General features: G+C 41.7%; 2 protein-coding genes across 5 annotated transcripts; both read right to left on the reverse strand.

Moving 5' to 3' along the window:
* Window positions 1-58604: 58604 nt before the first annotated feature.
* On the reverse strand, window positions 58605-96581 carry cep120 (centrosomal protein 120). The gene is made up of 33 exons (XM_079516961.1): window positions 96386-96581; window positions 94625-94781; window positions 94390-94504; window positions 93879-94023; window positions 92920-93065; window positions 92583-92777; window positions 92234-92446; window positions 91764-92058; window positions 90984-91176; window positions 89780-89929; window positions 89068-89250; window positions 88772-88868; window positions 88220-88423; window positions 83286-83367; window positions 81664-81820; window positions 81427-81541; window positions 80933-81077; window positions 79858-80003; window positions 79445-79639; window positions 79096-79308; window positions 78622-78916; window positions 77540-77732; window positions 76453-76602; window positions 75922-76104; window positions 75626-75722; window positions 75125-75280; window positions 74358-74447; window positions 74082-74174; window positions 73548-73709; window positions 72731-72853; window positions 72093-72191; window positions 60502-60647; window positions 58605-59634 (listed from the first exon to the last, which is right to left on the reverse strand). Exons 1-33 carry the CDS (start codon window positions 96432-96434, stop codon window positions 59394-59396), a joined length of 5223 nt encoding a protein of 1740 aa, XP_079373087.1. The 5' UTR covers window positions 96435-96581; the 3' UTR covers window positions 58605-59393.
* A 628-nt stretch (window positions 96582-97209) lies between these two features.
* On the reverse strand, window positions 97210-120573 carry LOC306933394 (centrosomal protein of 120 kDa-like). 4 transcript variants are annotated; one of them, XR_013791220.1, is made up of 15 exons: window positions 120367-120573; window positions 118847-119003; window positions 118610-118724; window positions 118104-118248; window positions 117028-117173; window positions 116589-116783; window positions 116240-116452; window positions 115767-115950; window positions 104080-104272; window positions 102999-103148; window positions 102278-102460; window positions 102003-102078; window positions 101430-101654; window positions 101012-101071; window positions 97210-99103 (listed from the first exon to the last, which is right to left on the reverse strand). XR_013791220.1 is itself a non-coding variant. In XM_079515608.1 (14 exons), exons 1-13 carry the CDS (start codon window positions 120413-120415, stop codon window positions 101445-101447), a joined length of 2127 nt encoding a protein of 708 aa, XP_079371734.1. In that variant the 5' UTR covers window positions 120416-120573; the 3' UTR covers window positions 97210-99103; window positions 101430-101444. The 4 variants fall into 4 exon arrangements, 1 of the variants encoding a protein (XP_079371734.1); XR_013791221.1 differs by having other exon boundaries at window positions 102003-102072; window positions 115767-116061; XR_013791222.1 differs by having other exon boundaries at window positions 115767-116061.
* Between the last annotated feature and the right edge of the window lie 1323 nt (window positions 120574-121896).

Below are 121896 nucleotides of genomic sequence, written 5' to 3' on the forward strand. Positions count from 1 at the left end.
TAGTCCATGGTCTCGGAGTGATTTTCATCTTTTTTTCAAATCCTCAAAAATGATGAAAAACGGCATGCTAGAGTATGCCGTCTGAGATGGGCTATAGCCCATGGTCAAAAATGATGAAAAACGAGGATTTGAAAAAAATACGAAAATCACTCCGAGACCATGGGCTATAGTCCATTGTCTCGAGTGATTTTCGTCTTTTTTCAAATCCTCAAAAATGATGAAAAACGGCGTGCTATAGTATGCCGTCTGATATGGGCTATAATAGTATGTCGCTTTCTTCTCGATTTTCATCTTTCTCTCAAAACCTCAAAAATCGAGAAAAACGACATGCTATAGTAAGCCGTCTGAGATGGGCTATACCCCATGGTCAAAAATGATGAAAAACGAGGATTTGAAAAAGACGAAAAATCACTCCGAGACCATGGGCTATAGTCCATTGTCTCGAGTGATTTTCGTCTTTTTTTCAAATCCTCAAAAATGATGAAAAACGGCGTGCTATAGTATGCCGTCTGATATGGGCTATAATAGTATGTCGCTTTCTTCTCGATTTTCATCTTTCTCTCAAAACCTCAAAAATCGAGAAAAACGACATGCTATAGTAAGCCGTCTGAGATGGGCTATAGCACATGGTCAAAAATGATGAAAAACGAGGATTTGAAAAAGACGAAAAATCGCTCCGAGACCATGGGCTATAGTCCATTGTCTCGAGTGATTTTCGTCTTTTTTTCAAATCCTCAAAAATGATGAAAAACGGCGTGCTATAGTATGCCGTCTGATATGGGCTATAATAGTATGTCGCTTTCTTCTCGATTTTCATCTTTCTCTCAAAACCTCAAAAATTGAGAAAAACGACATGCTATAGTAAGCCGTCTGAGATGGGCTATAGCCCATGGTCAAAAATGATGAAAAATGAGGATTTGAAAAAAAGACGAAAATCCCTCCGAGACCATGGGCTATATATAGTCCATGGTCTCGGAGTGATTTTCGTCTTTTTTTCAAATCTCAAAAATGATGAAAAACGGCATGCTATAGTATGCCGTCTGAGATGGTCTATAGCCCATGGTCAAAAATGATGAAAAACGAGGATTTGAAAAAAAGACGAAAATCACTCCGAGACCATGGGCTATAGTCCATTGTCTCGAGTGATTTTCGTCTTTTTTTCAAATCCTCAAAAATGATGAAAAACGGCGTGCTATAGTATGCCGTCTGATATGGGCTATAATAGTATGTCGCTTTCTTCTCGATTTTCATCTTTCTCTCAAAACCTAAAAAATTGAGAAAAACGACATGCTATAGTAAGCCGTCTGAGATGGGCTATAGCCCATGGTCAAAAATGATGAAAAATGAGGATTTGAAAAAAAGACGAAAATCACTCCGAGACCATGGGCTATAGTCCATGGTCTCGGAGTGATTTTCGTCTTTTTTTCAAATCTCAAAAATGATGAAAAACGGCATGCTATAGTATGCCGTCTGAGATGGGCTATAGCCCATGGTCAAAAATGATGAAAAACGAGGATTTGAAAAAAAGACGAAAATCACTCCGAGACCATGGGCTATAGTCCATTGTCTCGAGTGATTTTCGTCTTTTTTTCAAATCCTCAAAAATGATGAAAAACGGCGTGCTATAGTATGCCGTCTGATATGGGCTATAATAGTATGTCGCTTTCTTCTCGATTTTCATCTTTCTCTCAAAACCTCAAAAATCGAGAAAAACAACATGCTATAGTAAGCCGTCTGAGATGGGCTATAGCCCATGGTCAAAAATGATGAAAAACGAGGATTTGAAAAAGACGAAAAATCACTCCGAGACCATGGGCTATAGTCCATGGTCTCGGAGTGATTTTCGTCTTTTTTTCAAATCCTCAAAAATGATGAAAAACGGCATGCTATAGTATGCCGTCTGAGATGGGCTATAGCCCATGGTCAAAAATGATGAAAAACGAGGATTTGAAAAAAAGACGAAAATCACTCCGAGACCATGGGCTATAGTCCATTGTCTCGAGTGATTTTCGTCTTTTTTTCAAATCCTCAAAAATGATGAAAAACGGCGTGCTATAGTATGCCGTCTGATATGGGCTATAATAGTATGTCGCTTTCTTCTCGATTTTCATCTTTCTCTCAAAACCTCAAAAATCGAGAAAAACGACATGCTATAGTAAGCCGTCTGAGATGGGCTATAGCCCATGGTCAAAAATGATGAAAAACGAGGATTTGAAAAAGACGAAAAATCACTCCGAGACCATGGGCTATAGTCCATTGTCTCGAGTGATTTTCGTCTTTTTTTCAAATCCTCAAAAATGATGAAAAACGGCGTGCTATAGTATGCCGCCTGATATGGGCTATAATAGTATGTCGCTTTCTTCTCGATTTTCATCTTTCTCTCAAAACCTCAAAAATCGAGAAAAACGACATGCTATAGTAAGCCGTCTGAGATGGGCTATAGCCCATGGTCAAAAATGATGAAAAATGAGGATTTGAAAAAAAGACGAAAATCCCTCCGAGACCATGGGCTATAGTCCATGGTCTCGGAGTGATTTTCGTCTTTTTTTCAAATCCTCAAAAATGATTAAAAACGGCGTGCTATAGTATGCCGTCTGAGATGGGCTATAGCCCATGGTCAAAAATTATGAAAAACGAGGATTTGAAAAAAAGACGAAAATCACTCCGAGACCATGGGCTATAGTCCATTGTCTCGAGTGATTTTCGTCTTTTTTTCAAATCCTCAAAAATGATGAAAAACGGCGTGCTATAGTATGCCGTCTGATATGGGCTATAATAGTATGTCGCTTTCTTCTCGATTTTCATCTTTCTTTCAAAACCTCAAAAATCGAGAAAAACGACATGCTATAGTAAGCCGTCTGAGATGGGCTATAGCCCATGGTCAAAAATGATGAAAAACGAGGATTTGAAAAAGACGAAAAATCATCTTGAGACCATGGGCTATAGTCCATGGTCTCGGAGTGATTTTCGTCTTTTTTTCAAATCTCAAAAATGATGAAAAACGGCATGCTATAGTATGCCGTCTGAGATGGGCTATAGCCCATGGTCAAAAATGATGAAAAACGAGGATTTGAAAAAGACGAAAAATCACTCCGAGACCATGGGCTATAGTCCATGGTCTCGGAGTGATTTTCATCTTTTTTTCAAATCCTCAAAAATGATGAAAAACGGCATGCTATAGTATGCCGTCTGAGATGGGCTATAGCCCATGGTCAAAAATGATGAAAAACGAGGATTTGAAAAAAATACGAAAATCACTCCGAGACCATGGGCTATAGTCCATTGTCTCGAGTGATTTTCGTCTTTTTTCAAATCCTCAAAAATGATGAAAAACGGCGTGCTATAGTATGCCGTCTGATATGGGCTATAATAGTATGTCGCTTTCTTCTCGATTTTCATCTTTCTCTCAAAACCTCAAAAATCGAGCAAAACGACATGCTATAGTAAGCCGTCTGAGATGGGCTATAGCCCATGGTCAAAAATGATGAAAAACGAGGATTTGAAAAAGACGAAAAATCACTCCGAGACCATGGGCTATAGTCCATTGTCTCGAGTGATTTTCGTCTTTTTTTCAAATCCTCAAAAATGATGAAAAACGGCGTGCTATAGTATGCCGTCTGATATGGGCTATAATAGTATGTCGCTTTCTTCTCGATTTTCATCTTTCTCTCAAAACCTCAAAAATCGAGAAAAACGACATGCTATAGTAAGCCGTCTGAGATGGGCTATAGCACATGGTCAAAAATGATGAAAAACGAGGATTTGAAAAAGACGAAAAATCACTCCGAGACCATGGGCTATAGTCCATTGTCTCGAGTGATTTTCGTCTTTTTTTCAAATCCTCAAAAATGATGAAAAACGGCGTGCTATAGTATGCCGTCTGATATGGGCTATAATAGTATGTCGCTTTCTTCTCGATTTTCATCTTTCTCTCAAAACCTCAAAAATTGAGAAAAACGACATGCTATAGTAAGCCGTCTGAGATGGGCTATAGCCCATGGTCAAAAATGATGAAAAATGAGGATTTGAAAAAAAGACGAAAATCCCTCCGAGACCATGGGCTATAGTCCATGGTCTCGGAGTGATTTTCGTCTTTTTTTCAAATCCTCAAAAATGATGAAAAACGGCATGCTATAGTATGCCGTCTGAGATGGGCTATAGCCCATGGTCAAAAATGATGAAAAACGAGGATTTGAAAAAAAGACGAAAATCACTCCGAGACCATGGGCTATAGTCCATTGTCTCGAGTGATTTTCGTCTTTTTTTCAAATCCTCAAAAATGATGAAAAACGGCGTGCTATAGTATGCCGTCTGATATGGGCTATAATAGTATGTCGCTTTCTTCTCGATTTTCATCTTTCTCTCAAAACCTCAAAAATCGAGAAAAACGACATGCTATAGTAAGCCGTCTGAGATGGGCTAAAGCCCATGGTCAAAAATGATGAAAAACGAGGATTTGAAAAAGACGAAAAATCACTCCGAGACCATGGGCTATAGTCCATTGTCTCGAGTGATTTTCGTCTTTTTTTCAAATCCTCAAAAATGATGAAAAACGGCGTGCTATAGTATGCCGCCTGATATGGGCTATAATAGTATGTCGCTTTCTTCTCGATTTTCATCTTTCTCTAAAAACCTCAAAAATCGAGAAAAACGACATGCTATAGTAAGCCGTCTGAGATGGGCTATAGCCCATGGTCAAAAATGATGAAAAACGAGGATTTGAAAAAGACGAAAAATCACTCCGAGACCATGGGCTATAGTCCATGGTCTCGGAGTGATTTTCATCTTTTTTTCAAATCCTCAAAAATGATGAAAAACGGCATGCTATAGTATGCCGTCTGAGATGGGCTATAGCCCATGGTCAAAAATGATGAAAAACGAGGATTTGAAAAAAATACGAAAATCACTCCGAGACCATAGGCTATAGTCGATTGTCTCGAGTGATTTTCGTCTTTTTTCAAATCCTCAAAAATGATGAAAAACGGCGTGCTATAGTATGCCGTCTGATATGGGCTATAATAGTATGTCGCTTTCTTCTCGATTTTCATCTTTCTCTCAAAACCTCAAAAATCGAGAAAAACGACATGCTATAGTAAGCCGTCTGAGATGGGCTATAGCCCATGGTCAAAAATGATGAAAAACGAGGATTTGAAAAAGACGAAAAATCACTCCGAGACCATGGGCTATAGTCCATTGTCTCGAGTGATTTTCGTCTTTTTTTCAAATCCTCAAAAATGATGAAAAACGGCGTGCTATAGTATGCCGTCTGATATGGGCTATAATAGTATGTCGCTTTCTTCTCGATTTTCATCTTTCTCTCAAAACCTAAAAAATCGAGAAAAACGACATGCTATATGCCGTCTGAGATGGGCTATAGCCCATGGTCAAAAATGATGAAAAACGAGGATTTGAAAAAAAGACGAAAATCACTCCGAGACCATGGGCTATAGTCCATTGTCTCGAGTGATTTTCGTCTTTTTTTCAAATCCTCAAAAATGATGAAAAACGGCGTGCTATAGTATGCCGTCTGATATGGGCTATAATAGTATGTCGCTTTCTTCTCGATTTTCATCTTTCTCTCAAAACCTCAAAAATTGAGAAAAACGACATGCTATAGTAAGCCGTCTGAGATGGGCTATAGCCCATGGTCAAAAATGATGAAAAACGAGGATTTGAAAAAGACGAAAAATCACTCCGAGACCATGGGCTATAGTCCATTGTCTCGAGTGATTTTCGTCTTTTTTTCAAATCCTCAAAAATGATGAAAAACGGCGTGCTATAGTATGCCGTCTGAGATGGGCTATAGCCCATGGTCAAAAATGATGAAAAACGAGGATTTGAAAAAAAGACGAAAATCACTCCGAGACCATGGGCTATAGTCCATTGTCTCGAGTGATTTTCGTCTTTTTTTCAAATCCTCAAAAATGATGAAAAACGGCGTGCTATAGTATGCCGTCTGATATGGGCTATAATAGTATGTCGCTTTCTTCTCGATTTTCATCTTTCTCTCAAAACCTCAAAAATCGAGAAAAACAACATGCTATAGTAAGCCGTCTGAGATGGGCTATAGCCCATGGTCAAAAATGATGAAAAACGAGGATTTGAAAAAGACGAAAAATCACTCCGAGACCATGGGCTTTAGTCCATTGTCTCGAGTGATTTTCGTCTTTTTTTCAAATCCTCAAAAATGATGAAAAACGGCGTGCTATAGTATGCCGCCTGATATGGGCTATAATAATATGTCGCTTTCTTCTCGATTTTCATCTTTCTCTCAAAACCTCAAAAATTGAGAAAAACGACATGCTATAGTAAGCCGTCTGAGATGGGCTATAGCCCATGGTCAAAAATGATGAAAAATGAGGATTTGAAAAAAAGACGAAAATCCCTCCGAGACCATGGGCTATAGTCCATGGTCTCGGAGTGATTTTCGTCTTTTTTTCAAATCTCAAAAATGATGAAAAACGGCATGCTATAGTATGCCGTCTGAGATGGGCTATAGCCCATGGTCAAAAATGATGAAAAACGAGGATTTGAAAAAAAGACGAAAATCACTCCGAGACCATGGGCTATAGTCCATTGTCTCGAGTGATTTTCGTCTTTTTTTCAAATCCTCAAAAATGATGAAAAACGGCGTGCTATAGTATGCCGTCTGATATGGGCTATAATAGTATGTCGCTTTCTTCTCGATTTTCATCTTTCTCTCAAAACCTCAAAAATCGAGAAAAACAACATGCTATAGTAAGCCGTCTGAGATGGGCTATAGCCCATGGTCAAAAATGATGAAAAACGAGGATTTGAAAAAGACGAAAAATCACTCCGAGACCATGGGCTATAGTCCATGGTCTCGGAGTGATTTTCGTCTTTTTTTCAAATCCTCAAAAATGATGAAAAACGGCATGCTATAGTATGCCGTCTGAGATGGGCTATAGCCCATGGTCAAAAATGATGAAAAACGAGGATTTGAAAAAAAGACGAAAATCACTCCGAGACCATGGGCTATAGTCCATTGTCTCGAGTGATTTTCGTCTTTTTTTCAAATCCTCAAAAATGATGAAAAACGGCGTGCTATAGTATGCCGTCTGATATGGGCTATAATAGTATGTCGCTTTCTTCTCGATTTTCATCTTTCTCTCAAAACCTCAAAAATCGAGAAAAACGACATGCTATAGTAAGCCGTCTGAGATGGGCTATAGCCCATGGTCAAAAATGATGAAAAACGAGGATTTGAAAAAGACGAAAAATCACTCCGAGACCATGGGCTATAGTCCATGGTCTCGGTGTGATTTTCGTCTTTTTTTCAAATCCTCAAAAATGATGAAAAACGGCATGCTATAGTATGCCGTCTGATATGGGCTATAATAGTATGTCGCTTTCTTCTCGATTTTCATCTTTCTCTAAAAACCTCAAAAATCGAGAAAAACGACATGCTATAGTAAGCCGTCTGAGATGGGCTATAGCCCATGGTCAAAAATGATGAAAAACGAGGATTTGAAAAAGACGAAAAATCACTCCGAGACCATGGGCTATAGTCCATGGTCTCGGAGTGATTTTCATCTTTTTTTCAAATCCTCAAAAATGATGAAAAACGGCATGCTATAGTATGCCGTCTGAGATGGGCTATAGCCCATGGTCAAAAATGATGAAAAACGAGGATTTGAAAAAAATACGAAAATCACTCCGAGACCATGGGCTATAGTCCATTGTCTCGAGTGATTTTCGTCTTTTTTCAAATCCTCAAAAATGATGAAAAACGGCGTGCTATAGTATGCCGTCTGATATGGGCTATAATAGTATGTCGCTTTCTTCTCGATTTTCATCTTTCTCTCAAAACCTCAAAAATCGAGAAAAACGACATGCTATAGTAAGCCGTCTGAGATGGGCTATAGCCCATGGTCAAAAATGATGAAAAACGAGGATTTGAAAAAGACGAAAAATCACTCCGAGACCATGGGCTATAGTCCATTGTCTCGAGTGATTTTCGTCTTTTTTTCAAATCCTCAAAAATGATGAAAAACGGCGTGCTATAGTATGCCGTCTGATATGGGCTATAATAGTATGTCGCTTTCTTCTCGATTTTCATCTTTCTCTCAAAACCTAAAAAATCGAGAAAAACGACATGCTATAAGCCGTCTGAGATGGGCTATAGCCCATGGTCAAAAATGATGAAAAACGAGGATTTGAAAAAAAGACGAAAATCACTCCGAGACCATGGGCTATAGTCCATTGTCTCGAGTGATTTTCGTCTTTTTTTCAAATCCTCAAAAATGATGAAAAACGGCGTGCTATAGTATGCCGTCTGATATGGGCTATAATAGTATGTCGCTTTCTTCTCGATTTTCATCTTTCTCTCAAAACCTCAAAAATTGAGAAAAACGACATGCTATAGTAAGCCGTCTGAGATGGGCTATAGCCCATGGTCAAAAATGATGAAAAACGAGGATTTGAAAAAGACGAAAAATCACTCCGAGACCATGGGCTATAGTCCATTGTCTCGAGTGATTTTCGTCTTTTTTTCAAATCCTCAAAAATGATGAAAAACGGCGTGCTATAGTATGCCGTCTGATATGGGCTATAATAGTATGTCGCTTTCTTCTCGATTTTCATCTTTCTCTCAAAACCTCAAAAATCGAGAAAAACAACATGCTATAGTAAGCCGTCTGAGATGGGCTATAGCCCATGGTCAAAAATGATGAAAAACGAGGATTTGAAAAAGACGAAAAATCACTCCGAGACCATGGGCTATAGTCCATGGTCTCGGAGTGATTTTCGTCTTTTTTTCAAATCCTCAAAAATTATGAAAAACGGCATGCTATAGTATGCCGTCTGAGATGGGCTATAGCCCATGGTCAAAAATGATGAAAAACGAGGATTTGAAAAAAAGACGAAAATCACTCCGAGACCATGGGCTATAGTCCATTGTCTCGAGAAATTTTCGTCTTTTTTTCAAATCCTCAAAAATGATGAAAAACGGCGTGCTATAGTATGCCGTCTGATATGGGCTATAATAGTATGTCGCTTTCTTCTCGATTTTCATCTTTCTCTCAAAACCTCAAAAATCGAGAAAAACGACATGCTATAGTAAGCCGTCTGAGATGGGCTAAAGCCCATGGTCAAAAATGATGAAAAACGAGGATTTGAAAAAGACGAAAAATCACTCCGAGACCATGGGCTATAGTCCATTGTCTCGAGTGATTTTCGTCTTTTTTTCAAATCCTCAAAAATGATGAAAAACGGCGTGCTATAGTATGCCGCCTGATATGGGCTATAATAGTATGTCGCTTTCTTCTCGATTTTCATCTTTCTCTCAAAACCTCAAAAATCGAGAAAAACGACATGCTATAGTAAGCCGTCTGAGATGGGCTATAGCCCATGGTCAAAAATGATGAAAAACGAGGATTTGAAAAAGACGAAAAATCACTCCGAGACCATGGGCTATAGTCCATGGTCTCGGTGTGATTTTCGTCTTTTTTTCAAATCCTCAAAAATGATGAAAAACGGCATGCTATAGTATGCCGTCTGATATGGGCTATAATAGTATGTCGCTTTCTTCTCGATTTTCATCTTTCTCTAAAAACCTCAAAAATCGAGAAAAACGACATGCTATAGTAAGCCGTCTGAGATGGGCTATAGCCCATGGTCAAAAATGATGAAAAACGAGGATTTGAAAAAGACGAAAAATCACTCCGAGACCATGGGCTATAGTCCATGGTCTCGGAGTGATTTTCATCTTTTTTTCAAATCCTCAAAAATGATGAAAAACGGCATGCTATAGTATGCCGTCTGAGATGGGCTATAGCCCATGGTCAAAAATGATGAAAAACGAGGATTTGAAAAAAATACGAAAATCACTCCGAGACCATAGGCTATAGTCCATTGTCTCGAGTGATTTTCGTCTTTTTTCAAATCCTCAAAAATGATGAAAAACGGCGTGCTATAGTATGCCGTCTGATATGGGCTATAATAGTATGTCGCTTTCTTCTCGATTTTCATCTTTCTCTCAAAACCTCAAAAATCGAGAAAAACGACATGCTATAGTAAGCCGTCTGAGATGGGCTATAGCCCATGGTCAAAAATGATGAAAAACGAGGATTTGAAAAAGACGAAAAATCACTCCGAGACCATGGGCTATAGTCCATTGTCTCGAGTGATTTTCGTCTTTTTTTCAAATCCTCAAAAATGATGAAAAACGGCGTGCTATAGTATGCCGTCTGATATGGGCTATAATAGTATGTCGCTTTCTTCTCGATTTTCATCTTTCTCTCAAAACCTAAAAAATCGAGAAAAACGACATGCTATAAGCCGTCTGAGATGGGCTATAGCCCATGGTCAAAAATGATGAAAAACGAGGATTTGAAAAAAAGACGAAAATCACTCCGAGACCATGGGCTATAGTCCATTGTCTCGAGTGATTTTCGTCTTTTTTTCAAATCCTCAAAAATGATGAAAAACGGCGTGCTATAGTATGCCGTCTGATATGGGCTATAATAGTATGTCGCTTTCTTCTCGATTTTCATCTTTCTCTCAAAACCTCAAAAATTGAGAAAAACGACATGCTATAGTAAGCCGTCTGAGATGGGCTATAGCCCATGGTCAAAAATGATGAAAAACGAGGATTTGAAAAAGACGAAAAATCACTCCGAGACCATGGGCTATAGTCCATTGTCTCGAGTGATTTTCGTCTTTTTTTCAAATCCTCAAAAATGATGAAAAACGGCGTGCTATAGTATGCCGTCTGAGATGGGCTATAGCCCATGGTCAAAAATGATGAAAAACGAGGATTTGAAAAAAAGACGAAAATCACTCCGAGACCATGGGCTATAGTCCATTGTCTCGAGTGATTTTCGTCTTTTTTTCAAATCCTCAAAAATGATGAAAAACGGCGTGCTATAGTATGCCGTCTGATATGGGCTATAATAGTATGTCGCTTTCTTCTCGATTTTCATCTTTCTCTCAAAACCTCAAAAATCGAGAAAAACAACATGCTATAGTAAGCCGTCTGAGATGGGCTATAGCCCATGGTCAAAAATGATGAAAAACGAGGATTTGAAAAAGACGAAAAATCACTCCGAGACCATGGGCTATAGTCCATGGTCTCGGTGTGATTTTCGTCTTTTTTTCAAATCCTCAAAAATGATGAAAAACGGCGTGCTATAGTATGCCGTCTGATATGGGCTATAATAGTATGTCGCTTTCTTCTCGATTTTCATCTTTCTCTCAAAACCTCAAAAATCGAGAAAAACGACATGCTATAGTAAGCCGTCTGAGATGGGCTATAGCCCATGGTCAAAAATGATGAAAAACGAGGATTTGAAAAAGACGAAAAATCACTCCGAGACCATGGGCTATAGTCCATTGTCTCGAGTGATTTTCGTCTTTTTTTCAAATCCTCAAAAATGATGAAAAACGGCGTGCTATAGTATGCCGCCTGATATGGGCTATAATAATATGTCGCTTTCTTCTCGATTTTCATCTTTCTCTCAAAACCTAAAAAATCGAGAAAAACGACATGCTATAAGCCGTCTGAGATGGGCTATAGCCCATGGTCAAAAATGATGAAAAACGAGGATTTGAAAAAAAGACGAAAATCACTCCGAGACCATGGGCTATAGTCCATTGTCTCGAGTGATTTTCGTCTTTTTTTCAAATCCTCAAAAATGATGAAAAACGGCGTGCTATAGTATGCCGTCTGATATGGGCTATAATAGTATGTCGCTTTCTTCTCGATTTTCATCTTTCTCTCAAAACCTCAAAAATTGAGAAAAACGACATGCTATAGTAAGCCGTCTGAGATGGGCTATAGCCCATGGTCAAAAATGATGAAAAACGAGGATTTGAAAAAGACGAAAAATCACTCCGAGACCATGGGCTATAGTCCATTGTCTCGAGTGATTTTCGTCTTTTTTTCAAATCCTCAAAAATGATGAAAAACGGCGTGCTATAGTATGCCGTCTGAGATGGGCTATAGCCCATGGTCAAAAATGATGAAAAACGAGGATTTGAAAAAAAGACGAAAATCACTCCGAGACCATGGGCTATAGTCCATTGTCTCGAGTGATTTTCGTCTTTTTTTCAAATCCTCAAAAATGATGAAAAACGGCGTGCTATAGTATGCCGTCTGATATGGGCTATAATTGTATGTCGCTTTCTTCTCGATTTTCATCTTTCTCTCAAAACCTCAAAAATCGAGAAAAACAACATGCTATAGTAAGCCGTCTGAGATGGGCTATAGCCCATGGTCAAAAATGATGAAAAACGAGGATTTGAAAAAGACGAAAAATCACTCCGAGACCATGGGCTATAGTCCATTGTCTCGAGTGATTTTCGTCTTTTTTTCAAATCCTCAAAAATGATGAAAAACGGCGTGCTATAGTATGCCGCCTGATATGGGCTATAATAGTATGTCGCTTTCTTCTCGATTTTCATCTTTCTCTCAAAACCTCAAAAATCGAGAAAAACGACATGCTATAGTAAGCCGTCTGAGATGGGCTATAGCCCATGGTCAAAAATGATGAAAAATGAGGATTTGAAAAAAAGACGAAAATCACTCCGAGACCATGGGCTATAGTCCATGGTCTCGAGTGATTTTCGTCTTTTTTTCAAATCCTCAAAAATGATGAAAAACGGCGTGCTATAGTATGCCGTCTGAGATGGGCTATAGCCCATGGTCAAAAATGATGAAAAACGAGGATTTGAAAAAAAGACGAAAATCACTCCGAGACCATGGGCTATAGTCCATTGTCTCGAGTGATTTTCGTCTTTTTTTCAAATCCTCAAAAATGATGAAAAACGGCGTGCTATAGTATGCCGTCTGATATGGGCTATAATAGTATGTCGCTTTCTTCTCGATTTTCATCTTTCTCTCAAAACCTCAAAAATCGAGAAAACGACATGCTATAGTAAGCCGTCTGAGATGGGCTATAGCCCATGGTCAAAAATGATGAAAAACGAAGATTTGAAAAAGACGAAAAATCACTCCGAGACCATGGGCTATAGTCCATTGTCTCGAGTGATTTTCGTCTTTTTTTCAAATCCTCAAAAATGATGAAAAACGGCGTGCTATAGTATGCCGTCTGATATGGGCTATAATAGTATGTCGCTTTCTTCTCGATTTTCATCTTTCTCTCAAAACCTCAAAAATCGAGAAAAACGACATGCTATAGTAAGCCGTCTGAGATGGGCTATAGCCCATGGTCAAAAATGATGAAAAACGAGGATTTGAAAAAGACGAAAAATCACTCCGAGACCATGGGCTCGGTGTGATTTTCGTCTTTTTTTCAAATCCTCAAAAATGATGAAAAACGGCATGCTATAGTATGCCGTCTGATATGGGCTATAATATTATGTCGCTTTCTTCTCGATTTTCATCTTTCTCTAAAAACCTCAAAAATCGAGAAAAACGACATGCTATAGTAAGCCGTCTTAGATGGGCTATAGCCCATGGTCAAAAATGATGAAAAACGAGGATTTGAAAAAGACGAAAAATCACTCCGAGACCATGGGCTATAGTCCATGGTCTCGGAGTGATTTTCATCTTTTTTTCAAATCCTCAAAAATGATGAAAAACGGCATGCTATAGTATGCCGTCTGAGATGGGCTATAGCCCATGGTCAAAAATGATGAAAAACGAGGATTTGAAAAAAATACGAAAATCACTCCGAGACCATGGGCTATAGTCCATTGTCTCGAGTGATTTTCGTCTTTTTTCAAATCCTCAAAAATGATGAAAAACGGCGTGCTATAGTATGCCGTCTGATATGGGCTATAATAGTATGTCGCTTTCTTCTCGATTTTCATCTTTCTCTCAAAACCTCAAAAATCGAGAAAAACGACATGCTATAGTAAGCCGTCTGAGATGGGCTATAGCCCATGGTCAAAAATGATGAAAAACGAGGATTTGAAAAAGACGAAAAATCACTCCGAGACCATGGGCTATAGTCCATGGTCTCGGAGTGATTTTCATCTTTTTTTCAAATCCTCAAAAATGATGAAAAACGGCATGCTATAGTATGCCGTCTGAGATGGGCTATAGCCCATGGTAAAAAATGATGAAAAACGAGGATTTGAAAAAAATACGAAAATCACTCCGAGACCATGGGCTATAGTCCATTGTCTCGAGTGATTTTCGTCTTTTTTCAAATCCTCAAAAATGATGAAAAACGACATGCTATAGTAAGCCGTCTGAGATGGGCTATAGCACATGGTCAAAAATGATGAAAAACGAGGATTTGAAAAAGACGAAAAATCACTCCGAGACCATGGGCTATAGTCCATTGTCTCGAGTGATTTTCGTCTTTTTTTCAAATCCTCAAAAATGATGAAAAACGGCGTGCTATAGTATGCCGCCTGATATGGGCTATAATAGTATGTCGCTTTCTTCTCGATTTTCATCTTTCTCTCAAAACCTCAAAAATCGAGAAAAACGACATGCTATAGTAAGCCGTCTGAGATGGGCTATAGCCCATGGTCAAAAATGATGAAAAATGAGGATTTGAAAAAAAGACGAAAATCCCTCCGAGACCATGGGCTATAGTCCATGGTCTCGGAGTGATTTTCGTCTTTTTTTCAAATCCTCAAAAATGATTAAAAACGGCGTGCTATAGTATGCCGTCTGAGATGGGCTATAGCCCATGGTCAAAAATTATGAAAAACGAGGATTTGAAAAAAAGACGAAAATCACTCCGAGACCATGGGCTATAGTCCATTGTCTCGAGTGATTTTCGTCTTTTTTTCAAATCCTCAAAAATGATGAAAAACGGCGTGCTATAGTATGCCGTCTGATATGGGCTATAATAGTATGTCGCTTTCTTCTCGATTTTCATCTTTCTTTCAAAACCTCAAAAATCGAGAAAAACGACATGCTATAGTAAGCCGTCTGAGATGGGCTATAGCCCATGGTCAAAAATGATGAAAAACGAGGATTTGAAAAAGACGAAAAATCATCTTGAGACCATGGGCTATAGTCCATGGTCTCGGAGTGATTTTCGTCTTTTTTTCAAATCTCAAAAATGATGAAAAACGGCATGCTATAGTATGCCGTCTGAGATGGGCTATAGCCCATGGTCAAAAATGATGAAAAACGAGGATTTGAAAAAGACGAAAAATCACTCCGAGACCATGGGCTATAGTCCATGGTCTCGGAGTGATTTTCATCTTTTTTTCAAATCCTCAAAAATGATGAAAAACGGCATGCTATAGTATGCCGTCTGAGATGGGCTATAGCCCATGGTCAAAAATGATGAAAAACGAGGATTTGAAAAAAATACGAAAATCACTCCGAGACCATGGGCTATAGTCCATTGTCTCGAGTGATTTTCGTCTTTTTTCAAATCCTCAAAAATGATGAAAAACGGCGTGCTATAGTATGCCGTCTGATATGGGCTATAATAGTATGTCGCTTTCTTCTCGATTTTCATCTTTCTCTCAAAACCTCAAAAATCGAGCAAAACGACATGCTATAGTAAGCCGTCTGAGATGGGCTATAGCCCATGGTCAAAAATGATGAAAAACGAGGATTTGAAAAAGACGAAAAATCACTCCGAGACCATGGGCTATAGTCCATTGTCTCGAGTGATTTTCGTCTTTTTTTCAAATCCTCAAAAATGATGAAAAACGGCGTGCTATAGTATGCCGTCTGATATGGGCTATAATAGTATGTCGCTTTCTTCTCGATTTTCATCTTTCTCTCAAAACCTCAAAAATCGAGAAAAACGACATGCTATAGTAAGCCGTCTGAGATGGGCTATAGCACATGGTCAAAAATGATGAAAAACGAGGATTTGAAAAAGACGAAAAATCACTCCGAGACCATGGGCTATAGTCCATTGTCTCGAGTGATTTTCGTCTTTTTTTCAAATCCTCAAAAATGATGAAAAACGGCGTGCTATAGTATGCCGTCTGATATGGGCTATAATAGTATGTCGCTTTCTTCTCGATTTTCATCTTTCTCTCAAAACCTCAAAAATTGAGAAAAACGACATGCTATAGTAAGCCGTCTGAGATGGGCTATAGCCCATGGTCAAAAATGATGAAAAATGAGGATTTGAAAAAAAGACGAAAATCCCTCCGAGACCATGGGCTATAGTCCATGGTCTCGGAGTGATTTTCGTCTTTTTTTCAAATCTCAAAAATGATGAAAAACGGCATGCTATAGTATGCCGTCTGAGATGGGCTATAGCCCATGGTCAAAAATGATGAAAAACGAGGATTTGAAAAAAAGACGAAAATCACTCCGAGACCATGGGCTATAGTCCATTGTCTCGAGTGATTTTCGTCTTTTTTTCAAATCCTCAAAAATGATGAAAAACGGCGTGCTATAGTATGCCGTCTGATATGGGCTATAATAGTATGTCGCTTTCTTCTCGATTTTCATCTTTCTCTCAAAACCTCAAAAATCGAGAAAAACAACATGCTATAGTAAGCCGTCTGAGATGGGCTATAGCCCATGGTCAAAAATGATGAAAAACGAGGATTTGAAAAAGACGAAAAATCACTCCGAGACCATGGGCTATAGTCCATGGTCTCGGAGTGATTTTCGTCTTTTTTTCAAATCCTCAAAAATGATGAAAAACGGCATGCTATAGTATGCCGTCTGAGATGGGCTATAGCCCATGGTCAAAAATGATGAAAAACGAGGATTTGAAAAAAAGACGAAAATCACTCCGAGACCATGGGCTATAGTCCATTGTCTCGAGTGATTTTCGTCTTTTTTTCAAATCCTCAAAAATGATGAAAAACGGCGTGCTATAGTATGCCGTCTGATATGGGCTATAATAGTATGTCGCTTTCTTCTCGATTTTCATCTTTCTCTCAAAACCTCAAAAATCGAGAAAAACGACATGCTATAGTAAGCCGTCTGAGATGGGCTAAAGCCCATGGTCAAAAATGATGAAAAACGAGGATTTGAAAAAGACGAAAAATCACTCCGAGACCATGGGCTATAGTCCATTGTCTCGAGTGATTTTCGTCTTTTTTTCAAATCCTCAAAAATGATGAAAAACGGCGTGCTATAGTATGCCGCCTGATATGGGCTATAATAGTATGTCGCTTTCTTCTCGATTTTCATCTTTCTCTAAAAACCTCAAAAATCGAGAAAAACGACATGCTATAGTAAGCCGTCTGAGATGGGCTATAGCCCATGGTCAAAAATGATGAAAAACGAGGATTTGAAAAAGACGAAAAATCACTCCGAGACCATGGGCTATAGTCCATGGTCTCGGAGTGATTTTCATCTTTTTTTCAAATCCTCAAAAATGATGAAAAACGGCATGCTATAGTATGCCGTCTGAGATGGGCTATAGCCCATGGTCAAAAATGATGAAAAACGAGGATTTGAAAAAAATACGAAAATCACTCCGAGACCATAGGCTATAGTCGATTGTCTCGAGTGATTTTCGTCTTTTTTCAAATCCTCAAAAATGATGAAAAACGGCGTGCTATAGTATGCCGTCTGATATGGGCTATAATAGTATGTCGCTTTCTTCTCGATTTTCATCTTTCTCTCAAAACCTCAAAAATCGAGAAAAACGACATGCTATAAGCCGTCTGAGATGGGCTATAGCCCATGGTCAAAAATGATGAAAAACGAGGATTTGAAAAAAAGACGAAAATCACTCCGAGACCATGGGCTATAGTCCATTGTCTCGAGTGATTTTCGTCTTTTTTTCAAATCCTCAAAAATGATGAAAAACGGCGTGCTATAGTATGCCGTCTGATATGGGCTATAATAGTATGTCGCTTTCTTCTCGATTTTCATCTTTCTCTCAAAACCTCAAATTGAGAAAAACGACATGCTATAGTAAGCCGTCTGAGATGGGCTATAGCCCATGGTCAAAAATGATGAAAAACGAGGATTTGAAAAAGACGAAAAATCACTCCGAGACCATGGGCTATAGTCCATTGTCTCGAGTGATTTTCGTCTTTTTTTCAAATCCTCAAAAATGATGAAAAACGGCGTGCTATAGTATGCCGTCTGAGATGGGCTATAGCCCATGGTCAAAAATGATGAAAAACGAGGATTTGAAAAAAAGACGAAAATCACTCCGAGACCATGGGCTATAGTCCATTGTCTCGAGTGATTTTCGTCTTTTTTTCAAATCCTCAAAAATGATGAAAAACGGCGTGCTATAGTATGCCGTCTGATATGGGCTATAATAGTATGTCGCTTTCTTCTCGATTTTCATCTTTCTCTCAAAACCTCAAAAATCGAGAAAAACAACATGCTATAGTAAGCCGTCTGAGATGGGCTATAGCCCATGGTCAAAAATGATGAAAAACGAGGATTTGAAAAAGACGAAAAATCACTCCGAGACCATGGGCTTTAGTCCATTGTCTCGAGTGATTTTCGTCTTTTTTTCAAATCCTCAAAAATGATGAAAAACGGCGTGCTATAGTATGCCGCCTGATATGGGCTATAATAATATGTCGCTTTCTTCTCGATTTTCATCTTTCTCTCAAAACCTCAAAAATTGAGAAAAACGACATGCTATAGTAAGCCGTCTGAGATGGGCTATAGCCCATGGTCAAAAATGATGAAAAATGAGGATTTGAAAAAAAGACGAAAATCCCTCCGAGACCATGGGCTATAGTCCATGGTCTCGGAGTGATTTTCGTCTTTTTTTCAAATCTCAAAAATGATGAAAAACGGCATGCTATAGTATGCCGTCTGAGATGGGCTATAGCCCATGGTCAAAAATGATGAAAAACGAGGATTTGAAAAAAAGACGAAAATCACTCCGAGACCATGGGCTATAGTCCATTGTCTCGAGTGATTTTCGTCTTTTTTTCAAATCCTCAAAAATGATGAAAAACGGCGTGCTATAGTATGCCGTCTGATATGGGCTATAATAGTATGTCGCTTTCTTCTCGATTTTCATCTTTCTCTCAAAACCTCAAAAATCGAGAAAAACAACATGCTATAGTAAGCCGTCTGAGATGGGCTATAGCCCATGGTCAAAAATGATGAAAAACGAGGATTTGAAAAAGACGAAAAATCACTCCGAGACCATGGGCTATAGTCCATGGTCTCGGAGTGATTTTCGTCTTTTTTTCAAATCCTCAAAAATGATGAAAAACGGCATGCTATAGTATGCCGTCTGAGATGGGCTATAGCCCATGGTCAAAAATGATGAAAAACGAGGATTTGAAAAAAAGACGAAAATCACTCCGAGACCATGGGCTATAGTCCATTGTCTCGAGTGATTTTCGTCTTTTTTTCAAATCCTCAAAAATGATGAAAAACGGCGTGCTATAGTATGCCGTCTGATATGGGCTATAATAGTATGTCGCTTTCTTCTCGATTTTCATCTTTCTCTCAAAACCTCAAAAATCGAGAAAAACGACATGCTATAGTAAGCCGTCTGAGATGGGCTAAAGCCCATGGTCAAAAATGATGAAAAACGAGGATTTGAAAAAGACGAAAAATCACTCCGAGACCATGGGCTATAGTCCATTGTCTCGAGTGATTTTCGTCTTTTTTTCAAATCCTCAAAAATGATGAAAAACGGCGTGCTATAGTATGCCGCCTGATATGGGCTATAATAGTATGTCGCTTTCTTCTCGATTTTCATCTTTCTCTCAAAACCTCAAAAATCGAGAAAAACGACATGCTATAGTAAGCCGTCTGAGATGGGCTATAGCCCATGGTCAAAAATGATGAAAAACGAGGATTTGAAAAAGACGAAAAATCACTCCGAGACCATGGGCTATAGTCCATGGTCTCGGTGTGATTTTCGTCTTTTTTTCAAATCCTCAAAAATGATGAAAAACGGCATGCTATAGTATGCCGTCTGATATGGGCTATAATAGTATGTCGCTTTCTTCTCGATTTTCATCTTTCTCTAAAAACCTCAAAAATCGAGAAAAACGACATGCTATAGTAAGCCGTCTGAGATGGGCTATAGCCCATGGTCAAAAATGATGAAAAACGAGGATTTGAAAAAGACGAAAAATCACTCCGAGACCATGGGCTATAGTCCATGGTCTCGGAGTGATTTTCATCTTTTTTTCAAATCCTCAAAAATGATGAAAAACGGCATGCTATAGTATGCCGTCTGAGATGGGCTATAGCCCATGGTCAAAAATGATGAAAAACGAGGATTTGAAAAAAATACGAAAATCACTCCGAGACCATAGGCTATAGTCCATTGTCTCGAGTGATTTTCGTCTTTTTTCAAATCCTCAAAAATGATGAAAAACGGCGTGCTATAGTATGCCGTCTGATATGGGCTATAATAGTATGTCGCTTTCTTCTCGATTTTCATCTTTCTCTCAAAACCTCAAAAATCGAGAAAAACGACATGCTATAGTAAGCCGTCTGAGATGGGCTATAGCCCATGGTCAAAAATGATGAAAAACGAGGATTTGAAAAAGACGAAAAATCACTCCGAGACCATGGGCTATAGTCCATTGTCTCGAGTGATTTTCGTCTTTTTTTCAAATCCTCAAAAATGATGAAAAACGGCGTGCTATAGTATGCCGTCTGATATGGGCTATAATAGTATGTCGCTTTCTTCTCGATTTTCATCTTTCTCTCAAAACCTAAAAAATCGAGAAAAACGACATGCTATAAGCCGTCTGAGATGGGCTATAGCCCATGGTCAAAAATGATGAAAAACGAGGATTTGAAAAAAAGACGAAAATCACTCCGAGACCATGGGCTATAGTCCATTGTCTCGAGTGATTTTCGTCTTTTTTTCAAATCCTCAAAAATGATGAAAAACGGCGTGCTATAGTATGCCGTCTGATATGGGCTATAATAGTATGTCGCTTTCTTCTCGATTTTCATCTTTCTCTCAAAACCTCAAAAATTGAGAAAAACGACATGCTATAGTAAGCCGTCTGAGATGGGCTATAGCCCATGGTCAAAAATGATGAAAAACGAGGATTTGAAAAAGACGAAAAATCACTCCGAGACCATGGGCTATAGTCCATGGTCTCGGAGTGATTTTCATCTTTTTTTCAAATCCTCAAAAATGATGAAAAACGGCATGCTATAGTATGCCGTCTGAGATGGGCTATAGCCCATGGTCAAAAATGATGAAAAACGAGGATTTGAAAAAAATACGAAAATCACTCCGAGACCATGGGCTATAGTCCATTGTCTCGAGTGATTTTCGTCTTTTTTCAAATCCTCAAAAATGATGAAAAACGGCGTGCTATAGTATGCCGTCTGATATGGGCTATAATAGTATGTCGCTTTCTTCTCGATTTTCATCTTTCTCTCAAAACCTCAAAAATCGAGAAAAACGACATGCTATAGTAAGCCGTCTGAGATGGGCTATAGCCCATGGTCAAAAATGATGAAAAACGAGGATTTGAAAAAGACGAAAAATCACTCCGAGACCATGGGCTATAGTCCATGGTCTCGGAGTGATTTTCATCTTTTTTTCAAATCCTCAAAAATGATGAAAAACGGCATGCTATAGTATGCCGTCTGAGATGGGCTATAGCCCATGGTAAAAAATGATGAAAAACGAGGATTTGAAAAAAATACGAAAATCACTCCGAGACCATGGGCTATAGTCCATTGTCTCGAGTGATTTTCGTCTTTTTTCAAATCCTCAAAAATGATGAAAAACGACATGCTATAGTAAGCCGTCTGAGATGGGCTATAGCACATGGTCAAAAATGATGAAAAACGAGGATTTGAAAAAGACGAAAAATCACTCCGAGACCATGGGCTATAGTCCATTGTCTCGAGTGATTTTCGTCTTTTTTTCAAATCCTCAAAAATGATGAAAAACGGCGTGCTATAGTATGCCGCCTGATATGGGCTATAATAGTATGTCGCTTTCTTCTCGATTTTCATCTTTCTCTCAAAACCTCAAAAATCGAGAAAAACGACATGCTATAGTAAGCCGTCTGAGATGGGCTATAGCCCATGGTCAAAAATGATGAAAAATGAGGATTTGAAAAAAAGACGAAAATCCCTCCGAGACCATGGGCTATAGTCCATGGTCTCGGAGTGATTTTCGTCTTTTTTTCAAATCCTCAAAAATGATTAAAAACGGCGTGCTATAGTATGCCGTCTGAGATGGGCTATAGCCCATGGTCAAAAATTATGAAAAACGAGGATTTGAAAAAAAGACGAAAATCACTCCGAGACCATGGGCTATAGTCCATTGTCTCGAGTGATTTTCGTCTTTTTTTCAAATCCTCAAAAATGATGAAAAACGGCGTGCTATAGTATGCCGTCTGATATGGGCTATAATAGTATGTCGCTTTCTTCTCGATTTTCATCTTTCTTTCAAAACCTCAAAAATCGAGAAAAACGACATGCTATAGTAAGCCGTCTGAGATGGGCTATAGCCCATGGTCAAAAATGATGAAAAACGAGGATTTGAAAAAGACGAAAAATCATCTTGAGACCATGGGCTATAGTCCATGGTCTCGGAGTGATTTTCGTCTTTTTTTCAAATCTCAAAAATGATGAAAAACGGCATGCTATAGTATGCCGTCTGAGATGGGCTATAGCCCATGGTCAAAAATGATGAAAAACGAGGATTTGAAAAAGACGAAAAATCACTCCGAGACCATGGGCTATAGTCCATGGTCTCGGAGTGATTTTCATCTTTTTTTCAAATCCTCAAAAATGATGAAAAACGGCATGCTATAGTATGCCGTCTGAGATGGGCTATAGCCCATGGTCAAAAATGATGAAAAACGAGGATTTGAAAAAAATACGAAAATCACTCCGAGACCATGGGCTATAGTCCATTGTCTCGAGTGATTTTCGTCTTTTTTCAAATCCTCAAAAATGATGAAAAACGGCGTGCTATAGTATGCCGTCTGATATGGGCTATAATAGTATGTCGCTTTCTTCTCGATTTTCATCTTTCTCTCAAAACCTCAAAAATCGAGCAAAACGACATGCTATAGTAAGCCGTCTGAGATGGGCTATAGCCCATGGTCAAAAATGATGAAAAACGAGGATTTGAAAAAGACGAAAAATCACTCCGAGACCATGGGCTATAGTCCATTGTCTCGAGTGATTTTCGTCTTTTTTTCAAATCCTCAAAAATGATGAAAAACGGCGTGCTATAGTATGCCGTCTGATATGGGCTATAATAGTATGTCGCTTTCTTCTCGATTTTCATCTTTCTCTCAAAACCTCAAAAATCGAGAAAAACGACATGCTATAGTAAGCCGTCTGAGATGGGCTATAGCACATGGTCAAAAATGATGAAAAACGAGGATTTGAAAAAGACGAAAAATCACTCCGAGACCATGGGCTATAGTCCATTGTCTCGAGTGATTTTCGTCTTTTTTTCAAATCCTCAAAAATGATGAAAAACGGCGTGCTATAGTATGCCGTCTGATATGGGCTATAATAGTATGTCGCTTTCTTCTCGATTTTCATCTTTCTCTCAAAACCTCAAAAATTGAGAAAAACGACATGCTATAGTAAGCCGTCTGAGATGGGCTATAGCCCATGGTCAAAAATGATGAAAAATGAGGATTTGAAAAAAAGACGAAAATCCCTCCGAGACCATGGGCTATAGTCCATGGTCTCGGAGTGATTTTCGTCTTTTTTTCAAATCTCAAAAATGATGAAAAACGGCATGCTATAGTATGCCGTCTGAGATGGGCTATAGCCCATGGTCAAAAATGATGAAAAACGAGGATTTGAAAAAAAGACGAAAATCACTCCGAGACCATGGGCTATAGTCCATTGTCTCGAGTGATTTTCGTCTTTTTTTCAAATCCTCAAAAATGATGAAAAACGGCGTGCTATAGTATGCCGTCTGATATGGGCTATAATAGTATGTCGCTTTCTTCTCGATTTTCATCTTTCTCTCAAAACCTCAAAAATCGAGAAAAACAACATGCTATAGTAAGCCGTCTGAGATGGGCTATAGCCCATGGTCAAAAATGATGAAAAACGAGGATTTGAAAAAGACGAAAAATCACTCCGAGACCATGGGCTATAGTCCATGGTCTCGGAGTGATTTTCGTCTTTTTTTCAAATCCTCAAAAATGATGAAAAACGGCATGCTATAGTATGCCGTCTGAGATGGGCTATAGCCCATGGTCAAAAATGATGAAAAACGAGGATTTGAAAAAAAGACGAAAATCACTCCGAGACCATGGGCTATAGTCCATTGTCTCGAGTGATTTTCGTCTTTTTTTCAAATCCTCAAAAATGATGAAAAACGGCGTGCTATAGTATGCCGTCTGATATGGGCTATAATAGTATGTCGCTTTCTTCTCGATTTTCATCTTTCTCTCAAAACCTCAAAAATCGAGAAAAACGACATGCTATAGTAAGCCGTCTGAGATGGGCTAAAGCCCATGGTCAAAAATGATGAAAAACGAGGATTTGAAAAAGACGAAAAATCACTCCGAGACCATGGGCTATAGTCCATTGTCTCGAGTGATTTTCGTCTTTTTTTCAAATCCTCAAAAATGATGAAAAACGGCGTGCTATAGTATGCCGCCTGATATGGGCTATAATAGTATGTCGCTTTCTTCTCGATTTTCATCTTTCTCTAAAAACCTCAAAAATCGAGAAAAACGACATGCTATAGTAAGCCGTCTGAGATGGGCTATAGCCCATGGTCAAAAATGATGAAAAACGAGGATTTGAAAAAGACGAAAAATCACTCCGAGACCATGGGCTATAGTCCATGGTCTCGGAGTGATTTTCATCTTTTTTTCAAATCCTCAAAAATGATGAAAAACGGCATGCTATAGTATGCCGTCTGAGATGGGCTATAGCCCATGGTCAAAAATGATGAAAAACGAGGATTTGAAAAAAATACGAAAATCACTCCGAGACCATAGGCTATAGTCGATTGTCTCGAGTGATTTTCGTCTTTTTTCAAATCCTCAAAAATGATGAAAAACGGCGTGCTATAGTATGCCGTCTGATATGGGCTATAATAGTATGTCGCTTTCTTCTCGATTTTCATCTTTCTCTCAAAACCTCAAAAATCGAGAAAAACGACATGCTATAAGCCGTCTGAGATGGGCTATAGCCCATGGTCAAAAATGATGAAAAACGAGGATTTGAAAAAAAGACGAAAATCACTCCGAGACCATGGGCTATAGTCCATTGTCTCGAGTGATTTTCGTCTTTTTTTCAAATCCTCAAAAATGATGAAAAACGGCGTGCTATAGTATGCCGTCTGATATGGGCTATAATAGTATGTCGCTTTCTTCTCGATTTTCATCTTTCTCTCAAAACCTCAAATTGAGAAAAACGACATGCTATAGTAAGCCGTCTGAGATGGGCTATAGCCCATGGTCAAAAATGATGAAAAACGAGGATTTGAAAAAGACGAAAAATCACTCCGAGACCATGGGCTATAGTCCATTGTCTCGAGTGATTTTCGTCTTTTTTTCAAATCCTCAAAAATGATGAAAAACGGCGTGCTATAGTATGCCGTCTGAGATGGGCTATAGCCCATGGTCAAAAATGATGAAAAACGAGGATTTGAAAAAAAGACGAAAATCACTCCGAGACCATGGGCTATAGTCCATTGTCTCGAGTGATTTTCGTCTTTTTTTCAAATCCTCAAAAATGATGAAAAACGGCGTGCTATAGTATGCCGTCTGATATGGGCTATAATAGTATGTCGCTTTCTTCTCGATTTTCATCTTTCTCTCAAAACCTCAAAAATCGAGAAAAACAACATGCTATAGTAAGCCGTCTGAGATGGGCTATAGCCCATGGTCAAAAATGATGAAAAACGAGGATTTGAAAAAGACGAAAAATCACTCCGAGACCATGGGCTTTAGTCCATTGTCTCGAGTGATTTTCGTCTTTTTTTCAAATCCTCAAAAATGATGAAAAACGGCGTGCTATAGTATGCCGCCTGATATGGGCTATAATAATATGTCGCTTTCTTCTCGATTTTCATCTTTCTCTCAAAACCTCAAAAATTGAGAAAAACGACATGCTATAGTAAGCCGTCTGAGATGGGCTATAGCCCATGGTCAAAAATGATGAAAAATGAGGATTTGAAAAAAAGACGAAAATCCCTCCGAGACCATGGGCTATAGTCCATGGTCTCGGAGTGATTTTCGTCTTTTTTTCAAATCTCAAAAATGATGAAAAACGGCATGCTATAGTATGCCGTCTGAGATGGGCTATAGCCCATGGTCAAAAATGATGAAAAACGAGGATTTGAAAAAAAGACGAAAATCACTCCGAGACCATGGGCTATAGTCCATTGTCTCGAGTGATTTTCGTCTTTTTTTCAAATCCTCAAAAATGATGAAAAACGGCGTGCTATAGTATGCCGTCTGATATGGGCTATAATAGTATGTCGCTTTCTTCTCGATTTTCATCTTTCTCTCAAAACCTCAAAAATCGAGAAAAACAACATGCTATAGTAAGCCGTCTGAGATGGGCTATAGCCCATGGTCAAAAATGATGAAAAACGAGGATTTGAAAAAGACGAAAAATCACTCCGAGACCATGGGCTATAGTCCATGGTCTCGGAGTGATTTTCGTCTTTTTTTCAAATCCTCAAAAATGATGAAAAACGGCATGCTATAGTATGCCGTCTGAGATGGGCTATAGCCCATGGTCAAAAATGATGAAAAACGAGGATTTGAAAAAAAGACGAAAATCACTCCGAGACCATGGGCTATAGTCCATTGTCTCGAGTGATTTTCGTCTTTTTTTCAAATCCTCAAAAATGATGAAAAACGGCGTGCTATAGTATGCCGTCTGATATGGGCTATAATAGTATGTCGCTTTCTTCTCGATTTTCATCTTTCTCTCAAAACCTCAAAAATCGAGAAAAACGACATGCTATAGTAAGCCGTCTGAGATGGGCTAAAGCCCATGGTCAAAAATGATGAAAAACGAGGATTTGAAAAAGACGAAAAATCACTCCGAGACCATGGGCTATAGTCCATTGTCTCGAGTGATTTTCGTCTTTTTTTCAAATCCTCAAAAATGATGAAAAACGGCGTGCTATAGTATGCCGCCTGATATGGGCTATAATAGTATGTCGCTTTCTTCTCGATTTTCATCTTTCTCTCAAAACCTCAAAAATCGAGAAAAACGACATGCTATAGTAAGCCGTCTGAGATGGGCTATAGCCCATGGTCAAAAATGATGAAAAACGAGGATTTGAAAAAGACGAAAAATCACTCCGAGACCATGGGCTATAGTCCATGGTCTCGGTGTGATTTTCGTCTTTTTTTCAAATCCTCAAAAATGATGAAAAACGGCATGCTATAGTATGCCGTCTGATATGGGCTATAATAGTATGTCGCTTTCTTCTCGATTTTCATCTTTCTCTAAAAACCTCAAAAATCGAGAAAAACGACATGCTATAGTAAGCCGTCTGAGATGGGCTATAGCCCATGGTCAAAAATGATGAAAAACGAGGATTTGAAAAAGACGAAAAATCACTCCGAGACCATGGGCTATAGTCCATGGTCTCGGAGTGATTTTCATCTTTTTTTCAAATCCTCAAAAATGATGAAAAACGGCATGCTATAGTATGCCGTCTGAGATGGGCTATAGCCCATGGTCAAAAATGATGAAAAACGAGGATTTGAAAAAAATACGAAAATCACTCCGAGACCATAGGCTATAGTCCATTGTCTCGAGTGATTTTCGTCTTTTTTCAAATCCTCAAAAATGATGAAAAACGGCGTGCTATAGTATGCCGTCTGATATGGGCTATAATAGTATGTCGCTTTCTTCTCGATTTTCATCTTTCTCTCAAAACCTCAAAAATCGAGAAAAACGACATGCTATAGTAAGCCGTCTGAGATGGGCTATAGCCCATGGTCAAAAATGATGAAAAACGAGGATTTGAAAAAGACGAAAAATCACTCCGAGACCATGGGCTATAGTCCATTGTCTCGAGTGATTTTCGTCTTTTTTTCAAATCCTCAAAAATGATGAAAAACGGCGTGCTATAGTATGCCGTCTGATATGGGCTATAATAGTATGTCGCTTTCTTCTCGATTTTCATCTTTCTCTCAAAACCTAAAAAATCGAGAAAAACGACATGCTATAAGCCGTCTGAGATGGGCTATAGCCCATGGTCAAAAATGATGAAAAACGAGGATTTGAAAAAAAGACGAAAATCACTCCGAGACCATGGGCTATAGTCCATTGTCTCGAGTGATTTTCGTCTTTTTTTCAAATCCTCAAAAATGATGAAAAACGGCGTGCTATAGTATGCCGTCTGATATGGGCTATAATAGTATGTCGCTTTCTTCTCGATTTTCATCTTTCTCTCAAAACCTCAAAAATTGAGAAAAACGACATGCTATAGTAAGCCGTCTGAGATGGGCTATAGCCCATGGTCAAAAATGATGAAAAACGAGGATTTGAAAAAGACGAAAAATCACTCCGAGACCATGGGCTATAGTCCATTGTCTCGAGTGATTTTCGTCTTTTTTTCAAATCCTCAAAAATGATGAAAAACGGCGTGCTATAGTATGCCGTCTGATATGGGCTATAATAGTATGTCGCTTTCTTCTCGATTTTCATCTTTCTCTCAAAACCTCAAAAATCGAGAAAAACAACATGCTATAGTAAGCCGTCTGAGATGGGCTATAGCCCATGGTCAAAAATGATGAAAAACGAGGATTTGAAAAAGACGAAAAATCACTCCGAGACCATGGGCTATAGTCCATGGTCTCGGAGTGATTTTCGTCTTTTTTTCAAATCCTCAAAAATGATGAAAAACGGCATGCTATAGTATGCCGTCTGAGATGGGCTATAGCCCATGGTCAAAAATGATGAAAAACGAGGATTTGAAAAAAAGACGAAAATCACTCCGAGACCATGGGCTATAGTCCATTGTCTCGAGAAATTTTCGTCTTTTTTTCAAATCCTCAAAAATGATGAAAAACGGCGTGCTATAGTATGCCGTCTGATATGGGCTATAATAGTATGTCGCTTTCTTCTCGATTTTCATCTTTCTCTCAAAACCTCAAAAATCGAGAAAAACGACATGCTATAGTAAGCCGTCTGAGATGGGCTAAAGCCCATGGTCAAAAATGATGAAAAACGAGGATTTGAAAAAGACGAAAAATCACTCCGAGACCATGGGCTATAGTCCATTGTCTCGAGTGATTTTCGTCTTTTTTTCAAATCCTCAAAAATGATGAAAAACGGCGTGCTATAGTATGCCGCCTGATATGGGCTATAATAGTATGTCGCTTTCTTCTCGATTTTCATCTTTCTCTCAAAACCTCAAAAATCGAGAAAAACGACATGCTATAGTAAGCCGTCTGAGATGGGCTATAGCCCATGGTCAAAAATGATGAAAAACGAGGATTTGAAAAAGACGAAAAATCACTCCGAGACCATGGGCTATAGTCCATGGTCTCGGTGTGATTTTCGTCTTTTTTTCAAATCCTCAAAAATGATGAAAAACGGCATGCTATAGTATGCCGTCTGATATGGGCTATAATAGTATGTCGCTTTCTTCTCGATTTTCATCTTTCTCTAAAAACCTCAAAAATCGAGAAAAACGACATGCTATAGTAAGCCGTCTGAGATGGGCTATAGCCCATGGTCAAAAATGATGAAAAACGAGGATTTGAAAAAGACGAAAAATCACTCCGAGACCATGGGCTATAGTCCATGGTCTCGGAGTGATTTTCATCTTTTTTTCAAATCCTCAAAAATGATGAAAAACGGCATGCTATAGTATGCCGTCTGAGATGGGCTATAGCCCATGGTCAAAAATGATGAAAAACGAGGATTTGAAAAAAATACGAAAATCACTCCGAGACCATAGGCTATAGTCCATTGTCTCGAGTGATTTTCGTCTTTTTTCAAATCCTCAAAAATGATGAAAAACGGCGTGCTATAGTATGCCGTCTGATATGGGCTATAATAGTATGTCGCTTTCTTCTCGATTTTCATCTTTCTCTCAAAACCTCAAAAATCGAGAAAAACGACATGCTATAGTAAGCCGTCTGAGATGGGCTATAGCCCATGGTCAAAAATGATGAAAAACGAGGATTTGAAAAAGACGAAAAATCACTCCGAGACCATGGGCTATAGTCCATTGTCTCGAGTGATTTTCGTCTTTTTTTCAAATCCTCAAAAATGATGAAAAACGGCGTGCTATAGTATGCCGTCTGATATGGGCTATAATAGTATGTCGCTTTCTTCTCGATTTTCATCTTTCTCTCAAAACCTAAAAAATCGAGAAAAACGACATGCTATAAGCCGTCTGAGATGGGCTATAGCCCATGGTCAAAAATGATGAAAAACGAGGATTTGAAAAAAAGACGAAAATCACTCCGAGACCATGGGCTATAGTCCATTGTCTCGAGTGATTTTCGTCTTTTTTTCAAATCCTCAAAAATGATGAAAAACGGCGTGCTATAGTATGCCGTCTGATATGGGCTATAATAGTATGTCGCTTTCTTCTCGATTTTCATCTTTCTCTCAAAACCTCAAAAATTGAGAAAAACGACATGCTATAGTAAGCCGTCTGAGATGGGCTATAGCCCATGGTCAAAAATGATGAAAAACGAGGATTTGAAAAAGACGAAAAATCACTCCGAGACCATGGGCTATAGTCCATTGTCTCGAGTGATTTTCGTCTTTTTTTCAAATCCTCAAAAATGATGAAAAACGGCGTGCTATAGTATGCCGTCTGAGATGGGCTATAGCCCATGGTCAAAAATGATGAAAAACGAGGATTTGAAAAAAAGACGAAAATCACTCCGAGACCATGGGCTATAGTCCATTGTCTCGAGTGATTTTCGTCTTTTTTTCAAATCCTCAAAAATGATGAAAAACGGCGTGCTATAGTATGCCGTCTGATATGGGCTATAATAGTATGTCGCTTTCTTCTCGATTTTCATCTTTCTCTCAAAACCTCAAAAATCGAGAAAAACAACATGCTATAGTAAGCCGTCTGAGATGGGCTATAGCCCATGGTCAAAAATGATGAAAAACGAGGATTTGAAAAAGACGAAAAATCACTCCGAGACCATGGGCTATAGTCCATGGTCTCGGTGTGATTTTCGTCTTTTTTTCAAATCCTCAAAAATGATGAAAAACGGCGTGCTATAGTATGCCGTCTGATATGGGCTATAATAGTATGTCGCTTTCTTCTCGATTTTCATCTTTCTCTCAAAACCTCAAAAATCGAGAAAAACGACATGCTATAGTAAGCCGTCTGAGATGGGCTATAGCCCATGGTCAAAAATGATGAAAAACGAGGATTTGAAAAAGACGAAAAATCACTCCGAGACCATGGGCTATAGTCCATTGTCTCGAGTGATTTTCGTCTTTTTTTCAAATCCTCAAAAATGATGAAAAACGGCGTGCTATAGTATGCCGCCTGATATGGGCTATAATAATATGTCGCTTTCTTCTCGATTTTCATCTTTCTCTCAAAACCTAAAAAATCGAGAAAAACGACATGCTATAAGCCGTCTGAGATGGGCTATAGCCCATGGTCAAAAATGATGAAAAACGAGGATTTGAAAAAAAGACGAAAATCACTCCGAGACCATGGGCTATAGTCCATTGTCTCGAGTGATTTTCGTCTTTTTTTCAAATCCTCAAAAATGATGAAAAACGGCGTGCTATAGTATGCCGTCTGATATGGGCTATAATAGTATGTCGCTTTCTTCTCGATTTTCATCTTTCTCTCAAAACCTCAAAAATTGAGAAAAACGACATGCTATAGTAAGCCGTCTGAGATGGGCTATAGCCCATGGTCAAAAATGATGAAAAACGAGGATTTGAAAAAGACGAAAAATCACTCCGAGACCATGGGCTATAGTCCATTGTCTCGAGTGATTTTCGTCTTTTTTTCAAATCCTCAAAAATGATGAAAAACGGCGTGCTATAGTATGCCGTCTGAGATGGGCTATAGCCCATGGTCAAAAATGATGAAAAACGAGGATTTGAAAAAAAGACGAAAATCACTCCGAGACCATGGGCTATAGTCCATTGTCTCGAGTGATTTTCGTCTTTTTTTCAAATCCTCAAAAATGATGAAAAACGGCGTGCTATAGTATGCCGTCTGATATGGGCTATAATTGTATGTCGCTTTCTTCTCGATTTTCATCTTTCTCTCAAAACCTCAAAAATCGAGAAAAACAACATGCTATAGTAAGCCGTCTGAGATGGGCTATAGCCCATGGTCAAAAATGATGAAAAACGAGGATTTGAAAAAGACGAAAAATCACTCCGAGACCATGGGCTATAGTCCATTGTCTCGAGTGATTTTCGTCTTTTTTTCAAATCCTCAAAAATGATGAAAAACGGCGTGCTATAGTATGCCGCCTGATATGGGCTATAATAGTATGTCGCTTTCTTCTCGATTTTCATCTTTCTCTCAAAACCTCAAAAATCGAGAAAAACGACATGCTATAGTAAGCCGTCTGAGATGGGCTATAGCCCATGGTCAAAAATGATGAAAAATGAGGATTTGAAAAAAAGACGAAAATCACTCCGAGACCATGGGCTATAGTCCATGGTCTCGAGTGATTTTCGTCTTTTTTTCAAATCCTCAAAAATGATGAAAAACGGCGTGCTATAGTATGCCGTCTGAGATGGGCTATAGCCCATGGTCAAAAATGATGAAAAACGAGGATTTGAAAAAAAGACGAAAATCACTCCGAGACCATGGGCTATAGTCCATTGTCTCGAGTGATTTTCGTCTTTTTTTCAAATCCTCAAAAATGATGAAAAACGGCGTGCTATAGTATGCCGTCTGATATGGGCTATAATAGTATGTCGCTTTCTTCTCGATTTTCATCTTTCTCTCAAAACCTCAAAAATCGAGAAAACGACATGCTATAGTAAGCCGTCTGAGATGGGCTATAGCCCATGGTCAAAAATGATGAAAAACGAAGATTTGAAAAAGACGAAAAATCACTCCGAGACCATGGGCTATAGTCCATTGTCTCGAGTGATTTTCGTCTTTTTTTCAAATCCTCAAAAATGATGAAAAACGGCGTGCTATAGTATGCCGTCTGATATGGGCTATAATAGTATGTCGCTTTCTTCTCGATTTTCATCTTTCTCTCAAAACCTCAAAAATCGAGAAAAACGACATGCTATAGTAAGCCGTCTGAGATGGGCTATAGCCCATGGTCAAAAATGATGAAAAACGAGGATTTGAAAAAGACGAAAAATCACTCCGAGACCATGGGCTATAGTCCATGGTCTCGGTGTGATTTTCGTCTTTTTTTCAAATCCTCAAAAATGATGAAAAACGGCATGCTATAGTATGCCGTCTGATATGGGCTATAATAGTATGTCGCTTTCTTCTCGATTTTCATCTTTCTCTAAAAACCTCAAAAATCGAGAAAAACGACATGCTATAGTAAGCCGTCTGAGATGGGCTATAGCCCATGGTCAAAAATGATGAAAAACGAGGATTTGAAAAAGACGAAAAATCACTCCGAGACCATGGGCTATAGTCCATGGTCTCGGAGTGATTTTCATCTTTTTTTCAAATCCTCAAAAATGATGAAAAACGGCATGCTATAGTATGCCGTCTGAGATGGGCTATAGCCCATGGTCAAAAATGATGAAAAACGAGGATTTGAAAAAAATACGAAAATCACTCCGAGACCATAGGCTATAGTCCATTGTCTCGAGTGATTTTCGTCTTTTTTCAAATCCTCAAAAATGATGAAAAACGGCGTGCTATAGTATGCCGTCTGATATGGGCTATAATAGTATGTCGCTTTCTTCTCGATTTTCATCTTTCTCTCAAAACCTCAAAAATCGAGAAAAACGACATGCTATAGTAAGCCGTCTGAGATGGGCTATAGCCCATGGTCAAAAATGATGAAAAACGAGGATTTGAAAAAGACGAAAAATCACTCCGAGACCATGGGCTATAGTCCATTGTCTCGAGTGATTTTCGTCTTTTTTTCAAATCCTCAAAAATGATGAAAAACGGCGTGCTATAGTATGCCGTCTGATATGGGCTATAATAGTATGTCGCTTTCTTCTCGATTTTCATCTTTCTCTCAAAACCTAAAAAATCGAGAAAAACGACATGCTATAAGCCGTCTGAGATGGGCTATAGCCCATGGTCAAAAATGATGAAAAACGAGGATTTGAAAAAAAGACGAAAATCACTCCGAGACCATGGGCTATAGTCCATTGTCTCGAGTGATTTTCGTCTTTTTTTCAAATCCTCAAAAATGATGAAAAACGGCGTGCTATAGTATGCCGTCTGATATGGGCTATAATAGTATGTCGCTTTCTTCTCGATTTTCATCTTTCTCTCAAAACCTCAAAAATTGAGAAAAACGACATGCTATAGTAAGCCGTCTGAGATGGGCTATAGCCCATGGTCAAAAATGATGAAAAACGAGGATTTGAAAAAGACGAAAAATCACTCCGAGACCATGGGCTATAGTCCATTGTCTCGAGTGATTTTCGTCTTTTTTTCAAATCCTCAAAAATGATGAAAAACGGCGTGCTATAGTATGCCGTCTGAGATGGGCTATAGCCCATGGTCAAAAATGATGAAAAACGAGGATTTGAAAAAAAGACGAAAATCACTCCGAGACCATGGGCTATAGTCCATTGTCTCGAGTGATTTTCGTCTTTTTTTCAAATCCTCAAAAATGATGAAAAACGGCGTGCTATAGTATGCCGTCTGATATGGGCTATAATAGTATGTCGCTTTCTTCTCGATTTTCATCTTTCTCTCAAAACCTCAAAAATCGAGAAAAACAACATGCTATAGTAAGCCGTCTGAGATGGGCTATAGCCCATGGTCAAAAATGATGAAAAACGAGGATTTGAAAAAGACGAAAAATCACTCCGAGACCATGGGCTATAGTCCATGGTCTCGGTGTGATTTTCGTCTTTTTTTCAAATCCTCAAAAATGATGAAAAACGGCGTGCTATAGTATGCCGTCTGATATGGGCTATAATAGTATGTCGCTTTCTTCTCGATTTTCATCTTTCTCTCAAAACCTCAAAAATCGAGAAAAACGACATGCTATAGTAAGCCGTCTGAGATGGGCTATAGCCCATGGTCAAAAATGATGAAAAACGAGGATTTGAAAAAGACGAAAAATCACTCCGAGACCATGGGCTATAGTCCATTGTCTCGAGTGATTTTCGTCTTTTTTTCAAATCCTCAAAAATGATGAAAAACGGCGTGCTATAGTATGCCGCCTGATATGGGCTATAATAATATGTCGCTTTCTTCTCGATTTTCATCTTTCTCTCAAAACCTAAAAAATCGAGAAAAACGACATGCTATAAGCCGTCTGAGATGGGCTATAGCCCATGGTCAAAAATGATGAAAAACGAGGATTTGAAAAAAAGACGAAAATCACTCCGAGACCATGGGCTATAGTCCATTGTCTCGAGTGATTTTCGTCTTTTTTTCAAATCCTCAAAAATGATGAAAAACGGCGTGCTATAGTATGCCGTCTGATATGGGCTATAATAGTATGTCGCTTTCTTCTCGATTTTCATCTTTCTCTCAAAACCTCAAAAATTGAGAAAAACGACATGCTATAGTAAGCCGTCTGAGATGGGCTATAGCCCATGGTCAAAAATGATGAAAAACGAGGATTTGAAAAAGACGAAAAATCACTCCGAGACCATGGGCTATAGTCCATTGTCTCGAGTGATTTTCGTCTTTTTTTCAAATCCTCAAAAATGATGAAAAACGGCGTGCTATAGTATGCCGTCTGAGATGGGCTATAGCCCATGGTCAAAAATGATGAAAAACGAGGATTTGAAAAAAAGACGAAAATCACTCCGAGACCATGGGCTATAGTCCATTGTCTCGAGTGATTTTCGTCTTTTTTTCAAATCCTCAAAAATGATGAAAAACGGCGTGCTATAGTATGCCGTCTGATATGGGCTATAATTGTATGTCGCTTTCTTCTCGATTTTCATCTTTCTCTCAAAACCTCAAAAATCGAGAAAAACAACATGCTATAGTAAGCCGTCTGAGATGGGCTATAGCCCATGGTCAAAAATGATGAAAAACGAGGATTTGAAAAAGACGAAAAATCACTCCGAGACCATGGGCTATAGTCCATTGTCTCGAGTGATTTTCGTCTTTTTTTCAAATCCTCAAAAATGATGAAAAACGGCGTGCTATAGTATGCCGCCTGATATGGGCTATAATAGTATGTCGCTTTCTTCTCGATTTTCATCTTTCTCTCAAAACCTCAAAAATCGAGAAAAACGACATGCTATAGTAAGCCGTCTGAGATGGGCTATAGCCCATGGTCAAAAATGATGAAAAATGAGGATTTGAAAAAAAGACGAAAATCACTCCGAGACCATGGGCTATAGTCCATGGTCTCGAGTGATTTTCGTCTTTTTTTCAAATCCTCAAAAATGATGAAAAACGGCGTGCTATAGTATGCCGTCTGAGATGGGCTATAGCCCATGGTCAAAAATGATGAAAAACGAGGATTTGAAAAAAAGACGAAAATCACTCCGAGACCATGGGCTATAGTCCATTGTCTCGAGTGATTTTCGTCTTTTTTTCAAATCCTCAAAAATGATGAAAAACGGCGTGCTATAGTATGCCGTCTGATATGGGCTATAATAGTATGTCGCTTTCTTCTCGATTTTCATCTTTCTCTCAAAACCTCAAAAATCGAGAAAACGACATGCTATAGTAAGCCGTCTGAGATGGGCTATAGCCCATGGTCAAAAATGATGAAAAACGAAGATTTGAAAAAGACGAAAAATCACTCCGAGACCATGGGCTATAGTCCATTGTCTCGAGTGATTTTCGTCTTTTTTTCAAATCCTCAAAAATGATGAAAAACGGCGTGCTATAGTATGCCGTCTGATATGGGCTATAATAGTATGTCGCTTTCTTCTCGATTTTCATCTTTCTCTCAAAACCTCAAAAATCGAGAAAAACGACATGCTATAGTAAGCCGTCTGAGATGGGCTATAGCCCATGGTCAAAAATGATGAAAAACGAGGATTTGAAAAAGACGAAAAATCACTCCGGGACCATGGGCTATAGTCCATGGTCTCGGTGTGATTTTCGTCTTTTTTTCAAATCCTCAAAAATGATGAAAAACGGCATGCTATAGTATGCCGTCTGATATGGGCTATAATATTATGTCGCTTTCTTCTCGATTTTCATCTTTCTCTAAAAACCTCAAAAATCGAGAAAAACGACATGCTATAGTAAGCCGTCTTAGATGGGCTATAGCCCATGGTCAAAAATGATGAAAAACGAGGATTTGAAAAAGACGAAAAATCACTCCGAGACCATGGGCTATAGTCCATGGTCTCGGAGTGATTTTCATCTTTTTTTCAAATCCTCAAAAATGATGAAAAACGGCATGCTATAGTATGCCGTCTGAGATGGGCTATAGCCCATGGTCAAAAATGATGAAAAACGAGGATTTGAAAAAAATACGAAAATCACTCCGAGACCATGGGCTATAGTCCATTGTCTCGAGTGATTTTCGTCTTTTTTCAAATCCTCAAAAATGATGAAAAACGGCGTGCTATAGTATGCCGTCTGATATGGGCTATAATAGTATGTCGCTTTCTTCTCGATTTTCATCTTTCTCTCAAAACCTCAAAAATCGAGAAAAACGACATGCTATAGTAAGCCGTCTGAGATGGGCTATAGCCCATGGTCAAAAATGATGAAAAACGAGGATTTGAAAAAGACGAAAAATCACTCCGAGACCATGGGCTATAGTCCATGGTCTCGGAGTGATTTTCATCTTTTTTTCAAATCCTCAAAAATGATGAAAAACGGCATGCTATAGTATGCCGTCTGAGATGGGCTATAGCCCATGGTAAAAAATGATGAAAAACGAGGATTTGAAAAAAATACGAAAATCACTCCGAGACCATGGGCTATAGTCCATTGTCTCGAGTGATTTTCGTCTTTTTTCAAATCCTCAAAAATGATGAAAAACGACATGCTATAGTAAGCCGTCTGAGATGGGCTATAGCACATGGTCAAAAATGATGAAAAACGAGGATTTGAAAAAGACGAAAAATCACTCCGAGACCATGGGCTATAGTCCATTGTCTCGAGTGATTTTCGTCTTTTTTTCAAATCCTCAAAAATGATGAAAAACGGCGTGCTATAGTATGCCGTCTGATATGGGCTATAATAGTATGTCGCTTTCTTCTCGATTTTCATCTTTCTCTCAAAACCTCAAAAATTGAGAAAAACGACATGCTATAGTAAGCCGTCTGAGATGGGCTATAGCCCATGGTCAAAAATGATGAAAAATGAGGATTTGAAAAAAAGACGAAAATCCCTCCGAGACCATGGGCTATAGTCCATGGTCTCGGAGTGGTTTTCGTCTTTTTTTCAAATCTCAAAAATGATGAAAAACGGCATGCTATAGTATGCCGTCTGAGATGGGCTATAGCCCATGGTCAAAAATGATGAAAAACGAGGATCTGAAAAAAAGACGAAAATCACTCCGAGACCATGGGCTATAGTCCATTGTCTCGAGTGATTTTCGTCTTTTTTTCAAATCCTCAAAAATGATGAAAAACGGCGTGCTATAGTATGCCGTCTGATATGGGCTATAATAGTATGTCGCTTTCTTCTCGATTTTCATCTTTCTCTCAAAACCTCAAAAATCGAGAAAACGACATGCTATAGTAAGCCGTCTGAGATGGGCTATAGCCCATGGTCAAAAATGATGAAAAACGAGGATTTGAAAAAGACGAAAAATCACTCCGAGACCATGGGCTATAGTCCATTGTCTCGAGTGATTTTCGTCTTTTTTTCAAATCCTCAAAAATGATGAAAAACGGCGTGCTATAGTATGCCGCCTGATATGGGCTATAATAGTATGTCGCTTTCTTCTCGATTTTCATCTTTCTCTCAAAACCTCAAAAATCGAGAAAAACGACATGCTATAGTAAGCCGTCTGAGATGGGCTATAGCCCATGGTCAAAAATGATGAAAAATGAGGATTTGAAAAAAAGACGAAAATCCCTCCGAGACCATGGGCTATAGTCCATGGTCTCGGAGTGATTTTCGTCTTTTTTTCAAATCCTCAAAAATTATGAAAAACGGCGTGCTATAGTATGCCGTCTGAGATGGGCTATAGCCCATGGTCAAAAATGATGAAAAACAAGGATTTGAAAAAAAGATGAAAATCACTCCGAGACCATGGGCTATAGTCCATTGTCTCGAGTGATTTTCGTCTTTTTTTCAAATCCTCAAAAATGATGAAAAACGGCGTGCTATAGTATGCCGTCTGATATGGGCTATAATAGTATGTCGCTTTCTTCTCGATTTTCATCTTTCTCTCAAAACCTCAAAAATCGAGAAAACGACATGCTATAGTAAGCCGTCTGAGATGGGCTATAGCCCATGGTCAAAAATGATGAAAAATGAGGATTTGAAAAAGACGAAAAATCACTCCGAGACCATGGGCTATAGTCCATTGTCTCGAGTGATTTTCGTCTTTTTTTCAAATCCTCAAAAATGATGAAAAACGGCGTGCTATAGTATGCCGCCTGATATGGGCTAAAATAGTATGTCGCTTTCTTCTCGATTTTCATCTTTCTCTCAAAACCTCAAAAATCGAGAAAAACGACATGCTATAGTAAGCCGTCTGAGATGGGCTATAGCCCATGGTCAAAAATGATGAAAAATGAGGATTTGAAAAAAAGACGAAAATCCCTCCGAGACCATGGGCTATAGTCCATGGTCTCGGAGTGATTTTCGTCTTTTTTTCAAATCTCAAAAATGATGAAAAACGGCATGCTATAGTATGCCGTCTGAGATGGGCTATAGCCCATGGTCAAAAATGATGAAAAACGAGGATTTGAAAAAAAGACGAAAATCACTCCGAGACCATGGGCTATAGTCCATTGTCTCGAGTGATTTTCGTCTTTTTTTCAAATCCTCAAAAATGATGAAAAACGGCGTGCTATAGTATGCCGTCTGATATGGGCTATAATAGTATGTCGCTTTCTTCTCGATTTTCATCTTTCTCTCAAAACCTCAAAAATCGAGAAAAACGACATGCTATAGTAAGCCGTCTGAGATGGGCTATAGCCCATGGTCAAAAATGATGAAAAACGAGGATTTGAAAAAGACGAAAAATCACTCCGAGACCATGGGCTATAGTCCATTGTCTCGAGTGATTTTCGTCTTTTTTTCAAATCCTCAAAAATGATGAAAAACGGCGTGCTATAGTATGCCGTCTGAGATGGGCTATAGCCCATGGTCAAAAATGATGAAAAACGAGGATTTGAAAAAAAGACGAAAATCACTCCGAGACCATGGGCTATAGTCCATTGTCTCGAGTGATTTTCGTCTTTTTTTCAAATCCTCAAAAATGATGAAAAACGGCGTGCTATAGTATGCCGTCTGATATGGGCTATAATAGTATGTCGCTTTCTTCTCGATTTTCATCTTTCTCTCAAAACCTCAAAAATCGAGAAAAACGACATGCTATAGTAAGCCGTCTGAGATGGGCTATAGCCCATGGTCAAAAATGATGAAAAATGAGGATTTGAAAAAAAGACGAAAATCCCTCTGAGACCATGGGCTATAGTCCATGGTCTCGGAGTGATTTTCGTCTTTTTTTCAAATCTCAAAAATGATGAAAAACGGCATGCTATAGTATGCCGTCTGAGATGGGCTATAGCCCATGGTCAAAAATGATGAAAAACGAGGATTTGAAAAAAAGACGAAAATCACTCCGAGACCATGGGCTATAGTCCATTGTCTCGAGTGATTTTCGTCTTTTTTTCAAATCCTCAAAAATGATGAAAAACGGCGTGCTATAGTATGCCGCCTGATATGGGCTATAATAGTATGTCGCTTTCTTCTCGATTTTCATCTTTCTCTCAAAACCTCAAAAATCGAGAAAAACGACATGCTATAGTAAGCCGTCTGAGATGGGCTATAGCCCATGGTCAAAAATGATGAAAAATGAGGATTTGAAAAAAAGACGAAAATCCCTCCGAGACCATGGGCTATAGTCCATGGTCTCGGAGTTATTTTCGTCTTTTTTTCAAATCTCAAAAATGATGAAAAACGGCATGCTATAGTATGCCGTCTGAGATGGGCTATAGCCCATGGTCAAAAATGATGAAAAACGAGGATTTGAAAAAAAGACGAAAATCACTCCGAGACCATGGGCTATAGTCCATTGTCTCGAGTGATTTTCGTCTTTTTTTCAAATCCTCAAAAATGATGAAAAACGGCGTGCTATAGTATGCCGTCTGAGATGGGCTATAGCCCATGGTCAAAAATGATGAAAAACGAGGATTTGAAAAAAAGACGAAAATCACTCCGAGACCATGGGCTATAGTCCATTGTCTCGAGTGATTTTCGTATTTTTTTCAAATCCTCAAAAATGATGAAAAACGGCGTGCTATAGTATGCCGTCTGATATGGGCTATAATAGTATGTCGCTTTCTTCTCGATTTTCATCTTTCTCTCAAAACCTCAAAAATCGAGAAAAACGACATGCTATAGTAAGCCGTCTGAGATGGGCTATAGCCCATGGTCAAAAATGATGAAAAACGAAGATTTGAAAAAGACGAAAAATCACTCCGAGACCATGGGCTATAGTCCATTGTCTCGAGTGATTTTCGTCTTTTTTTCAAATCCTCAAAAATGATGAAAAACGGCGTGCTATAGTATGCCGTCTGATATGGGCTATAATAGTATGTCGCTTTCTTCTCGATTTTCATCTTTCTCTCAAAACCTCAAAAATCGAGAAAAACGACATGCTATAGTAAGCCGTCTGAGATGGGCTATAGCCCATGGTCAAAAATGATGAAAAATGAGGATTTGAAAAAAAGACGAAAATCCCTCCGAGACCATGGGCTATAGTCCATGGTCTCGGTGTGATTTTCGTCTTTTTTTCAAATCCTCAAAAATGATGAAAAACGGCATGCTATAGTATGCCGTCTGAGATGGGCTATAGCCCATGGTCAAAAATGATGAAAAACGAGGATTTGAAAAAAAGACGAAAATCACTCCGAGACCATGGGCTATAGTCCATTGTCTCGAGTGATTTTCGTCTTTTTTTCAAATCCTCAAAAATGATGAAAAACGGCGTGCTATAGTATGCCGTCTGATATGGGCTATAATAGTATGTCGCTTTCTTCTCGATTTTCATTTTTCTCTCAAAACCTCAAAAATCGAGAAAAACAACATGCTATAGTAAGCCGTCTGAGATGGGCTCAAATAAATAGACTTGGGAACCTAACTGTAGGGAGTACAAACACAGTAGAGAACCTGGGGGTTATCATCTATGAAAAGGCAACACAATGAGCAGAACATTTAAATAAACCATGTAAATACAACACATTGAGCAGAGCACTCCAGGGACTTGAACCCCGTTCTGGAAAACCAGAAGTACCACACCAGTGCCTTAGTTTGTTTTGTTGTAATTTACAGCGTGACGAAAAAGCGTGACGAAAAAACGTGACATCATCATTTTTGACCATGGGCTATAGCCCATGTCAGACGGCTTACTATAGCATGTCGTTTTTCTCGATTTTTGAGGTTTTGAGAGAAAGATGAAAATCGAGAAGAAAGCGACATACTATTATAGCCCATATCAGACGGCATACTATAGCACGCCGTTTTTCATCATTTTTGAGGATTTGAAAAAAAGACGAAAATCACTCGAGACAATGGACTATAGCCCATGGTCTCGGAGTGATTTTTCGTCTTTTTCAAATCCTCGTTTTTCATCATTTTTGACCATGGGCTATAGCCCATCGTCTCGGAGTCATTTTCGTCTTTTTTTTTATCCTCAAAAATGATGCAAAACGGCATGCTATAGTATGCCGTTCGAGACCATGGGCTATAGCCCATCGTCTCGGAGTGATTTTCGTCTTTTTTTCAAATCCTCAAAAATGATGAAAAACGGCATGCTATAGTATGCCGTCTGATATGGGCTATAATAGTATGTCGCTTTCTTCTCGATTTTCATCTTTCTCTCAAAACCTCAAAAATCGAGAAAAACGACATGCTATAGTAAGCCGTCTGAGATGGGCTATAGCCCATGGTCAAAAATGATGAAAAATGAGGATTTGAAAAAAAGACGAAAATCCCTCCGAGACCATGGGCTATAGTCCATGGTCTCGGAGTGATTTTCGTCTTTTTTTCAAATCTCAAAAATGATGAAAAACGGCATGCTATAGTATGCCGTCTGAGATGGGCTATAGCCCATGGTCAAAAATGATGAAAAACGAGGATTTGAAAAAAAGACGAAAATCACTCCGAGACCATGGGCTATAGTCCATTGTCTCGAGTGATTTTCGTCTTTTTTTCAAATCCTCAAAAATGATGAAAAACGGCGTGCTATAGTATGCCGTCTGATATGGGCTATAATAGTATGTCGCTTTCTTCTCGATTTTCATCTTTCTCTCAAAACCTCAAAAATCGAGAAAAACGACATGCTATAGTAAGCCGTCTGAGATGGGCTATAGCCCATGGTCAAAAATGATGAAAAACGAGGATTTGAAAAAAAGACGAAAATCACTCCGACTCGGAGTGATTTTCGTCTTTTTTTCAAATCTCAAAAATGATGAAAAACGGCATGCTATAGTATGCCGTCTGAGATGGGCTATAGCCCATGGTCAAAAATGATGAAAAACGAGGATTTGAAAAAAAGACGAAAATCACTCCGAGACCATGGGCTATAGTCCATGGTCTCGGAGTGATTTTCGTCTTTTTTTCAAATCCTCAAAAATGATGAAAAACGGCGTGCTATAGTATGCCGTCTGATATGGGCTATAATAGTATGTCGCTTTCTTCTCGATTTTCATCTTTCTCTCAAAACCTCAAATCATTTTCGTCTTTTTTTTTTATCCTCAAAAATGATGCAAAACGGCATGCTATAGTATGCCGTTCGAGACCATGGGCTATAGCCCATCGTCTCGGAGTGATTTTCGTCTTTTTTTCAAATCCTCAAAAATTATGAAAAACGGCGTGCTATAGTATGCCGTCTGATATGGGCTATAATAGTATGTCGCTTTCTTCTCGATTTTCATCTTTCTCTCAAAACCTCAAATCATTTTCGTCTTTTTTTTTTATCCTCAAAAATGATGCAAAACGGCATGCTATAGTATGCCGTTCGAGACCATGGGCTATAGCCCATTGTCTCGAGTGATTTTCGTCTTTTTTTCAAATCCTCAAAAATGATGAAAAACGGCGTGCTATAGTATGCCGTCTGATATGGGCTATAATAGTATGTCGCTTTCTTCTCGATTTTCATCTTTCTCTCAAAACCTCAAAAATCGAGAAAAACTACATGCTATAGTAAGCCGTCTGAGATGGGCTATAGCCCATGGTCAAAAATGATGAAAAACGAGGATTTGAAAAAAAGACGAAAATCACTCCGAGACCATGGGCTATAGTCCATTGTCTCGAGTGATTTTCGTCTTTTTTTCAAATCCTCAAAAATGATGAAAAACGGCGTGCTATAGTATGCCGTCTGATATGGGCTATAATAGTATGTCGCTTTCTTCTCGATTTTCATCTTTCTCTCAAAACCTCAAAAATCGAGAAAAACGACATGCTATAGTAAGCCGTCTGAGATGGGCTATAGCCCATGGTCAAAAATGATGAAAAACGAGGATTTGAAAAAGACGAAAAATCACTCCGAGACCATGGGCTATAGTCCATTGTCTCGAGTGATTTTCGTCTTTTTTTCAAATCCTCAAAAATGATGAAAAACGGCGTGCTATAGTATGCCGTCTGAGATGGGCTATAGCCCATGGTCAAAAATGATGAAAAACGAGGATTTGAAAAAAAGACGAAAATCACTCCGAGACCATGGGCTATAGTCCATTGTCTCGAGTGATTTTCGTCTTTTTTTCAAATCCTCAAAAATGATGAAAAACGGCGTGCTATAGTATGCCGTCTGATATGGGCTATAATAGTATGTCGCTTTCTTCTCGATTTTCATCTTTCTCTCAAAACCTCAAAAATCGAGAAAAACGACATGCTATAGTAAGCCGTCTGAGATGGGCTATAGCCCATGGTCAAAAATGATGAAAAATGAGGATTTGAAAAAAAGACGAAAATCCCTCTGAGACCATGGGCTATAGTCCATGGTCTCGGAGTGATTTTCGTCTTTTTTTCAAATCTCAAAAATGATGAAAAACGGCATGCTATAGTATGCCGTCTGAGATGGGCTATAGCCCATGGTCAAAAATGATGAAAAACGAGGATTTGAAAAAAAGACGAAAATCACTCCGAGACCATGGGCTATAGTCCATTGTCTCGAGTGATTTTCGTCTTTTTTTCAAATCCTCAAAAATGATGAAAAACGGCGTGCTATAGTATGCCGCCTGATATGGGCTATAATAGTATGTCGCTTTCTTCTCGATTTTCATCTTTCTCTCAAAACCTAAAAAATCGAGAAAAACGACATGCTATAGTAAGCCGTCTGAGATGGGCTATAGCCCATGGTCAAAAATGATGAAAAATGAGGATTTGAAAAAAAGACGAAAATCCCTCCGAGACCATGGGCTATAGTCCATGGTCTCGGAGTTATTTTCGTCTTTTTTTCAAATCTCAAAAATGATGAAAAACGGCATGCTATAGTATGCCGTCTGAGATGGGCTATAGCCCATGGTCAAAAATGATGAAAAACGAGGATTTGAAAAAAAGACGAAAATCACTCCGAGACCATGGGCTATAGTCCATTGTCTCGAGTGATTTTCGTCTTTTTTTCAAATCCTCAAAAATGATGAAAAACGGCGTGCTATAGTATGCCGTCTGAGATGGGCTATAGCCCATGGTCAAAAATGATGAAAAACGAGGATTTGAAAAAAAGACGAAAATCACTCCGAGACCATGGGCTATAGTCCATTGTCTCGAGTGATTTTCGTCTTTTTTTCAAATCCTCAAAAATGATGAAAAACGGCGTGCTATAGTATGCCGTCTGATATGGGCTATAATAGTATGTCGCTTTCTTCTCGATTTTCATCTTTCTCTCAAAACCTCAAAAATCGAGAAAAACGACATGCTATAGTAAGCCGTCTGAGATGGGCTATAGCCCATGGTCAAAAATGATGAAAAACGAAGATTTGAAAAAGACGAAAAATCACTCCGAGACCATGGGCTATAGTCCATTGTCTCGAGTGATTTTCGTCTTTTTTTCAAATCCTCAAAAATGATGAAAAACGGCGTGCTATAGTATGCCGTCTGATATGGGCTATAATAGTATGTCGCTTTCTTCTCGATTTTCATCTTTCTCTCAAAACCTCAAAAATTGAGAAAAACGACATGCTATAGTAAGCCGTCTGAGATGGGCTATAGCCCATGGTCAAAAATGATGAAAAATGAGGATTTGAAAAAAAGACGAAAATCCCTCCGAGACCATGGGCTATAGTCCATGGTCTCGGTGTGATTTTCGTCTTTTTTTCAAATCCTCAAAAATGATGAAAAACGGCATGCTATAGTATGCCGTCTGAGATGGGCTATAGCCCATGGTCAAAAATGATGAAAAACGAGGATTTGAAAAAAAGACGAAAATCACTCCGAGACCATGGGCTATAGTCCATTGTCTCGAGTGATTTTCGTCTTTTTTTCAAATCCTCAAAAATGATGAAAAACGGCGTGCTATAGTATGCCGTCTGATATGGGCTATAATAGTATGTCGCTTTCTTCTCGATTTTCATTTTTCTCTCAAAACCTCAAAAATCGAGAAAAACAACATGCTATAGTAAGCCGTCTGAGATGGGCTCAAATAAATAGACTTGGGAACCTAACTGTAGGGAGTACAAACACAGTAGAGAACCTGGGGGTTATCATCTATGAAAAGGCAACACAATGAGCAGAACATTTAAATAAACCATGTAAATACAACACATTGAGCAGAGCACTCCAGGGACTTGAACCCCGTTCTGGAAAACCAGAAGTACCACACCAGTGCCTTAGTTTGTTTTGTTGTAATTTACAGCGTGACGAAAAAGCGTGACGAAAAAACGTGACATCATCATTTTTGACCATGGGCTATAGCCCATGTCAGACGGCTTACTATAGCATGTCGTTTTTCTCGATTTTTGAGGTTTTGAGAGAAAGATGAAAATCGAGAAGAAAGCGACATACTATTATAGCCCATATCAGACGGCATACTATAGCACGCCGTTTTTCATCATTTTTGAGGATTTGAAAAAAAGACGAAAATCACTCGAGACAATGGACTATAGCCCATGGTCTCGGAGTGATTTTTCGTCTTTTTCAAATCCTCGTTTTTCATCATTTTTGACCATGGGCTATAGCCCATCGTCTCGGAGTCATTTTCGTCTTTTTTTTTATCCTCAAAAATGATGCAAAACGGCATGCTATAGTATGCCGTTCGAGACCATGGGCTATAGCCCATCGTCTCGGAGTGATTTTCGTCTTTTTTTCAAATCCTCAAAAATGATGAAAAACGGCATGCTATAGTATGCCGTCTGATATGGGCTATAATAGTATGTCGCTTTCTTCTCGATTTTCATCTTTCTCTCAAAACCTCAAAAATCGAGAAAAACGACATGCTATAGTAAGCCGTCTGAGATGGGCTATAGCCCATGGTCAAAAATGATGAAAAATGAGGATTTGAAAAAAAGACGAAAATCCCTCCGAGACCATGGGCTATAGTCCATGGTCTCGGAGTGATTTTCGTCTTTTTTTCAAATCTCAAAAATGATGAAAAACGGCATGCTATAGTATGCCGTCTGAGATGGGCTATAGCCCATGGTCAAAAATGATGAAAAACGAGGATTTGAAAAAAAGACGAAAATCACTCCGAGACCATGGGCTATAGTCCATTGTCTCGAGTGATTTTCGTCTTTTTTTCAAATCCTCAAAAATGATGAAAAACGGCGTGCTATAGTATGCCGTCTGATATGGGCTATAATAGTATGTCGCTTTCTTCTCGATTTTCATCTTTCTCTCAAAACCTCAAAAATCGAGAAAAACGACATGCTATAGTAAGCCGTCTGAGATGGGCTATAGCCCATGGTCAAAAATGATGAAAAATGAGGATTTGAAAAAAAGACGAAAATCCCTCCGAGACCATGGGCTATAGTCCATGGTCTCGGAGTGATTTTCGTCTTTTTTTCAAATCTCAAAAATGATGAAAAACGGCATGCTATAGTATGCCGTCTGAGATGGGCTATAGCCCATGGTCAAAAATGATGAAAAACGAGGATTTGAAAAAAAGACGAAAATCACTCCGAGACCATGGGCTATAGTCCATTGTCTCGAGTGATTTTCGTCTTTTTTTCAAATCCTCAAAAATGATGAAAAACGGCGTGCTATAGTATGCCGTCTGATATGGGCTATAATAGTATGTCGCTTTCTTCTCGATTTTCATCTTTCTCTCAAAACCTCAAAAATCGAGAAAAACAACATGCTATAGTAAGCCGTCTGAGATGGGCTATAGCCCATGGTCAAAAATGATGAAAAACGAGGATTTGAAAAAAAGACGAAAATCACTCCGACTCGGAGTGATTTTCGTCTTTTTTTCAAATCTCAAAAATGATGAAAAACGGCATGCTATAGTATGCCGTCTGAGATGGGCTATAGCCCATGGTCAAAAATGATGAAAAACGAGGATTTGAAAAAAAGACGAAAATCACTCCGAGACCATGGGCTATAGTCCATGGTCTCGGAGTGATTTTCGTCTTTTTTTCAAATCCTCAAAAATGATGAAAAACGGCGTGCTATAGTATGCCGTCTGATATGGGCTATAATAGTATGTCGCTTTCTTCTCGATTTTCATCTTTCTCTCAAAACCTCAAATCATTTTCGTCTTTTTTTTTTATCCTCAAAAATGATGCAAAACGGCATGCTATAGTATGCCGTTCGAGACCATGGGCTATAGCCCATTGTCTCGAGTGATTTTCGTCTTTTTTTCAAATCCTCAAAAATGATGAAAAACGGCGTGCTATAGTATGCCGTCTGATATGGGCTATAATAGTATGTCGCTTTCTTCTCGATTTTCATCTTTCTCTCAAAACCTCAAAAATCGAGAAAAACTACATGCTATAGTAAGCCGTCTGAGATGGGCTATAGCCCATGGTCAAAAATGATGAAAAACGAGGATTTGAAAAAGACGAAAAATCACTCCGAGACCATGGGCTATAGTCCATGGTCTCGGAGTGATTTTCGTCTTTTTTTCAAATCTCAAAAATGATGAAAAACGGCATGCTATAGTATGCCGTCTGAGATGGGCTATAGCCCATGGTCAAAAATGATGAAAAACGAGGATTTGAAAAAAAGACGAAAATCACTCCGAGACCATGGGCTATAGTCCATGGTCTCGGAGTGATTTTCGTCTTTTTTTCAAATCCTCAAAAATGATGAAAAACGGCGTGCTATAGTATGCCGTCTGATATGGGCTATAATAGTATGTCGCTTTCTTCTCGATTTTCATCTTTCTCTCAAAACCTCAAAAATCGAGAAAAACAACATGCTATAGTAAGCCGTCTGAGATGGGCTCAAATAAATAGACTTGGGAACCTAACTGTAGGGAGTACAAACACAGTAGAGAACCTGGGGGTTATCAGATTCTATGAAAAGGCAACACAATGAGCAGAACATTTAAATAAACCATGTAAATACAACACATTGAGCAGAGCACTCCAGGGACTTGAACCCCGTTCTGGAAAACCAGAAGTACCACACCAGTGCCTTAGTTTGTTTTGTTGTAATTTACAGCGTGACGAAAAAGCGTGACGAAAAAACGTGACATCATAATTTTTGACCATGGGCTATAGCCCATGTCAGACGGCTTACTATAGCATGTCGTTTTTCTCGATTTTTGAGGTTTTGAGAGAAAGATGAAAATCGAGAAGAAAGCGACATACTATTATAGCCCATATCAGACGGCATACTATAGCACGCCGTTTTTCATCATTTTTGAGGATTTGAAAAAAAGACGAAAATCACTCGAGACAATGGACTATAGCCCATGGTCTCGGAGTGATTTTTCGTCTTTTTCAAATCCTCGTTTTAAATCATTTTTGACCATGGGCTATAGCCCATCGTCTCGGAGTCATTTTCGTCTTTTTTTTTTATCCTCAAAAATGATGCAAAACGGCATGCTATAGTATGCCGTTCGAGACCATGGGCTATAGCCCATCGTCTCGGAGTGATTTTCGTCTTTTTTTTTTTAAATTTTGAGGATTTGAAAAAAAGACGAAAATCACTCTGAGACCATGGGCTATAGCCCATCGTCTCGGAGTCATTTTCGTCTTTTTTTTAAATCCTCAAAAATGATGCAAAACGGCATGCTATAGTATGCCGTTCGAGATGGACATGTCTCGGAGTGATTTTCGTCTTTTTTTCAAATCCTCGTTTTCGTCATTTTTTCAAATCCTCAAAAATGATGAAAAACGGCATGCTAAAACTATGAAACATTTCAAAGACTCCTTTTCAGGCAAACATGTCCACCGTAAGATGAACCTAAATAGGTTTGAATGAGGTTTCTAGGTGTAAGTATGTAGGACTAGTAGCATGCCAAAGTTTGTGCTATTGCCATTGAGAATGCATTGGGCGTTTAAGTGAAATAACTCAGAAACTACAAAACATTTCAAAGTAAAAAGTTTCAGCATGTGTCTCCACAGTAAGCTGATTTATACAAAGTGTGAATGGAGTTTCTAGGTGAAAGTGATTTTTTGACGTGCCACTATCTGCCATTATACATTTCTCAAATTTGAAAGCACTATATTTCTAAAACTATGAAACATTTCAAAGATTCCTTTTCAGGCAAACATGTCCACAGTAAGATGAACCTAAATAGGTTTGAATGGGGTTTCTAGGTGTAAGTATGTAGGACTAGTAGCATGCCAAAGTTATACATTTCTCATATTTGGTTTCGGACGGCATACTATAGCATGTCGTTTTTCGTGATTTTGGAGGATTTAAAAAAAAGATGAAAATCATGAAAAAACGACATACTATAGTTCATGGTTTCGGGCGGCATACTATAGCATGTAGTTTTTCGTGATTTTGGTGGATTTGAAAAAAAGATGAAAATCATGAAAAAACGACATGGTTTCGGACGGCATACTTAAATCTTGCTTAAATCTTAAATCTTGCTTAAATCTTAAATCTTGCTTTGCTTAAATCTTGCTTAAATCTTGCTTAAATCTTGCTTAATCTTGCGTAAATCTTAAATCTTGCTACTGCTCAATCAGTATTGGGATGACTACTTGACTCCTGAGCCCCATCAGGAATCACTTATTTCTAAAATAAATGACAAGCTTATGACCTTTGACGATCACTCTAAGGCCCAAGCGGGAAGAGGATCTGGGAACACATCTTTACAGATTAGTGGTGGGATGAAGCAGTCACAGGATACGATAAAGTACACCTCGTGCAAGGCTAGAACGTATATAATTTAAGGTATGCACTGATGTATTTGCACTGTGCCGCTCTTTCCTCTGTTGTTTAACAGCTAATGATGTGTTGGCTGGTGGTGGGGTGGGTGAAAGAGGGTGAGCAAGCTATCTGTGTATATACAGTATTATGTATGTAAGTATATGTATATTATCTGTGTACTGTATGTTTCTATGTATCTTGCTCATGGGTCCCCCTTACTCCTCTCCATGCAACCTGAGTCATATGTTTTATTTCCGTTCCAAACGTAATACATTTTGGAGTGTATTTCAATATCTTATCCAAGGTTTTGGGGTTTCAAATACAGACAAACCCCCTAATCTGGTTGTAATCAGATCAATTCTACACAATCAGACATACAGTACAGTTTTAGCCTTCACATCCCTCTTGGCGAGATGACTTTTATGGAAGTCCTCCAAGGCTCCATCCACCTCCATGTGGCTCAGGGATGTTATGTCATATCTTAAGTTGGAAAAGTAAATAAAATCTTCCATAAAGGGTAACTCTGAAATTGTTTCCATAAATGGAATCCTTTTATAACCTACTTTAAAACAAACTGGTACTTTAACACTGCGCCACCGAGCGTTCCAGCTACGTTGCCTCCATCGACTCTGATTAAGGCAGCTTTGACTCTCTGTGCCTCAATAACTGTGCATCAGAGCTAGGAGTGTGTGCCTACTTTTATATTTATTTGGACAGGACAGTTAGGCAGACCAGATGTTATTGGTGTGAACTATATTATCATGTTACCATGGTCACCTATTAACAGCTGTTTCGACTTATCACTAATAATAGTATTTATTTTTCTCCTGCACGTACACACGCACACACTCACACACACACTCACTCACAATTCCTTACTTATGTACTGTAGTCTCTCAATTTATCTCATACACAAATTTGCTTGGATATCTTTCCATTGCTCTCTCTCTCTCCCTCTCTCTCTCACACACACACACACACACACACACACACACACACACACACACACACACACACACACACACACACACACACACACACACACACACACACACACACACACACACACACACACACACACACACACACACACACACACACACACACACACACACACAGTTCAGATCCTTCACTACAACCCTACCTTGACCTCTCTTATTAAAACCACTGCCTACCTCTCCACACCTCCTCTGTGCTAACGGTCCTATCAGCGCAACGCAGCAGTCTGCCAGCTCCCACAGACATTTAAACCACATTATTCACCAGGGAATTCAGTCAATTCACTAAAGCAAATACAGTTACAATTTTCAGCCATCAATCATCGTCGTTTTGCCATGGGAACTGGGGACCTGTGTGTGTGAACGTGCAGCTTCAGGCCCCCGAGGCTAAACAAAGGATCACAGAACAGAAAGTTTGACTTTTTTTCCCCTTCTTCTTCTTTGTAAGCAAAGCTAATGTGTGAATGGAGGTTTGGGAGTAATGGAGTACTTCTAAAAAGATTACAGGATTGCAGTAATCTGATTACTTTAATCACTAACAGGTATCATAAAAAGACAGTTTCCAGAGGAAACATACATTAGCATTACATCGCACGCACGCATGCACGCACGCACTCACACAAAGTAGGCTACAATTAATAAATTAGAGTTAAAGATGCGGAGTGCTGTGATTTTTGTACTTTTTCTGTTTTGCATGTGTCTATGGAGTTAACATTACTATAATAGACCCCCAGGTGTGGTTATAATATTCAAATATGTCTTCCCTGTGTATTTTTGGTTTCTTCCTTAAAGCTGAAAGCCTTTGAGTCAAAAGGCCCAATTGAAATAACACCATTTTAGTGACATCATAACCCTAACCCCTCCCACATTATGAAGTGAAAACCAGGCATACTTAATGAACTGGTGGGTGTGGCCACATAAAAACATAATTTTAACACTTTCTACACACTTTTTTTGAAAGAAAGTAGGCTACCTGATGATTATGTTTTAGGGGGGAATCACGGCACTCCATCTTTAAGTGTTTGTCCTAATACATTATCTAATGGCTTTTGACAGCAGAAATAACATTACATATACATGACTTTACATTTTAGTCTCTCAGTCCAACATGCTTATGCAAAGTCCCTTTTTTTTAATTCAACGGATTACACCATATATTACTTTCTCAACCAGATTACATTTAAGCAGTGCCCTCCCTGACTCTGTGCGAACGTTAATTTAAACCTCGCAGGGCAGTGGCGATCGTAATGGCTGTAATGGTTGTAATGGTTTGCTTTTCATGGAATTTCCTGCCAGAGGAAAATATTAAGCAGACGAGAGGTCACACTTTCAAAACCAATTAACGATCAAACTAGAGTTTTTCTGAGTGCGACGGAGGGAAAAGAGGACATAATTGGAAACATGCAGAGGAGAAGAGGAGAGTAAAGTCTGTGAGAAATTCAACTTCTCTGGTGACCCCTTTCAATTACAACCACACTCTGTTAACTTGACAAATAGGTCTGATCGCTGGCTGCTTATAGGCTGCATGGTTTGTCTGGGTCTTGCCATAGAATGGCTGCTCATGTCAAAAAGTTTATGTTCGTTTGTTAGCGAGTGTATGTCTGTGTCTGTAAATGGAAGCAAGCAGTAGTGTATAGGTATGTAAGTGTTTGAGTACAGTATGCATTTCCATTGTGTGTGTGTGTGTGTGTGTGTGTGAGAGAGAGAGAGAGAGTGTGCGTGTGTGTTTGTGACTTGTGAGACTGAATGCACACGTGCTTGTATGCAAATGGCTACATGCGTATGCATGTGTATTTTCATACATTATGAATGCATGTGTGTATGTATTTGTGTGTGTGTGTGCGTGTGCCAGTGGTTTTCCAATTTTCAATGTTACAATTATTTGAAAACTTTAGCTGCTAGAGTTTTATTATTATTACAAAACATACCATACCCACTTCAGCCCTTTGAAAATAGCCAATCTACAAGCTCACAATGCGTCACAATGGGACACTTTGAGAGCTTGTAGATCTGCTATTTTCAAAGGATTTTTTATACTTTAGGTATTTGAAAACTTGTGGAATTGGACATTCTGCATATTGAGTAGGCCTACTTTCTACTTTTTGATACCAATACTTTTGTTGTTTTATTGAATTCTGGATTTTCGTATTTCTACATTGCAGGATTGATACCTCTTTCCATTTATTTTATAAATTGTGTATGCATGTGTTTGTGGGCCTATTTGTGTGTGTGCGCGCGTGTGCCACGCATGCATGTATGTGCTTACATGGGCGTGAATAACCTGCAGAGATGTGTGTAGCCTACTGTAGACCAGTGTTACTGAGGGAATGAGATGGTGGGAAATACAACAATCCCACAATCCCGTTTACTGTATCAACAGCCAAGCCATCTGAAGTGGACTCTGTAGTGACGACAGATCACACTAGTAAAGGCGCTGCATGATTGCTGCCTTATTTATTTTCACACATTTAGGTTTCTTATTACCTCATGACTGTCAACAGAGGGACAAAAAAGCAAATATTTTACCGAGGTGGAAGTTCTGTTCTGCTAAATCTTCCGCAAAAACACACTATTGTCACAATTCCGAGATGCAGTAGGCCTACTCGATCGTCTGGCAAAATGCATACATGACAGCTATAAAATTAGAATCAGGATTGATATTCTTTTGTAAAGCCATAAAAACGTTCAGATACCAAAAGCACATTCAATTCAATCGTCTTTCCCATAAAAGTAAAACAACTAAACTAAATTACTTTCTTACACAAATTCAGCTATAAAAATAAAAAAAAAGCCTTGCACATCAAAGAGAATCAATAATCTACAAGAAATGTAAGTAATACAATTATTTTTTTCCAGTTGTGAACTTGTGATCATGTTGTACTGAAACCTCTGATCTGTAGCCCATAGAGTGCCGAAGTCCTGACGTCACACGCTCATCCCCTGGTTCTCAGACGTTTTTCTCTATGGAGAATAACAATGTTATTATAACATTGGGTCATTTTAAAATTATCTCATTTAATTGTGGTTCAAAAATACTGTCGGGGAGGTGTCTCTGTATCGTTTACGACAGTCACTCATATTTGATAGGCCTACAGTCTGTTTCTAGCGAAAATGTAACTAATTCGGCAGCAGTAACATTAGCGTTTTCTGGGATGATTTGTTTATTTTTCAAACACAGTTCTTATATGAGGCGACGGCCTATGGGGATTATAATACAAATAAAAAAGTACAGGAACCAGTGGTATAGCGCCCTCTAGCGATATTGACATCAGACTTTGGTGCTCTATAGAGATGGTCCCAGCTGTATATGTCAGTAGATGTGTAGGCCATAGAGATGGTCCCAGCTGTATACGTCAGTAATGTGTAGGCCATAGAGATGGTCCCAGCTGTACGTCAGTAATGTGTAGGCCATAGAGATGGTCCCAGCTGTACGTCAGTAGATGTGTAGGCCATAGAGATGGTCCAGCTGTATACGTCAGTAATGTGTAGGCCATAGAGATGGTCCCAGCTGTACGTCAGTAGATGTGTAGGCCATAGAGATGGTCCCAGCTGTACGTCAGTAGATGTGTAGGCCATAGAGATGGTCCCAGCTGTACGTCAGTAGATGTGTAGGCCATAGAGATGGTCCCAGCTGTATGGTAGGAGTTAGAGAAGCAGAGTGATGCCAGTGTAAATCTAGGCTAATTGACGATCAGGAGGCATGAGGCCTGAAGGCCCCGCTGTAAATCTGTCAGGAGGGGAGACATAGATGCACACGCGCGCGCGCGCACACACACACACACACACACACACACACACACACACACACACACACACACACACACACACACACACACACACAGCCTGATAAGAGACCTGGCTCTGACTGTGTGTGTCTTTCTATCAGCTATGCAAGCTGTGACTGACGACCTGTCTTTATAAGTGGTGGGACAGCCTGTGTGCATGTGCATGTGTGTGTGTGTGTGTGTGGTAGAGAGAAAGAGTGAGTGCGAGCATTTCTGTGGAGAGGGTACTTAGCCACCATATGGTGCAGGATTTAGTCAGTTATCAGTCAAAAGAGGTTTTACAAGCTGGAATCTCAGATAGTGCGCACGCACGCACACACGCACGCACGCGCACACACACACACACACACACACACACAAGTCCCGTGCCTCCCAGCTGATAAGAGTCCAGAGGAGGATTCCATGGCCCTCAGGATCACTTCAGACATCTACTACAACACTCCTCTTTTTCCACTGTTTAAAAAAACAAACAAAAAACACATCATGAATAAAGAAACAAATTCAATGTTTTTTTTTTCTTCAAAGTAATTTCATGGAAAAATCTAAGAAATTCCATGAATTAGAAACCACACCAGTTGCAACTCTATTGCAACTCAATGAGTTGCATTGGTGTGGTTGACTTTAAAACGGTTTTGTTGCAAGGAGTTTAGCTTAAAGGAAAACTTCACCCTTTTTGCAAAACAATATATGTTAAAGGGGAGGCGTCCAAAGGCGTCCTGTGGCATGGAATGAGTTAATGACGTTTAGAAGATTTAGAACACTTTCCTGGGGTCTTCATGTGTGTAATATGTGGTTTTAGATATTTTATATTTTAGCAGTGAGCCCAGTGTCTCTGATGTCATCGACACAGGGCTCACTTCCTTCCTGGAGTACAATTCCCATAATGCTTTGGTGCACTGCTCCTCCTTGTGGATAGGGAGAGGGCTGTCTTACTGAGACAACACATGCAGGAAGTAAGTGGGCCCAGTGTCCATGACATCAGAAACACTGGTCTCACTGCTAAAATCTAAAATATCTAAAACCACATATTACACACATAAGGACACCCAGGAAAGTGTTCTAAATCTTCTGGACAACATATTGTTTTTGCAAAAAGGGTGAAGTTTCCTTTTAAGAAGTAGTGAAAATAGCCGACCTACAAGCTCACAGCGCATCGCTTTGCACCATGTGAGCTTGTAGATCTGCTCTTTTCACTAGTTTGGGTCCCGGGCAAACGTTTCATTTCTCTTTTGGGTCACAGGCTAAAAAGTTGGGAACCACTGCTCTAGATGGATGGATGAGTTGGGAACATCTGCACACTGTCAGCTCTGAGGACTCTGGTGCACACGCGCACGCACGCACACACACACGCACGCGCACCACACACACACACACACTTTATCTAACACTACCAGCAGCCAAATGACCTGGGTATGAACACCAACGCAAGCGGAGCAGTGCATGCTGTTCTACACATGTTTTGTGTATCAGTTATCAGTCTTGAACAAGCTCGGGTCAACATTGTGCTCAGCTGCCCTTAGCTTTTCTTTATGGAATTTCAGTGTGCACTGCACATTAAATACTACCGCAATCATTTAGTTTCAATCACCATTCTCTGTAATATGTCGTCACTGTTGTTTCAGTAAAACTAGACTCACATTCTCCGTCTGCTCGTCTCATTCCTCAACTTCCACAAAGCATCAGTTTTGAAAGTTCCAGCCAGGCAAATAAATTCATAGACATAAGTATGTTTAGGGATGTACAAATTTAGACCCGTAATTAAAGCATCTAATACTGTATATAGTGTATGAACACCTTTAGAACCATTGTAGAACATCAGATTTAAAAAACTTTTGAAAACAACCTACATACCACAACTAGACCTTTTAGGTAAAGAGGGAAATACCCCTTTTCTTTTCTTTTGACACTGTGTGACATTTATATGAAAACTATAGACCATTAACTTAACCTTGGCCGTAAAACAATAGATTGGAATGATCTTGCTCATCAAATCAGGATTTGTGCTCCTGAGAACCGAAGAGTACTTTCTTTTGTAATCTGTTGCAGAGAAAAATATTACCAGCAACAATGTCCTGTTTTTAAACAAAATGGGCACAAATTCTTCAATATGGATATAAACAGTACAGCAGAGAACTATTAAACCACCAATTGTCTATTTTTGTTTCTTTCAAATGTAGCCTACCTCACACATTTGCAACCCAAACATTTTGCACAAAAGGCTGGCATATCAAACCATACAATGTAGAAAACAAGTAAAACAAATCTAATATGGCACAAGACTGTAAAAACCTGGTTAGACAAGTTAATTGTGTACTCTTTGACAGCATTGCATGTTAGGAGAAATAGGCAAATTAAATTACACACACTCCATTGCAATATGTCACATACATATAAATACAACATGAGCCTGGGATCAAACTAATATTAATATTATGATTTATGGATTTTCAAACACACAACTTTTCTGTGTGGGTTCAGTTACATGGTTCAGTTAGTTGATGTAGCTAATAATTCTTTACAAATGGTGATAATAGAGGACAATATTAAAAAGAATCTACAGCATAGTATCACAAAATAATTTATTGAAGAAGCAAAAAGAATTCAATGTAAATTCTTCAGCAGCATAAATGTTAGTCATAAACATAATGAATTCAGTTGGCAGACAGGTTCTAGTGGACAGGTGGATTTGGCTGTTTCTGAGGTCATAGCGCCACCTTGTGTTACAAACCTTTTGGTCAACTTTACAACTAACTGGGCTCAAAATGCTGTATGATATTTTTACTGTACAAAATAATGTTCAATAAGTTAATAATGTACAAAAACATATTTTATATTTCTTATTAGGAAAAAAACATTGGCTTAGGACTATCAAAAATGCACAAACAAATTTAGAACACATACAAAAAGAGAGAGAGGGGTTTTTCCTGTAACGTAAAATATAAATAAAAAAATATTCTACCTTTGACTTGTAACCATCTGTCAAACTAAAAGATGTGGTCTTAATCTGAATGTTACGAGTGCTTCAGAATGTTTTCCATGGTTTAAAAAGTTCATGTGTCCTTGCTGTAGATGTTCTGCCGATCTGTATGTCAAGCTAAAAGATGATACAGTCATTAGTTTGTCCACTGTTTCATCCAAAAACAGTACATCAGAATCTGTTCGTGAATTTGTTTGGCAAAAAGAGAGAATCAGTCAGGTCAGTCATCTGCAGCTTCTGATGTTCAGACATACAACCTGGCGGACATGTGCTGAAGCATTGGCGATTCATGAAATAGAGTTGGTTGAATTAATCTTTCACTGCAACCCCAATATACTGAATAGAATTAGAAGTCACTAAAGTGTATTTCTGCCAGTCAGTGAGTCCCTCGTTCAGCCATGGCCTGTTGTATCTGTCTGTTCAGTTCAGTAATGATGCGATCTTCATGTGTGTAAACTCCTGTCCGCAACAACGTGTCTCTCTCCTCCAGCAAGCGACTCAGGTGGTCGTCAGCGCTCTCGTTAATGGCTGGGCTTTGGGAGCGGCCAGGGGCGGGGCCGGAGGAGGAGGGACCGAATCGAACCTCCTGCTGTTTCAACCTGGAGGGGAGAGGACAACTACGATTTAAATGAGTCTGTTTCAACATGGAGGGGAGAGGACAACTACGATTTAAATGAGTCTGTTTCAACATGGAGGGGAGAGGACAACTACGATTTAAATGAGTCTGTTTCAACATGGAGGGGAGAGGACAACTACGATTTAAATGAGTCTGTTTCAACATGGAGGGGAGAGGACAACTACGATTTAAATGAGTCTGTTTCAACATGGAGGGGAGAGGACAACTACGATTTAAATGAGTCTGTTTCAACATGGAGGGGAGAGGACACCTACGATTTAAATGAGTCTGTTTCAACCTGGAGGGGAGAGGACAACTACGATTTAAATGAGTCTGTTTCAACCTGGAGGGGAGAGGACAACTACGATTTAAATGAGTCTGTTTCAACCTGGAGGGGAGGACAACTACGATTTAAATGAGTCTGTTTCAACCTGGAGGGGAGAGGACAACTACGATTTAAATGAGTCTGTTTCAACCTGGAGGAGACAGAACTACAATTTAAATTCAAATAGTTTGGTTTCACTGTGAAAAGAAATAAAGAAAATAAAACAGTTGGGGAGAGAGGGAAAAGGAGAGCAAGAGAGGACGGCAGTGAGAATCCTTCATAAAACACAACACAAAAAAGGTCATGTTTTAGCACATCATCAAAGTGGGGTCTGGGGACTCCCAGGGGTCCTTGGGAAGGTCCTAAGGGGTCCCCAGCCAAATTAGTTGTGCAGCTGAGCTTATCAACACAGGTGGGGGTCCGCAGCCAAATACATATTAAGGTGTGGGTCCTTGAAAAAGTTTGAGAACTACTGATTTAGCACAGATACATTTACTTTGTCAACATTAGGATTGTTATCATCAAAATCATCATCATCATCACCTGTTGAGTTCATTTCTGATGTCATCCAGTTCCTGTCTTTCTGTCCGGACCGTCTCCTTCTCCTCGGTTGCTAGGTAACGCAGCCTCATGGCTTCAATCTCCTCCTGTTGTTTCTTCAGACGTGCCATTGCATTCTCCTGCTCCCTCTGAAGATACACAACCATACATTATTGCTTTTAACCATTTCGCTTTAGTTGATTCTCTCAAAATAATTTATACAAAGTATGACAACTCAAACATACTGCTCCCTGGCAGTTAACCACTTAAGCTCACAATGCATCGTGCAAGTGATCCATTGTGAGCTTAGTAACCAAGAATTTAACCCATTCAGGCCTGACGTCGAAATTAAAAAAAAAAAGTTTTCTAAATCATGACAATTTTCGGAAAGATTTGAGGCACATTTTAACGATTTTTCAAAAATAGCAGATCTACAAGCTCATAGCGCGCCACCGAGTGGCGCGCTATGAGCTTGTAGATCTGCTATTTTTCAATAGCTAAATTATAACAATGTTTAAAACACCAAAAAGGGTTCCCGCCCAAAATGGGTTAATGGTTAATGTGGTTAAACGCTAACGTGACATGGATGCGTTCCAGGTCTCAATGGATTAAACACACACACACACACAGAAGCAGGGCTGAGAAATGTGTTTTAAAAGAACATCGAACACCCTAAAACCATATCATATGCTAGTGTAATGAATAAAAACCGAAGCCAAAACAGACACAGACAAGCGCAAGGAGACACAAAACTGAAAACGAAGGAAATACACATATGCAACATTTCTCAGCTGCTCTCCAAATATTTTAGATTGCCAATGGTTTCTCAAGACCACCTCTGTGTCTTATGTTATTACAAACCTAGATCACGTTCGTCCACTGACCAGTGGACCAGACATAATGGCTATATCCCAGGTTTGAGTCTGACTTGGTACAACTACAATTTAGGCATTTAGCAGACAATCTCTTTGCTTATTTGTCCTTTTTGAGTGGTGTAAACCACTCCTACAACTGGCTTTTGTGTGCAGAAAAAAATTAGCATGGTTGCTATGTTCAAAATAATTTCTGACGTAATTAAATCACACCCGGGTGAACTGGATGACCGTAGCAACCATGCTCATTTTCTCTGCACAAAAAAAGCCAGTTGTGAAATCACATCCGGGTGTGATTTCATTACGTCAGATCAGAGCTGATCAGGCTATATAATACCTTACCTTATATAATACCTCACATCGGACAAAAACTCCAGCTGAATCAACTTCATGGTCACAAATCATCACATCAGAAGACGAGTCTACCTAGCCAAAGATCTTTAAAGACGGTGGGAAGCCCAATAGACGAGACGGCTGCTCTTTGCCGAGACAGACCCTCCTGACCAGACCCGATCTTTAAAGACGGTGGGAAGCCCAATAGACGAGACGGCTGCTCTTTGCCGAGACAGACCCTCCTGACCAGACCCGATCTTTAAAGACGGTGGGAAGCCCAATAGACGAGACGGCTGCTCTTTGCCGAGACAGACCCTCCTGACCAGAGCCGATCTTTCAAGACATCATATATATCATGCTATATAAAACCTTACACCACTCAGTTCACACGGGTGTGATTTTTTTTTAAAAAGACAAATGAGCAAGGAAACTATAGGATCACATATAGGTATACATCAAACCTAGAAACTGTCGAAACAACTATCTAATACCAGTAAGACGCCTGAGGGCGAGAAGCGACCTCGCCCTAAATGGTGAGGTTTTGTGCACGCATCCGCCTCGTTGATGCCGGCAGACTGCTGGGCGAGCGCTGGCGCTTTGGCATGGCGGGTCAGATCAACATGGAATGAATTATGTGATGGCCATATAAGGAGCATGTCTTGAGTGTACAGGGTTTGATGAGGTCAGATCAACATATGGAATGTCAGAACAGGTCAGCTCCATACTATATGGAGATCTAAGGGTGGTACCGGGGACATTCTCTTGAGTGTACAGGGTTTGATGAGGGCCCAGGTAGGGCCGGGCCTTGCCTGTTGAGAACTCTAGTTTTCGCCGGCTGCCGGGCGCAGCTACACTAATAACTTTGGGGCAGGCCCGTCTAGAGTTTGAAATTTGAATGGACAGGTATAAGTCAAAAGTGAGACATCGAAGAGGAAGGATGGATCAACATACGGAATATGTCAGAACAGGTTCTCATGGGTATGACATATATCCATGGGTTTGAGGTCAGATGTAGAGTTGCTGGCCAATATTGATGACATCAGGGATCTCCATATATGGACTTAACTGCGACAGCAGGTCGCATTTACTATGACATCAGGGTCTCCACATCTCCATCCCTGATGATGTCACATGATGTCACTAGACCTGGGCACCATATAGGGTGATGGTGCCCGACACACTGACGGGAAATGCACGATTCCATAGTTAACTGCAACCTTCTAATTTAACATTCTAGCAATTTTGGTCAAACAAAACAAATCAAAATAACAAAGCCTGTGAACAACCACCATAGATCTGCATAGTATACAAGTACAACAAACTAAATCTATTAAAAAGTAGCATACTCAGGTACCTGCTGTATGTCTCATATAATATATGTACAGTAGTACCCCTCCTCTCTAGTGTCTCTGTACCGGCACATACAAACTAACTCAACTTCTGATATAATTTGATTTCTGATTTTTAATGATAGTATAACATTAATATAAAAAATAAAATAATAATGTAGAACAATGACATGGTATTTTTTATTTAAAATCTTAACAAAAAACAGAAGATTGTGATACCGATAAATAGCAACTTAGATTACACTACGTTCCAAGCCGGAACACAACTGCTTATTAAAATAAACAGGCTCTGAAAATGTCCAAAGTCTGTTCATAAAGTCTATACTCTTTTCCAAGTGTCTGTTGAACTGGTGAAAACTGATTAAAATAGTCGGGTGGCCCCTCTGACACAGAAGGGAACCACTACTGGGTCTGGCTGGGAAAAACTCCATGTTCATACAGCATGTCTGCTGAACTCACCTCTCCTTGCACAGAAAAATGGAATGTTTCAATTTTCACACAGCTACCCCCCCGCCCCCCCATCTGCTGTTTCCCACCATCTCTCTCTCTCTCTCTCTCACACAGAGAAAAACGATTTTCATATTGTTACCGAGTTCACCTCTCTTCTTCATACACAATGGAAAGCTTAAAATTTCACACGGCTGCTGCACACGCACACGCACTTACCATTTTCACATACCCGTTTCCACATCTCTCTCAGAAACACGCATGCGCATACAACATACACACAGCAGTGTTGACACAGGCCTTGCTGTCTGTGGAACATTAATGTTCTGAATTACAGACGTTTAGGGCTAATTACTAGAAAAACAAACCCACTAAACATTTTGTCTAGAGCTGCTGCCAAGGACAATCTGAGGCCAAACACTGTAACAATTAGAGCAGAGGCTACAACTGGGGCCTCCATAGGATAGACAGAGAAAACGGTGCTGTTAGCACTCTCAACAACTCTAGCCAGTCGAATTACACCACCTTAGCTGCTAAATTCTTGTACTTTAGCCCATGTAGTCAAGAACGGCAACATCTAGGTTCTAGACCTCCCTCTGCTGGGTTCTAGAACACTTGCTGGTGGATTTGACCCCTCTAGCAGCTACATTCTAACCACAGTTTATCAATATGCGGCCAATGTATGCGGCCAACAAAAAAAAGTTTTAAATACTTTACACTTTAGAAAATGTACTTTTACACAATATTCTAATTCATTGAGATGGAGCCCACACACACACACACACACACACACACACACACACACACACACACACACACACACACACACACACACACACACACACACACACACACACACACACACACACACACACACACACACACACACACACACACACACACACACACACACACACACAATCCAGAGAAACCGGATCCAACACAGAGGAACCATAATTCGATTCCATCACATTTGGAACCGTTTTCCAGAACCGGTTTTATCACACTGTCAGAGCTGGTATGTGGACTTCAAGTCTGCTATACAATGCCGGTGTTTCGTTTTCATTTCAAGGACCACCATAAATCTCATAGTTACAGACATGTAAGGGTCCATTTGGAACCACCGATAGGAATTGTTAAAGGGAACCGTTAAGGAATCAGAGCGTTAAAGATGGAATCGTTAAGGAACCGGTCACCGGAATTGTTAACCCATTTACCGCTACCATTATTTAATCCCAACCCTACATTTGAACTACCGTAATCTTTTTAGTGAACGTGAAAACAAAATGATCCGAACACTGAAATGAGCAATACTTCCTACCACTACTGGCTGAGAATGATGAATAGGAAACAATGTGAGACTACTGTTGGGAATGTGACTTGTATGCCAGAGACTGGACCACACCGAGCAGGCATGCACATGATGTGCACTTTTGGTGGGGTATTCAATTTCTCACCAAGATCAAAGAATGACAGTTAAAAACTCGAACTGATAAAAAACTTCTAGAGAAGGACAAACATTTCTGGAGGTGAAGAGGCTGGTAACTATCATCGATGACTTCCTGCTGACGACTCACTAACTATGAGTCGATACTTCTCACAGGTATATGTACGGAGAACACCGACAAACTATGAGTCGATACTTCTCACAGGTATATGTACGGAGAACACCGACAAACTATGAGTCGATACTTCTCACAGGTATATGTACGGAGAACACCGACAAACTATGAGTCGATACTTCTCACAGGTACAGTATATGTACGGAGAACACAGACAAACTATGAGTCGATACTTCTCACAGGTATATGTACGGAGAACACCGACAGTGCTGAAATGCTCTTGTACAAAGCATTAAACCGTAAAACTGCTTGAGGGGAGCTGCACTGAAGGCATACAGCATGTGTATGTACTGCTGTAAGTAAAGCTACGAGTATGTGTAATTAGACATCACTGCACTGAAGGCATACAGCATGTGTATGTACTGCTGTAAGTAAAGCTACGAGTATGTGTAATTAGACATCACTGCACTGAAGGCATACAGCATGTGTATGTACTGCTGTAAGTAAAGCTACGAGTATGTGTAATTACACATCAAACCTTCCATTGAACCGATGAAAACAGAAATGTTAATGTAGGTCAGTGTCCTAGTGAGACAAGAAAAGACCAACTTGACCTCACTGTCACTGCTAAGACTTTTACTGCACTGCATACTGTAGGCTTCCAGAAAAGGAACAACATTGTTTGTCTGGGTATTTCCCCCTACTCTGCCTGCCAGGTAGGCAACACCACCTGGGTAGAGGAGAACATCATTCTGACCGCAAGAATTTTTATGAGCCTGCATAAGCTAAACACCACGCCAAGGCATGCGCTGAGAGGAGAGGATGAATAGGCAAAACCGGGCAGAGAAAAACCAAACAAGCACAGGCTAAAATCGGCATGCGAGACGGATAGTCACGTAAACATGGTACTGATATTTCATAAAAAAAAAAAAAAAAACACAGAGTATGACATCTACTGTAAATAGTTAGCGCCTGGTTGGTTTGTTGCTCAACACAAAGCCTGCAAATGATGAATGGGAGCAGGGTGACACTCGGTGCTGAACCCCCTTAGAGCTGCATAAATCACAGCCTGTTTTCTTTACAATGATCTGGCACTTAAGGGGAGGAAGGGAGGGAGAGAGACCGAGGGAGGGAGGGAGAGAGACCGAGGGAGGGAGAGAGGAGGAGAAAAGTGTGCGAGGGAAGGTGAAAGAGAGAGAAAATAGGCTGGAGAATTAGGATGGATAAAAAGAGAGCAAAATAGAGACACACGAGCTGTCAGAAAACAGAGGAAAAAGCTAATGAATCAATTGAGAAAAATAACATAAGAGTGAGCAAAAGAAAGAGGCAGAAAGAGGATCGTAAGAACATAGGAAAGGTAGTGTGAGAAAAAGAGGAGGAAGAGAGGGGGAGAGAGAGAGAATAAGGTGCAGGAAAAAGTGTCTCTCTAGTTTTCCAGCTGGCTAATGTCACTAACAGTTATTAGTGCGCAGATAAGCCCTCTATGTGTGTGTGTGTGTGTGTGTGTGTTTACATTAGACTTAGGCTGACTAAAGGCCCCACTTAGCACAGCCCCTCTGTCTCTGTCTGATTAGGAACACAGAAAGCTGCTGCCGAGGACTGATGGGCCAGCAGCACATTACATTGTCTACTTCACCCTGGCTAAATATTTGGCTCTGGTGTAAAAACACACCTCACTCTTTGTCAGAGCATACACACTACCTCGCACACGCACGCGCGCGCACACGCACGCGCGCGCACACGCACGCACGCGCACGCGCGCGCACACGCACACGCACGCACACACACACACACACACACACACACACACACACACACACACACACACACACACACACACACACACACACACACACACACACACACACACACACACACACACACACACACACACACACACACACACACACACACACACACACACACACACACACACACACACACACACACACACACACACACACACACGCGCGCGCGAGGAATGATGGTGATAATACAGTTGAGAGTTTGGGCTTAGCTCAGTTTCCTCTGCTCTGTTCCAAGTCTTTAAACAGAGGCTGTTCACAGCCTGTTAAGCGTCCTAACACTGACACATGGACCAGCTCAATGAATCTCCTCCACCAGATTTACACCAACAGCAAGCAGATAATAGATATCTGACCTAGCGACACATCGTCAAGAGGAAAAACTAAGACTACACTGAATAAAATATTGCCCACGTCAGATGGAATAATTTTAGCTGCAGTTTTTAACCCATTAAGTTCTCAAACTTTTTCATAATTCAAAATTATTCAACATTTTCTAAAATGTTCAAAAATAGCAGATGTACAAGCTTGCATATCTGTTTTTTTTTTTACCAACGTCCAAATCTAAAATGACAGAGATGCTGTCCCGGTTTAATGGGATAATCAAATGTATTCCATTTTGTTGCTTTCAAGTTGAAAGTTTGCATGGTGTTTATATGCCGGTTAACAACGCTTGCAAAGTCACATAAATGTGAAACGTCACCAAAAATGTCACTATTATGCATAGTGCATATCGTATTAGAGAATAAAGTTATGTGAATTCTAAAATTACTAATGTAAAATGATCTTGAATGGTGGATAATGTACAAATATCTTCAATGTCAAGAGAATGTGGCTAGCTCTTGCTCGAAATATTGAGTGAGTGCATGTTTTTACTGGGCAACATCAACGACCCTATGGCACACAAAAGCTTTAAAACTGATCTTATCATTTCAAAAATACATAATCATGCTGGCTGAGGTTTGAGTGATTAATGCCCGATTTATACTTGGTTTCACACCGTGTCGCACAACGAAAATAGCCGATGTACAAGCTCACAATGCGTAGACCGCTTTGAGTCTAGGATTTAATTCTTACATTGAGTTCCTCACGATATGTTCACCATTTCTCCCCCTCTCTCTCTCTTTCTGACCTTTATACATTATAAAAGGAAAAGTACAAGGGGGAGTTGCACTGCCCACTCTCCCTCAAGAAAATAAAGCATGATTGTTTGAGTGGCTAAAAGAAAGTTTTTGTCATTTCTGACTCAAACAAATCCGTCTACTGGGAGACAAAACGAAAAGAAAAACAGGGATAGTATTGATTTATGAACCCCCCAAACGTCTGGTTGCAGAAAAACTAGAAGTAGGTCAAATGAAGTATGTTTGATAAGAGTAAGATAAACAGAAGAAATATTTGTATGACGTGTCATTCCCCTGAGAGCAGTGAACTGTGACCCCTAACAGAGAGGAAAAACATGGCCTGTACTCACAAGCTGTCTTCATTCAAGCAAACATTCAGCATCAAATACAATTCACATCAAATGTCACCATAGTCTTGGACAGCTCAGTCAATTATGTGTACATTATGTGTGAATGTGTAAATCCTCTGTGAACTTGTTTTTTTGTTTGTATTAACAGCTATACAAAAATGTGTATGTATTGCAATATCTGAAAATGAGTGTGGTTGCTTCGGTTTCTAGCTTTGAGCGAGTATTTGGTCTCATACACTGCAATATATTGTCTATATTCTGTCTTTGGGAAGATTCTAGCTTCGACCAACAGGAGCCAAATATGTAATTGTAGACAACTTTGGGAGAAGCTGTTCACCTTTTCCTTTAACCCTCTGAAACCAAAGCCATGAATTTATTGTAGAATGATTTCTCCCTTGTAAACCATGTAATTAAGCTTCTGATCAACTTGTATTTTTGGGAGGATCATGGCAAAATTGCGGGTCTTTACACAATTTCTGAATTGACTCATGATGACTCCATCATGTTTTAGTTTCTTTTGCCCATTATTGTGTTTTTTCTTTTGCTAAATGGAAAGAATCTGCCAAATCAAAGGATTCAGTGAAGCCCTCAAGACTGTTTCATTACAGACTATATATTTTGTGCAAACCAAACCAAATAAATAATAATTAAACATTGGCCTGTTTTACAATTGGAACCCAGGATGAATTATGTTTGTTTACATACAGAAGAACTCTCAGAGATAAATGGTTTCACTCTTCCTAAATGTGGACAGTGTGCACTATGCTACAACACTACCAAGTACCAACTGGTACTTCTTCTCAAATCCACTTAATTCCACCAATGTGGTACATGCACACCTGTCCCTGAGGAAAGGCACAGCTGGACATACAAAAAGGTGTTCAAATGATGGATCTCTGAACACAAAACTTCAAAACGTATGCCATGCAAAATATATATTATATTGAAGCAAACCATTGTTCACCATCAACACTTTGCTTTGTTGGTGTAGAACACGTTACAGCCCATAGAGGGGGTAATCTCCCAAGGTTGTTGGCCCAAAGGGAGACGTTTTGGATAGATGTTTAAATACTTTGTTGGTGTAGAACACGTTACAGCCCATAGAGGGGGTAATCTCCCCAAGTTGTTGGCCCAAAGGGAGACGTTTTGGATAGATGTTTAAATACTACAGTATGCAGCTACGGGGACTTAATGATTACCTTTTTTACAGACTCTTCTTATTTAGGTAAATGGACGTTATCTGGTCCTCTCTGTCACGGGGCAGCCCGTGCCCTATATACACACACACTCTGATTAAGGACATTGCACGCACGCACACACCACACAGACTGTGGGAGATGATATAATGTCAATACTGTTGATGAATGCATTTCACTATTTATTCATAACATATTCAGGGGTCATAATGATGTACAAATGTTTATTGTTTATTGAAACCTGTGGTTAGCTCATTGGCACTAGTATGGCCTCTCCAGTGCTGGCACTCTTCTGTCAGACTCTGAACTGCTGAACCAGAGCAGGGCTCAGCCAGTCAGCTTAAGACAGGGGGGAAGGGGCCAAGTACTGTTGAGGAGTAGGGGTGTTCCACAGTGTTGATGAGCAAAGTATTACTATTATCTGGGGAGATGATTGCAAACCCAAAGGATGTTTAGACTAAAGTAGAACATCTATTTATGTGGTTATGTAGTCATGTTCAGCGGATATCTGTGAGCTTGTAGATAAGCTGTTTAGATTTAATTGCTTCTCTGTGAGTGGTAGGATCCTCTCATATAAAAGGGAGACACCGTCTCCACACCTTAGCGCAAAACGGTCTTAAGCTGCGCACTTCTTAAGCTGCGCGCAGCTTAAATTCTGAGTTTTTAGACAGCTGGTGGATGGAAAAGAAGCTCCACCTCCGCGGACTTTTTGCGCAGAGGAGAGCGTTTCCGGGAATCTGGCCGTCGCGCAAAAAGTCGGCGGAGGTGGAGATTCTTTTCCATCCACCAGCTGTCTAAAAACTCAAGCTTTAAGCTGCGCGCAGCCGAGAACGTGCGCAGCTCTTTCGATAGTGTGGCAGCGGCTAGACTGCAGGCAGAGCTAGTCAGTTATGCTCGGGCAGGCAACATGCTGACAGCCCAGTGAGAGAGCTGCTAGGGCCCATTTCATGGGCGTAGCCTAGTTCAGTTTTGTTATTTTTCCTTTGTCCTAAGTTTGCCATTAAGTATTTTTGAGTTCTTTGTTTTGGATTTTTGGCCAGTATTATTTTTGTTGTTTGATATTTTTGTTATTGTGAATATCTGCACTGGAGCTGGAGTGGGAGAAATAAAAGCCATACAAAGCATCACTGACTGTTTTTGGAGCCTTGGCCGTTCGGGCAACTTCACACTCTCGATGCACATTCAATAGAACATCAATTGTGTATTGGACATGTGTCCCTAATAATCCTGATATGGGGGTCTATAAGGGTTTAACTGTCACACTGTATGCTGATATAACAATGATTTATTTTTAAGATGTGACATTATACAGTAGTCTACCTGTGTCAATGTTTAAACAGATATGCTCATGTGATGATCCTCATTTTTTTGGATACATGGGTATTTTTCTATTTGCATGTTGTCTTGGTGAACGTATTCTGGTCTTATTCCCCCCTTACACAGTTGGAGATGATTGTATGCAATATAAAAAACAATAAAACTTGTGTGTACCATGTTCTTTGGTGGCTTTTTTCCCCGTTGCTGTCGGGAGGAAACCACCTAATACTATTTTTGAGGTTTTTGATTTTTTTTTGCTATTGAACGGGTACAGGCTTTAGCTGAGACATACTATTGGTCCGACTGTTATTACACCGACAACCTACCTCCAACCCTAACCGCAAGCACGGGAGCAGCCCATGTCCGACCGTTGTTTCCGCATGTCGGTCCGTTGGTGTGTCTAATCTGCGTGTGCATCCCCTATAGAGAGTATGCACATGCATGATTTTCCCATCAGGACACGCCCCCCTCATCTAGACTGAGTGGCAAAACATTGAGCAGCATGGAGTGTTGGAGTTTGGAAGCACTCGTTGGAAATCTCTCAACCGTCCTGCGTACCACCCGTTTCTAAATGTCACATAATGCAGGAGGCAGCAAAATGTTGTGTTATTGAAAACAAGCACTTCCAAACTCTGACATAATCAAATGCAGGGCATTTCTTGACAGAAAATAGCTCATAACGTTTCTATGGTGGATTTTCATGAAACAAAAACATTGCAGATAGAAAGTTGGTGAGTTTAACATTGTTCAGACAGGACTTTTCGGTTTGGATGTATGGGCTGTCAAGGCCAGAAAGTAGTTTTTTGCCACTCAGTGGGTGTTCCCGCATAACTTCCAGGTACGATGATGTCACACGCATACCCTCTATAGGACACCCTTTATGTCTGTGTGTTGGTTAAAAAATACTGAACCAATGAAAAGTAGTATAAAGCGCTTCGGACAAAACCTCTCAACTCCATTGGACCCTCAAACTGTCCACCTCTCCCCCTCTCATGCAAGTAATTGACAATATATGAAGTCACAACACCAACTTTGATGAGGCAGTATTTTGTTTTCAAAATATATGGTTTTCATAATTTCCTGAAAAATGTATATTTTTAATTTCCTGGAAATTGTACATTTTGGAGTTAGGTGGATTCTTCCCGACAGCAGAGATATGTAGGTTAATGTTTTCAGTGACTATGTTTGTCCACAATAACCACACAATCATGTACAGCTGTGTATTGATGTAAACTGCAATACCTGTTTGAACCTGGCCAGCTCTTTTAAGGCACGTCCCCACTGCTGCTTGTAGTACAGCTTGGATTTGGTGGTGGCCTCCAGCTTCCTCTCCAGTTCCGCCTATATACATCAATAAAAACACCGCTGAAACGATGAGGACATAATTTTACTATTTTTCCTACTTACTTAAGAGCCAGACAAGAACAATATTTGACTGGATTACCCTGTAGTGTGAGGGGTTCAAAGATCCAATTAAACCTCCTGATTTGCTAACAGATGATTGGGTGCCCGATAATTATCATCATGTTTGATATTTATGTGAATGATTACTGTACATCACTATTGTCCGAGTGGGACGGCATGAGTTGCGCGTGAACGAGACAGCTGAGGCTTGTTGATTGTGGCATGAACAAAACTGACTATGTAACATGTCTACCACGACATATCACAATCGTTTGTCTGTTACCACAGCAAGATGAACTGGCTCCATTGTTTTCATCTGCTTCTGCATGTGGCCAATTGAGGTGCTGGCGTGCTGCATTGCTCAGCCAAGCACAATTAGCTTAACTAGAGCAGTGCCCATTGGGCACTGGCCTACTTGGAACGATGCAACAATGTATTTTTTGTTAATCGGAAGTTCTTAATACTAGTCATTTTACCTTCTCCAGTTTCAGAAGGTTAATTTCAGACTGTAGCCGTAACTCGGGTCGGATGTTTTGCTGTTCTCGTAACATCAGAGAATCCTTCTCCAGTTGTTTATACCTCGACTCACCATCTGCTATCTAGAGAATGGAACAGAATATAATGCAATCATTTCATTGTACACTTAGGCAATATTTGAAGCAATGATTTGTATGGTGTGTCCTATAAGTCCATGTGGACTGGGCACCTCGGGTGCATGACACACAAATAAAGAATCTATAATGCAAAGAGGAGAATACAAAGAAAACTGAATAGAAGTTAAAAAAGAAAAGAAATTTGGATACATTCAGTTATTTAACAGATGTAAATATATAGATCTGATGTGGTTAAGTGACACAGAGCAACTCAGATGGATGGATTCCAGACCCCCACGAACGTTCCCAGGGGGCCGGGCCGGTTCCGACGTGCCGCCCCGTGTCCGAAACGGTTGAGAAATGACAGAGTTACTGTGTGCCGGTCCCTCTACTGTACTGTACTGTCACTGTAGACTGTACTGTACTGGAACACCCGAAATCATCATATATACAGTTAATATGTGTGTGTGTGTGTGTGTGTGTGTGTTAGGTTGCGCACAGGTGGTGAAAAACAACCATGCTGTTTTCATGCTTATACCCAGCCAGCCAGCCAGGCAGGCACCCACACACATAAGTTTCATGCTCATACCTACCCAGCCAGCCAGCCAGGCAGGCACCCACACACACAAGTCCGTAAGGGAGTGGCTTGCACCACTCAAAAAATTAAGATTAATTCGGCTGGTAGTCTGTCTCTCCCTACTTGTTGTAGCAGTCTAGCTCTCTCCTCCTCCATCAGTCTGACTTTGTCTCTCTCCAGCGCCACCCGGTGGTCAGAGTCCAGTCGCAGCCTCCTGCTGCTCTCCTGCAGCTCTCTCTGGGTCAGCTCATGTTCAGCCCGAAGATCCTTCTGCAGCCTCTGGGTCTGTGTGTGTGTGTGTGTGTGTGTGTGTGTGTGTGTGTGGGGGGGGGGGGGGGGGGGGGGGGGGGGGGGGGGGAATGACATGACATGAGCAAGCACAAGGTTTTGCTTCAATTCAAACTCACATAATAGTCTACTGGAAATTTCATGAACCCAGAAATGGTGATTAGTATAAACTTTTATGATAGAAATATTATCTATAGGCCTAATGGGTGAAATTCAGCTTGGTTGCTAAAAGTTGCACGTTGAGCAATTTGAGTAATTAGCATAATATGTAGTAATTAGCATAATATGAAGTAATTAGCATATTATGTAACAACCTGTATAAAGGGGGAAAAAACTCAATTTCATCATTCTCACACACTACACACAAACCTCTATCTCAGCATTTGCCAGTTGTTTTTCTCTCCTCTCCAGGTCACACAGAGTCTTCTGCAACTGCTCCTCCAGAAGGTTATACTCTACCTCCTGTAGAGAGACAGAGAAAATGATTAAAAGAGAGAATATGAATACAAGAACCGTTTGAGAGAGACAGTAGGAAACCTGCAGAAAGGGTAGATGGACAATATCACAGTCAACAAACATTTTTAGAATGCGTATGAATACCACAAAAGCCATCATTTGTATGTGTGAATATGTGTGTGTAGGTACCTTCTTCCTGACCAAAGCTTCTCTCTCACTGTCTCTCTTCCTCCACTCCTCTGCCAAGGCCTGCATATGGCTCAACTCTTTCTTCTTCAGCTATGGAACAAACACAGAAATTAAAGCAAATCAATTATTTTCTCGGTTATAATCATTGTGGCAATGGTTGCGCCAAAGTGATAGTCACAAAACACCAAAACTGCAAAAGTCCACTCCAAGCCCTGTAGTGTACTGCTACTCTATCGCAACAAAGGGTAGTCCACATGCATAAACTGACTTTACATTCTGCTCCATAAAATGTACAGTTTAATTATTTCCATTCATTGAAATATAAATATTACCTTTGACAATTTTAAACGTAGTTAAGTAGTTAAATTGCATTGTGTAAAATCTGTTCATTATCCTCCAGATATTTGTGCAACAACCGTTACTTCCACTATTAACACACACCATCAGTATGAACCAATGCCCCATCAGACCAATAAATAAAGAAATACATGTAATATATGCCCGTCACCTGTAGCCTGGAAACCAGACAAATCTACCACAGGGAAAATGTATTTTCCCTGTGGCAGATTTGTCTGGTTTCCAGACAAATTGGGTCTGGCACTCCTCAGTTTGAATTACATTTCGCTCACCCCAGAGTTGTAGGTGACCAATCAGAGCCCACTATTCAAAGTGAGATTTATTTGCTGAGACGGAATCTACTCCTTGGAAATAAATCCAGACTAATATCTATGCAGTGATATTAGTCTGGCTATGCCAGGCTATGTCACCTGGTCATCGAACAAGTCCTCCTGCTCTTCCTTCCACAGCTCCAGCTCCAGAGCGGTGCGATACTCCATGGTTTCTCTGGCTGGAGTAGGGTCCTGTGGAGCAGGTTTTGATGCTGGCTGTTGAGGTTGCTTCCGTTGTGCTGGTGGATGGATGTTCTATTTTATTGGAGAGACATTGACATCAAGTAAGACGGATTACTATAAAACTTCTCATACAATGCCTGGAAGCTTTACGGGGGGCTGTGCTGTGAACCTGGCTGAGTCATGTGATGCCATATCATTTGCTGGCAGTTTGCAAAACTAGATCTGGCATACAAGTTACGGGATCATAAAAACAAAACACATGAGCAAGTGAACAACTTTCCAGTCCATACGTATACTGTAATAGATGTAGTTTAAAACCAGAACCTTTACGAAACATTGACAAAGGAATTAAAACGCTACTTGCCAACAACTGGATATTGTTATATAATACATAATCTATTTAATTGGTGTTCTGACCTGTAGTGAATCAGAGACACTGATGTCCTTGGCTGTGACCAATCCCAGGTCCTCTAGAGTGGTGACATAGAAAAGCTCGGCTACCTTCTCACTGGGACTGAGTGGACAGACACATGTAGAACATTGTTAACAATTAATAACAACCAAATTGCACAATAAACAATTAAAATAGAGCACTGTATTTCTATGGCATATGTTTCTTGATCTTCAGTGAATGATGTATTGGCTGGTAATAAGTCAGTAGATAATATTAATAAATATGAGTGGTTAAGTATTTCGTTAGGTGTAATTCATACCCGTGTGGTTTTAGGACCGGTATTCTGTCTGTGTGAGTCTGTCTCCAGTGCTGTTCCCCAGTAGCTCCCAGGAACCTGGTCTTGTCGGTACTGAGGAGGGCAGACAGCTGGATACTGGCTGTCCCCATCAGCTGGTCTCTGCTACTGCTGTCTCTGTGCCACACCTCCACAAGCACAGGAACTCTGGACCACAGAAATATGCACATATGAAAACTATTATTCATTCATTCATTCATTCAGAAAGAAAGAAAGAATAACATTTAACCCCCCCCCCCACACACACACACACCTGCCCGGCCACGGTGGTGGCCGGGCAGGTGTTTTAACACTGTGCCATGAATTCGGATTTTACTGAAGTGTGTGTTTAATTATTTTACTATCCCAGCAAAGAGAATCAAAGAATAGAAAAATAAAGAATACGTGAGCGAGAGAGACTGAATGAGAGACAAAGGACCAGAAAAGGGGCATCTAATAGCATCCCATGGCAATAAGTGTATGTATGCTGTGTAATCTGTGTTGTGTGGTCTTAACCTGAGGAACGTATCCTGTAGTTGTTGCGGCAGGGCAGCAAAATCAAAGGCACAGTAGGACTGAGGCAGAAACACCTCCATGTTTCTCTGGAGCTCCACTGGAGGGTTGGTCATTATAGGAGCTGCACTACCAAAGAACTGGTATGAGTACCTGGAAAAACAGCACAGTGCTCCTGAATACAGAAGAAGGAATGCATTTCAACTGCAACACACGGCAATACTACGATATTGATACATCAGTATCAATATCAGAATGGCCAAGATTCATGAAGCTGGAAGATTTGAGAAGAATATACCTGTTTCACAAACACGACTGTACGTACATGTCAAGATATTCAGCCCATTGTTTTTTTGTCGTCTAGAAAAGGGTTTGTATGCCCCATTTGTGCATAATTCATTAAAGTAGTCAATAGGTAAGTTGTTCTAAACTAAATTCTTTGAGAGCTTGACACAATTGTTCTGTATATTTAGTCTCATTCCAATGCTTCCGTCTCTTCGTGTATGAATGATCCCAGACTGAATGATCAGGGTGCTGTGGGGAGAACACCATCTGTTGCAAGACTTCTTGTTCTTCTGTTCACTGAAGATAGTAGATGTATGTTTGGTGTTGATTACATCCTGCAGAAAAGATGTAGGGACGGGTCAGACAGACACCTGCCTGATGGGACATGATGGATAAGAATATGTCTGTACTCAGCATTGAGGAGAGCACTTCTGACCAAATCTGTCTGTACTCAGCATTGAGGAGAGCACTTCTGACCAAATCTGTCTGTACTCAGCATTGAGGAGAGCACTTCTGACCAAATCTGTCTGTACTCAGCATTGAGGAGAGCACTTCTGACCAAATCTCAAACTCAAATGCAGCCCCAGTCCTGCAAAGAACATCCACCATGCTTCATTGCTGCCAGCAGACACTCAACATTTCGACTCGCTTCCATTGGTCTGTAATGCAGTTATGTTTTCGTGCATAAGTGAATCGCTTGGAGAGAAAAAAATGCAAATCTAGACAAATGTTGGGTTAAACCTTTTGCACAGTACTGTATGTTAATTTACTCAGGTGGGACAGATCCAGAAACTAGCTGTGGTACCTCAGCATAGCGTTGACAGGGTGTGTGAGGCTCAGACGACCCAGGCTGCGGAGGTCCAGTGAGAAGCAGTAGTGATGAGCAGAGGCAGGGATGGACACTTTAGGAGCGGACACACTGACAGATGACACTCCGCCCTCTGCTGCTACAATCTCTGCCTGGCCCTGGTCCTGTACACCCACCTCCACCTCTGAAGCTGCAAAGATAGGACACCAATCAGTGATTGGACCAACATGGAAATAGCTAAAGCAAGCAATATTTTTGAGTGGTGTAAACCACTCCTACAACTGGCTTTGTTAGTCTGTGCAGAAAAAATGAGCATGGTTGCTATGTTCACCCTGTTCACCCGGGTGTGATTTCATTACGTCAGACATGATTTTTGAGTGGTGTAAACCACTCCTACAACTGGCTTTGTTATTGAGTGGTGTAAACCACTCCTACAACTGGCTTTGTTAGTCTGTGCAGAAAAAATGAGCATGGTTGCTATGTTCACCCTGTTCACCCGGGTGTGATTTCATTACGTCAGACATGATTTCATTACGTCAGACAGGCTATATAAGACCTTACACCACTCAGTTCACACGGGTGTGATTTTTTGTTTTACAGATGACAGAGAAAATGTTTCATTTGATAATAACTGAGTGAAAGAATGGGCTATATCACATCGCCGAGGGATAACTGAACCAAATATAGATTAGAACATTTATTAAAAATAAAGTGCTAAAATAATAACACAAATCAATCAATTAGCTATGCCCCAAACCAGCTATACCAGAAAAAGAAACACAAAGCTCTTGTGTGGTCTCATGCGGTGACATGTAGATTGTGAATGTGTTCAACAAAATGGCCAACCACTGCCTTATTTATCTGTGTAATAAGCCGATAAACTCAAAGATGGCTTCCCAGAGTCTAGTCAGTCAGTCAGCACGTTAGCCAGATTAGACAATAGCCAATAAAAGGAAAGCCACAGCATGGGATCAAACAGCTGAGCGACCAATATTTAATTGGAAAATACATAATTTCTTGTCAAGAAACATTTGTCACTGACTGGACGAAGTGTGCACGAGCCTTTAACGAGCCTTTACCCGCTTGTCCGGGTTGACTCTGTCCAGCATGGAGCTCCTCCCGGAGACTCTCCACCTCGCTCTCTGTGTGAGAGGCTGGCGGATGGGTGGCTGAAGGAGAGGCAGCGGGAGCTGGTGAACACGGGGAGTCCAGAGGCTGGCCAGAAGATGTCCGTTTGACCAGGGAGGGTGTACGAGGTCTCTCCTCAGGAGGGGGAAGGGAGATAGTGGGGTTGGGAGGAGGAACAGAAGGTGGATGGGATGAGGGGCGGGAGGGGAACTGTGGTCCACCTGCTCCCTCTTCATTTGCTACAAACTACAGGACGAGAAAGAAATAACAAAATAGAGTCAGCTTCAGCTAGTCTATCATTGACCAATCCACAAACACTGAAGAATGTGTGAATGGTTTTGTGGGGAGTGCCTCTCCTCATCTATATTGTATATAGTAAGTGAGAGTGAGAGTGCGAGTGCGTGTGCGTAATCCTGTGCAGCTACCTCCTCCCTCCTCAGTGTAACAGCTACTCCTACAGTGGGCTGCAGGTCAACAGGCAGAGCTGGTAGTTTCTGCCTGGTTCTGTTAGGAGGTTTGAGAACGAAGGCTCCCTCCACAGTGGTTGGCTGGCTGTCCAGGTCTACTGTGCTAGTGGTCAGAGCTGAGAGAGAGACCTCTGTGCTGCCTAGCGAGTGGTTCCCACAACACAGGTGGATCTGTGGAGACATCCAACAATGGCTTACCGGTATGTGCTAAAATGTGGTAGCATAAAGAAATAGGTTTCTATATTACAGCAAGCAATCAGATTGACAGAGACAAACTAAGACAGACACAGAAAGACAAAATACCTACCTGTAAACGAGGTTGTTGTCCCAGGAAGGTGTGGATGATCTGCTTGCTGCTGCGGATGCGCACAGAGGCACGCTCTGGTTCAAAGCTGGGGTTCAGGAGGTTGCGGAAGGGCTCGCTGGTGATGTCATTTTCCAGTAGACGGTAGTAAAAGAAGAAATCAGAGTCTCCTGACAGTTTCATCGTGCTGGGAATCAACTGGAGAGTGACGCGCACGCGCACACGCACACACGCACACACACACACACACACACACACACACACACACACAGTTAGTTTGCATTCTGACAATATTATAAAGGTTTCGTTTCAGCTTTGGCATTACTAGACTAAGCCCAGTAAGCAGACATATTGTGTCGTACCTAGGAGGAAAGCGATAAGGGCTTATATTTCAGCTTGGGTTTCGTAGTACCTACCTGTTCCAGTTTGGTAGCAAAAGCCACAGTGACAGACAGAACAAACATGTCAGTACAGTACTCTGGAGGTCCGACCTGATGGTAGCCCTGATCCTGGATCAGAACTGCCTCCAACTTCTCTGGAAGCTCAGTCAATGCCGGAGAACCTGGAGGAGATAGAAAGGTTGATTCAGTACAAATAGGGTATGATATTATATTATATCTCTAAACTGGCCGTGGAGCGCCTCGGGATCCCCCTGGAGTAATTTACTAATGTTGCTCTGGACTGGAGAGGGAAGTCTGGAGCTCTCTGGTGGAGCTGTTGCCCCTGCGACCAGACTACAGATAAGCGGTTGAAGATGGAAGGATGGAAGTGAGGGTTGAGGGCACGGGAGAACGGCATGGTGGTAGTAGTAGCGACTTTAAGCAACGACGGCTACGCCAGTCGGATACGGCAACCGGAAATGGATCAGTGCTCGATACATAAACCTGCTCTCCGTCGCAGCCCTTTCTACTACGGCAGAAGCTACACTTACACGTAGTGTCTACAACGCCATGTCATAACCATGTTTATTGAAATTATAGCTGTCATACATTTACACCGATAGCTCCATCACCTCTCTTATGCTGTGTAAAGTGTTGGCATGCTCTGAATGAAGAAATAACACTAATACCATATGTCATATTAACCATGTTTATTAAAACGGTTTTAGAATAACACAGATTGCTCCAGCACCTTCCTCTTTCCACTGATGATCATGTCCAGCGCATGTAAGAATTAAGCAATATCGGCAAGTTAGCTGACGCGCGACGGGGTGTTTTTAAAAAAAAGTGTTTATGTTTGACACTTGCTGCATAGACGCGTCACCATGGGAACCAATGTCGCCGACGGCTGTTTGCTTAACGATTTTGACAGCTACTGCGACGGCGTCATAGCCGCCGTACTTCCGCATAGCGTCGCCGTCCTGAAACAGTCGTTATAGTATAGTCTAGTATTGGAAGGCGGGGGAACACAATGCCATGCTGTTCTGCCTGCTTTCCAGCACTATGATGGTGGGGTATTTAGTAACCAGTTGAAGAAACTGTATCAGCTGACCTTGGCGGGGCGGGGCTTGCTTGGCTTTGAACCTATCAGGAGAGGGTTCTACTGGCTTGGTGTCATTTTCCAGAAGCATAGTGAGAAGGATGGCAGGCTTCAGTTTGGTGTATTTACTGCTCAGTAACGGATACCACTTAGGATCCTAACAAAGAAAGACATAAAGACAAACATTAATTTGTCAAGAACTCTCAATCGCTGCTAACATTTGTACATAGTCTGAAAGCACACTCATAATGTACAGTATATTGGGTTGTGGAGGTAGAAATCCAATTTCAGCCACTTGTATCAGCGAACTTGTACTTTTGATCATGATCAATATTTCATGACCATAGGTGAGAGTAGGAAGTAGGAACAAAGATTGATGGGGAGATAAGAGAGTTTTACCTTCAGGCTCAGCTAACTTTTTGTCATAACAGTGCAGTAAAGCAAATGATTACGTTTTATAAACATTTGGACAATATACTTTGATCCTTGTCATAAGTCTACTGGACCTGTTTGACTTCCTGAACGGACCGAAGATCGAGAACTATATATCCAATGCTCTCCTTCATCTGGCTGATGGAGTCAACAGCAAAACACTGCAGTTTGATAGGAGTTCTTTGAAGCCTGGGAGCCGAACGGTCATGTTGAAGGAATGACAAGGGCAACAACACAATATGAGCAAAATTATCATGGAAGGGCGTGGGTGTTTTGGGGCAAGCGTTCTTGTATTGGACAGAAGCACTGACCTGTGCTGGTGCAGAGTCCTGCGGTCCAGTTCCCAGGCCAGCTCGGTGCAGAACTGAGGCTGCTCTCTGTGTTCCACTGGATCTGTGGAGAGCTGCTCCCCGTCAAACTTAGCCTGGACCACCAGGCTGTGACGCGGGCTCTTTGGAAAGTTGCGACCTGGATTTTGATTTTGATTGATTACTTTATTAACAGTTTACCGAAAAAAATAAAATGACACCCATGTGAAGTGAGGGGCGCTCTTATCAGATTCATTATACATCATCATACATCATCTCATTCCAGCCAATCACAATTTGCGTCCTCACCTTTCCGTCTTCAATTGTCTGCCCTCACTTTTATCTTCAATATGTACTTTGCTCAGCCAATCAAATCATCGCTATGGCTATGGGGTGATCAACATAGGAAAGCCAATGTTTGTGTTTACACAATCCCGGAAAGCTGGGCATAGGAGGGCCCTCAAAAATCATAAATCCATAAGAAATATATATAAAATAAAAGGCGAAAGCCACAAAAAAAAGAAAAGAAAACTGGCTATAGCTTTCTGTATCTGTGTGGGTACACACATTGCTCAGCCAATCAAATCATTGCTATGGGGTACACACAAACACACAAAGCTGGGCATAGGATGGGCTAGCTCCCCTCGTAAAAACACGGTGGCACATATTCATACAAAAGAATACTAAAAGGATAACCCAAATAAGCCCTCAGGGCTTGCTTGTATTCAATTCATCATCACTCCAATTAATCACCATTTAAAGACAAACAAAAGAATATGGTAATATGCTAAAATATAATTTATTACATTCTATGTCTCTAGTATATGAAACATGTTAAGCATTTTGCTTAAATTCCCATGTAAGTTATTCTCAGCATATGAAGGCTTAAGTTATTGTCACTAGTTTTAGGATCAGATGGTTTACGTCCCATGTTCGATACACTGTCTTAACTTAAATCAGTGGTTCTCAAAGTGGGGGCCAGGGACTCTCATGGTTCCTTGAGGGGGTTCCAAATGTCACCCGCTGGTGAGGTGACAGGTCTGTAACTCTGAGGTTGTACAAATGGAATTGATTGATTGAAGTATTTATTAACAGATTGGAGAATTACACGACACCATAAAGCATTGCACTTGTTTTTTGTACAATCTTAGAGTTATGAAATTAAAAAGAACTACTCCGTCTTAAATCAGTGGACGTGTCTACATACTGGCAATTGTGGTTAGTGGAAATCTCTTCACATTTAGATGCACTAAAACAGTTACAGTAACAACGTCACACAGCAGGGAAATCTCTATTTTGGGACTTTGCTGCCTTTGCATTAGCCCTGGTCCAGTGCTTACAGCGAGAGACTCTCTGTAAGCACTGGACCAGGGCTACCTTTTTGCTAGCTCCTTTCGGAACCCTACGTTAAAGTTTCTGACATTTTGATGTGGTAGGTCCAAAGGAGCTCAACCCGGGGGGTCCGGAGACGGGCTACCTTTTTGCATGATATCGTGTTATGACCAACTAAAAGAGGAAACGTAGTAAGTGGAAATGTAATTCCACATGGCACGCAGTTTTATATGATGTAAACCAGTTTGTAATCATGCCAACAGTACTCAAATTAATCTCTTTAAATGACTTACCCCCAAGAATGGACACAACGATAAGAAGTTGGTCTGTCTTCGAAGCCATGTTGACATTTGTGCAAAAGGCTGATGAGGCCTTCTGTAAACCTTGTAATTTGTGTCTACGTTTGTGTTGACTTTATTATACGTCTCTAATTCAGATCTAGAGTTAATAATCAGTGTGTGTACAGTACAGTCTCTCTGTCCGTTGCACACACCCGCTTTGTTGTTGTGCTTTGGCGCCACCCACTTCTTTTTAAAATAGGAAGTGCTGACGTTACTTCACCGCCATCTGCTGGTACGGAGTTAAAATACCAGGGCAAGTTATTTTTATTTCACAGTATGCAGAATGGGTACATTTCAAAGGAATTAAAGCACAAGTCAATACAAAAACTGTTACTTTGTGGACGATCCATGATAAAGCTTAGGCTATATTTTTTTGATTTATGTTATAGGGTTCTCGTTTTGTTTTAGCCATGGTTCACATGACGCTCGTCATGGCAGTCATGTTTCAGGGCTAGTTTTTTTTATGCTTAACTGTGTAAAATAATTATGTATAATGATTGTGTAAAGTTTGTCTTGTCATGTCTTAGAATAATTTTGTTTAAAAACAATAAACATATTGTATAAAAAATAGCAGCGATTTCCCATTTATTTAATATGCCTACAATTCAAACAAATCTATCCATACTGGGGCACAACTCAAATCAAGTGACGAATGGAGGTTTCATTTAATCGTTTCACTATGTGTACCATATTAGGATTATGCACAATGCACATTATTATTATATTAAGACCAGCTCACCCGGCCTAGCAGTGTCAAGATATGTTTTCAATCAACAGCCAGAAGACAAAAAGCTTTATATAAACATCCTTTAATCATGATTGCCAAACATATGAATTAAGGCATATACAGTATAAAAAAGCAACAGCAGATTCCATGTGTATATGATTTCAATGTCAGTTAAATTGATACAGCAGGTGGATGGACTGAACATACCAAGCAGCCTTATGAGACAGCACCATGTCTCCCAAAAAGATGACAGAATTTTGTAAACAGAGTTCATAGCACTATATTCAAGTAATAATTTAGAACAACCACTTATACAATGCAGGTAAGGTGTTGTGTGGGTGTCAGAGCCACTGCTAGAGAGGAATTACTTTTTTTGTTTTGTTTTACTTTCTTCAGAGACAGCCATTTTATTTCCACAGTCCTGTTCCATGGCTTAGTAACTGGACATCCGGTTCCAGCTGAGCCTTTGCATGCCTGTCGCCATGGGGATGTTATGGAGGTCATTGTTAGATATCTACAGACCGCACTTGTTAGTTCTAGATAAGTAGCAGCAGGATGGTGCCAGTAGTACCACCTGAACAAACGCTGTCTATTAGTGGCTCAAGTGTGTAAGAGCTAGGTCACCATAGAGATGCATGAGAGCAGGGGAGGGGCAAGGAAACCCCTGATTAGACGTGCCATTGAGCTCATATCGTGTTTCTTTGTTTTGTGATATGAATTTGTTTTAAATAACACTAACACTTCTAACACTAACAACACTTCCCTGTGTTGCTTAATGTGTAAAGCCCAGCACCAACATTATTAAAAGGTGGGTTCCATGTTCGGTGTACCTCCAGTTAAACAACATAGCTCTAACACTGCCTTGCTCTAGGGTTCCTTTCCCTGTGTAGCTCAAAGAGTAGAGCACGGCACTAACACAGCCAGAGTCAGGCATTCCAACCACTGGAGCCACTTGTGCAAAAAAATAAAAAATAAAATAAAAAAACGTTATGTTATGTTAAAGTGAATGTTCATTCACTTTACCAAAATTTGCTATGGATAAAACATATCACCTAGCAAATGGCATACAGACTCTAGTGTTCACCCAGCATCATAACATATTGTTACTGTACACCAAATGCCATATATAAGGCATAGGACAATTAAAGTGATTCTGATACCTTTTCGACCCCCTGTTCACTGTGCCCTAGCATGGCTGATGAAAATCAACAGAGAATATGATAAAGCATGTTAGTGTTTCTGCCATGAATCTATACAGAATATATACACTACTGGGCTCCTACATGGCACTGGGCAGGTGGACGTGAAGGCTTACTCTCACATAAAGACAGTACAATCAACATGGTTACGCTCAAGTACAGATTAGTAATACAAATGTAGGCTCAGCACTATGGGAGGTGAGGAGGACCACTTCAGTAATAATAATAATAATCATAATAATCATAATTGTAATGATCATAATATACTCTTTAGCCTCCTATCCCCAGTAGGAGTTTGTTAAAATCAAACAATGAAACAACACTATTGGGATAATGTAAGTCATTGTCAGTACATTCAGTCATATTACACTACAATAGATGTGCCTTTATGGAGGCGAGCGGCATGGCTCAGTCTCCATAGATTGGTGCATGATTATACACTCCATGTCCGCTGGGGTTTGGATTTCATGCCCCAATACTGTTAAAATTCAAAAAGCTTCAAAACAGGCTTTCATGGATTTGTATAGTTAGTTTGTCCTCCAAAGTTATCCCAATCCCACTCTCTGACTGCATGTCCGTTGTTCTGTTCATTCTTCAGGGTGTGTTAAAAAACAGTTGGCTGTTTTTGTTTTGTCTGTGTTTTTGTTCTCTGCCTCTCAGGGAGGAGAAGCTTATTCAACACCATGGAATTGATGTCTGATAATTCTGCTGCTCCACATGGGATGCCGGCACGCACATGCTCCTACTTCTTCCCCTCACTCTCTGTGGAGACAAACAAAAACAAAACACACACTTACAGCTGCTGTTTCTCGCTCAATGATTACTTCGTCACTACAAAACACACAGTGTACTGTCCCGGGGATCAAACCTGTGACCCTCGAGTTGTGTTCTACTGTAGTAGTGGTCCGTCTGTCCCCCCCCCAGTTATGTTTTCCTGTCTTGTATACCGTGTTTTATGTTGTTCTCTTATGGACTCCTGCCTGAAAACCTAATTTTCCTCTGGGGATCAATAAAGTATCTACTGTCTCTCTCTCTACCTTAATAGAGTACCTAGTTCCATATTAGTGAGTGTTCCATATTTGAGACTGAACTACCTGTATATCCGCACGCACGCACGCGAGCGCACACACACACACATTACAAATGTGTTGATCAATTTGCTACTCCGCTGTCGTATAGCGTGTGAAAACGTGTACGTCACCAAGAGGGGGGCGGCGTCTGAAAAGCTAGGGACGGCCCTCTCGTGGGCATTGAGCTCGTTCTTGGCGACAACATAGTGAACCAACACCAGGATGGATAGAAAGAACGTCGGCCCCCAATACATTACATGGACAAGGAAAATGTTGTGAACAAACACGGCTGTGCTTAGATACTTTGTTGAGCGTTATGTCTCTGCGCCCGTGCGCCGTACAGCCGAGATCCAAGCCATTCTACGTCTTTTTGTAAACTCGTCAATCTGGGTTCCTTGATGCTGTCTCCATGCTGGAAAGCTGAACATCTAATTCCGTTTTCTGGCCGTGTTTGTTCACAACATTTTCCTTGTCCTTGTAATGTATTTGGGCCCGACGTTCTTTCTATCCATCCTGGTGTTGGTTCACTATGTTGTCGCCAAGAACGAGCTCAATATTTACAAAAACATACCACCGTAACTCTATTCTAAGTGAGTTTAATGCCCACGAGAGGGCCGTCCCTAGCTTTTCAGACGCCGCCCTCCTCTTGGTGACGTACACATTTTCACATGCTATATCCTACTATAAATGTGCCACGTCTCTGCGTGTCTGTGCGTGTGCGTGCGTGCGCGTGTGTACGGTTGTAATGCACGTTACTCGAGAACCGTTTGCCCCCCCCACGGGGAGTGCAGTGTCCGGTATCGAGTCGGTCGGCCCTACGGTTCTCCAGAACCACCCCAAAAGGCTCTGGTCAGCTCTGCCAGTGGGCCTAATCAGCCTAAATCCCCTCACCTGTGCAATTTCCAGCCTCTGCCTCAGCCAATTGATTGCCATGGCAACCCCACACCTGCAAATTGATTACTTAACCACTCCACTTTTCACAGTCAGTTTGCACTCTTCACACACAGGTAGACAGACAAATGCAGAGATCTCCATGTGGGACACAGACAGATAGTTAAAACGGGTGCTATGACAAGTTGACAGCGGGTATTATTAGGTTCCCAAGTTGCATCGCTCTCAAGTAGGCCGGTGGCCAACGGGCACGTACAGGTCTAGGCAGAATAAAGCTGACCTTATATAATGGAACAAAATCCTGAGCGCAACTGCTGTGGTGTGTCAGTATGTTAATGGGACACTTACATTGTAGGCATTTAGCTGACAGTTCCATGGGGAAGTGACATGCAACCCAGCCTGCCGTTGTTACTATTGTGTCGTTGTTACTAGATACCGTAATTACATCTTATCCTAGTACAGTTGGAGGCAATAGCGGTCATTTCCGGTAGCATTTCGGGCCGGATATAGAAAGATAGCGGATTTCAAATTGCTGAAAAACAGGATTCAAACGGGTCTGTAGAAACCAATGGCCATTCTTTTCACGGCTATAAGAAAATATAACGAGTACAGCCTACCAGTAGAGGAAGAGTGTCCTGCTACCTGCTGACAACCAGAAATACAATGGAGGCAATAGGCTCCATGTGTAACACTGCTGGTCCTCCAGGACCTCCGCTATGCTCTGGACTTTCCCTCACTGCGTTTTTCATACTGTCTCAACAATAATGAAAGCAACATACCAACAGGATTATCGGTCTTCCCCCTCTAGTGGTTGAAAAACAAACAATAAATAGCCCACAATAATTTTCACAATACACGCACGCATGCATGCACGCACCCGGTCAAAACAAATCCTTGAAATGCATTGAAATCATGCCTAACCCTCTGAAGTACTATGATGGTGCAAATGTCCACCAGGAGGCATACAGGTATACTCACACTGATGCATTAGCATTAAACTGCATGTTCCATCTCGCTCTGTCTCTGTCTCTCTGTGTGTTTCTCTCTCTCTCTGACAAATTGTAAAACGTAGTCAAACACAGTGCTTTGATGTGGTGTCTGTCGGATATACAGGTACGGTCCTGTGGAGCAGAGCTGGGGGGCAGCAGCAGGTTTTGATGCTGGCTGTTGAGGTTGCTTCCGTTGTGCTGGTGGATGGATGTTCTATTTTATTGGAGAGACATTGACATCAAGTAAGACGGATTACTATAAAACTTCTCATACAATGCCTGGAAGCTTTACGGGGGGCTGTGCTGTGAACCTGGCTGAGTCATGTGATGCCATATAATTTGCTGGCAGTTTTCAAAACTAGATCTGGCATACAAGTTACGGGATCATAAAAACAAAACACATGAGCAAGTGAACAACTTTCCAGTCCATACGTATACTGTAATAGATGTAGTTTAAAACCAGAACCTTTACGAAACATTGACAAAGGAATTCAACCGCTACTTGCCAACATCAAATGGATATTGTTATATAATACATATTCTATTTAATTGGTGTTCTGACCTGTAGTGAATCAGAGACACTGATGTCCTTGGCTGTGACCAATCCCAGGTCATCTAGAGTGGTGACATAGAAAAGCTCGGCTACCTTCTCACTGGGACTGAGTGGATAGACACATGTAGAACATTGTTAACAATTAATAACAACCAAATTGCACAATAAACAATTAAAGAAGAGCACTGTATTTCTATGGCATATGTTTCTTGATCTTCAGTGAATGATGTATTGGCTGGTAATAAGTCAGTAGATAATATTAATAAATATGAGTGGTTAAATATTTCGTTAGGTGTAATTCATACCCGTGTGGTTTTAGGACCGGTATTCTGTCTGTGTGAGTCTGTCTCCAGTGCTGTTCCCCAGTAGCTCCCAGGAACCTGGTCTTGTCTGTACTGAGGAGGGCAGACAGCTGGATACTGGCTGTCCCCATCAGTTGGTCTCTGCTACTGCTGTCTCTGTGCCACACCTCCACTAGCACAGGAACTCTGGACCACAGAAATATGCACATATGAAAACTATTATTCATTCATTCATTCATGAATGAATGTGAATTCAGGTTATTTTTTTCTGTTTTCTTAGAAAGAAAAACATTTAACCCTCCCCCCCAAATGTTTGTGTTGTCACTGCTGTTGTGCCCTACTGGCCCACCTGCCAGCGAGGAGCCCCCACAGGGAGGACACAGGAGAACCTCCGTCCAACTCCTCCCTACCCTACCCACACTCCTATAGATGCTTGGCAAAGCTGGATGCACCACGGTGGATTCAAACCCCTAGATTCATTCCACGGTGGTGGCCGGGCAGGTGTTTTAACACTGTGCCATGAATTCGGGTTTTAGTGAAGTGTGTGTTTAATTATTTTACTATCCCAGTAAAGAGAATCAAAGAATAGAAAAATAAAGAATACGTGAGCGAGAGAGACTGAATGAGAGACAAAGGACCAGAAAAGGGGCATCTAATAGCATCCCATGGAAATAAGTGTATGTATGCTGTGTAATCTGTGTTGTGTGGTCTTAACCTGAGGAACGTATCCTGTAGTTGTTGCGGCAGGGCAGCAAAATCAAAGGCACAGTAGGACTGAGGCAGAAACACCTCCATGTTTCTCTGGAGCTCCACTGGAGGGTTGGTCATTATAGGAGCTGCACTACCAAAGAACTGGTATGAGTACCTGGAAAAACAGCACAGTGCTCCTGAATACAGAAGAAGGAATGCATTTCAACTGCAACACACGGCAATACTACGACATTGATACATCAGTATCAATGTCAGAATGGCCGAGATTCATGAAGCTGGAAGATTTGAGAAGAATATACCTGTTTCACAAACACGACTGTACGTACATGTCAAGATATTCAGCCTATTTTTTTTGTCTAGAAAAGGGTTTGTATGCCCCATTTGTGCATAATTCGTTAAAGTAGTCAATAGGTAAGTTGTTCTAAACTAAATTCTTTGAGAGCTTGACACAATTGTTCTGTATATTTAGTCTCATTCCAATGCTTCCGTCTCTTTGTGTATGCCTAATCCCAGACTGAATGATCAGGGTGCTGAGGGGAGAACACCATCTGTTGCAAGACTTCTTGTTCTTCTGTTCACTGAAGACAGTAGATGTATGGTGTTGATCACATCCTGCAGAAAAGATGTAGGGACGGGTCAGACAGACACCTCCCTGATGGGACATGATGGATAAGAATCTGTCTGTACTCAGCATTGAGGAGAGCACTTCTGACCAAATCGGTCTGTACTCAGCATTGAGGAGAGCACTTCTGACCAAATCGGTCTGTACTCAGCATTGAGGAGAGCACTTCTGACCAAATCTGTCTGTACTCAGCATTGAGGAGAGCACTTCTGACCAAATCTGTCTGTACTCAGCATTAAGGAGAGCACTTCTGACCAAATCTGTCTGTACTCAGCATTGAGGAGAGCACTTCTGACCAAATCTGTCTGTACTCAGCATTGAGGAGAGCACTTCTGACCAAATCTCAAACTCAAATGCAGCCGCAGTCCTGCAAAGAACATCCACCATGATTCATTGCTGCCAGCAGACACACAACATTTCGACTCGCTTCCATTGGTCTGTAATGCAGTTATGTTTTCGTGCATAAGTGAATCGCTTGGAGAGAAAAAAATGCAAATCTAGACAAATGTTGGGTTAAACCTTTTGCACAGTACTGTATGTTAATTTACTCAGGTGGGACAGATCCAGAAACTAGATGCTGTGGTACCTCAGCATAGCGTTGACAGGGTGTGTGAGGCTCAGACGACCCAGGCTGCGGAGGTCCAGTGAGAAGCAGTAGTGATGAGCAGAGGCAGGGATGGACACTTTAGGAGCGGACACACTGACAGATGACACTCCGCCCTCTGCTGCTACAATCTCTGCCTGGCCCTGGTCCTGTACACCCACCTCCACCTCTGAAGCTGCAGAGGTAGGACACCAATCAGTGATTGGACCAACATGGAAATAGCTAAAGCAAGCAATATTTTTTGTTTTACAGATGACAGAGAAAATGTTTAATTTGATAATAACTGAGTGAAAGAATGGGCTATATCACATCGTCGAGGGATAACTGAACCAAATATAGATTAGAACATTTATTAAAAATAAAAAGTGCTAAAATAATAACACAAATCAATCAATTAGCTATGCCCCAAACCAGCTATACCAGAAAAAGAAACACAAAGCTCTTGTGTGGTCTCATGCGGTGACATGTAGATTGTGAATTTGTTCAATTCAAAATGGCCAACCACTGCCTTAATGTCTCAGGTGACAGTCCCTTAATTATCTGTGTAATAAGCCGATAAACTCAAAGATGACTTCCCAGAGTCTAGTCAGTCAGTCAGTCAGCACGTTAGCCAGATTAGACAATAGCCAATAAAAGGAAAGCCACAGCATGGGATCAAACAGCTGAGCGACCAATATTTAATTGGAAAATACATAATTTCTTGTCAAGAAACATTTGTCACTGACTGGACGAAGTGTGCACGAGCCTTTAACGAGCCTTTACCCGCTTGTCCGGGTTGACTCTGTCCAGCATGGAGCTCCTCCCGGAGACTCTCCACCTCGCTCTCTGTGTGAGAGGCTGGAGGATGGTTGGCTGGAGGAGAGGCAGCGGGAGCTGGTGAGCACGGGGAGTCCAGAGGCTGGCCAGAAGATGTCCGTTTGACCAGGGAGGGTGTACGAGGTCTCTCCTCAGGAGGGGGAAGGGAGATAGTGGGGTTGGGAGGAGGAACAGAAGGTGGATGGGATGAGGGGCAGGAGGGGAACTGTGGTCCACCTGCTCCCTCTTCATTTGCTACAAACTACAGGACGAGAAAAAAATAACAAAATAGAGTCAGCTTCAGCTAGTCTATCATTGACCAATCCACAAACACTGAAGAATGTGTGAATGGTTTTGTGGAGAGTGCCTCTCCTCATCTATATTGTATATAGTGAGTGTGAGAGTGCGAGTGCGTGTGCGTAATCCTGTGCAGCTACCTCCTCCCTCCTCAGTGTAACAGCTACTCCTACAGTGGGCTGCAGGTCAACAGGCAGAGCTGGTAGTTTCTGCCTGGTTCTGTTAGGAGGTTTGAGAACGAAGGCTCCCTCCACAGTGGTTGGCTGGCTGTCCAGGTCTACTGTGCTAGTGGTCAGAGCTGAGAGAGAGACCTCTGTGCTGCCTAGCGAGTGGTTCCCACAACACAGGTGGATCTGTGGAGACATCCAACAATGGCTTACCGGTATGTGCTAAAATGTGGTAGCATAAAGAAATAGGTTTCTATATTACAGCAAGCAATCAGATTGACAGAGACAAACCAAGACAGACACAGAAAGACAAAATAGCTACCTGTAAACGAGGTTGTTGTCCCAGGAAGGTGTGGATGATCTGCTTGCTGCTGCGGATGCGCACAGAGGCGCGCTCTGGTTCAAAGCTGGGGTTCAGGAGGTTGCGGAAGGGCTCGCTGGTGATGTCATTTTCCAGTAGACGGTAGTAAAAGAAGAAATCAGAGTCTCCTGACAGTTTCATCGTGCTGGGAATCAACTGGGGAGTGACGCGCACACGCACACACACAGTTTGCATTCTGACAATATTATAAAGGTTTCGTTTCAGCTTTGGCATTACTAAGCCCAGTAAGCAGACATATTGTGTCGTACCTAGGAGGTTTTGGTTTTGTAGTACCTACCTGTTCCAGTTTGGTAGCAAAAGCCACAGTGACAGACAGAACAAACATGTCAGTACAGTACTCTGGAGGTCCGACCTGATGGTAGCCCTGATCCTGGATCAGAACTGCCTCCAACTTCTCTGGAAGCTCAGTCAATGCCGGAGAACCTGGAGGAGATAGAAAGGTTGATTCAGTACAAATAGGGTATGATATTATATCTCTAAACTGGCCGTGGAGCGCCTCGGGATCCCCCTGGAGGAATTTACTAATGTTGCTCTGGACTGGAGAGGGAAGTCTGGAGCTCTCTGGTGGAGCTGTTGCCCCTGCGACCCGACTACAGATAAGCGGTTGAAGATGGAAGGATGGAAGTGAGGGTTGAGGGCACGGGAGAACGGTATGGTGGTAGTAGTAGCGACTTTAAGCAACGACGGCTACGCCAGTCAGATACGGCAACCGGAAATGGATCAGTGCTCGATACATAAACCTGCTCTCCGTCGCAGCCCTTTCTACTACGGCAGAAGCTACACTTTCACGTAGTGTCTACAACGCCCTGTCATAACCATGCTCTGAATGAAGAAATAACACTAATACCATGTCATATTAACCATGTTTATTAAAACGGTTTTAGAATAACACAGATTGCTCCAGCACCTTCCTCTTTCCACTGATGATCATGTCCAGCGCATGTAAGAATTAAGCAATATCGGCAAGTTAGCTGATGCGCGACGGGGTGTTTAAAAAAAAAGTGTTTATGTTTGACACTTGCTGCATAGACGCGTCACCATGGGAACCAATGGGAACCAAGCGACGGCGTCATAGCCGCCGTACTTCCGCATAGCGTCGCCGTCCTGAAACAGTCGTTGCTTAAAGTCCCTAGTATTGGAAGGCGGGGGAACACAATGCCATGCTGTTCTGCCTGCTTTCCAGCACTATGATGGTGGGGTATTTAGTAACCAGTTGAAGAAACTGAATCAGCTGACCTTGGCGGGGCGGGGCTTGCTTGGCTTTGAACCTATCAGGAGAGGGTTCTACTGGCTTGGTGTCATTTTCCAGAAGCATAGTGAGAAGGATGGCAGGCTTCAGTTTGGTGTATTTACTGCTCAGTAAAGGATACCACTTAGGATCCTAACAAAGAAAGACATAAAGACAAACATTAATTTGTCAAGAACTCTCAAATCGCTGCTAACATTTGTACATAGTCTGAAAGCACACTCATAATGTACAGTATATTGGGTAAAAACAACAATGTAAGTTGGAGGTAGAAATCCAATTTCAGCCACTTGTATCAGCGAACTTGTACTTTTGATCATGATCAATATTTCATGACCATAGGTGAGAGTAGGAAGTAGGAACAAAGATTGATGGGGAGATAAGAGAGTTTTACCTTCAGGCTCAGCTAACTTTTTGTCATAACAGTGCAGTAAAGCAAATGATTACGTTTTATAAACATTTGGACAATATACTTTGATCCTTGTCATAAGTCTACTGGACCTGTTTGACTTCCTGAACGGACCGCAGATCGAGAACTATATATCCAATGCTCTCCTTCATCTGGCTGATGGAGTCAACAGCAAAACACTGCAGTTTGATAGGAGTTCTTTGAAGCCTGGGAGCCGAACGGTCATGTTGAAGGAATGACAAGGGCAACAACACAATGAGCAAAATTATCATGGATGGGCGTGGGTGTTTTGGGGCAAGGGTCCTTGTATTGGACAGAAGCACTGACCTGTGCTGGTGCAGAGTCCTGCGGTCCAGTTCCCAGGCCAGCTCGGTGGAGAACTGAGGCTGCTCTCTGTGTTCCACTGGATCTGTGGAGAGCTGCTCCCCGTCAAACTTAGCCTGGACCACCAGGCTGTGACGCGGAGTCTTTGGAAAGTTGCGACCTGGATTTTGATTTTGATCGATTACTTTATTAACAGTTTACCGAAAAAATTAAAATGACACCCGTGTGAAGTGAGGGGCGCTCTTATCATTATACATCATCATACATCATCTCATTCCAGGCAATCACAATTTGCGTCCTCACCTTTCCGTCTTCAATTGTCTGCCCTCACTTTTATCTTCAATATGTACTTTGCTCAAATCATCGCTATGGGTATGGGGTGATCAACATCACAAGCCAATGTTTGTGTTTACACAATCCCAGAAAGCTGGGCATAGGAGGGCCCACAAAAATCACATTCCGGCCAATCACAATTGGCGTCCTCACTTTTCTGTAGTCACTTTTTATCCTCATTTATGTGTTACACACAGACAGAAAACTGGCTATAGGCCTGGGCCGTGGCTCAGCGGTCCAGGCACCATGGCTGGCAATCCAGTCTGACAGTGTGCCGCGGGTTCGACTCCCGATCCGGACGGCCTTCACTGCATGTCATCCCCCCATCTCTCTCCCCATTTCCTGCCAGCATACTGTCTGTCCCTCCATAAAAAAATATATAAAATAAAAGGCGAATGCCACAAAAAAAAGAAAAGAAAACTGGCTATAGCTTTCTGTATCTGTGTGGGTAGTGGTACACACATTGCTCAGCCAATCAAATCATTGCTATGGGGTACACACAAACACACAAAGCTGGGCATAGGAGGGGCTAGATCCCCTAATAAAAAAAGCACGGTGGCACATATTCATACAAAAGAATACTAAAAGGATAACCCAAATAAGCCCTCAGGGCTTGCTTGTATTCAATTCATCATCACTCCAATTAATCACCATTTAAAGACAAACAAATGAATACGGTAATATGCTAAAATATAATTTATTACATTCTATGTCTCTAGTATATGAAACATGTTAAGCATTTTGCTTAAATTCCCATGTAAGTTATTCTCAGCATATGAAGGCTTAAGTTATTGTCACTAGTTTTAGGATCAGATGGTTTACGTCCCATGTTCGATACACTGTAAATCAGTGGTTCTCAAAGCGGGGGCCTGGGACTCTCATGGTTCCTTGAGGGGGTTCCAAATGTCACCCGCTGGTGAGGTGACAGGTCTGTAACTCTGAGGTTGTACAAATGGAATTGATTAATTGAAGTATTTATTAACAGATTGGAGAATTACACGACACCATAAAGCATTGTACTTGTTTTTTGTACAATCTTAGAGTTATGAAATTAAAAATAACTACCCCGTCTTAAATCAGTGGACGTGTCTAGATACTGGCAATTGTGGTTAGTGGAAATCTCTTCACATTTAGATGCACTAAAACAGTTACAGTAACAACGTCACACAGCAGGGAAATCTCTATTTTGGGACTTTGCTGCCTTTGCATTAGCCCTGGTCCAGTGCTTACAGCGAGAGACTCGCTATAAGCACTGGACCAGGGCTACCTTTGCATTAGCAATAGATTTTGCATGATATCGTGTTATGACCAACTAAAAGAGGAAACGTAGTAAGTGGAAATGTAATTCCACATGGCACGCAGTTTTATATGATGTAAACCAGTTTGTAATCATGCCAACAGTACTCAAATGAATCTCTTTAAATGACTTACCCCCAAGAATGGACACAACGATAAGAAGTTGGTCTGTCTTCGAAGCCATGTTGACATTTGTGCAAAAGGCTGATGACGCCTTCAGTAAACCTTGTAATTTGTGTCAACGTTTGTGTTGACTTTATATCTACGTCTCTAATTCAGATCTAGAGTTAATAATCAGTTGTGTGTACAGTCTCTCTGTCCGTTGCACACACCCGCTTTGTTGTTGTGCTTTGGCGCCACCCACTTCTTTTTAAAATAGGAAGTGCTGACGTTTCTTCACCGCCATCTGCTGGTACGGAGTTAAAATACTAGGGCAAGTTATTTTTATTTCACAGTATGCAGAATGGGTACATTTCAAAGGAATTAAAGCACAAGTCAATACAAAAACTGTTACTTTGTGGACGATCCATGAGAAAGCTTAGGCTATATTTTTTTGATTTATGTTATAGGGTTCTCGTTTTGTTTTAGCCATGGTTCACATGACGCTCGTCATGGCAGTCATGTTTCAGGGCTAGTTTTGTTTATGCTTAACTGTGTAAAAGAATTATGTATAATGATTGTGTAAAGTTTGTCTTGTCATGTCTCAGAATAATTTTGTTTAAAAACAATAAACATATTGTATAAAAAATATTTAATATGCCTACAATTCAAACAAATCTATCCATACTGGGACACAACTCAAATCAAGTGACGAATGGAGGTTTCATTTAATCGTTTCACTATGTGTACCATATTAGGATTATGCACAATGCACATTATTATTATATTAAGACCAGCTCACCCGGCCTAGCTGTCAAGATATGTTTTCAATCAACAGCCAGAAGACAAAAAGCTTTATATAAACATCCTTTAATCATGATTGCCAAACATATGAATTAAGGCATATACAGTATAAAAAAGCAACAGCAGATTCCATGTGTATATGATTTCAATGTCAGTTAAATTGATACAGCAGGTGGATGGACTGAACATACCAAGCAGCCTTATGAGACAGCACCATGTCTCCCAAAAAGATGACAGAATTTTGTAAACAGAGTTCATAGCACTATATTCAAGTAATAATTTAGAACAACCACTTATACAATGCAGGTAAGGTGTTGTGTGGGTGTCAGAGCCACTGCTAGAGAGGAATTACTTTTTTTGTTTTGTTTTACTTTCTTCAGAGACAGCCATTTTATTTCCACAGTCCTGTTCCATGGCTTAGTAACTGGACATCCGGTTCCAGCTGAGCCTTTGCATGCCTGTCGCCATGGGGATGTTATGGAGGTCATTGTTAGATATCTACAGACCGCACTTGTTAGTTCTAGATAAGTAGCAGCAGGATGGTGCCAGTAGTACCACCTGAACAAACGCTGTCTATTAGTGGCTCAAGTGTGTAAGAGCTAGGTCACCATAGAGATGCATGAGAGCAGGGGAGGGGCAAGGAAACCCCTGATTAGACGTGCCATTGAGCTCATATCAGGTTTCTTTGTTTTGTGATATGAATTTGTTTTAAATAACACTAACACTTCTAACACTAACAACACTTCCCTGTGTTGCTTAATGTGTAAAGCCCAGCACCAACATTATTAAAAGGTGGGTTCCATTTTCGGTGTACCTCCAGTTAAACAACATAGCTCTAACACTGCCTTGCTCTAGGGTTCCTTTCCCTGTGTAGCTCAAAGAGTAGAGCACGGCACTAACAAAGCCAGAGTCAGGCATTCCAACCACTGGAGCCACTTATGCAAAAAAATATATAAATAAAATAAAAAAACATGTTCATTCACTTTACCAAAATGTGCTATGGATAAAACATATCACCTAGCAAATGGCATACAGACTCTAGTGTTCACCCAGCATCATAACATATTGTTACTGTACACCAAATGCCATATATAAGGCATAGGACAATTAAAGTGATTCTGATACCTTTTCGACCCCCTGTTCACTGTGCCCTAGCATGGCTGATGAAAATCAACAGAGAATATGATAAAGCATGTTAGTGTTTCTGCCATGAATCTATACAGAATATATACACTACTGGGCTCCTACATGGCACTGGGCAGGTGGACGTGAAGGCTTACTCTCACATAAAGACAGTACAATCAACATGGTTACGCTCAAGTACAGATTAGTAATACAAATGTAGGCTCAGCACTATGGGAGGTGAGGAGGACCACTTCAGTAATAATAATAATAATAATCATAATAATCATAATTGTAATGATCATAATATACTCTTTAGCCTCCTATCCCCAGTAGGAGTTTGTTAAAATCAAACAATGAAACAACACTATTGGGATAATGTAAGTCATTGTCAGTACATTCAGTCATATTACACTACAATAGATGTGCCTTTATGGAGGCGAGCGGCATGGCTCAGTCTCCATAGATTGGTGCATGATTATACACTCCATGTCCGCTGGGGTTTGGATTTCATGCCCCAATACTGTTAAAATTCAAAAAGCTTCAAAACAGGCTTTCATGGATTTGTATAGTTAGTTTGTCCTCCAAAGTTATCCCAATCCCACTCTCTGACTGCATGTCCGTTGTTCTGTTCATTCTTCAGGGTGTGTTAAAAAACAGTTGGCTGTTAGTAAGAAATGAAAGAAAGTTTTTGTTTTGTCTGTGTTTTTGTTCTCTGCCTCTCAGGGAGGAGAAGCTTATTCAACACCATGGAATTGATGTCTGATAATTCTGCTGCTCCACATGGGATGCCGGCACGCACATGCTCCTACTTCTTCCCCTCACTCTCTGTGGAGACAAACAAAAACAAAACACACACACTTACAGCTGCTGTTTCTCGCTCAATGATTACTTCGTCACTACAAAACACACAGTGTACTGTCCCGGGGATCAAACCTGTGACCCTCGAGTTGTGTTCTACTGTAGTAGTGGTCCGTCTGTCCCCCCCCCCAGTTATGTTTTCCCGTCTTGTATACCGTGTTTTATGTTGTTCTCTTATGGACTCCTGCCTGAAAACCTAATTTTCCTCTGGGGATCAATAAAGTATCTACTGTCTCTCTCTCTACCTTAATAGAGTACCTAGTTCCATATTAGTGAGTGTTCCATATTTGAGACTGAACTACCTGTATATCCGCACGCACGCACGCGAGCGCACACACACACATTACAAATGTGTTGATCAATTTGCTACTCCGCTGTCGTATAGCGTGTGAAAACGTGTACGTCACCAAGAGGGGGGCGGCGTCTGAAAAGCTAGGGACGGCCCTCTCGTGGGCATTACATTCTAGCCCACATCACTCAGAATAGAGTGACGGTGGTATGTTTTTGTAAATATTGAGCTCGTTCTTGGCGACAACATAGTGAACCAACACCAGGATGGATAGAAAGAACGTCGGCCCCCAATACATTACAAGGACAAGGAAAATGTTGTGAACAAACACGGCTGTGCTTAGATACTTTGTTGAGCGTTATGTCTCTGCGCCCGTGCGCCGTACAGCCGAGATCCAAGCCATTCTACGTCTTTTTGTAAACTCGTCAATCTGGGTTCCTTGATGCTGTCTCCATGCTGGAAAGCTGAACATCTAATTCCGTTTTCTGGCCGTGTTTGTTCACAACATTTTCCTTGTCCTTGTAATGTATTTGGGCCCGACGTTCTTTCTATCCATCCTGGTGTTGGTTCACTATGTTGTCGCCAAGAACGAGCTCAATATTTACAAAAACATACCACCGTAACTCTATTCTGAGTGAGTTTAATGCCCACGAGAGGGCCGTCCCTAGCTTTTCAGACGCCGCCCTCCTCTTGGTGACGTACACATTTTCACATGCTATATCCTACTATAAATGTGCCACGTCTCTGCGTGTCTGTGCGTGTGCGTGCGTGCGCGTGTGTACGGTTGTAATGCACGTTACTCGAGAACCGTTTGCCCCACCGACTTCACATTCAACACAGGTGTTCCACCCCCCCCACAGGGAGTGCAGTGTCCGGTATCGAGTCGGTCGGCCCTACGGTTCTCCAGAACCACCCCAAAAGGCTCTGGTCAGCTCTGCCAGTGGGCCTAATCAGCCTAAATCCCCTCACCTGTGCAATTTCCATCCTCTGCCTCAGCCAATTGATTGCCATGGCAACCCCACACCTGCAAATTGATTACTTAACCACTCCACTTTTCACAGTCAGTTTGCACTCTTCACACACAGGTAGACAGACAAATACAGAGATCTCCATGTGGGACACAGACAGATAGTTAAAACGGGTGCTATAACAAGTTGACAGCGGGTATTATTAGGTTCCCAAGTTGCATCGCTCTCAAGTAGGCCGGTGGCCAACGGGCACGTACAGGTCTAGGCAGAATAAAGCTGACCTTATATAATGGAACAAAATCCTGAGCGCAACTGCTGTGGTGTGTCAGTATGTTAATGGGACACTTACATTGTAGGCATTTAGCTGACAGCTCCATGGGGCAGTGACATGCAACCCAGCCTGCCGTTGTTACTATTGTGTCGTTGTTACTAGATACCGTAATTACATCTTATCCTAGTACAGTTGGAGGCAATAGCAGTCATTTCCGGTAGCATTTTGGGCCGGATATAGAAAGATAGCGGATTTCAAATTGCTGAAAAACAGGATTCAAACGGGTCTGTAGAAACCAATGGCCATTCTTTTCACGGCTATAAGAAAATATAACGAGTACAGCCTACCAGTAGAGGAAGAGTGTCCTGCTACCTGCTGACTGGAGACCAGTGATCTGTAGCTCAGCCCTTCAACAGAAAAAAAAACAGCAGTCAGACAACCAGAAATACAATGGAGGCAATAGGCTCCATGTGTAACACTGCTGGTCCTCCAGGACCTCCGCTATGCTCTGGACTTTCCCTCACTGTGTTTTTCATACTGTCTCAACAATAATGAAAGCAACATACCAACAGGATTATCGGTCTTCCCCCTCTAGTGGTTGAAAAACAAACAATAAATAGCCCACAATAATTTTCACAATACACGCACGCATGCATGCACGCACCCGGTCAAAACAAATCCTTGAAATGCATTGAAATCATGCCTAACCCTCTGAAGTACTATGATGGTGCAAATGTCCACCAGGAGGCATACAGGTATACTCACACTGATGCATTAGCATTAAACTGCATGTTCCATCTCGCTCTGTCTCTGTCTCTCTGTGTGTTTCTCTCTCTCTCTGACAAATTGTAAAACGTAGTCAAACACAGTGCTTTGATGTGGTGTCTGTCGGATATACAGGTACGGTCCTGTGGAGCAGAGCTGGGGGGCAGCAGCAGGTTTTGATGCTGGCTGTTGAGGTTGCTTCCGTTGTGCTGGTGGATGGATGTTCTATTTTATTGGAGAGACATTGACATCAAGTAAGACGGATTACTATAAAACCTCTCATACAATGCCTGGAAGCTTTACGGGGGGCTGTGCTGTGAACCTGGCTGAGTCATGTGATGCCATATCATTTGCTGGCAGTTTGCAAAACTAGATCTGGCATACAAGTTACGGGATCATAAAAACAAAACACATGAGCAAGTGAACAACTTTCCAGTCCATACGTATACTGTAATAGATGTAGTTTAAAACCAGAACCTTTACGAAACATTGACAAAGGAATTCAACCGCTACTTGCCAACATCAAATGGATATTGTTATATAATACATATTCTATTTAATTGGTGTTCTGACCTGTAGTGAATCTGTGACCAATCCCAGGTCCTCTAGAGTGGTGACATAGAAAAGCTCGGCTACCTTCTCACTGGGACTGAGTGGATAGACACATGTAGAACATTGTTAACAATTAATAACAACCAAATTGCACAATAAACAATTCAAGAAGAGCACTGTATTTCTATGGCATATGTTTCTTGATCTTCAGTGAATGATGTATTGGCTGGTAATAAGTCAGTAGATAATATTAATAAATATGAGTGGTTAAGTATTTCGTTAGGTGTAATTCATACCCGTGTGGTTTTAGGACCGGTATTCTGTCTGTGTGAGTCTGTCTCCAGTGCTGTTCCCCAGTAGCTCCCAGGAACCTGGTCTTGTCGGTACTGAGGAGGGCAGACAGCTGGATACTGGCTGTCCCCATCAGCTGGTCTCTGCTACTGCTGTCTCTGTGCCACACCTCCACTAGCACAGGAACTCTGGACCACAGAAATATGCACATATGAAAACTATTATTCATTCAATCATTCATGAATGAATGTGAATTCAGGTTATTTTTTCTGTTTTCTTAGAAAGAAAAACATTTAACCCTCCCCCGCAAATGTTTGTGTTGTCACTGCTGTTGTGCCCTACTGGCCCACCTGCCAGCGAGGAGCCCCCACAGGGAGGACACAGGAGAACCTCCGTCCAACTCCTCCCTACCCTACCCTACCCACACTCCTATAGATGCTCGGCAAAGCTGGATGCACCGCGGTGGATTCAAACCCCTAGATTCATTCCACGGTGGTGGCCGGGCAGGTGTTTTAACACTGTGCCATGAATTCGGGTTTTAGTGAAGTGTGTGTTTAATTATTTTACTATCCCAGCAAAGAGAATCAAAGAATAGAAAAATAAAGAATACGTGAGCGAGAGAGACTGAATGAGAGACAAAGGACCAGAAAAGGGGCATCTAATAGCATCCCATGGCAATAAGTGTGCAGTATGTATGCTGTGTAATCTGTGTTGTGTGGTCTTAACCTGAGGAACGTATCCTGTAGTTGTTGCGGCAGGGCAGCAAAATCAAAGGCACAGTAGGACTGAGGCAGAAACACCTCCATGTTTCTCTGGAGCTCCACTGGAGGGTTGGTCATTATAGGAGCTGCACTACCAAAGAACTGGTATGAGTACCTGGAAAAACAGCACAGTGCTCCTGAATACAGAAGGAATGCATTTCAACTGCAACACACGGCAATACTACGATATTGATACATCAGTATCAATATCAGAATGGCCGAGATTCATGAAGCTGGAAGATTTGAGAAGAATATACCTGTTTCACAAACACGACTGTACGTACATGTCAAGATATTCAGCCTATTTTTTTGTCTAGAAAAAGGGTTTGTATGCCCCATTTGTGCATAATTCGTTAAAGTAGTCAATAGGTAAGTTGTTCTAAACTAAATTATTTGAGAGCTTGACACAATTGTTCTGTATATTTAGTCTCATTCAATGCTTCCGTCTCTTCGTGTATGCCTAATCCCAGACTGAATGATCAGGGTGCTGTGGGGAGAACACCATCTGTTGCAAGACTTCTTGTTCTTCTGTTCACTGAAGATAGTAGATGTATGTTTGGTGTTGATTACATCCTGCAGAAAAGATGTAGGGACGGGTCAGACAGACACCTGCCTGATGGGACATGATGGATAAGAATCTGTCTGTACTCAGCATTGAGGAGAGCACTTCTGACCAAATCTGTCTGTACTCAGCATTGAGGAGAGCACTTCTGACCAAATCTGTCTGTACTCAGCATTGAGGAGAGCACTTCTGACCAAATCTGTCTGTACTCAGCATTGAGGAGAGCACTTCTGACCAAATCTCAAACTCAAATGCAGCCCCAGCCCTGCAAAGAACATCCACCATGCTTCATTGCTGCCAGCAGACACTCAACATTTCGACTCGCTTCCATTGGTCTGTAATGCAGTTATGTTTTCGTGCATAAGTGAATCGCTTGGAGAGAAAAAAAGGCAAATCTAGACAAATGTTGGGTTAAACCTTTTGCACAGTACTGTATGTTAATTTACTCAGGTGGGACAGATCCAGAAACTAGATGCTGTGGTACCTCAGCATAGCGTTGACAGGGTGTGTGAGGCTCAGACGACCCAGGCTGCGGAGGTCCAGTGAGAAGCAGTAGTGATGAGCAGAGGCAGGGATGGACACTTTAGGAGCGGACACACTGACAGATGACACTCCGCCCTCTGCTGCTACAATCTCTGCCTGGCCCTGGTCCTGTACACCCACCTCCACCTCTGAAGCTGCAGAGGTAGGACACCAATCAGTGATTGGACCAACATGGAAATAGCTAAAGCAAGCAATATTTTTTGTTTTACAGATGACAGAGAAAATGTTTCATTTGATAATAACTGAGTGAAAGAATGGGCTATATCACACCGTCGAGGGATAACTGAACCAAATATAGATTACAACATTTATTAAAAATAAAAAGTGCTAAAATAATAACACAAATCAATCAATTAGCTATGCCCCAAACCAGCTATACCAGAAAAATAAATACAAAGCTCTTGTGTGGTCTCATGCGGTGACATGTAGATTGTGAATTTGTTCAATTCAAAATGGCCAACCACTGCCTTAATGTCTCAGGTGACAGTCCCTTAATTATCTGTGTAATAAGCCTAAAACTCAAAGATGGCTTCCCAGAGTCTAGTCAGTCAGTCAGCACGTTAGCCAGATTAGACAATAGCCAATAAAAGGAAAGCCACAGCATGGGATCAAACATGCTCTCCAAGGACCATCACCTTATCGTGGTGGAGAGTTTTGAGTGCCCCCATGAACCCGGGAGCTGTATTGTCTGGAGCCTAGTGCTCCTGGTAGGGTCTCCCATGGCAAAGTGGTCTCGGGGGAGGGGCCAGACAAAGCATGGTCCAAAAACACTCATGGAAGAACAAGAGAGAAGAGATGCGACCCGGCCCGGAGGAAGCCCGGGGCCCCCCTCTGGAGCCAGGCCCGGAGGGAGGGCTCGTCAGCGAGCGCCTGGTGGCCGGGCTTACCACGGAGCCCGGCCGGGCACAGCCCAAAGAAGCAACGTGGGCACATCTTCTCCGCCACGTGGGCCCACCACCCGCGTCAGGAAGCAGTGGGGTCGGGTGCGCTGCCAGACGGGTGGCAGTGACACTGGAGTGTTTGGACTCACCAGACCCGGGCAGCAGAGGCTGACTTTGGGGACGTGGAACGTCACTACACTGGTGGGGAAAGAACCGGACCTGGTGCGGGAGGCTGAGCGCTACAGGTTAGACCTGGTGGGGCTCACCTCCACACACAGTAAGGATTCTGGAACCAAACTCTTGGACAAGGGGTACACCTTGTTCTTTTCTGGAGTTGCCCAGGGTGTGAGGGCTCAGGCGGGTGTGGGGATACTCACAAGCCCCCGGTTGAGTGCCAGTACGTTGGAGTTTACCCCGGTGGACAAGAGGGTCGCTTCCCTCCGCCTTAGGGTGGGAGGGGGGAATACTCTGACTGTTGTTTGTGCGTACGCACCGAACAAGAGTTCAGAGTACCCGGCCTTCATGGATACCCTACAGGGGGTCCTGGATGGGGCACCTGTGGGGGATTCCATTGTCTTACTGGGGGACTTCAACGCACACGTGGGCAATGACGGAGATACTTGGGCTGGCGTGATTGGGAGGAACGGTCTCCCGGATCTAAACCCGAGTGGTGAGTTGTTATTGGACTTCTGTGCTAGTCATGGACTGACCATAACAAACACCATGTTCAAGCATAAGGATGCTCATAAGTGTACTTGGTACCAGAGCACCTTAGGCCAAAGATCAATGATCGATTTTGTAATCGTGTCAGCTGATCTGAGGCCGTATGTTTTGGACACTCGGGTGAAGAGAGGGGCTGAACTGTCAACTGATCACCATCTGGTGGTGAGTTGGTTCAGATGGCAGGGGAAACCTCTGGACAGACCTGGCAAACCCAAGCGGGTAGTGCGGGTGAACTGGGAACGTCTGGAGGAGACCTCTGTCCGGAAGGACTTCAACTCCCACCTCCGGCGGGACTTCTCTGGCATCCCTGTGGAGGTTGGGGACATTGAACAGGAATGGGCAATGTTCAAAGCCTCTATTGCTGAAGCTGCAGCTGTGGCCAGAAGGTCATAGGTGCCTCAAGGGGCGGTAACCCTCGAACTCCCTGGTGGACAGCGGAGGTCAGGGAAGCCGTCCGACTGAAGAAGGAGGCCTACCGGGATATGTTATCCCGGGGGACTCCGGACGCAGTTGCAGGGTACCGACAGGCTCGAAGGGCAGCAGCCGCGGCTGTGACTGAGGCAAAGCAGCGGGTGTGGGAGGAGTTCGGGGAATCCATGGAGAAGGACTTTCGGGCGGCACCAAAGTTGTTCTGGAGGACCGTACGACACCTCAGGAGGGGAAAGCGGGGAACCATCCAAGCCGTGTACGGTAAGGATGGGACTCTGCTGACTTCAAATGAGGAGGTCGTAGGGCGCTGGAAGGAACACTTTGAGGAACTCCTAAACCCAATAACATCAGACCCACCCTCCCTGACAGGAGCAGAGCCTGAGGATGATGGGGGATCGTCGTCAATCTCCCGGAAGGAAGTCACTGAGGTAGTTAAGCAGCTCCACAGTGGCAAAGCTCCGGGGGTTGATGAGATTCGTCCAGAAATGCTGAAGGCCCTGGGTGTTGAGGGGCTGTCTTGGTTGATACGCCTTATCAACATTGCGTGGAAGTCTGGGTCAGCGCCGAGGGAATGGCAGACCGGGGTGGTGGTCCCACTATTTAAAAAGGGGGATCAGAGGGTGTGTGCCAATTACAGAGGTATCACATTACTCAGCCTCCCTGGGAAAGTCTACGCCAAGGTGCTTGAAAGGAGGGTCCGGCCGATAGTCGAACCTCAGATTCAGGAGGAGCAATGTGGATTCCGTCCTGGCCGTGGAACAACTGACCAGATCTATACTCTTGCAGGAATCCTGGAGAAGGCATGGGAGTATGCATGTCCGGTCTACATGTGTTTTGTGGATTTGGAGAAGGCATATGACCGGGTCCCCCGGGAGGTCCTGTGGGAGGTGCTGCGGGAGTATGGGGTGAGGGGGACCTTATTGAGGTCTGTATCCGCAGAAATGTTTAAAAGGTGTATCCCATGGTGTACGCGTGGTGTTGTTGTTCCCAAAAAGAAAATAATCCACACTGAGATGTCCATAAAGCTCAACAAAAAAACTTTACTTGATCAAAAACAAAACTTACTTTCAATTGGGCAAAAATAAAACAGAGAATGACAGAGCACGTCAGAAATCCTATAAAACTTCAGAGCACGTCACCAAACCACAGAGTATTCCATAAAACAGCAGAGCACGCTACAAAACCTTTTGACTCTACACCTACAAAACTGGAATGAGAAAATCCCCCTGCCAGCAAGCTAACAGGTGTTACTAACTGCCACTAATCACTACTGCAGAGTGTGTGATTGGTCAGACACAAATTGGAAGCTCAAATGAATTGAGCTAGGAATGACATGACATACTTCAAAGCACAAATAAAGCACAGGTAATTAAGACATCACATACTTCAAAGAAGTGCAAGATCAAAGGAATTGGGCTATCAATCAGACATCAATTACTTCAAAGCATACGGTACTTAAAGCACAGCAAATACAACAACTTAAGCTTAGCCTCCTACATACCCAGCCCCTAATTGTTCTTATCTTAGAAACAATTATCAATTAACAGAAACCCAAAAACAGTGGGTCTTAAAGTTTCAACCAAAGAAAACAACAAAAGAGTCTCTTATATTGTCACAGTTCAACGGTATTCATACTGCTTCTAGCAGAAGACAGACCTTAGTGATGGGTCTATCTAGTTCACTGGTCTTGGTCTTCACACGAACTCGGCGAACAAGTCCATTTTCATCTGGGACAGTTTGAACGACTTTGCCCATGACCCAAGAGTTTCTCGGCGCAGTCTCGTCTACAAGTAAGACAATGTCCGAGTCACACGCAACCACTTCTGCCGTACTTGGAGCTCAGGCAGATACTCCCTCACCCAACGCTTCCAAAAGAGGTCCGCCATGTACTGAACCTGCCGCCACCTCCGTCGGGCATACAGGTCGTCCTTTTGGAAAAGCCCTGGAGGCAAAGATGGCTTGGTCCTCAGTAACAGAAGGTGATTTGGGGTGAGTGCCTCCAAGTCGTTAGGGTCACTGGAGGGCGGGGTAATGGGACGACTATTCAGGATAGCCTCAGCTTCACAGAGAAATGTCTGAAGGCTCTCCTCATCCAGACTCTGTGTCTTAAGTGTGGCATTGAGGATTTTTCTGATGGATCTGATCAGACGCTCCCATACTCCTCCTTGATGAGAGGCTGCAGGAGGGTTGAACATCCATTTAATGCCTCTTTGGAGCAAAGTGTCCTCTATTTTAGAGGTGTTCCATTCTTGGATAGCTTTCTTGAGCTCTCTCTCGGCTCCGACAAAATTGGTTCCGTTATCGGAACGTAGCTCCATGACTTGGCCTCTTCTGGCGCAGAATCGCCGAAGAGCGTTAATGAAGGAGTCTGTGTCCAGAGAAGCTGCTACTTCTAAGTGGACAGCTCTAGTGGCCAAGCAGGTGAAGATGACGCCATATCTCTTCACAGTAGCTCTTCCACGCTTAACTTGAAAAGGACCAAAATAGTCCACGCCGGTTCTAGTGAAGGGCGGTTCATCTGGTATGACTCTGTTGCGTGGTAGGTCTGCCATCTGTTGTTGTCCAGTAACACCATGCAGTCGCCGACATACAACACACTTAGCCAGGACTCTTCTGATCGCTGCACTAGCACCAGGGATCCAGTACTTTAGACGCAGCTTGGACAGAACGTGGTTGCGACCACCGTGACCTACTACTTTGTGGACCTCTTGAAGTATGAGCTCTGACACCCGAAGGCCCTTAGCCAGGATAGCTGGGTGTTTGGATTCTTCTGGCATGGCTGCGCGACTGAGCCTACCACCAACTCTAAGAATTCCATCCTGTAGAACTGGATTGAGCTTGTATATGTGGCTGCTCCTTCTGACAGGTTCACCCTTTTGTAGAGTGTTGATTTCCTCTTGGAACATCCTTCTCTGACAGTAGCGTATAATCTCCAGCTCAGCTTCTTTCAGATCATCCACAGTGAGCGTTCTTGTGCCGAGGCTCCTTTTGTAGCTCGCCATAGCCTTTTGAAGCTGCCGTCTTTGTTGATCCTCGTCGGCACCAGACAGTGCAATGTCAGCACTCAGATCCCTTTTCTTCTTGGCCAGGCACAGCAATGTGTCCTTTACCTTAAGAATCCATGCGACCGCTTTCTTCAGGCGAGTCCATGAAGAGTAGTGCTCTATCAGTTGCTGCACTGTATCCGACTGTTCTCCTACTGCCAGAGCATTGACAGTGGCATTTTTCTTCATCTCAGGATCTGCTGTGCTGAGATCTTTCATATGATCAGGGTTCTCTGGCCAGCTGTCAGCTGACTTGGTGAGAAAGTCTGGCCCAGTGATCCAGGCCTGGTTCTTCACGAAGGATTCCACCTTCTGTCCTCTTGATGCGTAATCAGCAGGATTAATGTGTGTGCGGACATGCCTCCATTGTGATACTGTGGAAACTTTCGGAATGTCCGACACTCTGTTGGCTACGAATGTTCGAAACCTTGTTGTCTCGTTGTTAATGTACTTTAGTACAGCCGTACTATCTGTCCAAAACATGGAGTCTGCAAGCTGCAGCTGCAGTTCTCTCCTCAACATCCTGTCCATGCGCCCTGCCATAGTCGCTGCCGTTAATTCCAAGCGTGGAATGGTAGTGGGCTTGAGTGGCGCAACCCTTGCCTTTCCCATAACAAAAGCACAATGGACTTCATGCCTACTGTTCTGCTGGACTAAGTAGGTCACTGTGCCATAGCCCTCTTCGCTAGCGTCACAGAAATGATGCAACTGAGCGAATGTAGGCTCTCCAAAGTTCGCTGGCTTGAAACATCGGTCCACTCCATACTCACTTAGCTGTTGCAGATCCTTGAGCCATGCAAACCACTGCTGAGCAAGATGATTTGGAATCATGCCATCCCAGCTGAGCTTCAGCCTGCAGAGCTCTTGCAAAATCATTTTTGCAGGTAGAACCACCGGCGCCAGGATTCCCAATGGATCGTATATGGAGCTTACCATAGAGAGGATGTTTCTTCTCGTAGGAGGTTTGTCTTGGATGACAATTCTGAATTTGAAGTTGTCAGACTCGACACACCATTGTACCCCCAAAGCTCTCTCTAAGGGGAGTGAATCTTGATCCAGGTCCAAGTCTTTCACTTCCTTCGCCCTTTCCTTATCAGGTATGACTGCCAGCACCACTCGACTGTTGCTGACCCACTTCGCCAAATTGAAGCCCCCCCTTTGACAGATAGCTTTCATGTCATGGTATAGGAGTATGGCCTCTTCCTCAGAGCTGACTGACTTAAGGCAATCATCGACGTAAAAGTTGTGCAGTACTGAGTTGACGATTGTAGCATCAAACAGGTCCCTGTTGTCTTCAGCACAACGTCTGAGGGCATAACTAGCACAGCTAGGTGATGAAGTAGCTCCAAATAGGTGCACCACCATCCTGTACTCCACCAGACACTTGTGGACATCTCCATCTGGCCACCACAAAAACCTAAGTAGGTCAGTGTCTTCTGGTGGGACCTTTACTTGGTGGAACATGGCTTCCACGTCAGCCATAGTAGCCACAGGCTCTTGACGGAATCTTGTGATGACTCCAATCAGTGAACTGGTGAGGTCCGGCCCCTGAAGGAGTTGACCATTCAGTGTGACTCCTTGATAAGACGCGCCACAGTCAAATACAACACGTATCTTGTGTTTTTTCGGATGGTACACTCCATGGTGTGGAATGTACCAAACCTTTCCATCGTTGCGGCTGAGGTCTTCATCAGGAACTTTCATTGCGTAGCCTTTAGTGATCATATCACTCATGAACGTTATGTAGTCCTCACAAAATGTAGGATTCTTGAGAAGCTTCTTCTTTAAGTTCAAGGCACGCTGCTCAGCTACAACCCGGTTGTTGGGCATTCGAACCTTGTTGTTCTTTAGTGGTAATCCTATACAGTAATGCCCCTCTACCAGCTTGGCAGACTGTGACACACTGTCCATGAATTGGAGGTCCTCTCTGGACATCCCCACTTGTTCTTCTTGGCAACCTTCAGGGAAGTCATATTTGAACTGTTGGTTCCACAGTTCATCCAGCTTAGCCACAGATATTCTATTGGATGTAGCATGCGCTACTCCACCTCTTGTTGCATCGAAGTTGCCCTCCCTCAAAGGTCCATTCACTGTCCATCCAAGGACAGTTTTTACGGCGTACGGCCCGTCATTTTCACTCCTGATGACCTCTTCTGGTTCCATTGCCTTTGGCACATTGGTCCCAATCAGCAGACCTATTTCCGCGTTGATGTGGGGGATTCGCACTCGCTCCAGATGAGGCCACCTGTCCACATCTTCTTGCCGTGGAATGTTTCTTGTAGTAGCCGGAATTGTCTTTTGAGAGAATACTTCTTGCAGCTCAATGAAATTGCTGCCTTCCAGACTGCTCACCTCTAAGTCTGTTACAAGATTGCTGTGGACTGTCTTCTGATCCCCCATTGTTGTTAGGAGAATGTCAATCTTCTTCCCACGTAGGTTGAGCTCATTCATGAGATCTTCTGTGCAAAATGTGGCAGTACTGCCCGGATCGAGGAAGGCATATGAAGTAACCACTGTGTTGCCTTTCTTGGCCTTTACTTGGACAGGAACGATGGCAAGGATACTCTCTGCTTCCCCAGCCCCGTTGGCGGAACACATCTTGTTCTCTGCGACCACAAACCCACTGACCACAGACTGCATCTCACCATCCTCCGATGATTCTTCCTTAGGTTTGGCCTTGTCTTTGACTTTCATGTGTAACACAGTGGGATGTGTCCATGAACAGACTTCACAGGTTAATTTCTCCTCACAGGACTTGCTCATGTGCCCTGGTTTCAAGCAACCGAAGCATAGCCCTTTCCCTCGGAGAAAGTCGATCTTGTCTTTGTGTAATGACTTCCTTAACTTCTTACACTGTACCATGTTATGGTCACCTTGACAAAAAACACACGGCTTAGTGAAAGCGTTGACAGAGCCGGTAGGACTCTTCTTACTTGGTTTTCCCTCTGTGCCGACCCTTGCTTGATTATTTACTGGTGTCGCAGTTGTGGTGCAAATTGTCTTAACACTCTTCCTCTCTGAGAAGTTTACTGGAGACTTAGCTTGTCCCTTGCTGCTGTCCTGTATATCTCCAAACAAAGGGTGTAGCGCAACCTTGGCTTGTCTGTTAATAAACATCACAAGGTCTTTAAACTTGGGTCGTCGAGAGTGTCTCTCTTCAATATCAAAGGCAAAACTCCTCCATCTCTCTCTCAACTTGTATGGAAGTTTACTGACAATGGCGCGCATGTTGGCTACGTTATCCAACTCCTCCATATACTCCATGTCAGTCATTGCGTTGCTACAGCCGGTAAGGAAAAGAGAGAGTGAATTGAGAGCTTCACCATCGTCTGCTTTAATTGTAGGCCAATTTAAAGCTTTGTTCATGTAGGCTACAGAGATCCGGTATTCATTCCCGAAATGCTCCTTTAGTAGCTCTTTTGCCTTGCAGTAACCCTGCTCTGGATCCATATGAAGGCAACTCCGTATTAACTCTCGAGGCTGTCCGCTCGTATACTGCTCCATATAGTAGAGACGATCCTTGCTGTTCTCTGTTTTACTCTCCACGCCATGCTCGAATGCTCTGATAAAGAGTCTGTATTCTAAAGGATCTCCTTTGAAGATGGTAATGCTTTGTTGTGGTAGAGTAGAAAGTATTTGTTGCTTTACCAGGAAATCTGTAATAACATTTTGACGTTGCATTACAGTGACCAAAGTCTCTGGACTTGCTGAACCTTCTGAGTAAACAGAGCTGGTGACTACATAATGGCCTTGTACTGCACCTCCTGTAGCTGCCTGGTTTAACTGAGCAGAATTAGCTGATGGCATTCGATTGTTTCCATCACTTGTGTTACCACGTTGAACAGTGGCTGGACTGTGGCTTGCAGCAAATGAGACATGCCCTCCTACTGCACCTTTACTTTCCTGTAGCCCAGCCTTTTGTACAGCACTTGTTTCCTCAAACTCCTTCAATACTTTCAGTTTAGCATCCGTAGCAGCCAGAGCAGCTTCAATCTCGTACTCTTCCCTCTCAGCTTTAATCTTAGCTTCCTGCTTATCCAAAGCTTGTCTTCTCTTCAGTGCTGCTGCCTTTGACAAAAGTTCAGCCTTTTCCAATTCTGCTTTCAAGCGTGCAGAAGCAGTAGACGATGCTTTAGAATGGCCAGAGCTTGACTTAGACCTTTTAGAGGTCCTAGATGCTGCCACTGATATGCTATCTGCAGGACAAACAGCTTCATTTGCTTTCCTTGCTTCCTCCATTCGACTATGAACATCTGTCATCCAAGTATCAACTTCCCGAACAAAGTCACTGAATGCATTTGCCTTTGGCTCAAACCAAGATTCTTGATCCTTGTTCATTTCCTCTTCTGACACGACCTGCTGTATTAGCACTTTAGCTGAGTTATTTAGCTGGCAAAACTCTCCAAAGAGCTGATTGTATTCAACATTCAACTTGGTCTTGACCATCTCTAAATTGCCATCATCATCCATCAAATGAGTTATCTCATTCTTTTTCATTGTAACTTGGCACAATTTAGCTTTTCTTTCGTTTATTTTTCTGTGCAATGCTTCTTCCATGGCTTTGGATGTAGGCTTCACTACCCGCTTTACCACTGTGGGTGTATCTTCATCATCTTTCATGATTTCTTGATATGAATGAGCCTGTTCCACTTGTTAGCTGAGTTCGCAATTAACAGCACAGAGCTCCAAAGTTCTCCTTTAATCTTCAGCAATCACACTGTGGCTGTGATGCACTTACTTGAGTTGCTGGAGAGGGCCTTTTAATCCTGTGATTCTTTTCCACGTCCAAAGTCTCCGATATTCTGTTCCAATCCAATGCACAATCACGAGGAGTGGAGGTTTTGTACTAATGTATCCGCAGAAATGTTTAAAAGGTGTATCCCATGGTGTACGCGTGGTGTTGTTGTTCCCAAAAAGAAAATAATCCACACTGAGATGTCCATAAAGCTCAACAAAAAAACTTTACTTGATCAAAAACAAAACTTACTTTCAATTGGGCAAAAATAAAACAGAGAATGACAGAGCACGTCAGAAATCCTATAAAACTTCAGAGCACGTCACCAAACCACAGAGTATTCCATAAAACAGCAGAGCACGCTACAAAACCTTTTGACTCTACACCTACAAAACTGGAATGAGAAAATCCCCCTGCCAGCAAGCTAACAGGTGTTACTAACTGCCACTAATCACTACTGCAGAGTGTGTGATTGGTCAGACACAAATTGGAAGGTCAAATGAATTGAGCTAGGAATGACATGACATACTTCAAAGCACAAATAAAGCACAGGTAATTAAGACATCACATACTTCAAAGAAGTGCAAGATCAAAGGAATTGGGCTATCAATCAGACATCAATTACTTCAAAGCATACGGTACTTAAAGCACAGCAAATACAACAACTTAAGCTTAGCCTCCTACAAGGTCCATCCAATCTCTGTACACCCAAAGCGAGAGCTGTGTCCGTGTGCTCGGGAGTAAGTCGGATTCGTTTCCGGTGGGGGTTGGCCTCCGCCAGGGCTGCGCATTGTCACCTATCCTGTTTGTGATTTTCATGGACAGGATCTCGAGACGAAGTCGTGGCGGAGAGGGTATTCGGCTCGGTGACCTAAGGGTTGAATCACTGCTTTTTGCAGATGATTTGGTCCTGATGGCACCATCGGTCCAAGACCTTCAGCTCTCACTGGACCGGTTCGCAGTCGAGTGTACGGCGGCTGGGATGAGGATCAGCGTCTCCAAATCTGAGGCCATGGTTCTCAGCAGGAAACCGGTGGATTGTGCAGTCCGGGTAGGGAATGAGGCATTACCCCAGGTGAAGGAGTTCAAGTATCTCGGGGTCTTGTTCACGAGTGAGGGGAGGACGGAGAAGGAGATCAGCCGGAGAATCGGAGCGGCAGGGGCGGTATTGCAGTCGCTGTATCGCACTGTTGTGACGAAAAGAGAGTTGAGCCAGAAGGCAAAGCTCTCTGTCTACCGAGCAATCTTCGTTCCTACTCTCACCTATGGTCATGAAGTGTGGGTCATGACCGAAAGAATAAGGTCGCGAATACAAGCGGCCGAAATGAGTTTTCTTCGACGGGTGGCTGGCATCTCCCTTAGAGATAGGGTGAGAAGTTCAGTCACACGAGAGAGACTCGGAGTAGAACCGCTGCTCCTTCGCCTGGAAAGGAGTCAGCTGAGGTGGTTCGGGCATCTGGTTAGGATGCCTCGCGGGCGCCTCCCTAGGGAGGTCCTCGACGCACGTCCCACTGGGAGGAGACCCCGGGGCAGACCAAGGCGCAGTTGGAGGAAATACATCGACTCACTGGCCTTGGAACGTCTCGGAATCCCCCAGGAGGAAGTCACTAATGTTGCTGTGGAGAGGGAAGTCTGGAGCACTCTGGTGGAGCTGTTGCCCCCGCGACCCGACTACGGATAAGCGGTTGAAGATGGATGGATGGATGGATGGATGGGATCAAACAGCTGAGCGACCAATATTTAATTGGAAAATACATAATTTCTTGTCAAGAAACATTTGTCATTGACTGGTCACGAGCCTTTAACGAGCCTTTACCTGCTTGTCCGGGTTGACTCTGTCCAGCATGGAGCTCCTCCCGGAGACTCTCCACCTCGCTCTCTGTGTGAGAGGCTGGAGGATGGGTGGCTGGAGGAGAGGCAGCGGGAGCTGGTGAACACGGGGAGTCCAGAGGCTGGCCAGAAGATGTCCGTTTGACCAGGGAGGGTGTACGAGGTCTCTCCTCAGGAGGGGGAAGGGAGATAGTGGGGTTGGGAGGAGGAACAGAAGGTGGATGGGATGAGGGGCGGGAGGGGAACTGTGGTCCACCTGCTCCCTCTTCATTTGCTACAAACTACAGGACGAGAAAAAAAAAAAAAATAGAGTCAGCTTCAGCTAGTCTATCATTGACCAATCCACAAACACTGAAGAATGTGTGAATGGTTTTGTGGGGAGTGCCTCTCCTCATCTATATTGTATATAGTGAGTGAGAGTGAGAGTGCGAGTGCGAGTGCGTAATCCTGTGCAGCTACCTCCTCCCTCCTCAGTGTAACAGCTACTCCTACAGTGGGCTGCAGGTCAACAGGCAGAGCTGGTAGTTTCTGCCTGGTTCTGTTAGGAGGTTTGAGAACGAAGGCTCCCTCCACAGTGGTTGGCTGGCTGTCCAGGTCTACTGTGCTAGTGGTCAGAGCTGAGAGAGAGACCTCTGTGCTGCCTAGCGAGTGGTTCCCACAACACAGGTGGATCTGTGGAGACATCCAACAATGGCTTACCGGTATGTGCTAAAATGTGGTAGCATAAAGAAATAGGTTTCTATATTACAGCAAGCAATCAGATTGACAGAGACAAACCAAGACAGACACAGAAAGACAAAATACCTACCTGTAAACGAGGTTGTTGTCCCAGGAAGGTGTGGATGATCTGCTTGCTGCTGCGGATGCGCACAGAGGCGCGCTCTGGTTCAAAGCTGGGGTGCAGGAGGTTGCGGAAGGGCTCGCTGGTGATGTCATTTTCCAGTAGACGGTAGGAAAAGAAGAAATCAGAGTCTCCTGACAGTTTCATCGTGCTGGGAATCAACTGGGGGGGGAGTCACACACACACACACACACACACACACACACACACACACACACACACACACACACACACACACACACACACACACACACACACAAAGTTAGTTTGCATTCTGACAATATTATAAAGGTTTCGTTTCAGCTTTGGCATTACTAGACTAAGCCCAGTAAGCAGACATATTGTGTCGTACCTAGGAGGAAAGCGATAAGGGCTTATATTTCAGCTTGGGTTTTGTAGTACCTACCTGTTCCAGTTTGGTAGCAAAAGCCACAGTGACAGACAGAACAAACATGTCAGTACAGTACTCTGGAGGTCCGACCTGATGGTAGCCCTGATCCTGGATCAGAACTGCCTCCAACTTCTCTGGAAGCTCAGTCAATGCCGGAGAACCTGGAGGAGATAGAAAGGTTGATTCAGTACAAATAGGGTATGATATTATATTATATCTCTAAACTGGCCGTGGAGCGCCTCGGGATCCCCCTGAAGGAATTTACTAATGTTGCTCTGGACTGGAGAGGGAAGTCTGGAGCTCTCTGGTGGAGCTGTTGCCCCTGCGACCAGACTACAGATAAGCGGTTGAAGATGGAAGGATGGAAGTGAGGGTTGAGGGCACGGGAGAACAGTATGGTGGTAGTAGTAGCGACTTTAAGCAACGACGGCTACGCCAGTCGGATACGGCAACCGGAAATGGATCAGTGCTCGATACATAAACCTGCTCTCCGTCGCAGCCCTTTCTACTACGGCAGAAGCTACACTTACACGTAGTGTCTACAACGCCATGTCATACCCATGTTTATTGAAATTATAGCTGTCATACATTTACACCGATAGCTCCATCACCTCTCTTATGCTGTGTAAAGTGTTGGCATGCTCTGAATGAAGAAATAACACTAATACCATATGTCATATTAACCATGTTTATTAAAACGGTTTTAGAATAACACAGATTGCTCCAGCACCTTCCTCTTTCCACTGATGATCATGTCCAGCGCATGTAAGAATTAAGCAATATCGGCAAGTTAGCTGATGCGCGACGGGGTGTTTAAACAAAAAAGTGTTTATGTTTGACACTTGCTGCATAGACGCGTCACCATGGGAACCAATGTCGTCGTCGGCTGTTTGCTTAACAATTTTGACAGCTACGGCGACGGCGTCATAGCCGCCGTACTTCCGCATAGCGTCGCCGTCCTGAAACAGTCGTTGCTTAAAGTCCCTAGTATTGGAAGGCGGGGGAACACAATGCCATGCTGTTCTGCCTGCTTTCCAGCACTATGATGGTGGGGTATTTAGTAACCAGTTGAAGAAACTGTATCAGCTGACCTTGGCGGGGCGGGGCTTGCTTGGCTTTGAACCTATCAGGAGAGGGTTCTACTGGCTTGGTGTCATTTTCCAGAAGCATAGTGAGAAGGATGGCAGGCTTCAGTTTGGTGTATTTACTGCTCAGTAACGGATACCACTTAGGATCCTAACAAAGAAAGACATAAAGACAGACATTAATTTGTCAAGAACTCTCAATCGCTGCTAACATTTGTACATAGTCTGAAAGCACACTCATAATGTACAGTATATTGGGTAAAAACAACAATGTAAGTTAGAGGTAGAAATCCAATTTCAGCCACTTGTATCAGCGAACTTGTACTTTTGATCATGATCAATATTTCATGACCATAGGTGAGAGTAGGAAGTAGGAACAAAGATTGATGGGGAGATGAGTTTTACCTTCAGGCTCAGCTAACTTTTTGTCATAACAGTGCAGTAAAGCAAATGATTACGTTTTATAAACATTTGGACAATATACTTTGATCCTTGTCATAAGTCTACTGGACCTGTTTGACTTCCTGAACGGACCGCAGATCGAGAACTATATATCCAATGCTCTCCTTCATCTGGCTGATGGAGTCAACAGCAAAACACTGCAGTTTGATAGGAGTTCTTTGAAGCCTGGGAGCCGAACGGTCATGTTGAAGGAATGACAAGGGCAACAACACAATATGAGCAAAATTATCATGGAAGGGCGTGGGTGTTTTGGGGCAAGCGTTCTTGTATTGGACAGAAGCACTGACCTGTGCTGGTGCAGAGTCCTGCGGTCCAGTTCCCAGGCCAGCTCGGTGCAGAACTGAGGCTGCTCTCTGTGTTCCACTGGATCTGTGGAGAGCTGCTCCCCGTCAAACTTAGCCTGGACCACCAGGCTGTGACGCGGGCTCTTTGGAAAGTTGCGACCTGGATTTTGATTTTGATTGATTACTTTATTAACAGTTTACCGAAAAAATTTAAATGACACCCGTGTGAAGTGAGGGGCGCTATTATCATTATACATCATCTCATTCCAGCCAATCACAATTTGCGTCCTCACCTTTCCGTCTTCAATTGTCTGCCCTCACTTTTATCTTCAATATGTACTTTGCTCAGCCAATCAAATCATCACTATGGGTATGGGGTGATCAACATCACAAGCCAATGTTTGTGTTTACACAATCCCGGAAAGCTGGGCATAGGAGGGCCCTCAAAAATCACATTCCGGCCAATCACAATTGGCGTCCTCACTTTTCTGTACTCACTTTTTATCCTCATTTACGTGTTACACACAGACAGAAACTGGCTATAGGCCTGGGCCGTAGCTCAGCGGTCCAGGCACCATGGCTGGCAATCCAGTCTGACAGTGTGCCGCGGGTTCGACTCCCGACGGAATTCACTGCATGTCAACCCCCCCATCTCTCTCCCCATTTCCTGTCTGTCCCTCCATAAAAAAATATATAAAATAAAAGGCGAAAGCCACAAAAAAAAGAAAATAAAACTGGCTATAGCTTTCTGTATCTGTGTGGGTACACACATTGCTCAGCCAATCAAATCATTGCTATGGGGTACACACAAACACACAAAGCTGGGCATAGGAGGGGCTAGCTCCCCTCATAAAAAAGCACGGTGGCACATATTCATACAAAAGAATACTAAAGGGATAACCCAAATAAGCCCTCAGGGCTTGCTTGTATTCAATTCATCATCACTCCAATTAATCACCATTTAAAGACAAACAAAAGAATACGGTAATATGCTAAAATACATGTTAAGCATTTTGCTTAAATTCCCATGTAAGTTATTCTCAGCATATGAAGGCTTAAGTTATTGTCACTAGTTTTAGGATCAGATGGTTTACATCCCATGTTCGATACACTGTCTTAACTTAAATCAGTAGTTCTCAAAGTGGGGGCCAGGGACTCTCATGGTTCCAAATGTCACCAGCTGGTGAGGTGACAGGTCTGTAACTCTGAGGTTGTACAAATGGAATTGATTGATTGAAGTATTTATTAACAGATTGGAGAATTACACGACACCATAAAGCATTGCACTTGTTTTTTGTACAATCTTAGTACTGGCAATTGTGGTTAGTGGAAATGCTTACAGCGAGACTCGCTGTAAGCACTGGACCAGGGCTACCTTTTTGCATGATATCGTGTTATGACCAACTAAAAGAGGAAACGTAGTAAGTGGAAATGTAATTCCACATGGCACGCAGTTTTATATGATGTAAACCAGTTTGTAATCATGCCAACAGTACTCAAATTAATCTCTTTAAATGACTTACCCCCAAGAATGGACACAACGATAAGAAGTTGGTCTGTCTTCGAAGCCATGTTGACATTTGTGCAAAAGGCTGATGAGGCCTTCTGTAAACCTTGTAATTTGTGTCAACGTTTGTGTTGACTTTATATCTACGTCTCTAATTCAGATCTAGAGTTAATAATCAGTTGTGTGTACAGTCTCTCTGTCCGTTGCACACACCTATGGCACACACCCGCTTTGTTGTTGTGCTTTGGCGCCACCCACTTCTTTTTAAAATAGGAAAGGCTGACGTTACTTCACCGCCATCTGCTGGTACGGAGTTAAAATACCAGGGCAAGTTATTTTTATTTCACAGTATGTAATGCAGAATGGGTACATTTCAAAGGAATTAAAGCACAAGTCAATACAAAAACTGTTACTTTGTGGACGATCCATGATAAAGCTTAGGCTATATTTTTTTGATTTATGTTATAGGGTTCTCGTTTTGTTTTAGCCATGGTTCACATGACGCTCGTCATGGCAGTCATGTTTCAGGGCTAGTTTTGTTTATGCTTAACTGTGTAAAATAATTATGTATAATGATTGTGTAAAGTTTGTCTTGTCATGTCTTAGAATAATTTTGTTTAAAAACAATAAACATATTGTATAAAAAATAGCAGCGATTTCCCATTTATTTAATATGCCTACAATTCAAACAAATCTATCCATACTGGGGCACAACTCAAATCAAGTGACAAATGGAGGTTTCATGAGGTTTCATTTAATCGTTTCACTATGTGTACCATATTAGGATTATGCACAATGCACATTATTATTATATTAAGACCAGCTCACCCGGCCTAGCTGTCAAGATATGTTTTCAATCAACAGCCAGAAGACAAAAAGCTTTATATAAACATCCTTTAATCATGATTGCCAAACATATGAATTAAGGCATATACAGTATAAAAAAGCAACAGCAGATTCCATGTGTATATGATTTCATTTCAATGTCAGTTAAATTGATACAGCAGGTGGATGGACTGAACATACCAAGCAGCCTTATGAGACAGCACCATGTCTCCCAAAAAGATGACAGAATTTTGTAAACAGAGTTCATAGCACTATATTCAAGTAATAATTTAGAACAACCACTTATACAATGCAGGTAAGGTGTTGTGTGGGTGTCAGAGCCACTGCTAGAGAGGAATTACTTTTTTTGTTTTGTTTTACTTTCTTCAGAGACAGCCATTTTATTTCCACAGTCCTGTTCCATGGCTTAGTAACTGGACATCCGGTTCCAGCTGAGCCTTTGCATGCCTGTCGCCATGGGGATGTTATGGAGGTCATTGTTAGATATCTACAGACCGCACTTGTTAGTTCTAGATAAGTAGCAGCAAGATGGTGCCAGTAGTACCACCTGAACAAACGCTGTCTATTAGTGGCTCAAGTGTGTAAGAGCTAGGTCACCATAGAGATGCATGAGAGCAGGGGAGGGGCAAGGAAACCCCTGATTAGACGTGCCATTGAGCTCATATCGTGTTTCTTTGTTTTGTGATATGAATTTGTTTTA

The sequence above is a fragment of the Electrona antarctica genome (assembly GCF_951216825.1).
Source record: "Electrona antarctica genome assembly, chromosome: 12".
Lineage (NCBI taxonomy): Eukaryota > Metazoa > Chordata > Actinopteri > Myctophiformes > Myctophidae > Electrona > Electrona antarctica.

What these genes read in the sequence shown, in the direction of transcription:
- cep120 (XM_079516961.1), bottom strand. Translation starts at nt 96,434, where the DNA reads ATGGCTTCGAAGACAGACCAACTTCTTATCGTTGTGTCCATTCTTGGG. An exon ending in GTGTCTCTGATTCACTACAG is followed by an intron (nt 75,281 to 75,625) that starts GTCAGAACACCA and finishes CCAATAAAATAG; the next exon opens with AACATCCATCCACCAGCACA. An exon ending in ACCTTCTGAAACTGGAGAAG is followed by an intron (nt 72,192 to 72,730) that starts GTAAAATGACTA and finishes TGATGTATATAG; the next exon opens with GCGGAACTGGAGAGGAAGCT.
- LOC306933394 (XM_079515608.1), bottom strand. Translation starts at nt 120,415, where the DNA reads ATGGCTTCGAAGACAGACCAACTTCTTATCGTTGTGTCCATTCTTGGG. An exon ending in GCAAGCCCCGCCCCGCCAAG is followed by an intron (nt 117,174 to 118,103) that starts GTCAGCTGATAC and finishes TATCTCCTCCAG; the next exon opens with GTTCTCCGGCATTGACTGAG. An exon ending in TTGCTACCAAACTGGAACAG is followed by an intron (nt 116,784 to 117,027) that starts GTAGGTACTACA and finishes CTCCCCCCCCAG; the next exon opens with TTGATTCCCAGCACGATGAA.